Source organism: Neofelis nebulosa, chromosome 8, assembly GCF_028018385.1.
Source record: "Neofelis nebulosa isolate mNeoNeb1 chromosome 8, mNeoNeb1.pri, whole genome shotgun sequence".
NCBI lineage: Eukaryota > Metazoa > Chordata > Mammalia > Carnivora > Felidae > Neofelis > Neofelis nebulosa.
In genome coordinates, this window is record NC_080789.1 from 4,797,697 (window position 1) to 4,936,925 (window position 139,229).

The following is a 139,229-nucleotide window of genomic DNA, read 5'->3' on the forward strand; positions in this document are numbered from 1 at the left end:
GAGAATCCCACGCAGACTCCACACCTTTAGCACAGAGCCCGACGCAGGGCTTGATCCCACAAACCATGAGATCGTGTTGAGCTGAAATCCAGAGTTGGAGCCTGCTTCGGATTCAGTGTCTCCCTCTCTGTCTGCCCCTCCCCTGCGTGTACTCTGTCTCTCTGTCTCTCTGTCTCTGTCTCTCTAAAATAAACATTAAAAGAAACGTAAAGAAAATAGTTATGGACATGGTTGGATTGAAGCCTACCATTCTGAGCCACCCGGTCGCCCTATTTTTGCATTTATTGTAAGCACGTTTGCCCTTATGTGCTTGAGAAGGTGTATAATCGCTGTTTCCACATCCCTGGTCGGTATTTCTAACACCCTGGTCTCTGTTGATTGTCGTAGAGTAGGCTGCATTTTCCTGGTCCTTCACATAATGATTTCTCATCGTATGCTAGACGTTGTTATTATGCTGTAGAGGCTTTGGCTTCTGTTGGGAGTCAGGCCGCAAACTCTACTAGAGGCATAAACTTCAGGCTGGGTCTTTTGGCCACAGCTGGTGTCTGTCCTGCACAGGAGTGGCTCAGGGATCAAGCAGAACTTTGGGCAGAGTTGATGCACGCGATTTAGCCTCTCCCGAGCTGTTTCTCTCCTGGGTGGAACCCCCTCCCCGCTTCCTGGTGACCGTCGTCCCAAACTCTGTCCTGTTCTCCCAGCCAAAGAGGCCAGATTTCTACCGGAGGTACAGCCAGTCGAACACAAGTGCCGGCTTCAGCCTGGCTCGGTTGTTAAAAACCACATAATGGAAGCTCACCCTGTGCCATTCGCTTTTCCACGTGTGGCCTCCCCTCCAGACTCTGTCCTTGTTCACTCTCCAGTGCCTTCAAGGCATTGCCTTTTATTTTTGTTCTTTTGTATTTCGAGTCCGTAGATGTCCTCTGTGGAAAGGCCGAGTCTTAAGCCCCTTTGCTTCTCTCCTGAGGAATTTGGCATGTCTCCACCTATTCACTTTTTAAGAATCCGTCTTTGGGGCGCCTGGGTGGCGCCGTCGGTTAAGCGTCCGACTTCAGCCAGGTCACGATCTCGCGGTCCGTGAGTTCGAGCCCCGCGTCGGGCTCTGGGCTGACGGCTCGGAGCCTGGAGCCTGTTTCCGGTTCTGTCTCTCCCTCTCTCTCTGCCCCTCCCCTGTTCATGCTCTGTCTCTCTCTGTCCCAAAAATAAATAAAAAACGTTGAAAAAAAAAAAAAAAAAAAAGAATCCATCTTCTACGTATATTGTTCAGAAAAGCCGAATACCGGAGCGCCCGGCTGGCTCAGTCCCTAGAGCGTGCGACTCTTGACCTTGGGGTTGTGAGTTCAGCTTCCACGGTGGGCGTAGACATTACTCAAAAGTGGGCTCTTTTTTAAACAGTGCAATACTGTACAATTTATGAGCAGAAATAGGGTCAGGGCTGCTGAGCACTTCACACGAGTGATAACACGCTGTTTATCATGCTCCGTTTTCCCCTCCCGATGTGCTATTTGGAGATCTACCCGCGTCGAGCCATACAGACCCAATTCGTTCATTTTCACCCTTCAACCCCATGGACGTAACTCCTTTATCAGCCATTTCTTCTACCGACGGACCCTCAGGCCGCAGCTGGCCACTTGCCGGGACAAGAACACTGCCGTAACACTCTTCGATTCTCCACCCAGACGCGAGATTGCTGGGCCAGCTTTCGCCCCACCATCTGGCGAAATTGCCCTCCCAAGTGTGCCGATTTACAGCTCTCCCAACAGCACGTAAAAGCCTGCGCCTCAAAATATTAACAGTGGTTATGTGCGAGCGGTACAATTCCGAGCGATTTCACCTTCTCGTTCTTTACTTCCTGTCATTCCGTTCTCTCCCCGCTCGGAGCAGCTGTTCTTACAACAGCGGGGTTTTCTGTTCGCAAACCAGCAGAACTTGTCACCCTCTCCACGTCAGGGCAGATCACCACCCTCGGCTGCCCGCAGGTCAGGTGAGAGGGCCGGCAGGTGCCCGAGACACGCTCCTCTGTCCCTTACCCGCTCTCCACACTTGCCCGTGTCCCGTGCACACTGCATTGGCTTGAAACACGCGGATTTGTGCGTTTCTTTGCTTATTTACTCGCCAACTAGTCCGCCAGCCCCGGGAAGGCAGGAGGTGCATCCTACCCGTCTCTGTTATTGACAGACTGGCACTCCCTGGCTCGAAGCAGGTGCTCGGAAGCACACAGGTTGGACGGCAGAGGGGACAGTGCCTCCTGCACCCCGCTCGCACCCCTACAGCGGGGGACAGGAAGAAACCCAAGTTGAACCTTCAGACTGGGCAAAATGACTGGCCCGGGGCCACGCAGCTGTGGATCCAAGCTGGTAACAGAAGCGAGGTGCCCCGTCCTTGCTCCCCCAGTGACGGCGGCGTGGCTCTCCTTGGGGCAGACCGACCGACCGCGTGCATTCTGCCTTTTATGTTCTGGACGGCATTCAATAATTTATCGTGGGTATCAGCGACGAGATCTGGGCAGCCTGCCTAATCTCCGGGGTCACTTAAAAACCTCTGCCGTTTCTGCAAAAGTGAATGTTTGAACAATGTATTCCCCACGTCCTGTCAACAGAGACACCCTGGAGTCCCCGGGTCCGCGTCACAACTCATTGTTTTACGATGAAATGCACCACACGTGTCTCCAACACATGACCACCGTGATCGCTTTCTTCTGCGGAGGAAATGACGGGGGAAATCGTGCTTTGATACAAGGAAGGGTGACAAGGCCACGGCGTGCCGAAGCCGAGATTCCACAATTATCGTTTGTGAAAGGGAGACTGTTATCAAGGCAGCCACAGGGACACGTCTCGGGGCCACCTCTCGGAGTCAGGAAATTTGAGACATATATTTCACAGACGCGCGTCACCCTGTAAACCCTTCTGCATAATGCACGAGATTTGATTTAATGTCGTTGTTAATTCTGCTGTTCACAGCGGTGTGCTCTTAAGGGAGCCATCATTTTCATTTCAGGGTGGTTTTTTTGTTTTTGTTTTTTTTCCCTGGCAACAGAACCCGGAGGCTTTTCTGGGGTTGTGCTGGAGTGCATGAGCACAAGACCCCTTCCCAGGCACAGGGGGGCAGAGGCCAGGAAGCCTCCCTGGAGGCCACGGAGGTCTCTTGGGTCCGCTCTGGGCTCTCTGTGCCTGACTGTGGTCGGTCAGGGCTTGGAGGGTCGAATTTGAAAAAGAAGAAGGAAAAGGGAAAAGGCTTTGTGGCAGAACAGAAAGTGAAGCCAGGGTCACCTTCCAAGCTGTGTGATGGGGTCGCTTTGGCCGGGGTCAGCCAAGGGCATGAGAAGAACGGGATGGACCGAGCACGGTGAAGGGTGAGAGCAGACGAGAACCAGCCCCTATGGAGCAGGGACCCAGTGGAACGCAGCTGCCTGTCGCCGGCCTGTGGCCCCGCATTGCCGTGTCTGTCCCCTCACCTCTGACCACGTTCGACCTGAGGCCACAGAGCCCTCCTCTCCCAGGGAAGGCGTTCAGGGAGCAGCAGGGAACCCCTCACAGCATCCGGGGATCCCCACCCCCTCTGCTCCAGAGGCTTTAATGGGATCAACGTCCCTGTGAACCGGATGGACGGCCAGGGCCCAGGGATGCTGGGCTACAGCCCTGACAAGGGCCGGAATCCATGTCAGAGAAACGGCTCCCCGGCTTGTGGGTCCAAACAGTCCTCAGTGGGAGGGGTCAGCCGTCCACTGGCAGGTGCTGGGAGGTACTGGCCAAGCTCACACGGCCCCTTCTTTAAAGACAGCAAAGCCAAGCACATCAGCTCAGGGAGGGGGATTAACCCCGTGAAAGTGAGAAGAGAGAGGGAGAGGTGAGGGAGGCACCCACTCTCTCCTGGGAGACCCCAGGACCCACACGGGCACCCGGGGGCATCACTCAGTCGGGGGTCAGCACCCCATCCCAGGCCTGGACAGCCTGGGGGGATGTGCAACGGACATTTATCCTTTGCTCCCTGACAGCCCTCCCCCCCTCCATGCAGCAAGAGCTTGGGGCCCCTGACGCAGTCCTGACACACGGCTTACGCTCGGTGGAGGGTGGCAGGCGACCTGTCACCATCCCGTCTGGTGCTACGGATGCAGTGTTTGTGCCCCCTCACCCCCAAACCCGTACGTTGAAGCCCCGAACCCCAGGGCGGCTGTAACCGGGGACGGGGCCCTTACGGAAGTAATTCAGGTTGGATGAGGTCACGAGGGTGGGCCTTGAGCCACCAGGATTAGTGTCCTTCTGCGAAGAGACTCCAAAGGGCTCTCTCTGTCTCCCTCTCTCCCCATCCTGCCGGGCGGGGACACTGCGAGAAGATGGCCGTGCCCGAGCCAGCCAGAGGGCTCTCGACAGAAGCCGGCCGCGTGGGCCTGCAGAGCTCGAGCTTCTGGACTCCAGCCTGTAAGAAATAAACGTCTGTCGCGTAAGCCCCCAGCCTGTGGTGTTTGTGACGGAAGCCAGGGCTGACGCATCTGGGGCGCCACCCGTCCTTAACCCCAGCCCAGGGTGGGGTGCACGACTCAGGCCCAGGGCAATCAGCACAGACCCGACCACGGTGAGGGTCAAGGTGGGCACATGGCCCAAGCCTGTCCAATCGGGGTGAATCTGGGGGGCTCTGTGCTGGGAATGCGGAACCACCTTTCTCCGCCGTATCTAAGCGGGAAACACAACGCGCGTCTCCCAACGCAGAGGCGGAACACGACCAGGAGCCCCCGGCAGGCCCCGATCCCCCAGCCTCCCCATGGCCGCCCTTTGCTAAACAACGTCCCAGAGCCCTCCCACTGTGACCCCGGCCTCGGACATGACATTTGCCCTGGCCAACGGGTGTGAGTATCCACACCACCGGCCGAAGCTTGAAAACCACCTGCACCCGTGACGGCCCCCTGCCCGCCCACGAGCGACCCCGGCCCCTGCCCCGCCTGCCGAAGGCATGTGACACCCTCGAGGGAGCTGCGTCCCTCCAGGTGACCTCTGGCCAGCCCAACAGGAGCAGAAGAACCGCTCAGCTCCCCGCTCACCCGCGGACAATGACGAACGGCTGTGACCCGAAGGTACAGTTTGCCACCCGGCATGACAGCAACAGTCGGTGCCGGACGGGAGGCCCTCACCGATAAATTCCCATTTCCGCTGAGGCCGTGGTTACGAACCTGGTGGGTCCATCATCTCGTCCCAGCCCGCAGCCCAGGGACCACGCACAAGGGGCAAAGCGCAGAACCCCGGACGTTCACTAGAAGGTTCACGAGAAGTTTGTTTAATGGCAAGTTCACAAAACACGACGACAGCACGCACAGACGGGCCTCAGCGTGATGCTTCCGGCACCAGAGGAGTCTCCCGGGCACCGTCAGGGGCCGCGGAGGCGCGGGGCGCGAGGCCAGGCCGTCGGGGTGTCCGGCCTCTAGAGACGGGGCCACTCCGCTCCCCTGCCTCAACAGCACCGGCACCGAGCCCCCCGCGAGCCTCCTGGGTGCTGAAGACCATCTCGTAGTACTCGATCAGCAGCTCGGTGAACAGGTTCATGGGCACGAGGGCACTCAGGGAGGACGCCCCCTGGGACGGCCAGATTAAATTCAGCCCAAAGACACACGCCAGGTTGGAGCTGTTCATCTTGTTAAAAATGCTCTCCCGGGACACCTGCAGGACACACATGAGACAAGGGACGTGACTGTGGGTTCAGTGCTACGGCCCTGCACGGCCACCTCCCGGCTCTGGGCCTCGGTGTCACCACCTGTAAAAGGAGGCAGTCTTTTTTTTTTTTAACTTTTTAATTTTTTTAAGTGTATTTATTTGAGAGAGAGAGAGAGTGAGCAGGGGAGGGGCAGAGAGAGAGGGAGGGAGAATCCCAAGCAGGTTCCACACCGTCAGCGCAGAGCCCGACACGGGGCCCGAACCCACAAACCATGAGATCACGCCCTGAGCCAAAACCAAGGGTCGGCCGCTCAACCCACTGAGTCCCCCGGGCGCCCCGAAAGCAGTCAGTCTTGATGCTCTGAGAGACCTCGGGCTCTGACCGTCTCTGAGCTCCTCCTGGATCTCCTCCGCACCCCCAGCCTTCTCTCCCACTCCAGAGGACTCGGGAGGCCCCCTCGGGGACAGGGGTCTCTAGCACAATGGGTGCAAGCTTGGCCTTTGGTGTCACCCAGCCAGACCACCTCTCTGACAGCCACACTCTGGCCAGCGAGTTGGACACAGTCCAGGCCAAAGAGCAGGCAGGGGCCATCGGAGGACTGGGGGCAGCAGGGGAGGGGGCGAACCTGCCTTACAGCACTTACAACCCCATGAAGTTAGGATGCATCACCCATTTTACAGATGAAGAAACTGGAGGTCCAGAAGGTGCAGGGGACTTTCCCGAAGTCACGTGGCCAGTCGGGGGCAGGGGGGCCACTTGGGCCCGTCTGAAGGCCTGATCTCCCCCTCGCCTCCAGGGTCCTGGGGACCTCCGACAATCGGAAGCAGAGACAATGGCAGAACCTCGGGGGTCACGGGAGAGCAGAGAACGGGGGGTGGGGCATGACCCAGTGAACCCCCCCCCCACTTGGATCTGGTGAGGACAGCGGCCCCCAAACCCCTGCAGGAGCCCACCGGGGCCAATGCTACACAGCACCAAGCCCCATGGGAAGTTTCAACGTCAGTGCCGTGGAGGACGGGGAAATCGATCCACCTCCAGCAGACGAAAAACAAGTAGAAAGAAAATTAGGGCGATAACTTAGTTTTTGGCCTCTGACAAATAGTTTATTATTTAAAAAAAAATTTTTTTTAACGTTTATTTATTTTTGAGACAGAGAGAGAGAGAGCACAAGCAGGGGAGGGGCAGAGAGAGAGAGGGAGACACAGAATCCGAAACAGGCCCCAGGCTCCGAGCGGTCAGCACAGAGCCCGACGCGGGGCTCGAACCCACGGACCGCGAGATCATGACCTGAGCCGAAGTCGGACGCTTAACCGACCGAGCCACCCAGGCGCCCCAGTTTATTATTTTTCAAAGCAATCCTGGGCACCTGGGTGGCTCGGTCGGTGGAGCGTCCGACTTCGGCTCAGGTCGTGATCTCACGGCTCGTGGGTTCGAGCCCCGCGTCGGGCTCTGTGCTGACCGCTCGGAGCCTGGGGCCTGCTTCGGATTCTGTGTCTCCCTCTCTCTCTGCCCCTCCCCTGCTCATGTTCTGCTCTCAAAAATATGTAAACATTAAAAAAAATTTTTTTAAAGCAATCTCTACACCCAACGTGGGGCGCCCGGGTGGCTCAGTCAGTTGAGCCTCTGACTCTCGATTGCGGCTGCCCCGCGTCGGGACAGCGTGGAGTCTGCTTGGGATTCTCTCTCCTTCTCTCTGCCCCTCCCCGCCTGTGCTCTCTCTCAAAATAAGCAGACGTTAAAAAATGGAAATAAAAAGAAGGTCCCATCTGTAACTGAGGGCGGCCAGGCATGTGACCGGTCAGCAGGGGCAGGCGCAGAAATGGAGCTGCTCCCTGGTCAGGCCTTGAAGTCTTCTGGGCCAGGGAGCGGCGTTCCAAGTCTGGGGGAGACCCCAGACCCCGGGCTGTGTGGGCACCAGGTGCAGGAAGGGCCACCTGGGCCAGGCACGGAATGGGGGCCTCCCCGCCCCGGGCCCTGCTTAGCCCCCTCACCTCATGCAGGAAGCCCATGAGGTAGCTGAGGACAGCATAGTTGTGTTCTGGAAGGCTCTTCAGGATCTGGTGGCAGCGGGTCACCCGCAGGCTGCTCTCCACACCTGCAGGGGCACAGGGGTCCCTCCTGAGTCCTGCCCGGGGGGCCGGCATGGGCCTAGGGAGGAGGTCAGCTCTGAGGACACCTCGGAGGTCAGCTCCAAGGTCGGACCCGGAGCCCTCGCTTACTCCCAGGCCGGGTGGCTGTTCGCAGCAAAGCCCTCCCTTCCATGAGCTCTGTTCCCGTCTTTAGAGCCGTATTGCAACTCTTACCTCCCAGAAAGTCTGTAAAGCCAAATCACTCACTTTGTAAATGAGAATGGCCTAGACCAGCGGTCAGCAAACTACAGCCTTCGGACAGAAAGGCCAATTTTTGTCAGTAAAACTATTGGTACAGGGGCCCCTGGGGGGCTCAGTCAGTTGAGCGTCTGACTTCGGCTCAGGTCACGAGCTCACGGTTCGTGGGTTCCGTGCTGACGGCTCGGAGCCTGGAGCCTGCTATGGATTCTGTGCCTCCCTCTCTCTCTGCCCCTCCCCTGTTCACACTCTCTCTCTCTCTCAAAAATAAAGACGAAAAAAACAAAGTATGGGTACAGAGCCGCACCCACCCACTCACACATCACAGCAGAGCCCGGTAGGGGCAACGCAGACGGACCCACAAAGCCTCAAATACCTACTACCTGGCCCTTTACGGGAAAGGTTGGCCAGCCCTTCTGCAGACTAACTTAGCCTGTCTGTGATGCCCTGCAGCTCAGGTCCCCACACCCACCAAGAGCCTGGGGGAGGCTGTCCCAGACTCAGACCCCCATTTCCTCATAACCACGTCCTCCGCTGAACTCCAGATCTCAAGCCAGGGCGCACCCACAACTATTCACCGTGCTCCCCACGTCCCGATCCCCCAACGCCAACCTCTTCCGGCCAAGCCTTGGGCGGGGCTACCGTGAACGCCTGTGTGCTTTCCGAACACAGCCCCTGCTCAAAAGACACAAACGTCCCTACCGTCAACGTTCTCGTTGGCCTCTTAAGAGAAGCCTCTCTCTCGTGAACTCAAGCTGTTGTGGGTAACGGGAATGGAGAGGGAGTTCCCGCGAAATGATCTTCAAGGAACCAACGAGCTTGGGGGCCGCCACCTCGTTGCCTGGGTCTCGGCTTCCCGGCCCCAACCTCCTCTTTCTAAGATTTATGGTCCCAGAGCACATCCTTGCACGAGGTCCGCCACCCGCTCTCTCTACGGTCTCTCAGGGAAAGAGCGCTCACCGGCGAGCAAGGGGGAGCAGGCTGCCACAAAGCACTGACTGCGTGCCACGAACCGTCACGTCCGATCCTCACAACAGCCCCCACTTTTATGCACCTAAGGGAAGTGAGCTCAGAGAGGTTAAGTGACTTGTCCCCAATCACACAGCTACTGCACGGTGAAGCCCAGACTTGGATCCAGATCCGTGCGGCTCCAAGCCAGTGCTCTTAACCTCCTGGCTGCACACCGGGAGGTGGTCTTGGCTGCAATTCCCTTGTGCCCTGGACACTTCCCGAGTGTCCCTGCACTTCCCGAGTACACGCAGAAGCCCCTGCTTTTGCCCGACTTCATGGAGAAACCCATCCCACCTGAGAATGGGCTGCCAGAAAAAAGAGAGGACGCTCAGTTAAATTTGCATTTCAGCTAAAGAGCAAATATTACTTACACTAAAAAAAAAAACAAAACAGACATTCACCCTTTATCGGAAATTCACATTGAGGTGGGTGGGCATCCTCTGTTTTCTGTTGCTAGATCTGGTGACCCTACACCTGTCACCGTGCGGCCAGGCCGAGTGAGACCACGGTCCAGAAAGCAGGGTCTCGGTTCTCATCTCAGGGCAGCATCTCGGTTCTCAACGACTGGAATGTTGGGACTTCCTGAGTCTTCAAACTAGCGGAGGGCCAAACAAAAATGGAAACAGCTCCAAACATTTACCCGTGAAATTATAAAGCTGGTGCAACACAACCATTGAAAGAATGAGTGACTGCACATGAGGAGGGAGAGAGGAGATGTGATGCTAACACACGAAAGCCAGGCTCCAGGACCGTGCACAGGAGCGGCGCTCCTGGCGTGAGGGACGGGTGCCCACGGAGCCCCCGCCGGGGTACGTGCCCGCGTGGGACCGCGGGGCTGGGCAGGGACTCCCGTGTCGCTGCTGTGGACCTTGGGGTTTTTGTTTGTTTCCTACGCTATGTGCTGGTGTTATTTCCATCAAAATGGAATTTATTATTTTTTTTTTAATTTTTATATTTTAAAGCTTATTTATTTTTTATTTAACAAAATTTTTTTCTAACATTTATTTATTTTTGAGACAGAGAAGAGACAGTGTGTGAGCAGGGGAGGGGCAGAGAGAGAGAGGGAGACACAGAATCCGAAGCAGGCTCCAGGCTCTGAGCCGTCAGCACAGAGCCCGACGCGGGGCTCAAACTCACGAACTGCGAGATCATGACCTGAGCCGAAGTCGGACGCTCAACCGACTGAGCCTCCCAGGCACCCCTAAAGTTTATTTATTTATTTTGAGGGGGGTGGGGAGAGAATCCCAAGCATCTCTGTGCTGACAGCACAGAGCCCGATGCAGGGCTTGAACTCACGAACCGTGAGATCATGACCTGAGCCAAAATCAAGAGTTAGACACTTAACTGAGCCACCCAGGAGCCCTCTCATAATATAATTTTTTAAAAATTCTCAGCAGCTGCCCCAGCCCAGCCCCACTCCCTGGTGCACAGGATGAGCTTTGCCCCTAAGACACTTGTGCTTTCCATGGCCACATCTCTACCCATGGGTTGTGCCTCAACCCCGCTGAGCTAGGCATTCCATGGCACAAAACCCAGACCATCGGCATCTCCCGGGAACCAGTTAGAAATGCAGATTCTTGGGCCACTGCCCACACCTATGGAGTCTGAAACTCCGGGGTGGGGCCCAGTGACCCATGTTTTAATGCACCCTCCGGGGGTTCTGGTGCCTGGGGACGTCTGGGAACCTCAGACACACACCCTGCAGCCACATCACCCTGCCACACCCGGTTCAATAACACGCCTGTCCCTGCGGCCAGCCTGAGCACTCCTGGTGAGCAGGGCCTACGTGCTCACTCCCTTCCCGTCCGCAACTACCCCGCACGGGCTGTGGCAAGCAGGTGCCAGAGGCAAAGAGGAACGTGCGTGGTCGGTAATAACCACTGCACGAGGGACGGCCCGACACGGCCGAATGGCTGAGGTGACTGGCGTTTTAGAGGGAGAATGAGGGCACAGGGAGGGGTGCAGGGGTTGGGGGGGGGGGCCCTGAGCAGAGTCAGGGAGGGGGTAGTTATCCGGGTGTGTTCATGGGAGAAACACGCTTCTCGTGTCCTGGGACGGGGTCAGCGGTGCAGGCTGGGTTAGGCCCCCACCGTCACGGGACACTGGGGTCTCCTTGAACGTCTACATCTCAGAGCCGGCTCTGGGGTCCCTGACACAGTTCTGGGTGTAGAAGATTCACATCCCAAAGGGCAGAGGAGGGATTTCTAACTGCAAGCTTTCTACGGTAACCGCTCGAAGAGGGGGTTCGGGGCCTCTGCCCCCCACCAGCCTCCACCCCCCTTCTACACACAGAAGTTGGGGTGCTGGAGGTGGGGGGCTCCCCCAGAGCAGGGCAGGGAGGGCCTGGAGGCGGCCCTTGGACCGGGCCGTGCACCCCGAACCCAGAGGCGCCCTCTGCCACGCTGCCTGTCGCCCTAGCTGCACCCGACAATCCCTGCCCCCACCCACGGACGGTGGTGGCTCGGCCCGGCCACTACACTTGTGCACGGGGCCGGACGGCAACAAGAAGAGGCCGGCAGCCCCTCCCCCCACCCTCCAGACTGGCCCTTGGCGGGCCCCCCCGGGGCAGGTACCCACTGGTGATCCCGAGAATCTGCTCATAGGCCGTGAAGGTCAGCAGCGGCTGGGGAAGCTCTCTCAGGAAGGTCTTCAGGATCACGGCAGGGATGTGGACGTCCCCATAGTCGTCAAAGTTCACGGGCTTCCCTGGACACAGGATGTCGCAAGTCTGAGTCCTGACGGGGCCGCGGAGTCCCGCGTCATGATGGGCCCCGACGCAAACGGCTTTAGAACTCCCGAGGGGGGAGACCTCTCGCCAGGCACGACCCTGTCGCCTGCTGGACCCGGGGGGTGCTGCTACCGTGCCCCCCCCGGCCCTCTGGGGCACCTGGCCGAGTCTGGGGCGTGCCCCCAGTCCCCCCACCGTGTGGGTCGGCCCCGCCTCGGATGCAGGTGCTCGGCGCACGGGCCTGAGGACGGCCAGTCCACACGCGCCCCGCGCCGGCCCTGTCACCGGACGGGCGAACCGTACGAGGGAGAGGAACGAGGAGGGTGGGCGGGGGCGTGAGCAGAGCCAGCCGCCTCAGCAGTGTCGCTGTAGGGTGCTCAGCTCCGACACGGCCTCCCGACCCGCGGGTGTCGCCGCAGGCAGCCGGGAAAGCGGTGCCGGGCCCGCTGGAGGGACTGCCGAACGGAGACTCCATGGAACACTTCAGGCCACCTGTCCGCCTGCGATGACGGGAGAAGCCCTCGAGGCACAACGGCAGCGTGCGGCCACCTGCCGAGGGCCGGGGCTCCGGGCGCAGGCCTCGCCTGGGCAGCTGCCCGGTCCCGGGCTATGCTGGGGGTTGGGTGGGGGCGGGAGCCACGCTACCTTGGGCCTGGGGGCTCTGCGGCCGTGGAGGGCTGTGCAGGCCGGGCAGGCGGGAGGCTCGGGGTCAGGGGTCTCTGCGGGGACAGGCTCACCTTGATTGTACAACCGCTGAATCTCGCGGATGGTGTGGACACTGGCCGACCTCCGGAACAGGCCCTTGGTGCGGAGTCCTGAGGAGAGAGAGCCTCCAGGCACCTCACAGGTCCTAGCACTCTGGGTTTCTGGAACATTCCACGACTCCTCCTGCCCACGCGTCACCCTCCCGTGGCTGGCAGGGAATGCTCTCCAGCTTGGTTCATCCCCCCCTCCCCCCCGACACCCACCACCCGCGATCCTCAAACTTCCAAACTCCCAACCCCACCTCACTGCCTACTTCCGTGGCCCCCGGGAAGAGAGAACCCAGTCAGACGGACCTGGAGTCCAGCCCAACTCTGTCTCATCCCGCTGTGTGACCTCAGCGAAAGCCCGTGGCCTCTCTGAGCTCAGCCACCCCGTCTACAGAGTAAGGTCCTGAGCCCCTGCCTCTGAGGGCTGCAGAAAGAATCGACGAGGCCGCATACGGCACATGTTCAAGCACCCAGGGGGCCTCCACACGCACAGCCTCCGCTTAGTCCCGCAGCTGCATCGACACGGGTGACCCGTCCAGTATGGCAGCCACTGGCCATACGTCATGATTTAAATTTCCGTTTAATTAGCAAAAATTAAGTGAAATTAAAAATGCGGTCACCCGACGTAGGAGACACCTAGAAAGTGCTCTACTGGGCTACTGCCGCAAGCAGCTGGAAGCTACCGTTCCGGACGCGGCGAATACAGAACGTTTCTGGGTTTCCAGAAGCACTGGGCTCCCTCCCCAGCCTCTTCCTTCTGAAGCTGGGTCTATTCAACGAAGATATTCAGGTCTGAGCAGCCTGTGCACGGACCTTGCCGGTCTTCACCGGGCAGCTTCCACGGGGACTTCCCACGGGCCTGCACGGTTCGGCCTCTCCTGCCCCACTGCCCCTCGGCCCCCTCCTCCGGCCTCCAGTCTGCCCCATGCTCCTTGCTCCTCCCGGCCTTTGCACGCGCCGTCCCCTCTGCGTGAGTGGCTGGTCCCTCTCTTTTTTTTCCTGACAGATCGAAGTAGGAAAATTTCTGAGGTGCCTCCCAAAGTCCCGGACCCCGTGGGGCACACTCATTCTGCCCAGTATCCAAACACTAATCTAGGCACCACAGGGAAGGGACTCTGCAGACAGGATTCAGGCCCAAGGAGCTGACCTTAAGATACGGAGATTATCTTCGGTGGGCCTGACCTAATCAGGCAAGACTTTTAAAAGGGACCGGGTTCTTCCTGGCTACAGAGATTTGAAGCATGGAGGCCGGACTCGACAGGTGGGAAGGCCTCTGTTGGTGGAGGGGGGGGCCACACGGAAAGGAAAGCGTGCAGCCTCGAGGAAGAGAAAGAGGCCTCTGGCCGACAGCCACCAAGGACACACAGGCATCTCTGCAAAGAACTGAATTTGGCCAACAAACTGAATGAAGGTGGAAGCGGATAGGATTCTTCCCCAGAGCCTCCAGAAAGGAGCGCAGCCTGGCGGGATACCTTGAGTTTCGCTTTGCGAGACCCTGAGCAGCCCGGCCCCCGTGTGCCTGGATTTCTGACCCGTGGAAACAGCTTTACAGAGGAAATCGCAATGGAGTCCTCTCGGTTGCGACCATGAGCCCCCAGAACGGCGGCTGGGTGGGGTGGGGGGGGGGGGCCGTTACCATGGCAACCCCAGCGCCTCAATCAGGGCTGGATACGGGGAGGTGCCCAAAGGGTACATGTTCGATCGTGCATTCATTCAACAAATACAATACTGAGTTCCCACTTGGAGCTGGGTTTTTTGTTTTATTTTTTCATAAATAAAGGAACTGATGACGTTAAAAAGGGAGAGACTCCCTCTCCCGGTTTCTGACACCTGGTCTTACGCACTATCTTCTGTCTGCTCCCGAAATACGGAACAGAACGGGAGGAGCCGCGAAGGACTTCTCGCCAAAGTAGAGACCATTCTAAGCGACGATCAGGTCCTCCGGCTAGAGAGGCGCCAGCTCATGGAACTTTCTAGCATTAGGACATGCAGTTCTGAGGGCGCGCCAGGTAAAAGGCCACCAGGGCCCCCAGCAATGACGGCTCCCACTGCTCGTCGGACGCGCCCCCCACCCCGCACCCTGCGGCACCTGCCTGCGGGGGGCCACCCCCCCCCCACCGCCAGCAGCCTGTTCGCCCAGAGAACTACGCTCCTGTCAGGGTCCACACTTTCCCCGTGGATCTGGGAACTCTGGCCTCACGCAGGAGTCCTGGAGGAGCCACAGGCGTACCCCCTCTAATCACCGAGCGCGCCCACCCCACTGGCGACAGCACCTGCAGACCAAGCTATCTATCATATCAAATGGGTCTCTTCACGGACAGCTTTACATGTCTCCTCTCATTTAGGCCCCAGAGCAACCCCGTGAATCAGGCACCGTCATGAACCCCACGGGGCAGATGAGGAATCACAGGCCCAGAGAAGGCAAGTAACTGCCCAAGGTCACACAGCAAGTACACAGTAGAGCCGGGATGCAAACCCAGACATTCTGTGTGCCTGAGTCCATCCCGTGCTGGTCACCCTTCCCACACGAGGCCCGGCCCCTCCAAGTCCCCGGTCTGCACGGTGCCCGGGACACCAGATGGGCCTCCCAGAGGCCCTCACACCCCTGGCTGAAGCCAGCTCTCACTTACCTTTCTCTCTTAGGTATGTCACTGTGAATCTCAGCACAGGAGGGATGAGTTCACCTTGATTTTTGTCCTTGAGGCTAAGGGAAAAGAAAAGAAAGTAGTTTTTAGCTGGAGGTGACAGGTCCTCTCCACATCTCTGTGTAAACACAGGACCGAGGAGCCATACAGGGACAGATGCAGACTCGGTGCTCAGAGAGTAGGTGTTCTGGTGGCCAAAAGAGAGGCAGAAATAATACACTAGGGCAGCAGCTGAGGGCTCCACCGTGATACAGGAGAGACCTGGGGAACGGGGATGGCGTCACGTGGGGCCACTTCTGAGCTAGGTTTTGAGGTATGAGTAGGAGCTTGTGGAGGACCAAAGCCGGGGGGCGGGGAGCATTCCAGACAGGGGGGAAATGCACAGAGGAGGACCAGAGGCACGAGCGGATTTGGCTGTGAGGGCAGATCCCGGGAAACCTGGACTGTATGCTGACCAATCAAACAACATGCCTGATGGAAACCTAACGCGCTGCCTCAGGCTGTTAAGACCCAGCCTCTTACCGTGTTCATTTGGGAGAGAATTGATACACCAGGCAACTTTAAAACACAGCCACAAATACACCACCCCAGCGGGCAGAGAGGATGTGAAGTCACAGCTGCCCACCGTGAGCATTCTACGGTCCCACTGGGCTCCCGCGTGAAACGTTTTGTTTTTCTCTTTCTCACGTGCTGAACGCTCTTGCCTGGAAGGCAGCATACTTGGGAGATGGTTGGATGGAGGGCAAAACGCTCTGCAGTCGACGTGCCTGCTGGAGTCCCGCTCTGCGACATCGTAGCTGAGAAGAGCATGTGTTTTGCAGTTCTCTAAACGTCCGTTAGGTTAGTTTGGCCGATTGTGTTCAAGTTTTCTAGACTGTTGATTTTCTACTTGTTCCATCAATTACTTAGAGAAGGATACTGACGTCTCCTTACGTGCGTCTGTTTCTCCCTCGGTTCTACCACGTTTGCTTCGTAGATTTTATTATTTTTAAAAAAAATTTTTTAACATTTATTTATTTTTGAGACGAGGGAGCATGAACAGGGGAGGGTCAGAGAAAGAGGGAGACACAGAATCGGAAACAGGCTCCAGGCTCTGAGCTGTCAGCCCAGAGCCCGACGCGGGGCTCGAACCCACGGACCGCGAGATCGTGACCTGAGCCGAAGTCGGACGCTTAACCGACTGAGCCACCCAGGCGCCCCTGCTTCGTGGATTTTAAAGCTCTGTTACTAGTCTGTAACTTTTTAGGATTATGTCTTATTACGAAATGCCCCTCTTTGCCCCTGGGGTTATTTCTTGTCCTGCTTGGCCTGACATTAGTACAGCCACTCGAATTTTCTTTTGGCTGGTGGCTGCATGGCAGGTCTTAGTCTACCCTTTTACTTTTAATCTACAGTGTTTTATCGTTTTACATTTTAAACGTCAGTAGGAGCTTCCTTTTTTTAAATCCAAACTGAGAATCTCTTTTAATTGGAATGTTTTTGCCATTTACGTTTAATGTAATCATCACTGCGGCTAGGTTTCCATCTACCATCTTGCTATTTGTTCTTTACTCGTTTTCTCTCTTTTCTTGACTTTGTTTTATTCTTTAGGACTCAGGATGGAACTACCCCAGTGACCCTCCTGGGTCACCAGCTTGCAGGTATTGGGACTTCTCCATGACCACATGAGCCAATCCCTTATAATAAATATCCTCTTTCTTGGTTCTGTTTCTCTAGAAAACCTACACGAATATGCTGGGTCTGTGTCTCCTGATCGGTTTTTCTCCTAGTTATAGAACACGTTTCCCTGCTCCCACCTTGTAATTTTTCTTTGGAAACTTTACACTGTTGGTTGCTGGGGTTTGTGTGTTTGTATTTGGTATTCCTTTGAACGGAGATGAACTTTGTTCTGTCTTGCATCAAGTTATTTGGGAACAGGTAGAGCCTTTCAAGGATCGCTTTGAATTTTGCAAGGGGGGCTCTCGAGCAGTCTTCAGACTAAGGCTAATGTAGCTCAACGGCTAAGACAGAAACAGCATCCAAAGCCTTAAGTGCTGACGTCTCCACTTTAAGTTGGGAGAACACTTATCACGCCCAACCCTGTGTCAGCTCCAATAGTTTCGGGGCCCTACTGTTTTCCGGTGGTACTTTAATTTCCTTTTATATATAGACAGTTTAAACATTCAAAGACTTGAGGGGACAGTCTGTGGAGAACTCTCTGTGCAGCTCCCCCCCCCCGGAACTCTGTCCCACAAGGTCACCCACCCAGGGCCCCCAAACTCTGAACTCCGTTACCCCACTTTGCCAAGAGCACTGGAGCCTGTCTGGCTTCTGCCTGCTCTGCAGCCTGGAAACATCCCCCGGGCAGTGAGCCGGGGGAGTCGGAGGGTCTGCTCTGTTCATTTCCTTTCTGTCTGGAATCATGGCCCCCTGCTGCATGCTGCCCGGTGTCTGAAAACACCTATCATGATAGGGCTTGTGTGTTTCTCTACGTTCGGGCAGGACGGTCAGTTTGTTCCATGATTCTCTCATGGCAAGAAGCAGAAGTCACCGATTTATTGTGAAAGGGTTTCCGGGGGCAGGGAGGTGGCCACACGCCTGGCCGCCGTCCCTAGTCCCCCCGGGTCTCACTGTGTTCCATCATCAAGTAAGACCCCTGGGGAGACGGGGATGGGAATGGGGCAGGTCTACACCTCCAATCCTAACACACAAATATGGACCTCAGCCTCCTGCCTTGGCTCCCCGAGAACAGCCCAAAGTTCAGTAACCCCCAGCTCTTCTGGAAAAATCAGTCACCTCAACAAATACACAGCATCGTCCTTGCCATGCATTTGCATATTCGTCATTTCGTTTGATTCCGACAGGGAACGGCCGGACAAGACAGGCTGTTACTATCCCTGCTTCACAGACGGTGAACAAGGCGTCCCAGGGAGAGGAGTTTCGTTTCTTTTCTTTTCTTTTCTTTTCTTTTCTTTTCTTTTCTTTTCTTTTCTTTTCTTTTCTTTTCTTTCTTCTTCTTTCGTTTCTTTTCTTTCTCTTTCTTTCTTTCTTTCTTTCTTTCTTTCTTTCTTTCTTTCTTTCTTTCCTTTCCTTTCCTTTCCTTTCCTTTCCTTCCTTTCAACTTTATTTTTGAGAGAGAAAGAGCATGAGCAGGGGAGGGACAGTTCTTTCTTTCTTTCTTTTCTTTTCTTTTCTCTTCTTTCTTTCTTTCTTTCTTCTCTTCTTTCTTTTCTTTTCTTTTCTTTTCTTTTCTTTTCTTTTCTTTTCTTTTGTTTCAACTTTATTTTTGAGAGAGAGAGAAAGAGAGAGAATCCCAAGCAGGCTCTGCACTGTCAGCACACAGCCCGACGCGGGGCTCGAACCCACGAACCGCGAGATCATGACCATGACCCCCGGGAGGGCCCAGGGGCAAAGGCAGCGCTCTGTCCCTGATTCCCGGAGATACGTGTGCAGAGTAACAGCACCCCTGCCACCAAAATGCGCGTTAAAATGCAGCCACTGGCATGCATTCCCATCACAGCGGGACGCAGGCTGAAGGTAGCCAGGGCCGAAGGGGTATCATCTGGGCTTCCAGCCTCGCTGGAGCTGGGCTCCACCCGTGACGATTTTCACCAAAACCACCTCAGGCTGCTTCCTTCCTCATCTGCCCCGGAGCTCTCCGGGTGCCATCATCAGAGTGGCTGGAACTCAGATGAGGAAACTCAGGCTCTGAGAGGTTGAGCCACTCGACGAAACGGGAGCGGGGCCGGGATCCGAACCCAGACAGGCAGGCTCCGGAATCCAGCCTCTGAGCACAGTATCAAAACCACTACGCAGATGTAAGTCGCAGATGGACAAGAGCAGAGACGGGGTGGCCAGCATCCACTGAGGGCACACGCTTAGCCCGGCACAGGGGGGACACCACCGGGATACACAGGCAGCCGGACGGAAACCAGAAGTGTGGGCTCTGGTATCTGACCTCCTGAGGCCAAATCCTGGTTCTGCCGCCGAAGCTGAGAGGCCCAGATACACCCCTCGAGCTGCCCCCACACCCATGCCTCCATTTCCTCTTCTGTTAAATGGGTTGATAATCAATCGGACCTGCCCGCCAGAGTGCTTAACACCAGCAAAGCCGTGGGACGGGCCCCGGTACTCCAAAAACCATTCAGCGAACGTGACTTACGGAGCAAATGATGTCACGCCGTCCAAAGACGTGACGATTGCTGGGGCGCCTGGGTGGCTCCATCGGTTGAGCGTCTGGCATTGGCTCGGGTCGCGATCTCACACTTCATGAGTGCGAGCCCCGCATCGGGCTCCGCTCTGACAGTGCGGAGCCTGCTGGGGATTCTCTCTTTCCCTCTCTCTCTCTGCCTCTCCCCAACTCGTGCTTTCTCTGTCTCTCTAATAAACTTGAAAAATTCAAAACAACAATAAAAAAAGGGCGTAACAATTGTAAAACGGAAAATTAGACTAAAACTGGGGTCAGAGTCCTGACCGTGGACGCTTAAGCGGATGCTACAGGAAATGCACAGAAATTCTGGTCACCCTCGGACCCCCCTCCCCACTAAGGCGCTGGCACACTGCCCCCCTAGCAGGCTGCCTCCTCTTGTCCTCTCTCGGGGCCAGAGAAGGCAGCAGGGACCACCCCCCCCCCCACCGCCATCCCGCCCGTATAGCCTCACGGCCCGGATGGCGCTCACACGGGGCACGCGGCACCATTACCCGTTCCACCTTGGACGCTGTGGGCAAACGGAAACTCACCACCGACACCCAGTCTTTCCCGCGTCTCAGGGTCTCAGGCCTCCGGACTGGCTCACGGCACACCTACGCCCTCCCCGCTGCAGGTACACCCTCCCTATTTCTCTTTCCAGGCCCAGCCAAAAAGCCTCCTCCTCCGAGAAGGCCTCCTTGCTCCTCTCCAAAGAGCACAGGCTCTGTGTCCGCTGTTCCCCAGCACCGTGTGGGGAGATTACCATGGACCGTCCCCACATAAGCCCAGGGGAGGCCCAGACTCAGAGCACATGTGGCAACAGAGGCAGAGGTCAGAGCAGAGCACTTTGAAGGTGGGGGACGGAGCTACGAGCCCAGAACCCAGAAAAGAAAGCTGTTTTGACCAAGAGAATACAGCAGAAGCGACTGGCCAGTTTCCAGGCCTCGGCCTGAAGACTCTGGCAGTTTCCACCGTGGTCCCAGGAACCCCTGCCAGAAGCCGCGAGCTGGCCCGTAAGAAGGGGGCCACCCTGGGCATGTCCGGTGGGGAGGCCGTGTCCCAGCTGAGCCCAGCCTTCCCTGCCGTGCGCCAGGACGTGAGGCGGCACCTCGGACCCCGGGCCCTCCGGAGGAGCAGCCGGGCCACCACTGGACGCCACGGAGCGACCTCTGGCAGCGCCCCCCCCCCCCCCCCACGAGCACGCTTGCCTAGCTGGGCTCTGCCCAAATTCCCGGCCCCAGAAATCAGGACACCTAACAAAACGGTGGCTGTTTGAGGCTGCTAAGTGCCGGGGGAGGGGGGCTGTCGTGACAGCAGGTAACGGAAGACGGTCCAGAACGCGCAGCCGGGGATGAGCCACGCGTCTGAGCCCACAAGCCCTGCTCCCGTATCTTGTCCGTTTGGTTTCCGTTGTGATGTCATTGGCCCCAATTCGAGATGGGCTGTGGTTGCTGGGAGAGGCCCCAGAGCCCTGAGGCGGCCCAGCTGGAGGCAGGCCCGGGCCCAACTGAGATGTGCGGTCGTCAGGGGCGCCTGGGGGGCTCCGTCGGTTGAGCGTCCGACTTCGGCTCAGGTCACGATCTCGCGGTCTGTGGGTTTGAGCCCCGTGTCGGGCTCTGTGCTGACAGCTCGGAGCCTGGAGCCTGCTTCGGATTCTGTGTCCCCCTCTCTCTGCCCCTCCCCTGCTTGTGCTGTCTCTCTCTCAAAAATAAATAAAACCTTAAAAAAAATTAAAAAAAGGGGGGGGCACCTGGGTGGCTCAGTCGGTTAAGCATCCTACTTTGGCTCAGGTCATGATCTCGCAGTTCGTGGGTTCGAGCCCCGCGTCGGGCTCTGTGCTGACGGCTCAGAGTCTGGAGCCTGCTTCGGGTTCTGTGTCCCCCTCTCTCTCTCTGCCCCTCCCCCGCTCACACACACACACACACACACACTCTCTCTCTCTCTCTCTCTCTCTCTCTCTCTCTTAAAAATAATTAAACATTAAAGAAAACTAAAAGAAAACTAAAACAAAACCAAAAGCGTGCGGTCCTTCCGCAGTGATTCCTCAGGGGGATGCGACACCAGTCTGCTCTTCCTCTGACCCCAGGGTTTACAGAGGACTCCCAAACACGTGGCCCACGTGAACAACCACGAAAACCTTGCCAACGGCACTAACAGGCCTTCGCGTGTCCTGCTCTCTATGGAAAGCTGGTTTCTTGGTGGTTTCTCTTTGCCAGAGCTGTATGTCGGGGACACAAAGCAACATTTGGCCGGCCAAGCAGTCCCCGTGACGTAAGGCGTGTTGCCGCGGGAATGCGGGCGGGCCCTCCCCCCCACCTCTGACTTGGCCTCCCGTGTCCCCCTGAGAGGGACATGATGGCCTGGGACCCAGGCGGTCCCCTCTCCGTGTCCCCAGGGAGAGAGGAACGTGGCGGACGGGTGGCTCTCTTCCTCCTCCTGCTTCCTTTGGGAGCCAGAGCAGTGCAAGTCCTGGCCCTGCCCTCAGGAGGCGGGTGACCTCAGGCCAGGCTCCTAGCTTCCCCAGCCTCTGTTTCCCCAACTGGAAAGCAGAGATGCTGGCACCCTCCTCCCAGCTGCATAGAGTAAATACTGAGGGACACAGAAGCCTGTGTTCAGCTGCGAGTCAAATGCACCAACAATCAGTGACGTCCCGGGCCACACGCGGGCGGCCCGTGTCGGACCAGGAAGCGGGCCCAGGACGCTGCAGTGACTTGCCCGGGGTCCCACAGCTAGGGGGCCCGGGTCCGCCGATTCCAAAGCCTGGCGTAGCGAACGTTCTTGGGGAGGGGGCCCTGCTGAGACGTGTCAAACGGGCCGACGCTGAGGAGCTACCCCAAGACCCCCTTGCCTGCAGCTTAGCTCACATTTCTTTCTTTCTTTTTTTAACATTTATTTATTTTTGAGACAGAGAGAGACAGAGCGCAAGTGCGGGAGGGGCAGAGAGAGAGGGAGGCACAGAATCCGAAGCAGGTTCCAGGCTCCAGGCTCCGAGCTGTCAGCACAGAGCCCGACGCGGGGCTCGAACCCATGGACCGTGAGATCATGACCTGAGCCGAAGTCGGACGCTTAACCGACTGAGCCGCCACCCAGGCGCCCCCACATTTCCTTTTTCTAAAGCAGGCTTCCAGGGTGGGGAGGGGCCTGTAAGATCGTGAGACACTGAGGTCCCAGAAGGGGTGTGCCCGAAGTTGCAGGGCCCCCAGCCAAGCATGCCTCTTCCCCCGTGCCCTCAAGGCGCACGGACCTCCAGCCGGGCCTCGGGCCTCTCGTGGTGAGCCGCAGAGCGACTCATCCCCTGGGATTCGATGACCGCTCTCGGCAGCGCAGAAACCCACGCCGTGGATTTCTCCTCCCTCCCATCGCCCACCCGCTGGCTCAGAGAGGGGCTTGCTCAGTGGACTGGGTCAGTGCAGAGGATGACAACCGCCCCCGGGGCTCTGGATAAAAGGTGCTTCCTGGCTGGGAGGGGACGCCCAGGGCAGCAGCGAATCCTTTCTCACCGGGTCCCTCCCTGTGCACCCCCATGTGTGTGGGCCAAGGCCAGGGCCAGGTCTCCACAAGGACGCATGGATTACTAGACCCACAGCCTGAACTAAACTTCCAAGGTGTGTGCGGCAGAGCGCTATTCCTGGGTCAGCACCGTGTGCTCCCGGCCAACCGTCCGGCCCCAGAGGGCACCGGGGGTTCTCGGCACATAATCCTTGCTCGTAGCCCCTCCCCGCGGGGGACGCGCTTGGAGTGATCAGCAGGTTCCTGCCCTGGTTTCGCAGGTGAGAGGCACACGAGTGAGGACAGGCTGTAGCTTTGGAGCGACGGGAGGGACGGAGCGGGAGGAGCAGCCGGCCGGCCCGGCTGGAGACCCGGGCTCTCCCCGCCCTCTGACGTGGTCATTGACCTCTCGGCCCCTCCCGGTTCCGGGAACGCCTCGCTGGGCCACAAAGGCGGCCGGGAGGTCCCGGGCACCCACGGAACCCGGCAGTGCACGTGGACAACCGCCGCGTGCCGGGGGCCGAGGGTGTGCCGGCGTGCCGCCAGGCCTGCTGGCTCCATCGCCGTGCCCGCGTGGCGACAGAAGACAAAGCCGGCTCAGAGAGGCAAATCGTTTCACCAGGAGTCACACGGCCTAAGGGTTCAAGTGAGAATCGGACTCCCAAGCCCTTGTAGCCGGAGCAGACCACGGCCTTGCATCCCGGGGTGGGGGTCTGGTGGGACTGACCCCCCCACCCCTGCACAGCCGGCCTCTGTGGGAGGTGGAGGAGGAACCGGCAAGTTTCGTATCGTTCGCAAGACCAGCCCCCAAAACTCCCCGTGGGGCGGGGGGTTCTGGCAAGTCAGGCTGGCACACGACTTAGGAGCAGAGCCCAGGGAGGCCCGGCCCGGCCCCCACCCCAGAGGCCCTTCCCAAGGACGGCGGCTTCTGCTCTCCGGACAGCCACACGGTGCAGGAGACCAAAGACGGGTGTTCCCGGGCACGCAGGGAAAGAGAAGCGAGAGCCGGGCACCCCTCACTCCCTTCCTCGTGCAAGTGGCCGCTGGGTCAGGGGGAACCGTCCGCTCTGGGAGAGGAGCAGCTGGAAGTCACGTGGTCCTGCTCATTAACGAACGGCCCAAAGGGGACCTCTGCCTCCGTCGCCCCCACTTCCTGCAGGTGCGGAAGGAGCAGGAGAGGTGTGGGCAGGGGGACCCACCCGCTTCCCCCCTGAGTCTGGAAGCCCCCCACCCCCTCTTCTCCCACCTGCCCACCTTCTCTCACCTGTTCGTGCAGGACGGAGCACACAGGTGAAGGAAATGCCACCGGGAATCTCTTTTATAAGAGTTTACGGGTGTGACCGTTAGCGCCCCTTTCTCCCCCTCTTATCTGACTTAAAAGGCCACAGAGCAGAGCAAGAATGACAAATGTGTGCCAGTGGGCACAAAATTAAGACCTAGTTTGTGTGCCCATAACGACACAGAGGGGAGAAGGGACAGGGGACAAGTTTTGTACGGTGGCGGTAAGGCGAGTAACATTATCGCCACTAACAACCAGTTTGTGATGAACGAAGCTATGAACTCTGATCCCAAGACGCAAACTATCGCCAAGTGTCTCGAGAAGAAATGCAAGATCTGAAAAGTTATGACGCGTGAAGACACTGAACTGTCATTTTAAAACTTCCCACGAAGAAAAGCCAAAGACATTGCCGTATGAGGTGACCGCAGATCAGCTCTTACGAACACAGACACCAAATCATCCGCAAGGTACCAGCAAAGCAAATCCAGCTACGTAGAAAGAGATTACCCACCACGAACACGTGCGATTTATCCCAAGGATGCAAGGTCCGTTCAACATAAAAATTGATCAATGTAGCCACCATATTATTAGAATAAAGGACAAAGCCTCTGTCATCATCTCCATAAAGGCAAAAAAAGCATATGACCAAATCTCACATCCCTTCATAGGAAAAAAACAAAACAAAACCCACCACTCCATGAGCCAGGAACACAAGGGCTTTTCCTCAGCCGGATAAAAAGCATCTATGAAAAACCCACAGCTAATACCATATTTAATGCTGAAAAACGTAGCCACTTCCCGGTAAGAAGAGGAAAACACAAGGATGTGTGCTCGCCCCACTCCTTCCCAGCACTGGAGGTCCGGCCAGTGCGATCAGGCAGGAAAAGGAAGTGAAAGGCACCCCGGATGAACAGGGAGAAATAAAAGTATCTCTATTTACAGACGACAGGGTCTTGGATGTGGAATGTGGAAAATACTAAATAAAAAATCACAAAACATCCATAAGAACTAATAGATGATTTTACTTAGGCAGTAGGATATAAGATCAGCTTACAAAAATCAATTGCATTTCTTTTTTTTTAACTTTTTTTTTTAATGTTTTATTTTTGAGACAGAGAGAGAGAGACAGAGCATGAGCAGGGGAGGGGCTGAGAGAGAGCGAGACACAGAATCTGAAGCGGGCTCCAGGCCCTGAGCTGTGAGCACAGAGCTCGACGCGGGGCTCAAACTCCCGAACTGTGAGATCATGACCTGAGCCGAGGTCGGACGCTCAACCGACTGAGCCACCCAGGCGCCCCAAATCAATTGCATTTCTATACAGTAGGAGCGAACAATCCAAAAAATGAAATCACAAAACAATTTCTTTTACAACAGCATCCCAAAGAACAAAATACTTAAAAAAAAAAAAAGACATTTAACATAAAATCGCAAAACACATAGACGGAGAACTGTAAACCATCACTGAGAGAAACGTAAAAGATCCAAGTTAACAGAAAGACGTCCTGTGTTCACAAACCAGAAGAGGCAATATTGGTAAGACAGAAATGCTCCCCAAACTGACCTACAGGGACAGCACAATCCCTACTGAAACCCCAGCTGCCTTTTTACAGAAATGGACAAACCGATTCTAAAATTAGTACGGAAACGCAAGAGACCCCAAGGGGCCAAAACGATCTTGAAAAAGAACAGACTCAGAAGACTCACGTCTCCTGTGGCCCTCACAGGGGCTGACGGAATAGAATCAAGACTCCGGAAATACACCCTCACATTTACGGGCCGTTGATTTTTTTTTTTTAATTTTTTAAAATGTTTTTATTTATTTTTGAGACAGAGAGAGACAGAGCATGAGCAGGGGAGGAGCAGAGAGAGGGGGAGACACAGAATCCGGAGCAGGCTCCAGGTTCCGAGCGGTCAGCACGGAGCCAGATGCGGGGCTCGAACTCACGGACCGTGAGATCGTGACCTGAGCTGAAGTCGGACGCTCAACCGACTGAGCCACCCAGGCGATGGGCCATTGATTTTTGACAAAGATGCCAAGGCAATTCAGTGGCAGAAAGAATGGTGTCTTTAACAAACGGTCCTTGTGTGCGTGGAGTCATCCGGGAAGGCTTCCTGGAGGAGGAGACTATGAAGGAGGACTAACGGCAGGCAAGCCTGGCAGCAGGAACGGGTTCCCGTGGTCCGCACACCCTGTTGTTATGCACCCCCCCCCCCCCCCCCGGGCCCTGGAGGTGGGGAGGGCGTGGTTTCACCTCCAGTCACAGGGAGAGAAACTGGGGTTGCTTAAGTTAACCAGCCTGACTTCCCAAAGCTGGGACCTGCGTCCCCCCTCTGCCCTGAGGAGGCCCTCCCTCTTTCCACTACCCCGTATCTGCCCACATAGAGCCGTACTAAGTGCACACGTGCATTTTCTCTCTTCAGCGATGGCAAGGGCCAAAGATACCTCGAGTCTCTGACGTCCCCCTTGATACGTTAACTTAATTAGCTTGTTCTAAGGTGACAGCTTTCTGTTGTGTGCTTCTGAACTTAACTCAGCAAATTAACATTTGCGAATAGGATTTGGTGATGAATTTTAATGACTTCCATTCATTCACAGTCCACACAGATTACATATTTGGTACTCTACTTAATATGTTTATTGCCGTTTTATTGTAGTCGTTTGCAATGAAACGGCATAAAATATTAATTTAAAGAGGCAATCGCATGGATCATCTCTCAAAAGTGGCACACACGATGTTTTCCAAAGGCTGTCCAGTGAGACTCGGCACTCCCTAAAGATACAAGGAACCGGGGCGCCTGGCGGGCTCAGTGGGCGGAGCATATGACTCTTGATCTTGGGGCTGTGAGTTCGAACCCCACGTTGGGCGTTAAAAAAAAGACAAGGAACTGATTTTTACAGTTAAAACTGGCCCCAGAACAGGAATGAACCAAGACCTTTATAAAGGCATTTCTAACACCTGTCTTCGATCTGGTAACGGACATCTCTGGAGTTCAAGCTCTGTCAACGCACCCTGAAAGACACCTGCTCAAGACAGGGGTCCCAGGGTGACTCCCCCATACTGTGCTCAGAGAGATGGCTGTAGAAATCCACGAGTTAGAGGTGTTTCGTCTTTCATTTTTAAAGCTTTATTACACAGGGACGCCTGGGGCGCTCAGTCGGTTAAGGTCCGACACTTGGTTTCCCCTCGGATCACGATCTCGAGGTTTGTGAGTTTGAGCCCCACATCGGGCCCCGCCAGCACAGAGCCAGCTTGGGATTCTCTCTCTCCCTCTCTCTCTCTCTCTGCCCCTACCCCGCTCATATGCTCTTTCTCCCTCTCTCAGAATAAATAAATAAACTTGAAATAAATAAAGTTTTATTATTAGACAATAGGAGACAGAAGTGGTTTGGAACGACGAAATCGGCGATCTGAAAGGCATCACTGCAGTCGTCAGACGAAGGGACTGATGACGGAAGCAGCACGGATACACAGGCCAGGCCGAAGGCGGAGACACCGACAGCAGAAGCCTCAGGCCTGAAAATCCTGGAGGCTGGGCCCGCCCGGGGCCCCTTCTCACCAGCGCCCCCAGAGGGGCCCGCCGTCACTGCATCTGCCAGTGCCGCCTTCCCAGGCGGGCCGGCAGGGGTGCCGGGGCCACACCCACGGGCGGGAGCAGGTCACTCCAGTACATACTGACAGCGTGTAAAGAAGGAAACTTTGGTAAATTTTTGTTCCAGATGCATTCGGGAACACTGTAGGTCAACATATCCTGCGTTCGCTAAGTGCTTACAAAATAGCTCTCCAGGGAGACCCCACCTGTGTGCGTGTCTGGGGAGGGGAGGCAGCGGTGAGACCCCAAAGGTCTAGAGCTGAGCTGTCCAGCGGGGCAGCGGGAGGGGGGCACATCAGTTGGGGCCGCCTGGGTGACACGGTCGGTTGAGCGTCTGACTCTTGGTTTCGGCTCAGGTCGTGATCTCAGGACTTGTGGGTTTGAGCCCTACATCCGGCTCTGCACGGACAGTGTGGAGCCTGCTTGGGATTCTCTCTCTCTGTCTGTCTCTCTCTCTCTCTCTCTCTGCCCCTCCCCTACTCATGCCCACACGTGCACACACTCTCTCTCTCAAAATAGACAAACATTAAAAAAACTTTTACATCAGTTAAAATTAAATAAAGTTAGAAATTCAGTGCCTCAACTGCACTGGCCACATTTCGAGTGCTCAACAGCCACAACCTGGCAGTGAGGACCATGTCTATCATCGCAGAAAGTTCTGGAAGACAGGGCCTTCCTTTAGCTGCGGTGACACACCCGAGGTGCCGACTCCCACCCCTTTACCAGCCCCGCCCTCAGCTCCTTCTCCCAGGCCCCCCCCCCCAGGTACCTCCTTCCCCCACATACCTCTCTCTGCCCCACAGTCATTTCCTACACCTGCCATAAACTAATCGCTACAAACTCCGCAGTTCAAAACCACAGAAGCTTCCTATCCTGCACCTATGGGGGTGTCAGAAGGCTAAAACAGGTCAACACGGCTGTAGTTTTACAGAAGCTCTAAGGGACGATCTGTTCCTTGTCTTTCCCAGCTCCAAAGGGTGGCCTGCATCCCCTGGCTCGAGGTCCCATGTCACTCCAACCTCTGCTTCTGTCCTCAGGCCTCTTCTCTGACTCAGACAGACCCTTGTGATGACACCGGGGCTGCCTGGATGATCCGGGATCATTCCCTCCCCGTCCCATGATCCTTCCCCGACTCACATCTGCAGTTTCTTTCACCATGTAAGGTGACACCACCATGGGCTCAGGATCAGGACACTGACGTCCCCGGACGCCATCATTCTTCCCACCACATCCTACCCCCTTCACTCTAGGCCAAGAAGAAAGAGGGGGTCCCCAGCGTCTGTCTCCCCTGTGGCCCCGGATCCCGTAAGAGGGAACAATGAAGGGTCCTTGTGCCCAGATGCCTCGGGAGAGACAAGTGACAGGTACGAGGCAGCACGTAGGCACCCCCCAGCGCCCCAGCCAGGACACCACCCCGAGAGTCTCTGTTCTCATCCCTCCAAACCGCACCGAGTCCCACTGTGGATCTTAAAGGTCATCAGCTTTTCGCGTGGGAAAGCACACTACATGCCACCTTCCGACACGAGACGACCGCCTAGTGGGACCCAGCACACTGCTCCCCGGGCCCCACCCCCACCCTGCAGACCCTGGTCTTCCTACACGTGGTGTAGACCAGACCCGACCGCCCGGCGGGGCCGCGGGATAAAACACCTCCTTTGTCCTCCGTCATCCCAGGTACCCGAGTGCCTGGCCAACCGCCCGAAGCAGAGCGCACGAGCACGGCCAAGGCACTTGTTGCCAAGCGGGGGAAATATCTGGAGAGGCTCCCGGGGCAGCCTGCCCGGGTGGGGTGGTGATGCAGGAGGGCCCTGGCTACAGCCCAGAGCATCAAGGAAGGCTTCTCGGAGAAGGTGCCTCCGAAGGAGACTCCAAAGAGAGGAAGCTGGCCCGGAACCCTTTTGGGAGGGGGCGTCAAAGGCCTAAGCTCACGTCATCCCCCTTGCTCACTCCAGAAATAAGCAAACAAGCTGAGGTGGGGAGTGAGTTCAGGGTCGCGTGGCTAAGAAGGGGTGAGATCAGCCAGGAAGGGCAGGACACGCTGTGACACGAGCACTCCCTGCTCGGCGGCTTAGAGCCGACAGGAGCACGTTGCTCCCTCATGCTGGGCGTGGGCATCAGCGGGAGGCACGCAGCGGTCACTCGGGCCACGACACGAACTCGCTTAGTGGCTCCCAAACTCCCCTCCCGACGTGGCCTGCCCCACCGTGGCGCCGGCTCGCTGGCCAAAGCAAAGAACAAGACCACGCTGCACTCCGGGGTGGTGGCACGTGTCCGGCCGTGGCCTGGGAGCCGGGAGCCACCGCAGCCGGCGAGGAGCACCGAGCAGCGGCGACGAGAGCTCTGCTCGCCGCCGCCGGATCTTGGCGCGGCACGGCGGGAGCGCGCACCGCGCACTCCCCGCTGCAGGGAAAGGGCGCCTTTCGCATTCTCCGCAGGGTAAGCTGAGCTGCGGAAGGAAGGGTCTGGGGACGACCTCTCCGGGGCGTGGGAGTGTCCCACGGTCCCACCGAGGAAACGAGCAGGCCGCGGACCGTCTCACTTACTATTGCAGACTGACGCCAAACTGCTGGGTGGGCAGAGGGGGCCGCGGCGGCGGCGTCTTGGCGGGAGCGGGGACCTGGCCCCTGTGCAGGTTCCGGAGCTTCTCGTCGTATCTGCGGACACAGCAGAGGCGCGGCGCTCAGCTCGCGGGGGAGGAGCCTCGGGCCACGGGCCGGGTGCCCCGAGCCTCACGCTTCTGGGCCCACGTGCCACACCACCACCTCACACGTGTGCGGCTGTGTGCGCGTGCATGCGCCCCCCCACCCCACCCCAACCCGCCCCGCCCCCACAATCCCCCGCCGTCCTGGGCCTTCATCCCACCCCGGCACACGTCCAACCTCGCCTGCCAACCCTTGGCCAACATTTCACCCACGTCTTTGCTGGACACACCCTTTCCCAGCCTTTCCTGTCCCCTGGAAACTCACTTCAGCAGTCACCTCCTCCTGGAAGCTCTTCCTGATAGTCCCCTCCCTAGCTGTTCTCATGCACTTGTGGTCCCCACCACGTGGGAGCATTCCAAGGGCAGGGTCACTCCCTACACCGCTCTGTGTGCCCGACTTCCGGCACGTGACCTGGTGTCCAGAAGAGCTAACATCTCCCCTGCCCCTGCAAGGCTGCCCACCTCGATGCGGCCTGGCGAGGACCCTGCTCCCTCAGCGAGCCCCCGGAGTGGGGACTGCAAAGGGCAGAGGGTGCCTGGCAGGGACTTCGAGACCAGCCCCTGTGCTGGCTGTGGGGCCAACTGGCCACATGCCTTCCTCTGCTCCCCTGACCCCACGGGAGAGACCACAGAGCCACATAAAATGAAGTGACAGACGCACTAACAGGGTTTCAGCAGAAGCCACGGCGGGGGAGGCGGGGGGCGGGGCGGGGGGCGCGGGGCTGGTTTCCAGAGCACCTGCCACTGCCTCCGACGCTTCATTCCACACGCCCGAGAAATTCCCCTAGTTCTCTGCTCAAAAGCAAAAATGGCAAATAGCAAGGCAGCAAACTACAGCTACGACCACGCCTTATTTTTTAAAATCAGTTTGCAACGCGGGGAGAGAATAACCTCCCGTCCCGCCAACGGCCTCCCGCAGCCTCGTTTCTCTGCGTCAGCAGCCGGCATCTTTGCTGACGCCGCAGATTTCTGGGCCGGATCTGCTGGGCGCACGTTTGGAAATGAAGCCTTCCACGCTGGCGGGACTGGACGGAGGCCCGTGGAACCACGGAGGTGTTCTCCCCGGCTGTCGGAAGAGGGTCTGACTCACCGCAGGACCTCGGGGGGGACGATCAGCTGGCCGTGTTTGAGGTGTTCGCGCAGCTCACTCAAATAGTTGAAATAGATGACTTTTCTCCCAAACTTATGACTGGAAGGGCAGAAGCAAGAGAATAAAAACCGATGAGGCGGCACCAGAGAGGCCAGGGGCCCGGGGGGGAGGGGCGGTGGCGGCAGCCGAGGAAGAACAATGCGGGCGTTTTCCGTATTAAGTGAACGGTAAGTGCTGACGCCAGAGAAAACCGGGCCCTAACGGAAGCAGCGCACGTCTGCAGAGGTTTTGCTTTCGTAAGATCTCGGCTGCGCCACTCTTGAGAGACTCATCTGCATGAAAATAAATAGTTGCCTCCAATGTGAAGCTGCCGAGAGTGAATCTGCACAGATCCGGGAGATGCAGGGAGGGGCCCCGAGGGCCTGCGGTTTCCGCTTGGCGGTGGCTTCCCTTTTGGGCACCCCTCCCTCTTCCAGGCTCCCGTCGGAGACAGGGACCAAGAGAGACACTGGTCTCTCTCCAGGACGGTGGCACCCAAGAGGCCACACCAGAGCGAGCGTCACGGAGACAACCCCCCCCCCCCAAATCCACCCACCCACCCACCGCCCAGCGCCTCAGTCCTCCCTCGGAAACGGGTCCTCCCCCCGAGCGAGACCAGCCAGGCGAATGCCCACTGGCCGACACCTGGTGGGCACCGGCACCTGGCTGCCGTTAGTAACGCGCCCGTTTCCTGAGCTGCACGGCGGGCGCAGAACAGGATCTGGAGGGTGAGAAGCCACATGCCCGGCCCAGCCCTGCTCCTGGCAGGCCGCCACCACCTGTCCCCTGCCGCGGCTCTACTGAAGTGCAGCCGGCTTCCACAAAACTGCACGGATCTCACGTGCACAACGCGGGGAACGTGGACGCAGGCACACACCGCGATGCCATCACCACGATCAAGGGACCAAGCATATCCGCTGTCTACAAAGCTCTCCTGGGCATCCCTTTGCTCTGTGTGTGTGGTCAGAACACTCAGCAGATGTGCCTTCTCGACAAATCTTCAAGCGCAGGACACCGTGTTGGCCGCCGCAGGCTCCACGCTGGCCATCCAGAGCCCAGCAAACTTCTAGAACCTTTCTTTCCCTTCTCTAACTGAAGCTGAGCTGTCCTACCTGAAGGCAGCCTGGAGCCCAGAGTCCGCGGGAGGCCGAGCCGTGTGCGCTGGCTCCCCCTAGTGGATGAGTGGGAATCAGACCAAGTGCCCGGACCCCCCAGCCACCTGCCCCTAAGGGCCGAGGGGGCCTGACCATCTCCCGTGAACCGCCTGTGGGTGGGGGGACAGAGAGCTTCCAAGCTGCAGGGAGGCCTCTGGTGCCAACCCACACTGCCCGTGCAGGAGCGCCCCCCACTTTCGCTCTGTTTCTGCCTGACCCCCTCTAGCTGGTCCCCTCTAGCATTTGCTGGACCCCAGGCTCTGGAGGGCAGATGCTTCCTGCCGCTCATACCCGGAAAGACCCCGGGGCAGTCCAGGCAAGGGAATTCAATCACCAGGCCCCACCTCCAGAGGTCTGAGTCAGGAGGTAGGGGCTGGACCCGGGGAAACTCCTGTTCATGGGCTCTGGAGAGCCTCTGGATTTGCCCTCCTCATTTTCAAATGAGGACTTCAAGGCTCAGAGCGGTCAAGCAGCTGCCCAAGGCCACACAGCCAGAGCCCAGTCCTGGCTCCGGGGTCTCCAACCCTCAGTCCTGAGGTTGTCTCCTGGCACCTGCTTGTGTCCATGCCTGAGGCAGGATAAGGGGCAGAGCCACACAGGGAATCCCAGCTGAGCCATTACTCACGGTGTGACCTCAGGCAAGCTGCTTAATCTCTCTGAGCATTAACCTCCTCTCCTTTGGAAGAGGGAAAATACAGCTGATGTCATAGGATTGTTTTGGGGTGCTATGCACGTACAGTGCGTAAGAAATTGTAATTCAAGTAATCACAAAAGGATAATAAAGAGGTTTTTTTTTTTAAAAAATGAGTCAGGGGGCGCCTGGGTGGCTCAGTCGGTTAGGCGACCGGCTTCGGCTCAGGCCATGGTCTAATGGTTCGTGGGTTTGAGCCCCGCGTCGGGGTCTGTGCTAATGGCTCAGAGCCTGGCGCCTGCTTCGGATTCTGTGCCTCCCCCCGTCTCTGCCCCTCCCCTGCTCATGCTGTGTGTGTGTCTCTCAATAATACATAAACATTAAAAAATTTTTTTTAAAAAATGAGTCAGGAGGTAGGGGCTGGGCAAATGCTAGCAGCAAACATTGAGCACTGGCTATTGCCAGGCAGGCCCTGTTCTAAACACTCCGTCAATACATTGTTGCGACAGGATCAGTACAGCCGCACAGTCTGTCTCCCGGGGAAATTAAGGCAGAGGGAGGCTGCATGTCTTGCGCAGAGGAACAGGTGATCAGAGGCGGGGCAAGTCAAGCCTGAGCTCCAGAACCACCGCAGCCTCTGGGCTGCCGCACTACAGAGTGGGAGAGGGGTTTTCCCCCAAGAACTGGAGAGGTTTCTAGAACTCTCAGAGCTTTTCTAAGCTGAGTGACAGCACCCAGGAGCAGAACATCTGAGCGGTCTTCTCGGGCACTAGGGTAACGGGCACTGGCTTTCTCACCACGTCAGCTAGGGACGGGCATGCTGGTCCTGGTTAAACAACGGAACAGACGAACGAAATCCCACCGTCCCAACAGGTGCGTGTGTGGCTGTGGCACAGGCAGCCAGGTGGGAACACTGACTGCATGGGAATCCTCCTGAAACGAAAGGAACTCTGGCCTCAGAAGTCTCTCCCCACCTTAAACGGGAACAGACTCAAAACTGCCGTTCCAGGCATTCTCCAAGTGGCACCTGCAGACCTGGGAACCGCAGCCGGCCCCAGTGACAGGGCCACACGGGCCACGCTCTCTGGAACGAGCACTGGTCTGAGTTTGGGAGTCCTTGTAGTGAATCATGAAACCCGAGGTGGTATTGGGGACCCCCAACGCAGGTGCATAAAGTAGGTGCTCAGGCCAGGGCGGGATTTAAAACAGCAGGTACAGGGTCACCTGGGTGGCTCAGTTGATTAAGCGTCCGACTTCAGCTCAGGTTATGATCTCGTCGGGCTCTGTGCTGACAGCTCGGAGCCTGGAGAGTCTGCTTTGGATTCTGTGTCTCCCTTTCTCTCTGCCCCTCCCCTGCTCCTGTCCTGTTTCTCTCTCTCTCTCTCTCTCTCTCTCTCTCTCAAAAAATAAATACACGTTAAAAAACATAATAATAGGGGCGCCTGGGTGGCGCAGTCGGTTAAGCGTCCGACTTCAGCCAGGTCACGACCTCGCGGTCCGTGAGTTCGAGCCCCGCGTCAGGCTCTGGGCCGATGGCTCGGAGCCTGGAGCCTGTTTCCGATTCTGTGTCTCCCTCTCTCTCTGCCCCTCCCCCGTTCATGCTCTGTCTCTCTCTGTCCCAAAAATAAATAAAAAACGTTGGAAAAAAAAAAAAAATTAAAAAAAAAAAAAAAAAACATAATAATAATAAAATGCCAGGTACAAAGCTCGCAGCTGTCGTGAGCTGGCGTCCTATTCGTGACCGTCAGCCGTTGTGACCCGCCACAGCCGTGGGGCGGGCAGAGTGCCCCAGACACGGGTGCCCCAGGGACGAGACCGCCACGGTGCCACAGAGGGAGGGCCGTCCCCCCGCCCCACGGGATGCAGCCTCCTGCCCCGGTGAGGTCCTCGCCTAGAGCACCACGTACCTGATGAGGGGTTTGAAGATGGTCCACAGGACTTTGATGAAGTTGGTGGGGTGCACAACATAGAGCGCCTTCAAGTTCTTTTTGTACCTGAGGAGGGAAGCGTGGGAGGACTTCAGAGCAATACACCCCGCACCCGAAGCTGAGCCCTGACCGTGAGCCTCAGAACCTTCGCTCTCTGAACAGAGCCACTTTAAGGACGTTGGCCCAAAAGCAGGAAGGGGAATCAGGACCTCCCGTCCACTGGCACCACCTGGCACACACACGGCACTTCACAGTTTGCGAGAGCAGAGCCCCCTTGCGGGTGCTCACCCAGGGGGAGGGGCGGGGCGCACCGAGCAGTTCGCAAGGGCAGGCCGCTGGGAGAGCCCCGGTGCGCCCGCCAACGGGGTACCGGGCACCCACTTAAAGAGCCTGCGTGCTCCCCTCATTCCAGAATAAGTCAGCGCAGAGCCACGAGGCTGAGGCAAGGAGGCTGGCACCGTGCGGGGTGGCCTGGCCAGGTGCTGCGGGGAGCGGGGGGCGTCCACGTGCAGCCAGCGCGGTCCCCCTGTCGCCCGCGGTCCGAATTTCAGGAATTTGGGGAGCTGGTTGTAAAAAGCAGCCAGCCATGATTAAATAATACGAACACGTAATTAAGTAAATCATGTTAAACGCCAAGGTAACAAATACTCGAAACTCCTCACTTCCGGCTTATTTTACTCGCTTTACTCTTTCCTGCGCCCCCGAGGCTATTCTGTCTGTGTATCTGAATAACAGAAGTCCATACCCAGTGTCCCCCTCCGACTCCGCGTCCAGGGGCGGCACGCTGGTGCCCTGAGGCTGGCCACGGTGGCAGGAGATCGCACGGGTCACAAACCAGTCGCCCCAAGCCCCCGAGGGCTGGTTAGCACGCGCGGAGCAGGGGGCTGCCGGGTCAGACCCCGGGGGGCAGGGGTGAGGACAGGGGAGTGACAGAGGCCGGGAGAGGGGTGCTGGAGCCGGCAGGTGTGCGTGAGCAGGGCTCCCTCACGGGGAGGTGGCGGGACGGGAAGGCGGTGTGTGCAGGGGCGGGGTGGCCCGATCAGTAACCGGGCCCGTGAGGGGGGCTGGTCAGATGCTGGGTGACAGACGGGCAGGCACGTCAGTGAGGGAAGCGCGAGCAGCGCCTCCCCACCAGAGACGAGGGCTGCAGACCCACAGAGGAAACCAGAGCGGGCCCCGGGCTGCAGGACAGGAACAGCGGGCGTCGGGGTGAACACGCGGGGCCCGGCAGGGACGGACAGGTGTGAGCAGCACCCCGAGGGTCCACGGGTAGTGCGTGGGAGCCACTCACCCCAAAAGCAACAAGCACACTAGTCTGACACCCCGGCTCCTAGAGAAATGGCGGAACGCCCCGTGCGGGGTAAGGACAATGTAAGGGGTGCCTGGAGCATCTTCTTGTGCTAGAAAATGGGGGGGGAGGGGCGCCTGGGTGGCGCAGTCGGTTAAGCGTCCGACTTCAGCCAGGTCACGATCTCGCGGTCCGTGAGTTCGAGCCCCGCGTCGGGCTCTGGGCCGATGGCTCGGAGCCTGGAGCCTGTTTCCGATTCTGTGTCTCCCTCTCTCTCTGCCCCTCCCCCGTTCATGCTCTGTCTCTCTCTGTCTCAAAAATAAATAAACATTAAAAAAAAAAATTAAAAAAAAAAAAAAAAGAAAAAAGAAAATGGGGGGGGGGGTGGGCACTCAGCATAAGGGGACACGTCTGAGGGCCCCAGGAGCCAGGCTGGAAGGGGGCCCACTTGGCCGAATTTGGATTTGAACGCTGAATATGGTCATGGATTATAACCCATTGAAAGAAACAGGAAACCACAAGTCCACATTGATACGAATGAGCCAGGACGGCGAAGCTCTTCCTTATGGTAAATTCCCGGTGGCTTCAATCACCACTCGGCCACCGTCCCAGCAACGGCAACGGAGACAAAGGCCCATCACAAGACACTTCGATGGGGAGCAAGACACCCACAGTCTCAAAGTATCTCCCAAGGAGATACTAACTAAGGACAAAAAGAACGGCTCTTCATGCAGAGAGGGGGGAGGTGTAGCGACTTGTGGACGGCCCAGGGTCCCCGAGGGCAGGGGCCACCGAGTCCATCCTTCCGTGGAGGTGGCTTCCCGGAAGGGGGTCGCAACACATGTGGGGGGACCGGTTCTCCCTTGAAAGGAGTGACCTGGAGGCACAGTCTGGAGAATAAGGAGCCAACAGCCAAGAGAAAAAATTCAGGAAAACCCGCTGGGGTGCAGTCACGGCAGACAGAAAACCTTTGCGGTATAAATCTCACCAAATTGGATTTGGGGCTCCACTTGCATACCTCTGGTGACGGGGCACTCACTATCCCAGCAGACCCTCCCCTGCTGGTTCCGATGTCTAGAAGGTCCATCTTTCTGGATTCCATCGAGCCAGGATCTGTGATCCTACCCCCACCCCCTGGTCCACCTTCGTGGCAAGTAGGGACTCCCACAGAATAAGTCGGCCTCCTTCCATTTGACAGTTTATCTGTATCAGCTCACCACAGGCCTACACAGGCATCTCACTTCTCCTCAAGCACCTTCCGTGGCTCTCTGTTGCCTCCTTCGCCACCTCCCTCAGCGATTCCCCAGGGGAACCCATCCCCCCCCTCGTCCAGCCCTCCCACCACGGAGCCTCAGCTCACCCGACTCTTTCTTCGGTCTGCCACTGGGCAATGCCCTGCCCATCCCTCCAGGGGCTGCTCCAAGGCCGCCTCCCCCACCCGGCCTCTGGCCCCACCTGGCTCCCATCTTCCCGCCCAACACGGAGAGCCCTTCCCACGCGCAGGGGAGGGGACACGGACACGGGTCGGAGGGTGGCAGCCAGGCACGGTGCGTGGGCGCAAACACACCGCTCTGCGCATGCGCTGTCTGCTCAGGGACCTTGAGGCCGCAGGGGAGGGGCCGGCGATGCTTCGGGGACAACCCAGGAGAGCTTCATGGGGGAGGGGCCAGAGCTGGGGCCTGGTTGCCTCTGGCTCCGCTCAGGGCCGGGCACAAGTGTCAGGCAAACGGCGGTGCAGCTCAGCGACAATCCTTTCCCCGAGACACAGACCAGAAAGCCAAGAAATTCCTCCGAAGGTTCGAGGCACAGCGACAGCAGGACCCAAAAGACGCGAGGGCGGGCTTTGGGAGATCAGGCTCCGCCTCCTCCACCCCGCCCATCAGAGCTCTGAGGGGAAGACTTCCAGCACGGGTTAGAAAGGCCTTGGAGAAGGAAAAGCCGGAGGAACACAGGACACCTGCGCGAAGGCCCGACGGTGCAGTCTATTGGCAGCCCCGAAGAGCTGACTGCGACACAAGGCGTCGCTCAGGAAAAAAATCCGCCAGCCCCAAGCCGTTGCCAAGGGGTGCGCGGGGCCCGGGGCGGGACAGGGAGAGGGGGTCTCGGCGGGGGTCCCGGCACAGCCACACACCAGGTGCGGGATGGGGGGGGGGGGGGGGGAGAGACACCCGCTCTCTGGGGCCTGTGCGTCCGCACCTGTAAAACGTGGGCCCACCTGCCCACCTCTCCGACACGAGGCACCAGAAAGCCCCTTGCAGGTGGGCCTGCACAAGCACGAAGGGCACCCGGAAGACAGCCGCGAGCCCACGTTTCTCTGCCATGTGTCTTGGGGGTCAGTAATCTGGGGGACACGGGCCAGACCCAGCCACCTAGTACTGCACAGCCCTGCAAGCTGTGAAGGGTTTCGTGTTGTCAATGGCTGGAAAAAGAATTAAACAGACGATAGTTCAGGATGTGTGAGAATGACACTTGGGGCGCCTGGGTGGCTCGGTCGGTCGGGCGTCCGACTTCGGCTCAGGTCACGATCTCACGGTCAGTGAGTTGGAGCCCCGCGTCGGGCTCTGTGCTGACCGCTCGGAGCCTGGAGCCTGCGTCGGATTCTGTGTCTCCCTCGCTCTCTGCCCCTCCCCTGCTTGCACTCTGTCTCTCTCAAAAATAAACATTAAAGGGGCGCCTGGGTGGCTCGGTCGGTTAAGCGGCCGACTTCGGCTCAGGTCACGATCTCGCGGTCCGTGGGTTCGAGCCCCGCGTCGGGCTCTGGGCTGCCGGCTCAGAGCCTGGAGCCTGTTTCAGATTCTGTGTCTCCCTCTCTCTGTGACCCTCCCCCGTTCATGCTCTGTCTCTCTCTGTCTCAAAAATAAATAAACGTTAAAAAAAAATATATTTAAAAAAAAAAATAAACATTAAAAAAATTAAAAGAAAATGACACGAAAGTCACATGCCAGGTCCACAAAGTTTCACTAGAGCAGAGTTCCAGCCCCCTGTTTCCATATTATCTGTGGCTGCACTTGTGCCCCGTGGCAGGACCCGGTAGTTGCCACAGGAGCCTGGTGGCCCACAGATATGGGCCGTCTGGCCGCCTCTGCCCCGAACGACAGCTCTGGACAGAGCCCCAGCCCCGAAGGGAGGGGACCCCGAGCTCCTTCGGCCTAGCTCCCGGCCCCCTGCCGCACAGCCGAGACCCCTCCTGCCCCCCGGGCCTCCCCGTCACTCAGCGCAGCCCCGAGGCCCACCCCCGAGGGCTGGAGGGCACACACCTCCTGTCGAACTCCTTGTAGGTGCTCTGGAGCCAGCCCAGGGACGGCTTGTTCCGGCTGTTCAGCCCATAGTGGAAGTACACGATGGTGTAATCGCTCTCCACGTACTGGTCCAGCGTGTGCTTCAAATACCTGGGCACAAAGCACAGACTCGGTTTCGAAAATCACGCTCCTGCCGTCGCTGAAACCAAATAACGCGTTCGCCACAACAGAAGCTGTGGGCACCGGGGACGGGCCGGCGCCGGGTCACGTGGGGACACGTCCAGGGCACCGGGGAATCCACCTGCAGGGGCCCTGTCCTCGTTTGCTACATGAGGCTCAGTGAGGTTAGTACTGAAGGCCACGGTCACACAGCACGTGGCAGGCCAAAAAAGGGCCCTGAAACCACATCCGTGTCAAACCTCTGGAACCTGTGAACGTGACCTGATGTGAAGCGGGTCTCGGCAGGTGTGTGATCGAGGGAAGGCTCCCGAACAGGAGCTTATCCAGGATCATCCAGGTGGGTGTGTGTGCTGATGGGACAGACAGAAAGAGGGGAAATCACGGAAGGGGGTGTGTCTGAGAAGACACAGCGGAGGGTGACGCCCCCCGACCCCGGGCCAGGACCACGGGCAGCCATCAGAAAACAGAAGCAAGGAGCCTCCTCTCCTGGACGGGGAGCTCCCTCTGGAGGAGCAGGGCCCGGTCAACACCCTGGTTTGGGACTCCTGGCTCTGCCAGAATAAACATGTTGCTTTGTCCCACAAACGAGCAGTAATGAGCCGCAGCAGCCTCAGGGGACTCTTGGAGGACGCACTGGGATTCACACCGAGGACGGACCGCTCAGCCCCCCACCTCAGACTCCCTGCCCTTCTGCCACACCTCTAGAAGCAGCCACTTCCTTCCAGATCAGCTCCGAACGTTTTCTTGTTCCCATAAAGCAGGATCCTGAGTCTGCTCTGCGGTCACCTGACCGCACGCCACAGTACAAGTTCTAGAAAGCTCCGTGGTCACTTCCCAGCCCTTGGTCCCTCCCCGCCTAGCTGCGGGACCCGCTTGAAAAGGCCGCATCCAGCCGCCCGCAGGAGGCGAGCTGCTCCATCGGCGTTTTGGCCGGAACGGGCTGCCCGAGTCACCACCCAGAAGCGCATCCTGGAATTCAGCCCGGATTCCGTGCCACTGTGGCAGGGATCACACCTGCTTCTGCTGTGAGCCGTGCGAAGGCGGCCTGCCCGGAGCCCTGGGTCCAGCGGGTTGTGGGCCGGGTGCGCACGGGGACAGAGTCCGCAGATCTGCTCCAGCAGAAAACCCCGGCAGCCTCTGCCTGTCTGCAAGGGCTCAGCTGCCAGCCTTTCACTGCAGGGACACTGCGGTGGGCCCTTTACCTCACCCAAAAGGGCGTCAGCTTCTCCTCTGCTCATCTGACTTCAAAGCATCGTTAGAGGGCCCTCTGCCCAAAACACTGGCTCTCTGAACAGCAGGCCTTTGCACGTATTTACTCACTTAACCCTGTGAGGCAGGCACCATAGACCCATTTTACAGAGGAGTCAACTGAGGCCCGAAGAGGCGAACCAGGAAGGGCACAGCCAGGGTGTGAAGGGAGCAGCCTGGCCCCAGAGTCCACTCTCTTGCCCACACTGTCCCACCCCCAGAGAGCCACATGCTCCCGCCCGTCGTCTCTGAGGTATAAACGTGACGCAAAGCCATCCTGTCGTGACCCTGGTTTCGGCTTCCCTGTCGTGGGAGGAGTTCCAGGTCCCGGATGCTCTCCGGTGTGCTGGTTCACACACCCTCTGGACTAAGCCACCGAAGCACCATTCACTAAGGCCATCCCTTCTGTCACCCTCGCAGACAGAAGCCAGACTGAGATCTCCGCTTCTGTAAGGACAGTCACGGTTGCAGTCCCCAACTCCCTTGCCGGGGGAGAGCAGGGGAACGTCTGGCCAGCTCGCTTATCCACGCCGGACGCATCAGTAAAAGCAGGCACCCGTGGCCCAACGCGCTCCCCAGTTCCTTCCACAAACACGCTGAGCCCTCCTGGTGTCAGAACACATCTGCCAGGCGTGCTCAGCACAGGAAGCCATTAACTAAATTACGGGTTGAGCTGCAGAGACACGACTTATTTCTTCACCCATTTCAAAAATAGGAGCGCGCATCTGGCCACAAGAAAGCCGCCGCGTGGACAGGGAGAGGGAGGATGGCGTATGCGGCGACAAGGTTTTCCGTGGAAACGTGGAGAAGGCTCAGCCTTAGGGCTCTTCCTAGCAAGGCCAAGAAGCCCCCAGGCACCTCTGAGTAGATTAGAAAAGATGCTCCTTCTTCTAGCTAGACGCTCTCCAGCACTGGGTGAGAAGAGCACCAGCTGAATGGCAGCCCCTCACGGTGATGCCCTTGTGCAGTGAACAACCTACACAACTGTTCACAGAGGCCATGCTGACCACTTCCTTCTGGGAGTGAAGGTTTCTGAGGGAGGCGGGCACACGAGAAAACACAACGCACCAGCTGTTGTCAGAGGCTGGTTGTTTTTGGACCGAGGTGAAATTCCTAACAGTACCATTTTAAAGCAGACGCTTCGTGGCATTAAGTACATTCCCAACGTGTGCAACCGCCACATCTGTCCAGTTCCAGAATAATCTCCTGGCCCGAAAGAAAGCCCCCACCCATTAGGAAGTCAATTACCCCGCCTCCTGCAACCGCCAACCTGCTTTCTGTCAAGGTTACTTCCCTCTCTGCGAGGAAAGGAATTCCGAACACATTCCGGCCCCAGCGGTGTGACTTCAGCGAGAGCCGACCCGCCGGTCGTGGGTTATGGGATGCCACAAAAGGAAACAATCCGGCAAGGGAACGTGTCAGCCTTGGAGGACGCCAGACGAGAGCTCTCTCCTCATCCGGCTTCCCTCCCCCCGTGTGCCCCGTACACACTGCGGGCGCGCTGGAGGGAGGCCAGCACCTCGCGGGAGGGCCGGCCCGCTGTCCGGGCGCCCCTCGGGAATCCCGCGCAGGTCTCGCCGCGCAGCGGCAACAGCGGCACCGGCTAGAGACTCCTGAACACCCGCTGCCAGGCTCTTGCCGTCACCGGTGCGCCTCCCGCTGCCGTTGGAAGAGGCTTTGACAGACCAGGTCGGATGCTCGGGTCAAGGGGATTCTCACAAAACCACCCGCCCGGAGGCTCCCCGAGTGCTTCCGGGGCCCGCCCACGCTTTCACTCGAGCTGGGGGCTCTGCGCTATGTCGCGGGGGGGAGGAGCAGGTCAGCCAGAACGGTCGTGACCCGGAGTGGAAGCCGTACCCAGACGTGAGCCAGGGTCTGGCCGTGCGAGGGAGTCACAACCAGCGTGCCGCCAGAGGGCAGATTCGAAGGCAAAGAGCAGCCGCGTGTGCTCCACCGGCGCGAGACCGCCACCACCACCAGATGTGGTGACCAAGGCGAGTCCCGCCGGCCCCCAGCCTGGGCAGGTACCCCGGCAGGGCCTCGCTCGCGGCGAGATCCGCTGCGCGAGAGGACACTGCGCCTGGAAACGCAGCCACGGGGGGTACTCGAGCGGTGCTGCCCTCGGAGAACGTCCTCCGCTCCAGGCCCCGGGGGTCCCGCTCACCCACAGAGGGGTTCCGTGCAGCGGCTGCGGTCAGTACACGCGGACTCCCACGAGGCTCATGGGGTCGATCGAGAAAGGAGGCACCGGAAGCACCCTGGCCATCACGCAGAGCGTGCGGACGTCACAGGGACAAGACGGGGGGGGGGGGGGGGGCGCGACGGCGGCCGAGGCCGCACGCAGGTAAGCGGAAGGCCTTCCTTCCGAGCAGAGAACACTAAGCAGGTGCAGGAGACGGGGCTCCCTGTGGCTCTGAGAGGGAGGGAGGCTTGAAAGGGCCCCGAGATCTAGGCCCAGCGCTTCGGACTGTGGACCCAAAGCCACCCAAGGCTGGAGAGGCCATCAGTCCCACAGGTGGCTTTGCTGACCTGGCAACAGATGTGACATCCATCCGGGGACCCGCTAGTCAATGTTCATACGTGAGCCTTGAGCCCTAAACGTCCACCCTGTGCTGATAGTGAGGGAGAGGCCTGCGCACAGGGAGGGGGATACACACGTGTCGAGGGGCAGGCAGCCTATAGGGTGTGCGTGCACACAGAGGGAGTGTCCATGGCAGGTGTGTGCACAGTGGGCGTGTGTGTGCATGGAGAGGGAGGTGCGCACACGGTCGTGGGGAAGGCAGACCACAGGCTGTGCATGCGGATGGGGGGTGTGTGTGCACAGGGGTGTGTGTGCACGGGTGTGTGCATGCACACCGGGAGGGCACACGCACACAGGGGGGCGTGTGTGGAGGGACACAGGCAGGACTTACTCCAGCAGACGCCTGTGGTTGAGCTCGTGGGAGGGGGGCATCCGGCAGCAGCTGAACGTGATGACACGTCTTCCAAAGCGATCCTCCCCTGCAGGAGCAGACACAGGGGTGAGGCCCGCCCGCACCCGAGGCCTCCCTCCTCCCCTGCAGGGGCAGACACGGGGGTGAGGCCGCCCGCACCCGAGGCCTCCCTCCTCCCCTGCAGGAGCAGACACAGGGGTGAGGCCCGCCCGCACCCAAGGCCACCTTCTCCAGGGACACCCACAGGCATTAATGGAAACAGGAAGCCTCCTGAGCAGCCGGCCGAGCTGAGAAGCCCAGGTGGCTGGCAGGCGGCACCTAAGGAGCATCTACTGCGGATGCTCTGTGCACATTAGCCAAGTTCACGTTCACCACCAGCCTGCACGCTGGGAGCAATGTCTCCATTTTACAAACGGGCAACGGGCCCTGTGCAGAGCCACACGGGGCTGAGGGCCCTAGGACTGAAACCTGGACGCCTCTGCCTTCAAAGCTAGTGTCTGCTGCCTCCTCCCCACACCGAGTGTCCTCCGGGGCGTCCCCAGGACTCCGGGCCCTGGAGAAGGCTGGGTGGCCTGGGGGACGGTCACTCCTGGACAGGACCTCACAGGGTACAGGAGCCCTGATGATCGGTGCTGCCCCCCCCGGCGTGGCCCAGGTGACCCTGTGACTGTCCCCACACAGTGGTGCTCACCACGCAAGGGACAGTGGAGGGGGGACGCTCCCCAAGGGCCGGTGTCTAACCATGTGCCCCAGAACCCAGGCTCGCTGCCCGTTGCCTGTGCCCAGATTATGTCCGATAATCCGTCATTGATCGACTGAAAGGCGCGTTGTAGAGCCTGAGGAGAACAGGTACTGTCTGAGAAATCGCACAACTGTGAACTCACTTGCGTGGCGAAGAAGCGTTTGCATCTGTTTCAAGGGTTTGCTTGAAGTGGGAAGGATGAGAACTCTGAATCAGACGAACCAGAAATGCACGCACGCTCATGCCCCGGCCCCCTGCACACGCCCGGGGCAGCTGCTTGTGATTTAGGACACGTGTGGCTCTTCCCAGGGGCCTGGAAGCTTCTCTGATATTCAGAATTCTGGCGCTGTTCTGGTTTCCAGACACAGCACCTTCTCGTCTCACGGGCTCCTTAGGGATTCTGGTCATGCTTCCCATTTGTTTAGAAAGGCCCTGTTTGGAAAGACTGCACCGAGAGCCACACGGTGATCCGCTTTGCCAAATGGGGGCCTCGATGGCTGCGCCTGGAAGAAGAAAAGCATCTCCCACATGCTGTTTCTGCCATCTCGGGGGCCAGGGGCCCACGGCCAACCTGAGTCTGGGCTCGCCTGTGGGGCCCGAGGGAAAAGGACAGCATCGCTTCTCAAGTTGGGAATCGTCTGTGTGGCTACTCAAGAAACAAGGAATCGATTCCTCCCAGGGTTGAAAGACATTGTTAACGTCCATGGTAAGAGGTCAAGAACACACGGCATCATCATCCGGAATCAGACCAAGCGGAAAGTCTGGGATGCGCGAAGTCATATGGCGAATGGAAGACCAGGTCAGCAAACGCTCGCCGAAGACCCACCGTGCACTCAGCTCTGGGGAGAACGACCAGACGCGACGCCCGCCCGGCCCCACCGATCTGGGCGAAGGGCAGTGATGCGGGGACGGGGTCTCGGCCCAGCCCCACAAGCCCCCGAGAAGCCGCGGGGGCTCTGGCAGGCCAGGCTATTTCTGCAGTGACTTCCACGTGGTTGGGCTTAGGCCACGCTTCTCAGGTGAGGGGATCCATCCTTCACAGGACGGTGCTCGCTTCAGACGGCAGACGCCAGCCGGAGGTCCCCAGGCCCCCCCCCCCCCCCCCCGCTTCTGACCAGCTGGCTACAAATCCAGAGGTTCCCACTACCCCCTTGTGATCGATAATCCACTCGCTCACTTACGTTTTATCATAAAGGATACCAGTCAAGACCGGCCAAGAGGGGAGACGCGCGGGGCGGTGCGTGGGAGGGTCCTGCTCACGGAGCCCCCGTGCCCTCTCCCCGTGCAGTCTGGAACACCGCCATGTCGCCACCGCCCAGGGCAGGCGCACCCAGAGTGGTTCCGGGGTTTCATCACACGGACGTGGCTGACTGAACTGTGACCCAGTCAAGGCGCAGCTCGACCGATCAATCCGGAGGCACTGCCGACTGAATCCCGGGCTGTGGACTGAACGCAGTCTCCAGCCCCTGGAGGTCACGACGCCCAGACTCTCTGACCCAGTTGGTCGCTCCTGGCACAGCAGCTCCATCCTGAGCTGTCTCAGTGGCGCCCGCGACACGGGGGTCCCCCGTGAGCCTCCCCTCTGGCACAAACCAGCAAGAGTCACAAAGCTCCTCCTATCACTTCGGGATTCCAAGGATTTAGAGGCTACTTCCCAAGAACCGGGGACAAAGTCCAGACACATTCTTTGACCCCACCGTGTCTCACGACCCCGCACCCCCACCGTGGTCAATCGTGCCCGAGGGCTGCACCGCGGGGCGGGGACGGACGTCACCCACCAGGCCAGAGGAGCAGAGGCCGAGCTCCAGAGAGAGGAGATGAAGCTTCCTCTTCTGCGGACGGGGCCTGGCTGAGGGCAGGGCAGGCGTCTGCTCACGGGACGCCCTGGGCAGCCGAGGAACAGCACGGGGTCTGACGCAGACGTGCCATCGCGGGCGGCAAGGTGTGACGGGAAATGACGGTGAGAAGAGGTCGAGGCCCCAGGGACGAGGAGGGTGAGGGTCTGACTTTACCCGGTTGACGGCGGGGAGCTGTGAGGAGGGTAAGTAAGGGACACCATCTGATGGGTTATTCTGCAGGCCCTCTGGCTGCGGGTGACGATGGCCTGAAGCGGGATGTCCCAAGTAGGGACTGCGAGGGGGATGGGAGGAGCAGGGGACAGAGACCCCCAGGACTGGGGAGGGGCCCCCAATGCTGGCTTGGGCTGCTGGGCCATTCACGGAGGGTGGGGGGGGATGGACACAGGAGCCAGAGCCAGTCTGGCAAGCTGCGGGGGGAGGGGCGAGGGGGAGGGGCAGGGCCAAGAGGGGAGCGCCGGGCACAGCTACGGACAACCGCTGAGACAGCATCAAGGACGGAAGGTCCCTGGTGCAGAGTGATGATGGCCTGGGAGCGGACGCGGGGCCAGGGGGCCTGTGGGCACGAGGGACAGCTGCCCAGGCCGGTGGATCCCAGGGAAGAGTGAGCTCCCCCCACCAAAGCCACCCAGTCAAGATCCACAGAGGGTCCTGGTGGGTGACACTTGGGCACCACTGAGCCTGAGAAGAGGCAGGAAGCAGAATGCCCCCACCCAAGACGGCGAGAAGCAAGAGACAGGAGCAGAGCAGAGCTCAATGCCAGGCAGGGCAGAGCCTCACAGAGGAGCAGGGGGGACAGGCACAGGGACCAGAGGCCCCGCCACACAGGGGCGCAGCAAGGCCACCCCAGGGCCCAGGGTGAACAGCAGGAAATTCCGGGCAAGAAGTGTGAACTCAGGCTCCTGGAAAACCCAAGGGACTTGGTGTCCAGGGACCCCAACCCTCCGGGCCAGGCCAGAACACAGCGGGTCTCCATCAGACCCCAGAGCCCTCCCCAGACCACGCGTTCCCTGGTTTGTCGAGGAGGGCGGGAGGGGCTCACGGCCTGTCCCTGCTCCCGGGCCCGTGGCTGCTGACTGGCCCCTTGCTGGCCAGCTCGGGTCAGCGGGCCCAGAGGGCAGGGGGGTGTGCAGAGACAGGGCAGGTCAAGGTCAGAAGGATGAATCCCCAGCCGAGGAGTCTGGACTCAGTTCGGCCATGCAGCGTGAGCCCCTGCCGTCCGCCATCTGCGAACAAGGGTGAGAAGCTTCCCTGGGCGGCGCACGACGCGGGCGCGGGCACGGGCACGGCACTGAGGCAAAGACGCGGGGAGGGGCTGGGAGGCCGGCGCCTGCATCCGGCCCGGGTCCTTGCCCTGTGGGGGCCTCCTGCTTGTATAAACCACTGAATGGCTCCCTCACTCATCACGAACACTTACTGTGCGAGGTTCCTCAACTTGCAAGATGCTGAGTTACTATGGAAGGCCTTCTCCTCTCCTCAAAACCAAAAAGGCAACTAACTTAACTTTTTCTTTTCCTTTTTAATGTTTGTTTGCTTATTTAGAGAGAGAGAAAGAGAGGAAGAGAGACAATCCCAAGCAGGCTCCGCACCGTCAGCACAGAGCCCAACGCGGGGCTGGAACTCACGAACCCGTGAGATCCTGAGCTGAGCGGAAATCAAGGGTCGGATGCTTAACTGACTGAGCCACCAGGGTGCCCCAGCATTTTCTTTTCGTATCAGTAGACTTCCAAACGTCCCGCCAAACTACGCCCACAGCATTGATCAGATTGAACAAACTCTCACGGCAGGTGCAATGGCAAACAACCTGGGTCCCTTATACCGCTCTCTCCACAGCTGACGCTTCGGAAAATTTCCATCATAAGAAGTGAACAAAAAGCGAGGGAGGGAGGCACAGGCCGGCCCTGGCCCTGGGGACAGAGTCCCTGCCCCCCACAGCCGGGCAGCCCCACACCAGCCTCTCTGCACCGGCACGTAGTCAGTGCTCAATAAATGCGACCCGTTACCACGTGCCAGGCCTGACGCCGGGTGCCTCCAGGTGTGCTGTTTCGTTTACAGAAGAGGAACCTGAGGCCCGGAGAGGCCACGCGAGCATCGGGGCCGGGTCCACGCTTGCGGCTGGCTGACCCCCGGCCTGCACGGGGTCCTCTGCCCCTGAGGACCCCACAGTGGCAGCAGGGAGGCCTCCCGCGTGCACGCCTGCGCGGCAGCCCTGAGGCATCCCCGGGACGTCCGGGATCCTGCTTATTAAGCAGTCAAGGCGGCATCTGCATTAATGACATCAGTCAATATGAGTAAACACCCCTTCGTCGTTCTCTGGTAACACGGGCCAGCGTATCGAAAACGGGCTTCAAAGTGATATAATGTGCAAGGAAATGAAAACCATCAATAAGATGCAGATTCTCCGAGGCCTCAGTGTAATTCATGACCCCTACCCCTCCCCTCGCTGTGCACAACACAGCATCGCTCACTGTCTCCAAGGCGGGAGAGGCCCAGTTTATGAATAAAGAAATGCTTCCCAGAGCCATCGCCCGGAACGCGCTCCAGACGATCCGTCATCCGCTCCGCGTGAAGGACGATTAAAATGCATAATAAAGGCAGTGGCCATCTAACCGGGAGTGATTTGGGAGTTCGTCTCCTTGGGTGTCTGTTTCAGGGCTGCTCATCTTTTTGCAGAGAGGAAGGAAATGCGAAGACCCATTTTTCTGCATCCTGCAGGGAAGCCTGGCTGGGGTCTAACCTGGGGGCAAAGATCTGGGTGTGGGGTGGTGACCTGTCACCCAGTGGAACCAGATCCTCCTGTCCTCCTCTTCTCTGCCACTCGCCTCCTCTGTGTCTCTGGATCACATCTCCAGCCTCTCTGCTGCTCTGGCTCCAACCTTCCCCCTGCCCACCCCACTCTCCACCAGGTTAATCTCCCCCTGGGCTCACAGCCCGGCCCCCGACTAAGCTCCAGACGGTGACCACTTAAAATACTGAAATCAGGGGCTCCTGGGTGGCTCAGTCGGTTGAGCGTCAGACTTTGGCTCAGGGCACGATCTCAGGGTTCGTGGGTTCGAGCCCGGTGTCGGGCTCTGTGCTGACAGCACAGAACTTGCTTGGGATGCTCTCTCTCTCTCTCTCTCTCTCTGCCCCTCCCCTGCTCACTCTGTCTCTCTCTCAAAAATAAATAAACCTAAAAAAATAATTAAAAAGAGCAATGACCCCCAACTTACTTCCCAGGGCCCCCGTCTCTTGATTCAATCTCCTACACCCCTGGAAACCTCACCCTACCGTGCGGCAAACCCTTCCCAGGTAGGTTTCTGCTTGTCCTCCAGGCGGACCTTGAAAATCTCTCTCAAAGTCATCCCCTCTTCTCCACGCCACCGCCACAGCACAGGCTCGGCCCTCTGTCCTGGCTCCCGCTGGGCCCCCCTGCGGCTGCCATCAGTACCCTCCACACCGCGGCAAGAAGGGTCGCTCTAAACCACGAGCCCCACTCCTCCGCCTCAGGCTCCCCAGAGCCACCAGGACCAAGTGCGAACTCCTGAGCACACCCTGTGAGGCACTGAGAACACGGTTCCCGCTACGCAGCCACCCTCAAAAGTACAAAAAGATCTAATGGGAAGCGGTCTGTATGCGATGGGCTTCATTTGTAAAGACTGGGACAGGTTAGGGGCGCCCGGGTGGCTCAGTCGGTTAAGCAGCCAACTTTTGATTTCGGCTCAGGTCATGATCTCGCGGTTCATGAGTTCAAGCCCCACGTCGGGCTCTGTGCTGACAGTGCAGAGCCTGCTTGGGATTCCCTCTCTCTCTCTCTCTCTCTCTCTCTGCCTCTCCCCTGCCCGTGCAGGCTCTCTCTCAAAATAAATAAACTTAAAAAAAAAAAAGAGAGAGACTGGGACAGGCTGAAGGGAAAAGCATGGAGAAGGCGTATCTACCAACGCCAATAAGGCGAAAGCTGGTGCGGCTGTCCCGGCTAGATTAACGTCAGACATGTAGGCGAGGAGTCACCAACACGGGCGCACGGCCGTTGGTAAAGGAGGGCGTGTAGGAACACGAAGGTCAACAACACGTCAAGAAGACCTCGCAATCCGAAGTGGACCCGCCCCTAAAACCAAAGCATCAAGACCCACGGAACGAGTGGACAGAACCAAGGGCAGAAACGGACACGTTTCGGTCGTGGGCGCTTTGAACACTCCTCAGTCGACAGCTGATGGAAGTATAAGGACACAGAAGGTCTGGACGCCGTCAATCAACGGGACGTCGCTGAAACACACAGAACACGCTGCCCGATCCTGGGACACACATTCTTGCCAGGTGTATGAGGGACGTTCACCTAGACAGCTTTCAGGCTGCAGAACCTGTTGATACTCTTAAGGCTACGAAGGGCCTCAAAAGGCTTTAAAAAAAAAAAAAAAAAAAAAGAGTGGGTTGTTTCTATAGAGGTTGACCATACTAGAAACCTAAAAGAGGAGATTTAAAAATTTTTATTCATTCATTTAAAAATAACCCACTGCAGGGCCCCTGGGTGGCTCAGTCAGTTGGGTGTCTGACTTGATTTCAGCTCAGGTCACGGCCCCAAGGTTGTAGGATCGAGCCCCACGTCAGGCTCCGGGCTGAGTGTGGAACCTGCTTAAGATACTCTCTGTCCCTCTGCCCCCTCCCCTGCTCATGCTCCCTCCCTAAAAAATAAATAAAATGAAATTTAAGAAATTAAAAAGTAAAAATAACCCATTGCATACCAATAATGTATGTTTTGTTCTCAGGAAAAATAACTCTATTTCCTGCCTTCCTTTGGTGGGTACCTGGTCTGTGCTCCCACACTGGGTCCGGTGTTGGGGGAGGGGTAGAGAGAGAGAGGGGGGACACAGAATCCGAAACAGGCTCCAGGCTCTGAGCTGTCAGCACAGAGCCCGACGTGGGGCTCAAATTCATGAACCGTGAGATCATGACCTGAGCCAAAGTTGGATGCTTCACCGACTGAGCTGCCCAGGCAACCCCCCTGCTACCTAAACCTTAAAGGTTCTCCAGACGGAACACCTGGGGCTTCAAACGGTTGACCACCTGTCCAACCCCCACCCTCTCCTCATCTCTCCAAGCTGAGTGTGCACAAAGGACGCCCATCTGTGCCTCCGGGGCCTCCAACTGCTGCAAACCATTCCTCTTTCCTTGACAAGATTCCAGCTCGGTGGGGACAGGAGCTAATGTTTACGGATCTTAGTGCAGCAGTGAGGTGTCAGGGTCCGCGCCTGCAGTGGCTAACTCCACGTGTCACCTCGACTGGGCTAAGGGAGGCCCAAGGCGGCTGGGAAGACGTTCCTTCTCGGCGTGTCCGTGAGGGTGTTTGCACAGGAGAGCGGCGTTTGAACGGAGTGAGGAAGGGCACCCTCCCCAGCGCGGGCGGGGGCCTCGACAGAACAAGGGGCACAGGGCGAATCTGCTCTGTGCTTGAGCCGGGAGATCCACTTTCTCCAGCCCGCGGACAGGGGCCCCCGGCGCTCCCGGATCTCCAGAGCTTGCTGAAGGCAGACCCTGGGACCTCTCTGGCTCCACGGTCGCGAGAGAGCCAATCCCTACGATAAACCTCCTCTCACCCGTCTCTCCACGTTATCAACCCACACGCTGCCCACGTGAGAAACACACCAAGCAGCCCCGATCCCCTCGCGCCTGGTCATAGCGATGCAACACATTCCCCCAGCCCCGCCGCTGGCCATAGGGGAGGCTCGTCTTCTCCGTCCGGACAGGTGTTTGTTCCCTTTGAGGAAGCAGCACAGCACTGCCCTTGGTTAACAACGCCAAGGAGAGGGAGGGAGGCAACGGGGAGGCAGCCCGATGAACCCGCCCCCCACCCCACGGGGCCCACGGAAACGCTGGCACCTGCCGGGAATCCTGGGACCACCCAGCTGCAACCTACCTGCCACCTGCAGGATACCGTGTCTGGCCACGTCGTAGAAGGGGTGATTCACGCTGAGCGCGGGGTCCTGGCCAGGTGTGGGCACCACCAAGGGCTTTCTCGCTATGCTCAGGGCGGCCGCCTTCTCTTCGTCCCTCTGCAGCTCTGTGGCAGACAATGAGGATTACAGGAAGTCAGCTGTCCTCTTGAGAAAGATGGGCAACGAGGGAGCCTCCCGGCGTCTCTTCATAGGACAGTCACCACGCCTCGAGTGCATCCACTGTGCATCTGCTCAGCGTATACCTACTGTGCGCCCATCTGTTGTGCACCCACTATGCGTCTGCTCAGTGTGCACCCTCCCCTCCTGTGCACCCACTGTGCGTCTGCTCAGTGCGCACCCTCCCCTCCTGTGCACCCACTGTGTGTCTGCTCAGTGCGCACCCTCCCCTCCTGTGCACCCACTGTGCGTCTGCTCGGTGCACACCCTCCCCTCCTGTGCACCCACTATGCATCTGCTCAGTGGGCACCCACCATGCATCTGCTCAGTGGGCACCCACCTCTCCTGTGGACCCACTGTGCGTCTGCTCAGTGTGCACCCTCCCCTCCTGTGCACCCACTGTGCGTCTGCTCGGTGCACACCCTCCCCTCCTGTGCACTCACTGTGCGTCTGCTCAGTGGGCACCCACCTCTCCTGTGGACCCACTATGTGTCTGCTCGGTGTGCACCCACCATGCCCCATCTCTGCTTTGCGCCCACTATGCACCCACCCCTCCTGTGCACCCACTATGCGTCTGCTCAGTGGGCACAACCATGGAGGGATAAGATGAGACCTGGGGGCGAATACTGTCCTCCACGCTGACAGGAGTGGAAACTGAGGCTCAGAGACAGGGAATGAGTTGCCCAAGGTCATAATGCTCATTGGCAGTGGAGTGTGGATTTGCACTTGATTTCCCAACTCCAAATTCCAACCCAGGCCCTCCTGGAAAATGTGGATCCAGGCAGCCGGCAGGAAATCGTGGCTGGGTTGAGGGCAGAAGGGGGTCACTGTGCCTCGAAGTAGAAAGGAGTGCTGTCTCCCGGTTTAATTTTAGTAGGTGAGGTTCCTTTGTATACAACAAATCAAGACGGAGGTGTTTCCAACGGGAAACAGAATGGGGCCTTCAAATTTCGGGTGAGAGCAAACTGTGGTCCCCAGATGTACTGGGTGGAAGAGCGTTGCTCCGAGATTCACGTCTGCCTGGAAGCTCACGGTGTGACCTTATGTGGAAACAGTGCCTGTAGAGAGGAAATTAGTTCAGATGAAGTCACACTGGATCAGGGTGGGCCCTCCACCCGATGCCTGGGGTCCTGCTAAGAGAAGAGACACGGAGGGAAGACGGCTGCCGGAAGCACGCTGACATGCGAGCCGTGTACGATGTTAAAGCGAGTCGTAGGCAACGGTGCGCCCCAGAGAACTGGAAACGGGAATTCTAACAAATACAAGTGCGCACCGAGGTCACAGCAGCACCCTTCACAACAGCCGGAAAGTGGCCCCGGCCACGTGTCCGTCCGTGGATGAGTGGACACAGTGTGGGCTGCCCACGCGGGGCAGTACTATTTGGCCGCAAGAGGAACGTCGTACTGACCTGCGCCACGATACAGACCGCCCTGAAAATATTAGGCTACGTTGAAGAAGCCAGGCCACAGGATGCGGGATTCCATTTTCGCGAAGTGCCGGGACGGATAAATCCACGGAGTCAGAAAGCAGACTGATGCCTGCCCGGGGCCGAGGGAAGGAGTGACTGCCCAATGGGGTGTGGGGTTTCCTTTTGGGGCGAAGCAAATGTTCTGACAGGTGGATACACTACACGTTATGCATGAGCTAAATACTTCACGATGGCTCCTTTTATGCCATGTTAATTTCACCTCCGTAAAAAACCGAAAACAACAGTTCAGCACACGGGGGCCCGGCCATAAGGAAACGTGAGGAGGCAGAACAGACCGGACCATCTTAAGGAAGGCAGCGGACGGAGGAAACAGGGATGCTCTTCCCGCATCCCTAACCACACCGCTGACATCGGGCTCACTGTCCTGCCCCCGTATGGACCCAAGCGAGAGATGCTTTACTGTGCCGCACGCCTTAAAGCAGCAAGGGGAGCAAACCGGAAGGCGTAATTAATGGCGGGCTCCCGGGAGCCCGAATCAAGCAGCACAGGCAGATGCAGCCAAGGCTCCCCGCAGCATCGGGCGTGATGCACTGATGCTGCATCGCAGAACGGAAAGTCATTTCTTTCAGGGCCACGGGCCTTCGGCGGATCCTCGGGAGCCACTCCGGGTTATTGCGAACCTTGAGGACAGGTGTGCACTAGAGGGAGACGAACGGGGGGGGGGGGGGGGGGGCCTGGCCCCAGTGCGCGTAGCAGGAACAGCCTCGCGCGGAAACACGTGCACACGCGATGTTAACCAAACCGCCAAGGGGTGGGTCTATGCAGAGGCCCTCCCCGCAGCTTGGCCCCTGTCACGGGGTGCCCTCAGCCGTGTGTTCCAGTCACCCCGGGCCTCAGTTTGCTTGTCTGTAAGATGGGGATGTGGACGCTGGCACCCTGGCGGGTAGCCTCAAGCAGTGAATGAGGAGGTTATCCCATCTGAGCCTCATAACAACCCAGGAAGGTGGCCCCATCTCAGAGGGGCTCACCCGAATTTGCACAAAAGAACCCTGGAAAGATGAAAAGTCACTACCTGGGGCTAACGGGGGTGGGGAAGGGGTAAGACCCCAGATGAGGGAGAAGGACAACCTCGCCAAGCCCTTCTTACAGGGCTAGACTTTTCCAGCCACGTAAGCGTGTCAGTATCTGTTTAGAGCAAACATCCGCCAACGGCCTCCTCGCGGGACGAGGCTGGAAGGAGAACGCGCTTACCTATTTCGGCCAGCTCCTCCAGGTCCGGCTGGGACATGTTCTGCTGCTCTCCAGGGTGGCCCAGCACACGGCCCCGATGCCACCTCTCAGGGGTCCGGGCACGGGGTCCTTCCGACACCCTGAGGGAGAAGCACACGGAACCCGGGGACATTGAACACACACGTGCACACGAGGGCTCAAGGAATGAAGGAAACACCCTTCAAGCGAACGCCAGGGCACAGCCTCCCCGGCCCCCGCTGCCTACGCCATGTGCACGACAGGACGATGCTGGGGACACATGCTATGCAGAGTCCAGGCCTGCAGTCACACGGGCGGGGGGTTCCTGGCTGGACAGAGCGGACAGGTGTCCTCTTGGCCACCGGCATCCCGCCCCCCCCCGCCCCTGCCGGTAATCACCGGCTTTCCCCCACACACGCACACATGCACGTACGTCCACATGTGCAGAGTGAGTCCGTGTGCACACCATGTGCACACACAGCCTGTGCAATGTTGAAGGAAGCTCCACTTTGGGCACCGAGGACAGAACCAGGGGTCTTTGCCTGGCCAGTCACGGCACCAAATTCCCTGAGCCGCGGAGATGGGCTCAGGAGTGACCACATGCCCCCTGCTGTTCCAACCAGAGTGAACTCTGAGACTTCTATCGAAGCTCCTGAGAATACTTCTTTTTTTCTTAGTTTATTTATTTTGAGGGGGGGGGGCACACAGTGGGGGACAGGCAGAGAGCGAGGGAGAGAGAGAATCCCAAGCAGGCTCCCAGCTCAGAGCCCAGCGTGTGGCTCTAACTCACGCACCGTGAGATCATGACCTGAGCTAAAATCGAGAGTCGGACGCTTAACAAAGACTGAGCTACCCGGGCACTCCTGAGAAGAGATACTTCTTAAATGTGTCCTGCTGTGCCCAAAGCTGGAGGACATGGGCCTGGAACCACCAAAGGTCACCACCCGGAACTTGAAAAAATGAAGCCAAAGGCAGAAGACACAGCGAGATAGAGAAACAGTCCCTAAAACACTATGCGCCTGGATCCAGCTGCACCTGAATGCAAAGATCCCATAAATCCTCTCTTCCGCGTAAGCTGGTTTGGGTTACAGACAACCTGTCACTTTTTTTTTTTTTTTTAACTTTTTGACGTTTATTCATTTTTGGGGGGTGGGGAGAGAATGAGTGGGGGAGGGGTAGAGAGAGAGACAGCGACTCCGTAACGAACGGCACAAGTTTCTGGATCACGCACGTGTGTGTTCTCTTCTGACCAGTTTCTGCACTCTGGACAACTGTGACCAAGAAACAGCTGTAGGGGCGGCTGCTTGCCTCAGTCGGTTCAGCGTCCAACTCTTGATTTCGGCTCGGGTCATGATCCCACATGTGTGGGATGGAACCCCCCGTCGGACTCTATGCTGAGCGTGCAGAACCTGCTTGGGATTCTCTCCCCCTCCCCCCCCCCCGCCCCTCACTCTCTCTCTCTCTCTCTCTCTCTCTCTCTGCCCCCCCTGCCCTCCCCTGGCTCTCTCTCTCATAATAAATAAATAAACAAACACTTAAAAAAACAACGTAGATGGGAGTTAGGAAGCTGGAATGCTGCCCTTGCCCGGCCCCCTCACGCTGAGAAAGGCCACTGTCCCCATTTGCCAGAGAACAAAACTGAGGCCAAGGGGCTGTGCACACAGGCCCGAGTCAGCCCCAGGGTGCCTCCACTTGCTCCGGGCTCCTCACAGCTTCTCCCTGGCGCGTGCGCCTAGGCTCTCCCCCTTTCCCACTTCTGGGAGCCACGACACTGACTCCTGAGGTCACCTGACCCTGGAGGCCACGGCTTCTGAGGGCAGGGAAGGTAGATGGGGTGACAGCCGCACAGCCAGCCGGTCGGGGCCGGGGTGCACACGGGGGATCGGGCTTGCTCCCTGGCAGGAACGGGGTGCACAGAGCACCAGGCAGGGGAGGCCCCGCACCGCCCGACCCGGACCCCAAGGCCCACTCTGTGCGCGTCAGGAACGCCGGGCCCTCTTCTCAGTCCAGCTCTCCCCAAGCCGGAGGCAGCTGGCTGGGGACCTGGGAGGACAGGAGGGGGACACCGGGCCTGGCTGAGAGGCCCTGCTGCTGGCAGAGAAACTGAGGAAAGAAACTCAGTCGCCTGCGCCCTCACTCTGGGCGCGGCCACGGCAGCTGGTCTGCGAGGAGCGGTGGCCAGGAAGCCTGGTGAGACGAGAACTCTCCTCAGGTTAGTCATTCGTCCCTGGGCCACCCAACCAGGCTGGCGGCCGGGCACAGGGATGCCAAGGGCCGTTGCTGCCTGGGGCGGGGGAAAACCCAGCCTTGTGGGGGGGACGCACCGCCACCCTGTCATTCCACTTTTCCAACAGGCAAGAGGGGCTCCCTGATGTCCGATGACGGAAGGGGGCCACCCTGTCCCCACCCCAGAGTCCCACCCGCCCCTTTCGTGGGCTAGCCTGGGATGGTAAGCCCGTTACAAGCCAGACAAACAGCTTGAAAGCAATCTTCTGGAGGCGCCTCTTGAGGGACCCACCCGACCCAGGGGAGGAGAATCCTTCTGGAACATTCCTGCTTCAAAGCCTCACAGGGGGCACCAACCACCAGGGGGAACAGCCAGAGCGGACCCAGGCCTCTTCCTCCTCCACTGCCCGTGGGGAAAGGCCTCCCTGCGACGCAGCACATCTGGAAGTCCTGGCGAGGCGGAGTCGGGAGTTCAAAGCTCCCAAAGGCAAGAAGGCTCTGTGTTTCCTCCAGAGTCTGCTTCGGTTAAAGCAGAGTAATATTTACTCCTTTTTTCCCTTACAGGCTCAAAACCTTTACCCCGATCCCCTATCTCCAAATGCACAGGCAGCTGTATTTGTTTTAAAGTCTGTACGCCCAGATGGTGGGCTCGTCGCACATAATCGGTGCCTTGTGGCAACAGCTACTCTGGGGGAGGGGGAGCCCTGTGAGCTGCCCACCCCCCACCCCCCCCGACCGTAATCCTACACTGGAAAAGAAACCCAGGCTCTCCCCACCATCCCAGAGTGCTCCACAGGCTGGCTTGCACCAGAGGCCTCCCCCAACCCTCCACACCCCTCCGCTGCAGGCCGTCGGTGGGACCCCACCCCACACAGGACCGGAGTGCGGCCAGGGCAGGGGAAGGAAGCCCATCCTCAGTGCTGTTGCTCAGGAGCCCAGGGGTTCCTCAGGAAGGCCGCCAGGCACAGGTGGCCTGTCTTTCCAGGTCCAGGAGCCCAAACGCTGCCGACTGGCTGGCTGGGCATCCAGGGGGGCAGAGGGCTCTGGCACCACGGTGAGTCTGGTCCCATTGGCCTTGTGATGGTTGATTTTACGTGTCAACTTGTCTGGCCATTGGTGCCCAGTTGTTGGTCAAACACTAGCTCAGATGCTGCCTTGGAGGTATTTGTAGATGTCGTTAACGTTTACAATCAGCTGACCCTGCATAAAACAGATGATGCACCGTAATGGGGGGTGGGCCTCATCTAATCAGGTGAAGACCTTAAGAGCAAACAGGTTTTTTTCAGAGAACAACTTCCGCCTCAAGACTACAACATAAAGGAGTGCCTGGGTGGTTCAACTGGTTAAGCGTCTGACTCTTGATTTCAGCTCAGCTCATCATCTCGGGGTTCGTGAATTGAAGCCCCGCGTCGGGCTCTGTGCTGACAGTGGGAGCCTGGACCCTGCTTCGGATTCTGTGTCTCCCTCCCTCTCTGCCCCTGCCCCACGCTCTCGCTCTCTCTCTCTCTCAAAAATAAACACAAAAAAATAAACTTTAAAGAATCACAAAACAGTGACACAAGGCAGGACCACAGTGAACATACTGTGCCATCAACTCTCACTGTACAGCAAGAAAACTGAGGCCCAGAGAGGGTGAGGGACTTGCCCCCAGTCACACAGCAAGTCAGTGGAGAGCTGGATCTTAAAACCAGGACTCCTGACTCCAGCCTAGAACCAGAATGACTCCACATTTGGTGGGAAATCGTCAACCAAACTTTTTTAAATGCAAAGAGGAAAGCAACCACTGGCACATTCCATCACCCCGCCCCAACCACAGTTAATTCAGTCTCGTTGTTGTTTTCAGGAAGTTCAAGGTGTTGCTCTGTGTCGGGCCAGGATTCAACCAGGAATCCTCGGCTGGTGTCTGCAACAGGACCCCGCCCCCTCCTCATCAAGTGTCTTGAACTGTTATTTGAATCTCACGCTACAAACGGCCCCCCTGGCATTTACGACCAGTCCTCCTGGCATTTACGACCAGTCCTCGCAGGTGCCTTCTCGTAGCCGTGTGAGCAAACCTGTGCCTTGATGGAAAACTACACCTTGTCCAGAACAGAGAACACCCTTTGGGGTTGACCCCACCCCTGGGAGCTAGTTTACAACTGCAAACTGCTGTCGGCTGAGAGCAACACGAATAATTCTCGCCTACAGACGTGCAAATTCCATCCTGTCTGGTGGACTTCTCTCCCTTCCCCGCCCTCCTCCCCCAAAATGCCCCAAATCGCCTCCATTTTCATTTCGATCCTCCCGATCTGCAAGTGCCTCTGTACTTCGGATCCTTTCGACCAGTGACAGCGTGTGCCTGGTTCCCTCATAAGTTAAATAAAATCTTTAACTGTGTTCATTTTTCCATCAGTAGGACAGTCAGGGTTTTCTGCCTTTTTTGAAAATTATCGTTTAATGGGACTTTGCTCTGGGCGCCTGGAGTCTTGCAAGGAAGGGACGCTGAATGAAGGAAAGGCATTTCTATCCCTGCCTTACTAACAAGAAAACAGGGGCATAGAGGATAAGGCCCCACTGCCTGGGGTTTAAGTCCAGCTTGGACTCCACCCTCGCCCCTCACCCTGGGCCTCCTTCTCCTCTCTCTCTCCCATGGCTACGGCCACAGAAACCCAGCGCATCTGAGGCTTTCCCAAACCCCATGCTGCTCCCACCTACCCCAGGGCCTTGACACAGACTCTTCCCTGAGCCTTTTAAGTTCTTTCCGCCCCCGTGAGGTTTGCTCCAAACAACAAATATGTTATTCCAACACCGCTTCTCTGATTCTCTGACATGAACTGGGGTCCTACAATGCAATCCTGTTCTGACACAAACTACCAGGAGTCAGCACAGACCCCACTGGTTAATGGCTCAGTCCCACAGTGACTGTCCCCATTTCGGACACCAGTCCCGAGTCCCAGGTTCCCAGGCTGTTGCACTTGTGTCTGACTTGGCTACAAGTTCGGGGGTTCCCACAACCCCCATTCAGGTTCAGCAATTCAGTAGAACAATTCACAAACTCAGGAAAGTGCTTCACTTATGGTCACAGGCTCGCGGAACGGGATACGACTCAGGACCAGGCAAACAGGAGCCGCACAGGGCGAGCGCTGGAGAGGGGGATGTGCACGGAGCCTCCCGCCCACCCTGGGGGCGCCACCCTCCCAGCACATCAATGTGCTCACCAACCTGGAAGCTTCTCGGTTTCAGAGCTTTTACCCCTTACCCATCGAGGGAGCCGGGCGTGGCTGAATCACTGGCTGAATCACGGCCGTGGGGGATGGCCCCTCCCTGGAAGTTGAGGGGTGGGGCTGAAAGTTCTAACCCTCTAATCAGGATGGGGGGGGGGAGATACTACTCTGGCCACCAGTCCCATCCCCATGCTATCAGAGGGCCCAGCCGAGTCGCCTCATTAGCATGAACTCAGGCAAGGTCAAAAGGGATCCTTTATGAATAAGAAAAGACACCGCCCTCAGGAGGGTGCCCAGGGTTCTCAGGAGCCCCCTGCCAGGAAACGGGACAGAGACCAAATACTCTTTACCCTTTATCCTCGGACCGTGTTAGAGGACTCCCCCTCTGCAGACTCCCCCACAGGGTTAGTGTCCCTCACCCCGTCCGTAAACCTGCACCGGCTGCAAACGTGTGCCTATTTCTGTGGCCCTTAGGCTGATGTTACCACGGGCCGCCCTCACCAGATCAGTTTCAGGAGGGCCGAGCTGCAGTGTGGACTTGTTAAAACGGGATCCCGAGAACCCAGCTCCAAGCAGACACTACAAATGGACCCTTTCTCCTCGGCGGTGACTTTGGGGCACAAGCCCGTCACCCTCCACCTGAGCCCGCCCACCTCAACTCCCGCCAAGCTGAGCTGTGAGCCGGGCTCCCGGAGGAGCCCCCGCCGGGATGGGGGGGGGCTGGGGCGGCCGGGGCGGGGGTGCTGCGCCGGCTGGAGAGGGTGGACCAGAGCAGGCACGTGGCAACCTGGATCCTATGCGAAAGAGATTTCAAACCACCGAACTCATCTGTTTATAATTCACAGCAAAATGGTTTGTTGCTATAAAAATATACTTGCCCATTTCACAAATAGACCCTCCCAGCAATTATCTTAAGGCGGTAGCTACGACTTAACACGTACCAACCCCGGGCAAATTAGCACCACACTGAATTCGAGTGGTGTGGTCCTGTGCGGGGCGCACAGAGGAAGGGCTCGGGGAGGAGGGGGCTTGTGTCTCAGAAAAGGGGTTCTGCTAAAGGGCTCGGGGAGGAGCGGAGGGCCCCTAACCCCGTATTTCACAGGCCCCAAGGCCCGGGGAGAAAGGAGCTGGCACACCCAAGGGGGTAGGAGCCCTCGCTCGTGGCTGGGAGGGGGTCACTGCTGAGTTGGGATTCCGGGCTCTCTAAGGGTACCCTGCAAAAAGTAATTTTTGCCCTTTGTTTCAGCCATGCCCCAAATTCATGAACTCAGACCCCCCCCCCCCCCCGCCCCGCTACCCACTCTTCTTCCCAGACAGCACTGGGTCCCTGACACCAGCAGGAAGGCCTGTGCCGACCATTTGTGCAGGTAGCCGGGCCAGAGGTCACTACAGCCTGTGCAGGGTGCCCAGGTGGGACACCAGCAGCAGCAGAATCCAAAGAAGCTGTGACCGGCTGCACGACCTTGCCAGAAGCCTGCCCACAAGTCCCAGCGAAGTCTGGTGCTCTGAAAGGGCCAAGGGACCACTGGGGCCACCCATCCCTCCCATGCCTCTCGTCGCCAACGTCAAGACTCGGCTGCTCCCACAGCCTCTGGACAGACAAGGCTGCTCCCTCCCCAGCATTCCTGTCGCCCTGCCTGGGGTTACCCACGTGCTCACTCAGTCTCACTCGGGCATATGCCATCACCTGCAGGACCCTGTGGGGTGGCCTGATTACCTCAGAGTAATCCTGTCTCCCTTCTCAAAGGTTTGTGGGGGAAACCAAGCCTGAGCCAATCGGCACATGGCAATTTCTCTGGTCTCAGGGGTGGGTTTGTTCAGGCCCATGAGGCACCGGGAAGATTTCCAGATGCTTCTGAGAGAGATCTCAAGAGAGGAGCGCTGGAGAAGTCTCTCTCCAAAGAGCCAGAAGAGGCCTGGAATGCCTGCAGCCAACTCACTTCCCACTGAAGATCCAGAGGCCCATATAAAAAAGGCAGAGAACTGCCAAACCTTGAGCCAGCCATACCTGATCTCCACGCTACTGCCATACCATTTCAGCTACATGGGCCAATATATCCCCCCGCCTTGACTTTTTGGGCCCGTTGAGAATTGGGCTTTCTCTTCATCCACAGCGTCCTGATGCTTTGCTTGCCTGCCCACCCCAGGCTGGGAGAGGGGCTTCCTCTGGGCTCTGGCAGCCCCCAGCTCCATCACAGCCCTCATCAGCCTGCACCACACGTCCTGTCCTTGACCCGTCACCACGTGTTCACCGACAGCCAGGGCCGTGGGGGGCTCACCCCAGCCCAGGGGGAGGGACGCAGCAGGAGCCGGGAGTATCTGTTGAACAAGAGAACACACAAAGGGCACACAACAGAGTCCAGCATTCAAGGCCTCCTTGGCCTGGTCTTACCAACAACCCAAGATCACTCCCACTACCCACCTCACTCACTCCATTCTCCGCCATCCAGGTTGCTCTGTCCCTGGAGACACAGTGGGGGTCTCTGTCATAATCTCCATCATACAACTCAGACCTTCAGGGTGAGGGGACCATGGGCCCTCACCTCTCCTAAGGGGTGTTCAGTCCCGTGCTCCCCACCCTCAAACCACCCAGACCTCCCCCACCAAGTGCTGTACTTGAACACCCCGACGGCCCAATCCACACCTCTCCTGACGCCCTCTGAGCACCACCTGCCTGCAGTTCTTGGAAGAACATTCAAACTCCTGCAAAGCACCTGAAAGACCGGCTCTTCGCGCCTGGGCCCGCCACCCTCTCACGCCACCTCTGCAGCGACCCCACCTTCCTTGCTCCAGCCACAGAGGCCTCAAGTGTCTCCGAGGCTGCTCCCAAACACATCAAGCTGTGCCTGCCTCCGGGCCTTTACACGTGCTGTCTCAGCTACCCGGAACACACGGCCCCTGCAGGGAATAAGCGATCCATAAGTGGTTCGCCACGATCACCACTGGCTCAAATGCAATTTAATAATTCAATCTGGGGGCGCCTGGCCAGCTCATGCTCATAGAGCATGAGACTCTTGATCTCAGGGTTATCAGTTCAAACCCCAAGCTGGGTGGAGAGATTACTTAAAAATAAAACCTTTTTTTAAAAACTTCTTTAAAATAATAATAGGGGCGCCTGGGTGGCTCAGTCGGTGAAGCATCCGACTTCAGCTCAGGTCATGATCTCACGATTCATGAGTTCGAGCCCCGCGTCGGGCTCTGTGCTGACGGCTCGGAGCCTGGCGCCTGCTTCCGATTCTGTGTCTCCTCTCTCTCTGCTCCTCCCCTGCTCACATGTTGTCTCTCTTTCAAAAATAAATAAAGATTAAAAAATTTAAAATAAAATAATCATAATAATAATACAATCTGAATTCAAAGCTACCTGCTGCTCCTTGGAAACTGAAGTGGGATCCACGGGGCCCCACTAAACCCACCCTCCACCTTCAGATACCTCTCTATTAAAGACGCGGCTACTGTTTGCCAGGTCAAATAAAGACTTGGCCTCACTGTGGCCGGAGGAAAAAGTCCCCGGGTCCGAGGGGAAGGTCAGGCCACCCTACCTCCCAGGGCCAGGGGCCTGGTTCTGATCCCCCTGGGCCCCCATCCAGGGGCCCCTCCGTACGGGTGGCCACCAGTCCCTGCTCCAGCCGCCATGAGCAGCAGGGACAGTCACAGGGACGTGTTCCAGTCGGGCTCATCCCTCCTCGTGGTACCACCTCAGTGGGGCCAGTCAGCTCCCCTCAGCTCCCACTTCCTGATCTGTGCAGTGGGCACAACACCTCAACGAGCCTCAAATGAAAGATGTCACGCTGAAGGGTCGGTGCCTTCAGAGCCACACGCATTGTAATGGTCACTGTGGATGCGGCAGCAAAGCACAGAACACGTGGAAAGAGGGGGGTCAGGTGCCTCCCAAGTCCGATTAACCGGCAAAATGCATGGACCTTATCAGGATCCTGATTTAAAAAACAACAACAACAACAAAAAAAGATATTTGAGGCAAATGGGAATCCACATACTAACTGGCCGTCGGATATTATGGAATTATGCTAATTGGTTTTTTTTTTTTTTAGGATTTAAAAAAAAATTTTTTTTTTACATTGATTTATCTTTGAGAAATAGAGTGAGACAAAGCATGAGCGGGGGAGGGGCAGAGAGAGGAGACACAGAATCCGAAGCAGCTCCAGACTCTGAGCTGTCGGCACAGAGCCCGACGCGGGGCTCGAACTCAAGAACTGCGCGATCGTGACCTGAGCCGAAGTCGGACGCTCAACTGACTGAGCCCCCCAGGCGCCCCTAGGATTTTATTTTTAAGTCATCTCTACACCCAGCGTGGGGATCGAACTCACAACCCTGAGATCAAGAGTCGCACACTCCACGACTGAGCCAGCCGGGCGTCCCTGTATTAGTTGTTTTCAGTGCCACACCAGTTCTGTGTTCGTGTTGAAAAAGGGGATTCAGGGGCGCCTGGGTGGCGCAGTCGGTTGGGCGTCCGACTTCAGCCAGGTCACGATCTCACAGTCTGTGAGTTCGAGCCCCGCATCGGGCTCTGGGCTGATGGCTCGGAGCCTGGAGCCTGTTTCCGATTCTGTGTCTCCCTCTCTCTCTGCTCCTCCCCGTTCATGCTCTGTCTCTCTCTGTCCCAAAAAATAAATAAAAAACGTTGAAAAAAAAAATTAAAAAAAAAAAAAAAGAAAGAAAAAGGGGATTCATACTGGAATATTTACGGAGTCTGAGACCTGGGGACTGCTTTACAATAACACACGAGTAAGAAAGGGAGACAGGAGGTGAGTAGGTTGTGGGGAGTGGGTTGGAGGTCCCAGGTAGGGGGAGCCTAGGCCAGGCTTGGCTGCAGCGTGGCCGTGGTTGACGCTGGGATCCTGCTTACTTCTGAATATCTGACGTTCTCCATAAATAAGAAAACACAAATGAATAAAGAACGCAAGGTGTTGTAACAGCACAGAACCGAAGCTGGTGACCTGGGAGTTACGGGAGCCTCAGAAGCAGCAAGAACTTAGCGGAGAACAAGGTCCAAAGGAGAAGCAATTCCCAGGGGCGCCTGGGTGGCTCAGGCGGTTAAGCGTCCAACTTCGGCTCAGGTCACGATCTCACCGTTTGTGGGTTCGAGCCCCTCGTCGGGCTCTGTGCCGACAGCTCAGAGCCTGGAGCCTGCTTCGGATTCCCTCTCTCTGCCCCTCCCCTGCTCACTCTCGGTCTCTCAAAAATGAATAAACGTTAAAAAAAAAAAAAAAAAAAAAAAGGAGGCAATTTCTAGAAGCCCCACCCACGCCCGCTGGTTCAAAATCCTCCCCGGCTTCAACCACCAAAGCTCTCCTGAAGATAACAAACGGTGCCAGCCCAGACAGCCTACCTCCCGCCCGCCCGCGTTTTCTTGGCTGGTTTTAATTTGACCCTGAGTGGGGGAAGGGAGGGGACAGCTCCCCTGCAGTTTCTGGACTCCTGACCTGCCAAACCAGTTCCTTCTGATGGACAGTCACCGGGCTAACTCACGGCTCGGCTCTGTCCAGCGTCACTGAAGAAAGAACCGCTCCGCCCCTCGGCCAAGGGCAGGACCGGGTTCCACACAAGCTCGCCCTTCCTGCTTTCCCCGCGCTCAGTGGGCAGAACGGATACTGACACTTACAAAGGTGTTGGGAGGCGCTTCCCACAAATTAACAACCCCGACGACCCCACGAGTAGCTAATAACACTGTCTGTATTTTGCAAATGGGACACCAGGGCACAGGGCGGCTACGGCTCTGGTTGGCAGCTGCAGGCCACACGGCCGGGGGTCAAGGAGGTGGGGGAGTCAGGCTGAGCACCCGACCCCCACTGAGTGCCCACGTACTCCCGCTGGGCCGCAGGGCAGCCTGCTGACGCAGCCCGTTTGAGAGGTCAGCAAACGGTGACCATGACCCAGCCGGGTCTCCAGCCTTCCAGGGACCCGGAAACTTGGACTGCACCCGGGGCCTCCGCGTGAGGTCGCTGGGGCAGGACTCAGGAGCGGTACGTCACTTGCAAGAGCCCCACACCGGGCATCCTCCAGGCCGTCCCCACCCAGTACCGGACCGGGAAGGGCTCCCCTCAAATGTGCCCCAGGAGGCCCGGGGAGCCTCTGGATACACCCGGCGGGTGTTCTCTGGGCATCGGTTTTCACTTAAGGATTGAGGGAAACGTTTAACAATGTATCTGAAAAACTGAACACATCATTCTTGCATCGCCATGCCGATTTCCTCGAGATCGGAAGGGCAGTCACCGGCCGACTCTGACTGTCCCCACCACGAAGGCAGACCTCAGTGCCCTGGAAGGAGCCACAGCACAGCGGGCATCAATGCTGGCTCTCCACTCACTCACTGGCCCTGCGACCTCGGAAAGGCGCCCGAGCCTCCTTGCCTCAGTTTCCCCATCCCTGAAAGAGGGTTAGAATCAAGGAATGGGATGGGTTCTTGGGTGGGGGGAAAGACAAGCACCCCGGGGGACATCCGGGTGGTCCGAGCTCTTACTGTCCCCTCTTTAACTGAAGCGCCCACAACTGACTTGGCCTGGAACCAGCTTAGTAGGGAGATGCCATTGGTCCACAGGATGTCTCATCAAGTCAGCGTCCAGACCTCAAAGCACCTCGCTGAGGTCACCTTCCAATGACTCCAGTGACGTTTTCCAAGTAAATTCCTGATGGCTCCACCTATGGTAACCCCACAGGCATTTCCACCCCAGCTTACAGGTGAATTATCCCCCACCCTCTGGGTGACCTCAACATGCATACCTTCCTGCCCACCTCCCATCCATCTTCCAGTTCGATGGCTGCCTCCTCCAGGATGCCCTTCCTGACCTCCCACTAGCCACTGGCCTCCCTCTGGGTCCCCTGTGGGCAGGGACTGTGGAGATAGATGGCTGTCCACACAGAGTAGCTGGGCTCGGGCCAGTACCCTGGGTCCCTGTTCGCCCCTGCCCCCCCACAGCGTTGGATTAAAGGAGGAACTCACAAACAAGGTCCCCAAAGTGCCAACAGAAACCACCCAAAGGAGGTTTACTGTTGAGTCTTAATTTAAATTTTGAGTTTCTACCTGGACAAATGTCAACACTGCCTTTCACAGACACGCTGGAGCGGAGCACAGCACAGCGCTCTCTGGAACCCGCCCAGCCTCTGACGCGAACAAAACCTCAAAGTCTGTGGTGGCCAGACAGCCAAGGCCATGTGCCCACCCCACCAAACTAGGACTCACAGGAAGCCCTGCCCTGTGTCCCGCTTCCTGAGGATTCCGCGGGGCCTTCTCCGGGGACCTTAGCCACCACCCTTCACACACCTCCCGAGGCAGCGGGGACCCCCAAGCCAGTGCTGCTGTCAGTGACCCTGCGAATTCTCAGGCCGGCCGATGCCAGGGGCTGAGAACAGTGAAAGCAGCCAAGACCTCTCCCCTAACCGGTTCCGGAGGCTGACCGGCAGGGGATCTGTTTCTGGCCCACTAATTCTGGCTTCTATCCTCCCTGCTGACCCAGCCAGCAGCCCGGCCAGCGGCCTGGAGTTGCCTCTGTTTTCTCATCTGGGAAGTGGAAAGATGCCCCCCACCTCCCTGCTTCGGTGTGAGGGGGGGCTGATGTGCCTGAAGTGCCACCCTGCGTCATGGGAGAACCCGAATTAGGGAAGGAAAAAGGGGGGGCGGCAAGTGTGAACTGAGACAGCCTATCCAGACGGAAACACAAAAGTGGGGGAGACCTGGGGAGGGAGGGTGCGGGGGGGGGGGGCAAGGAGGAGGAGACAGAGGAAAAGGGAGAGGAGGAGGAAGGCAGGAAGGCGGGGAGCAGGGAGGAAGGGGTGCTGGGCAAGGAGGGGGAGGAGAAGCGGGGAGCAGAGAGGGAGGGGTGCAGGGCTAGAAGGCGAGGGGGTGCAGGAGGAGGAAGAGGGAGGGAAGGAGGGGGGCCGGGAAGGAGGGGTGCGGGGCGGGGAGGAGGAGGAGAGGCGGGGAGGGGGAGGAGAGGAGGGGAGGGGGAGGAGGGGAGGGGAGGGGGAGGAGGGGAGGGGAGGGGGAAGAGAGGCGAGGAGGGAGGAGAGGCGGGGAGGGAGGGGTGCAGGGAGGGGTGGAGGAGCGCGCTCCAAGAAAACCAGGGGTGGGGGTGGGGGTGGGGGTGGGGCGGTGAGGGGCAGGCACCCCCGCCGGCCGGGGCGGGGCGGCTGGGTTGGCCCGGGTCACGAGTGGCCGCGCCCACCTGAGCTCCCTCCCCGTCCGGCCGCCGCCTCACACCCTCAGAGCCCGCGTGGCGTCCCCACGCGAGGCACAGGCGGACTCCCTCCCGCGGACACGGGGCCTTACCTGCCTACGGCCCGGCCGGCGCCTCACCTGGGCTCCGCCGTGCGGCCCACTCACCTGGCCCCGCCCCGGAAGCGGCCCCCACGCCGGGCCCGCCCCTCGCCCCGCCCCTGGCCGCGCGCCGCCGCCGCATTCCTGGGGCGCGGGCTCCCGGGGGAGGGGGGCGGGGTCAGCCGGGTCTCCGCGGGGCCGGGAGGGGGCCGGACAGGTGGCCCCGCCTCGGGGGCGGGGCGGGAGGGGCGGCGCCGCGAGCTCGAAGCCCCTATAGCCTTGCACGCGGGGCGCCCCCCCGGGCGCCCCCCCCCCCCCCAGTCCTGCCTGGGTCAAGCCCCTCGGGCACCCACCCTGGGGCAGGCACTTTCCTCGCTGATCCGCTTCTCCGCTTCAGGGATGTGCACAGTGAGGAGCGGTGCGGGGAGATTTACGAGGAGCTCAGAGGAAACGTTCCACAAAATCTCCCAAAGCGTCTTCTGGGCCCGGACTGCCTTCCGGGGACTGCGGCGGGGACCCCACGCTGGGCTCAGAACTCCACGGAGACAGCGGCTGGGCAATCCCAGAGACGGCCCTGACCCAAGCGGAGGAGCCCGGAGGACTTCCTGGAGGAGGCAGTGTGACCAAGACTTGGGGCTCCCAAAGGGTCATTCAGGGCCAAGTGCTGCCTTTCCTCCCGTGGGAGCAGTTACTGTCCCTGCCCTGAAGCAGGGGTCATAGAATCAGGAAGGCCCAGGCTGGGACCCAGAGACGCCCAGAGGTGCCCAGGGCCCCAGGCGAGAGGATGCCTGGTCCTCCAGCGTCACTGCATTCTGATTCGGGGAGCACTTCCTTTCCAGCTGCACCACAAAGTCTCCCCTCTGCCCCCTGCCCCATCTCCCTGATTTCTGAAGGTCCAGCCCCCGGGGGCCGAATCTTCACCCCCTTTTCACCTACGTTCCAGCCTCCTGCTGATCTCATCCAGCCTCCTGCTTTCCACGTGGTCCATACCCTGATGGTCCCTAACCCATATCTCCTGACCAGAGTCCCGTCTGTCACTGCCCACCTGACATCTGCATGTGGAGACCTGAGCGGCGGCTCAAGTCCTCTCCTGGGCTTCCTAGCTCACTCCCCACCGGCGCTGTCCAAACCCTTGGGGTCACCCTTGGCTCCCCTCCAGCTCTCACATCCCATACGTGCTCCCCCGGGCAAGCCCCGAGAGTTCCGACTTCAAAATTTACGATGGTGCCGCCACTTCTGTCCCCCACACCGTCCCAAATAGCTCAGGCCACCAGCACCTGTCACGTGGCTCAGGGCAGCAGCCTCTCCCTGCTGTGCCCTGGCCCCTTTGATCTGCCCCAACACAGCATCCACAGGACCCTTTCCTGAGACCCTGCCTTGCCCCAACTCCCGTGCCCCCCTCCCTCTCTTCTGGGGAAAGGAGGAGTGGGGAGGGACAGGCCGCTTTGCACGGACGGTGGCCCAGCTGCTGGTGGCTCTGGGCTCATGTGTGACGGGCTCTGCTGTGTCCAGTAGTCATTATACAGCAACCAAAATAATCAGTCAGGCGTACTGATCTCTCCCCACCTCTAGGGGGGTGGTCTGGTTGCAGAGGCCAGTCCGCAATAATACCGCCCCTCTTAACAGCGATGGTTAAGGCTCTGGAAGTCAGTCAACGCAGCCCTTCTTCATGCCACGGTTAGCATTGAAGGCCAGTCCAGCAGGATAGTTGGGGGAAGAGAAATCCTGCTTTCTCCTGTTCTCCCCCCCAGCCCAGATGAGGAAGTTTGGTGCACTAGAGACACGGGGCTGACCACAAAGAGATAGAGGCAAAGAGATCTACACAGAGATGGCAAGGAACTGGGTCCTTGGTGACAGTGCAGAGCTCCTGGATCAAACCTGCCCCGAAGCCCGATCCGCCTCTGGACTTGCTAGTTAGATGCACCAAGAAATTCTCTCATGGTCAAAACTAGTTTGCGTTTTCTGTTTCTTACAACCCAAAGCATCTTCTGATAACATACCCTTATACAGTTTAACCAAGTTGTAGAGTTTGTTTCCTGACAACCCTGGCAAACAAACACACAAACAAAAACAGGGAAGGCCTCTGACTGGCTGAGTCTGAGACCCATAACCTTTCCAGGAGTGGGAAAGGAGTTAGACCAAGCCCTGATCCTCCCCAAAGTCGAGACAGCAGGCTTCCTGCCAGTTTTGCTAACGATGACCATGAAATAACCGAATATGGATCAGTGTAGACAGGACCAGTGCCCGGCACTAAATGTTGGTTGTTTCCGTCCCATGGCAGGCCAGGGCCGTGAGGCTGTTTGCTCTCTGCCTGCCTCAGAGTTGGCACCAGCTTCAACGTGAATGAAGAAATAACCTCTGTCTCCTCCTAGGGTCGAAAGAGGACTTCCACGGCCTCCATTCTGACCTCGGTCTGTACCTTCTGATTAAGTTTTTTTCCCCCGGCGTATCTTTTAACTCAGGCAAAAGACCCTGCAGGCCAAGAAACCCGTGGCGGGAACCGAAATTACGCCCTTAAGCATTAGGGACCTGCCCTCATGCCAGCAAGTCCCCGAGTGATCGACCCCAGGACAATGGCCGGCCTTTACTGCCCACCTGCACGGACGCACCGACCTTCGTAAACCGGGAAGTATTTTCAGCTCTTTAGAGAGAGTCTTTGCGATGTTAGTCTGTTGCCTACCTGGTGTCGCCTCACTGAAATAAATTCCTTTCTTCTTTACCCACCACTCGCTCCTCTGCCTTTGGATCTTGTCAGCCACGGTGGCTGAACGTGGTCTGTGTGGGACCCCAGAGCCAGGCGCTCCCGTGCCCCTGTGCCCCAGCTACATCACCTGTCACCCGAGCGGCTGCCTTTTTCTGTGCAAAGAATCTGTAAGGATCGTCACCGGCCGGCCCGTTCAACCGACACAGTGCACCTGCGGGTTCTTATTAGCACCGTCCTGCTCACGAGGGACTCTCGTGGGGAGGGGACTGTGGCACTCACTTCTCCCACGTCCACGTCTGAGCCTCTGGATGGAGCGGGAATGGGCCTCTTTCTACACCAAATACTTGGCTCCCAAAACAAGACAGTGAAATCGGGGAATTTGATCCGAGTGATCGGATTGCCTTGGTGCTGTTTCTCTTTTCCTGTTTTGGAAGGCCAACGTCTTTTTTTAGTATCAGTGCGAGATCAGTCTTCCATGCAAGGGGGACAGTTTGCAGGATTTCTGTCCTAAAAAGTGACTTTGGGGGCGCGTGGGTGGCTCAGTCGGGAAAGCAAGCGTCTGACTCTTGGTTTCCTCTTGGGTCATGATCTCGCGGTTGTGGCTTTGGGCCCCAAGATGGGCTCTGTGCTGACAGTGCAGACCTTCTTAGGATTCTCTCTCAATCTCTCTCTCTCTCTCCCTCTCTCTCTGCCCCTCCCCTGCTCCTGCTGGCATACTCACTCACTCTCTCTCTCTCTCTCTCTCTCTCTCTCGAAATAAATAAACTTGGGGTACCTGGGCGGCTCAGTCAGTTAAGCGTCCCACTTCGGCTCAGGTCATAATCTTACCGTCGTTCCTGGTTCCCAAGTTCAAGCTCCACATCCGGCTCTGAGCCTGGAGCCTGTTTCAGATTCTGTCTGTCTCTGCCCCTCCCCCACTAGTGCGCGCGCGCGCGCGCGCTCTCGCTCTCGCTCTCAAAAATAAACTTTAAAAAAATTTTAAACAAATAAACTTTTAATAAAATTAAAAGCGACTTTGGACAGAATTGCCCCCATAATTTCATGGTATTAAGGCCTGGAGGGGAAAGGCCACCCTCCTCGTATTTGTGTTTGTGAAAACCTCCTACAAATTCCACAACTGTAGCTTAGTGAGATTAAGATTCGCACAATCGAGCAATAATAACACAGACCGATTACAAGGGAAACAATGCAGGTGTGTTCCACCATTCATAGTAAAAGGAAAGAGAAACAGAAAGGAACCGTAAAACCCAGGCGAATCCCGGTGAGGTTCTCGCTTCCGTTTTTCCCCAAGTGCGTCTAATCGGCAAGCCACCAGTCCCTCGTTTCCTTTTGTTGCTGTAACAATAACTCCGTGCATTTCAAACGCCCGGCAATAGAAGAGGAAGAATAATCATGTGAAACGGAGGAATTACATCTGAATGGCATTATTCCCGGCTTTATTAAATTTGCTCTTACAAATGTTTATGAAGTCAGAGTTGGCTCTCCCCCAAGGAGCAAATTCCACATTAATAAGCACTGGGGGTTGGAGAGCTGGAAGGAAGGAGGAAATAAAGATCCTTCGGTCCAAGGTCTTGGGCTTCACGTTTGTTTTCTCCCAAATTAACTCTCCCTGCAGCTGCTTGAGCCAAGACTAGCTCAGCTTTGAACCTTATTAAAACCGCGAAACCGCAGTTTCCCTGCTGAGCGTGGGCGAGGTAGCCGGGCTGAGCCTAAAGGGATCTAGAACGCGTCCCACGCCTCAGCCTGGAGGGCCGGGACCCTGAGGCCCAGCGAGGGGAGGGGCTTCTCCGCAGGCCGGCTCCCGCCGGCCTCCTGACCCCGGCCTCCTCGCAGGTGCCCCCCCTCTCCCCCGTTTCCGTTTCCGAGCAAATGCACGTGGCTGTTGGCACTGCGAGCTAAATGCAACCCATCCGTGCTCCGCAATGTCTTCTGGAATCGTTTGGACCCAGCAATCGAAATCCTTTTGATTTCCAACTGAGCAGGCCACACTCTTGATGCCCTAGTTGATTGACATCAGGGAGGGTGTCAGGGTGGGGCGCTGCTTGTGGCCTCCGGACCCTGGCACCTTTCACATGCCCCCGCCACACTGGGATTCCTGATCTTACTGGTCTCTCTGCCCAGTGTGGCCAGACAACGGGTTTACCCAGAGCCTGCCTTGCAACCAGGGCCCAGACAGTGACTTAGGCTCCATCACTGTGATGTGGGCCTGGAGGGAGGAAGCAGCCCTGGGGTACATTTCAGTGGAAAGGGCAGCTGCGGGATGTTCAGCGTGGGGGGTGGGGGAGGCTGCAGTGGCTACAAGTAAGTACCTGGGACACGATTGGTGGCAGCTGTGGGTACACGATTGGTGGCAGCTGTGGGTTCTTCCGGCGCAGTGGGAGCATCTCTGTGCAGGGGGAGCATCTCTGTTCAGGGGGAGCATCTCTGTGCCGCGGGAGCATCTCTGTGCAGGGGGAGCATCTCTGTGCCATGGGAGCATCTCTGTGCCATGGGAGCATCTCTGTGCCGCGGGAGCATCTCTGTGCAGGGGGAGCATCTCTGTGCCGCGGGAGCATCTCTGTGCCGCGGGAGCATCTCTGTTCAGGGGGAGCATCTCTGTGCAGCAGGAGCATCTCTGTGCCATGGGAGCATCTCTGTGCAGCGGGAGCATCTCTGTGCAGGGGGAGCATCTCTGTTCAGGGGGAGCATCTCTGTGCCATGGGAGCATCTCTGTGCCGCGGGAGCATCTCTGTGCAGGGGGAGCATCTCTGTGCCGCGGGAGCATCTCTGTAAAGGGGGAGCATCTCTGTGCAGCGGGAGCATCTCTGTGCCATGGGAGCATCTCTGTGCCGCGGGAGCATCTCTGTGCAGGGGGAGCATCTCTGTGCCGGGGGAGCGTCTCTGTGCAGCGGGAGCATCTCTGTGCAGGGGGAGCATCTCTGTGCCGCGGGAGCATCTCTGTGCCGCGGGAGCATCTCTGTGCAGGGGGAGCATCTCTGTGCCAGGGGAGCGTCTCTGTGCAGCGGGAGCATCTCTGTGCAGGGGGAGCATCTCATCCCAGTGGGGGCATCCCGATGCAGTGACTGCAGGAGCGGCTGTTCTCTCATCAGGTGTGTGTTGGGGGGCGGGGGGGGGGGTCGAGGCACTGCTCCTGGAAGGCGCATTACGTCAATGTCGGCTCTCCCACGTCCCGACAACGCTGGGGGTCTCCCAGCGTCCTTGAATGGACTGCTTCTCCACAACCAGCCAGAATCTGCTTCGCTTGCTTGCAAATAAGAACCCCGCCCGATCCCACATCCTAGCTCATGTTCCTCTCCCCCCACCCAAGCCAGGCTGACATAAATCCTCGCAGTGAACAGAGAAATGTCAGCACGAGAAATTCTTCTCGCCACGATGTGGATGAGACTCTACATTTTTATAGCTTTTTACAGCCTGTTCAAGCGGTTCTGAGCTCTAAGCAAACACATCAGTCAACGAGGAAGAGCGTTCTTGGGGTAAGACCATCCGTTTATTACGAAGCCATTATCACTTTCAGGTCAAAACCCGTTAAGTACTTGTCTGCCCGACGCACCGTCATCTGCGTGGAGTTACTTAACCAGGGACGCTGGTGTCTAGGATCCCACGGTCTTACAGCTATGCTCTGCGTGTGTCCATAGTGCGTGGACAAGCAAAGAAACATCACCAGTCGCAGAATTTTGTATTTGAAAAGTCCTCGCTACAGATGCGGAAACTGAGGACAGAGGACTTGCCCGGTATCACACAGGAAGTTAGTGACCGTTCAGGCTCAGAACCCAGGGTCCCGGCTCTGCCGACGAGGGCATGCGTTACACATACATATAAAACAGCATATCCCCCATTCTGCCTTCTCCCCACTCCTGTAGAGGATTCGGGAAAGAGGAGTGTGTCGGTCAGACTCAGCCAGGTTCACCACAGTAACAAACATCCCCCAGTCTCAGGGGTTTACGCACACGTAGGTCTCCTTTTCGTTCACACTACATGTCTGCAGCCCCCAGGACCCCACCTACCGGAGCGGTCCCATCTGGAATCCGACCGGTCACCAGGCAGAGGAAAGGTGAGCTCTGGAGAGTCTTCACCTGGCAGAGAAGGGGTCCGGCTCCAACCGAAGCGTCCCACATCCCTTCTGCACGCAATGCATTGGCCAGAGCTGCTCGCGTGGCCCCCCACCAGCCACGGGAGACAAGGAGGTACGGGCCTTCCGTGTGTTCAGGAGCCAGGGCCCAGAAGAGCCTCATGGGGTCAGGGGCTCGAGTCTGTGCCCTGTGCACCCCGGGCTGGTGCTCCACTGAATCCCCAAGGTTATTGCCCACTCCACTGCTGGACGCTCCTGGAGCACGGGGACCACAGTCCCCACTAGAATGATGCTCCTCTCCACGAGCCAGCACGGGGCATTCCACACTCCCCAAGGGGACTGCTGCAGGGAGGGGAGGAGGTCTTTCCGCTTTTCTCCTTCCCTCTCTTCCTCCTTTCCTTCCTTCCTTCCTTCCTTCCTTCCTTCCTTCCTTCCTTCCTTCCTTCCTTCCTTCCTTTCTCCCTCCCTCCTTCCTTCCTTCCTTCCTTCCTTCCTTCCTTCCTTCCTTCCTTCCTTCCTTCCTTCCTCCCTTCCTTCCTTCCTCCTTCCCTCCCTCCCTCCCTTCCCTCCTCCCTCCCTCCCTCCCTCCCTCCTTCCTTCCTTCCTTCCTCCCTTCCTTCCTTCCTTCCTTCCTTCCTTCCTTCCTTCCTTCCTCCTTCCCTCCCTCCCTTCCTTCCTTCCTCCCTCCCTCCTTCCTTCCTTCCTTTCCTCTCTACCTCCATCCATCCTTCTTCCTCCTTCATAACCATTTCTTTTTTTTTTTTTAATTTTTTTTTTAACGTTTATTTTTGAGACAGAGAGAGACAAAGCATGAACGGGGGAGGGCCAGAGAGAGGGAGACACAGAATCTGAAACAGGCTCCAGGCTCTGCGTTGTCAGCACAGACCCCGACGCGGGGCTCGAACTCACGGACTGCGAGATCATGACCTGAGCCGAAGTCGGCCGCTCAACCGACTGAGCCACCCAGGCGCCCCCATAACCATTCCTTTTTTAACAAATGTTTATTTATTTATTTTGAGAGAGAGAAAGAGAGAGAGGGAGGAGGGAGGGGCAGGGAGAGAGGGAGAGAATCCCAAGCAGGCTCCCGGCTGTCAGCGCAGAGCCCGACGCAGAACTCGAACTCACAAACCAGGGGATCATGACCTGAGCCAACGCCAAGAGTCAGACGTTTAACCGCCTCGGCCCCCCAGGCGCCCCCTTCACAACGCCTCCTAAGTGCGCATTGCACGCACATTGTGCGGTGTGAACGGGCCGAACTCTTTCCGTCCTGCGACGCTGCACCTCTCCTCCCAACACCCCATTTCCCCTCCCGAGCCCCTGGCGACCACCTTTCCACTTTCTGCCCCTATGAGCATGATGGCTCTAGGTGCTTCATAGGAAGTGGAATCCGGGGCTCCCGGGTGGCGGCTTCAGCCCCGCAGCCTGTGATACTGGTTGTGGCCGCAGGAGCTGCGACCGCAGATGCGGACAGAAGCCTCGGACGACCGTTTCTCCACACCTTTGTTCAGGTGGCAACGGGAGGAGGGCTCTCTGGGGGCGACGGGAGGTGGTCGGAGGATGTGTGACCCTCCTGTGCACGACCCCCCCCCCCCGCCTGGCGGTGGGGGGGGGGGGAAGCTGCTTTCCCAGAGCCACGCGAGTGCGTGCAAACCTGCAGGTGTGTACGTGTGTGCGGGGGTGCGAGTGTGAGCAAGCACGTGCATGCGAGCGCAAGTGGCTGTGGTGTGCGTGTGCCTGAGAGAGAAGACGGAATAGCTCGGACCCGGGGAAGGTCACCGACACCACGGTGGGGACAAGTCCGAGAGCCTTCCCAGCGCGGGGCTCCGGATCTGGAGCCCGGGGCTGGAGGAGGGCGGGGCATCGTGCCCGGGGAGGCCACGGAGAGGCCACGGAGAGGAGGGGAGTTTCAGCAGTGGGAGGAGTGGACGAGTGGCCAGCTGTGGCAGGGGTGGGGCCTCCTGCGGCAGCTCAGTTCCCCGCCCTCAGCCAAGAGGCGGCCAGGGGAGCCCGGACCGGCCCTCGGGACCCAAGATCGGGGGCCTCCCACGGCCTCGGGACGGCTGGTTCCAGGCACGTGGGTGGTGGAGTCTGGGACATATTGGCTGTTGTGAGTGTGTGCAATTGCGGGACCCGCGTCCTTGGGAGCACGGATCCTCCGCGTGACGGGGCGGCGATGAAAGCCGAGCGCAGCCCCCTCCCCAGGCGCGGGCCCTGCGTGGGGGTCCTGGCTGTCGGGAGCAGCGGTGGCGGCAGCTGAAGGGGACTGCTCGGCATACCCCACTGGGTCGCGCGTCCCCGTCTGCCGGTGAGGCTGGGAGGCTGTGCGTGTGCGTGTGTGTGTGCGCGCGCTCCCTGCGCGCCCCACAGGTGACCGCTGCGTTTGCAGTGTGCCCCAGCCTACAGTGACGCCCTGGAGAAACGCCAGGGGCGTTCTGAGCTGAAGTCTGGGACGACGTGACGGAAATGGTAGACGAGGGGCCAAGAATACCGTAGGGTTTCGGTTTCCCTTTTCCAAGAACAGGATCCAAGGCTCCCTCTGGCCTGGACGTCTCTCCTCCGAAAGGATCCTTTTCCGTTCAGCTCAGCCCGCAGACGTGTGCCACACGGGCAACCCCTGAGCCAGGCCCCGGGGGGTGCAGGCCCCCAGCCGTGGGTCCCACGACCCGTCCCCAAATGCTCGGGCCAGCGGCCACCAGAGCTCCGCGGTGGGACAGAGCTGGGACAGCGTTCGGGGGCCGCCATTCTCAGAGCCGAGGGACCACAGCCGGTCTCACACCCACCTCTTGGAGCCGCTGCCACCTGTCAGGTAGGGCGGGGACGGGAGGACCGAGCAGACGCTGGCCCAGAGCAGGTGCGTGCATGGGTGTGCCCGCGGGTGCATACATGTGCGGGCGCGTGCGTGGACGTGCGCGTGCGCGCACACGCATAGTGCGCGCGTGTATGCACATGTGCGTGCATACACGTACGTGGGTGTGCACATGTGCGTGCATGGGTGTACACGTGCTGCACATACATGGAGGGAGTGGCGTGTGGGGAGCCCGCAGGGGAGGAAGGCCTGGAGTCCCTCCTGCCCTTAGAGGTGAACTGTAGGGTCTGGAGCGCCACTCCAGGCCCCCTGAGCTGCTTGCAGATAAAACTCGGGGCGACAGCTCGCGGAGGAGCAACAGCAGCTACCCGACCTCTGACCTCTGGGTGGAAGTTAGCCCCGCCCCCCCGTCCGCCGGGTCAACGGAAGCCCCGCCTCATGAGCAGCCCCCAAGGGTTGTCCCCAGCAGAGATCAGACGTGCTCACGTCACACCCTGGGGGGGGTCGATGCCCCGACGAGTCACGTCCGCTCCAGGCCCCTCCAGACACCCAGTCCGCGTGGGACCTGCGTGAGATCGGGCAGCTGACGGGGTCACGGACGTGCGTGGATGTTCCCATTGACTCGTTTCAAACATGTGTCGAATGCCGCTTCAACAGACGAGGTTTCCTTTGGGATCTTAGGTGTTTTGTTGTAAAAACTATTCTAAGAAAAGTATCCCTGGGCTTCCCCGGACGCCCGAAGGAGTCACACGGACCAACTCAAGACCCCCTGAGACAGAGTGGGACCCCGGCTCTGGTTTCCCGAGATGAATGAAAAAAAATTTTTTTTAATGTTTATTTTTTTTTTTTTAATTTTTTTTTTCAACATTTTTTATTTATTTTTGGGACAGAGAGAGACAGAGCATGAACGGGGGAGGGGCAGAGAGAGAGGGAGACACAGAATCGGAAACAGGCTCCAGGCTCCGAGCCATCAGCCCAGAGCCTGACGCGGGGCTCGAACTCACGGACCGCGAGATCGTGACCTGGCTGAAGTCGGACGCTTAACCGACTGCGCCACCCAGGCGCCCCAAATGTTTATTTATTTTTGAGAGAGCAAGAGACAGACTGGGAGCAGGGGAGGGACAGAGAGAGAGGGAGACACAGAATCCCAAGCGGGGTCCAGGCTCTGAGCCGTCAGCACAAGGGGCTCGAACTCACAGACTGTGAGATCACGACCTGAGCCGAAGTCGGACCCTTAACCGACTGACCCACTCAGGCGCCACCCCCCGTCGAGATGAATTTTTTAACGCAATTTTTGTTCCCCCGGATCATCCCGCTGCGTGGCCCTCTGTGCCCTGCACCCCTCTTCACCATCCTCGTCATCTGGTGAGGTCGCCAGACAAAGGGGGCGCCCCTTCCGACACGTGCGACCGTCCACAGCCTGCTTTTTGGACGTGTTTCTACCTGAAGCGCTATTGGTTTTGACTATGTAGCGGGACTTTTCGTTTCAGACTTTGGCAGCACCTGCCTTGGGCCGAGAGGGTTTCCAGTGTCTGGTGTGGATCGGGGCACAGGGATCCGGATCCCCCTGGGATCTGGCTGAAATGCAGATGTAGCATCGGCGGGTGTGGGCTGGGCCTAAAATCCCATATTTGAAAGGCAAGGTCATCAGAATCTACCACAAACAAACAAACAAACAAGGACAAAAACACTAAGAAGGTTTCTTAAACCCCAGCCCTGGGGATGCATAGGAAACATTCCATTGGAGAAGGTTCCCTGGGGATGCTGCCGACAGATCCCAATTATTTCACTCATTCAACAGATCCGTTGACCTGTGGCTGGGGACAGGACAGGTGGCCTCCTCATAGGGGCAGACCGATCACGGACTCATCTGTCAGAGCAGGTCTCCCAGGAAGTCATGAGGCTAACACCCGGGGGCCTCTCTTGGACTCAGGTCTTTTCCAGGGGGTACGGTGTTGCAGATGTACGGGTTTTTCCACAACTGGAATCTCTCTCCAGTCTGCTTTTAAAGAAAACTCCCACACTGTATGAGCTTCCGGTCCCACGACCCCTGACTCTACCCCCGAAATTTCAGTGCCAAATCCCATGGAGGGAACAGGGGGAGACGCTGGAGGTAGGGTGCGGGCTGGGGTGTGAGAACAACAGAGCAGTGGGGCAGACACAACCTTGGGGCTTGACCTGAGCTCCCTGGCGGCCAAAGTGAGACCTGGTCAGGGATGCGACCTTCATCGTAAGAAAGTTTGGTTCTCGGGGGGCGGGGGGGGGGACACCAGTGTTTCATCTAAGGCCAAGGCCCACACATTCTGTGGATTTGGGGCGGGGGCTACCATAGCTGGTCATTTATCCTAATTTATGTAACGCTCGGCCCCGATTTTTCTTATGTAATTCACCAATTTATAACAAGATGTTTTGATGTAGATGACCTTCAATTATTTTTTGAACAAGGCTGAGTATAACACATGGTGCCTGGGTGGCTCAGTCTGTGAAATGTCCGACTTCGGCTCAGGTCATGGTCTTGCGGTTCACGAGTTCGGGTCCCACATTGGGCTCTGTGCTGACAGCTTGGGGCCTGGAGCCTGCTTCGAATTGCGTGTCTCCCTTTCTCTCTGCCCCTCCTCTGCTCACCCTCGGTCTCTGTCTCTCTGTCTCTGTCTCTCTCAAAAACAAACATTAAAAAAAAAAAAAGGCTGGGTAGAACATGTGGACATGGTCCAGGCCCATGTGATGAGCGGCTCCTTTAAAGGGGGTATGGGGGCAGCCCCAGCAGAAGCAGCCCTCCACTGCTTCAGGACCCAGGCTCAGCACCCATCCCGCCGGGACCCAGGCTCAGCACCCATCCTGCCGGGACCCAGGCTCAGCACCCATCCCGCTGGGACCCAGGCTCAGCACCCATCCCCCCCGGGACCCAGGCTCAGCACCCATCCCACCGGGACCCAGGCTCAATACCCATCCCGCCGGGACTCAGGCTCAGCACCCATCCTCCTGGGGCTTCAGCCTCTCTGTTGCAGGTGAGGCACCACTGGCTGGTGTACGGGGCCTCCCTCCCACCCCCCAGGGGCAGGATTTGTCACAGAGCTCAGGGATGCCCACAGAGCACCCACACTTGACCATGAGCCCACGTGCTGGCAGATGCCACTGGAGCCCACAGGGGCCTGGGATGCTCAGACCCCCACAAAGGAGGTCATCGCTAGGGGGTGGGGGCAGAACAGGGGGCCCAGCACCCCAGTGAGGGCAGAGCCCAGCCAGCCAGGTCCCTGCCATTTCCGCCCTTCTGCTTTGAGGGGACCCTGCTGATAATGGTCACCCCCAACCCCCACCCCAACCCCAACATTAGCTGGTCTCGAGCTTGTCCCGAGCTCCATGAAGGAGCTGGGAGCCAAGGAGGGCAGTGCAGGGATCTCAGCCCCATCGGCCGAGCAGCACGGCCTTTCCCTTTGGTTCTCGGACCGCGGACAGCCTTCCGGCCCAATTCCCAACCCCGAGCCCAGCTCCCCGGAGGCTGGGGTCACTCTCTTGCTCCCCAGCTGCCCGGCCAAGCCCTACCTGTTCCTAAAGCACCTTCTGAGTGCTAAGTGGTTGTGAACTTTGTGAAGGTGATAGGTACATTCTGGTACCACAAGTGACAAGACTGAGCCCCTCGGGGCTCCTCTGCCCCACCCCGCGTCTGCACCAGCCAGGGGCTCCTGGCTGGTGTTTCCCGGTAGGTGGGAGAAACTTGTCCATGCGAACGGCTCTTCCAGCGGATGCCTGCGGGCGGGGGGATCCTGTGACTCCGCACTGGCCTCCCTTCCCTGGCCACCCGACTCCCAAGAGTCCCCAGTCCCCCTTCCGTTAGGACTGCTCACCAGGCGGTCTACTTGTTGTTTGCTCATGGGACACTCCCCACCCCACCTCCAGCAGAAAACTCTGGGAGGGGTGGGTCCTTTGAATGGGGCCAGGGGGTTGGATTCTAACCTGGTGCAAAAACATCCCCCACCCCCCCCAGGAGAAACCCCACACTCCCTTCGCCCCCTGGTGGCCACGCCGACCCCTGACCCTTTAAGACTGTGCCCCTACCCGCTGTGGTCCCAGCCACTCCTGAGGCTGTCCAGCTCCTCCTCCAGGGGCCCCGCTGTCAGGATGGGACACAGAAACTAGGCAACGGGAGCCCCCACCCCCACCCCCCTGCTCTGGGAGCGGGGAGGGGTGGTCCCAGCGCAGGTGGTGGGCGAGATCTGAGGGTGGGGACCGCGGGAGGACATCTGGGGCCTGGCGTCGCAGACACGAGCTCAGGATGGGGGCAGACAGGTTTTATTCTATCCTCTTCCTGCCCGCGGCCGCCCTGCTGGGAGGGTCTGGGACAGGCTGGCACAAGGAGCTCACGTCGTGGCCTGAGGTGAGGGGAAGGGGGAGGGGGGTCTGCCACCGACCCCCCCGTTGCTCTGGGAGTCATTCCGGAAGCCTGGCTGAGCCACAGGATTCACAGTCTCTGCGGATGGGGACGCCGGAGGGCCAGAGTGGCCGTGTGTGTTCCGCGCACACGTGGCTGACCAGTGCCCCTGGAGGCCCGTGCGACCCAGCATGGGGTGGGGCCGGGGGCCGGGGCGGTGACGGTTTTTCCAGCAAAGACTCAGGAATGGCAGAAGGGCCGGGGACCGTGGCGGACGGGATGGGACGGGACAGAGTAAAAAAAAAAAAACCCTCTCGCACGCACGCACCCCACAGGCACACGCACACGGGGTCGGTGAAGACGCGAGGCCCTCACACGACGCTCTGCCGGTCCCCGGTCCCCTCGAGCTCAGCCGTGCCAGAGCTCCGACCCCGGCCAAAGTCAATGAAGATCCCTTCGGAATCCGAGTCCACGGACTCCAGGATCTGGTCCACCAGGTTCTCCGGGCTGGAGGAGGGAGGGGAGCCGAGGGCTGGGTCTGGGCAGGGCTCAGGGGGCCGGGCGGGGGGATACAGTCTGCTGGGGCAGGGCCCCGACGGGGGGACCGGAGAGTGTCCGAAGGCCGCGGTGGTGCCCTGGCCAGGCGTGTCGGAGGAGCCCTGGGGCTCGGGGAAGGACGTCATCTCGGAGACCGAGTGCCTGCGGATGCCCGGGCCGCCAGCAGCCGCGCCCTCGGCCTCGTGCTCTGCCACGGGGTTCAGGAGCGGGGTGTTGTAGCTCTTGGAGCGCACTACCGGGTTCTTGGCCAGGACGTCCCCTGAGCGGGAGCGACGCTGGAGGTGCTTCTCTGCAGAGACAGGCAGATGAGGGGTCAGGGCAGGAGGCGTCTACTCGGGAAACGGGGGCACCTGTGTGTTCCAGGCCGTTCCTTCGCCAGCACCTGCCGTGTGCTTAGCTCTGCAGGAACGGGCAGCCACGGGGAAAAGCCCAGTGAGTGCAGATCCCCGGCCCAGCCCCACCTCACCCCTCTGCGGGGGCGGCCTGGCAAGTGAGGGAGGGGTGCACGGATTCCCACCCCAGCTCTGACACTGCGTCTGCCCCGAGGAGACGCCTTCCTTTCCCTCCTGAGTCCCAGCCTCACCCTGGATGGGCAGGAGCTGGGCAGGGGTGGGTGGAGGGAGCGGGGGGGGCGGGGAGGGGAGGGTGCTCAAGTCAACTGCTTGGTTCAAAGGTACACATGCCTCAGTTTCCCCACCTGTGCAGTCAAAAATCTTAGCCAGCACTTTCCAGGCAGACTCAGCTCCTGCCTGGAAGAGTCCCGGTGTGTGTGTGTGTGTGTGTGTGTGTGTGTGTGTGTGTGTGTGTGGCGGGGGGGGGGGGGGAGGGATGACAAGCCCACGTGGGTGGGCCATAGGTCAGGAAGTGGTGAAATGCCAGGACAGAGGCAGGATGACAAAAGGCCTTTCCATGTGAGGTCGTGGCTGAGGTTTTATTCCGAGTGTGGTGTGGTGGACGCCCCGGGCGGGGGGCAGGAGAGGACAGCGGGGGTGGGAAGGGAGAGGTGGGCAGAGCTCAGGCTCCCACTGGGGCCCTGCAGTTCCGCAGAGTGAACCCTAGGTGGCAGCACTGCGCACGGCCAGCGGCTCAGCGGCCTTTCCGGGGCGGGAGCCTGAGGCTCCTTCCTAGCCGGGCAGGGTCCAAGTTCTCCTCCCTGTGGCCCTCGTGCCTCTGTCCCCTCCGTCCAGGACGCTCTACGTGCACCTCTTCCCAGGCCTGGCTCCTCCTGGTCCTTCAGCTCAGCCGTCACCCTCCAGTCTGGCCTGGGCTTTCCACCCACAGGCCTCTTATCACTTGGGTATGGGTCACCTTGGGGACCCCTCTGGGGACTGTTTAGTCGTTGGTCTGCCTTCCCTGGTGGCGAGAGTCCATGTGGGTGGGGCTTGGTCTCTGCCGATCCCTCAAGGCCAAGAACAGGGGCCGGCACATAGGAGCCACTCTGTTTACAGAGCTGAATGAACCAGCGGGCCCTCTGTTAAAGGAGCACCAAGCCAGGCAGCCTCACTCCCCCCTTCCCCCTCCCCTGCGATTCTGCAAACAAGGTAGGTTTCTCGGGCTCCCGGCCTTTGCACATGCCGCGGCCTCTGCCGGCCGGTCTCGACTTTCAGGACTGAGCACAGATGTGACCCCACTGGGAACACGGAGGCCCCTGCGGGGCTCTCAGGGGGGTCGATGCATCACCGTACACGGTGTCTGCCTGCCGGGCCCCCCTCAGTTCTTGAAGGAGGGAACCCAGGCCCTAGTGGGTCCGGGGCCCGGCACATAGCGGGGCTCCTGCTTTCATGACTGAAAAGCAAATGCCCAGTGGGGTGTGGTTCTGGCCGTCTGTTCACTGGGAGGCCTGGACCCTGGGCAGAGGTGCACGGGGCCAGTGATCGCCCAGCTTCCCGCCCCAGGCCCAGTCAAGCCCTACCCAGCATGCAGGAGTGTGTGAAGGGGCCCTCGCTGGAGTGGAGGCCGTAGGTGCCCAGGTAGGGCGACACCACCTTCTGGATCAGCGTCTCCAGACACAGGTAGTCCTTGGTCACACCCCGGGACTCATGCACCCCCTGTAAGAGAGGGAGGGAGGGAGGGAGGGAGGCAGGTGGTCACTAGATGGCCTGTTCCTTGCCTCCCTGGCCCAGCCAGCCTCAGCTCAAAGGTCACCACAAACGGCCCGTCCCTTCTCCCCATTCCCACGGGGTCTCTGCCCCGATCGCAGGGCACACAGTGATCTCCCCCCTCTGCCCTCTCTCTCGAGTTGGGGCCGCCGAGTCCCTCTCCTGCTTCGACACCCCGGAGCCTGCCCTCTGCGCACAGCATCCGGCGCGGTCCGAAAGCATGTGATGTCCCGTGGAAAAGGGCCCGGTGGCTAAGCCAGGCTGAGCACTCCGAGCTCTGCCCTTTGGGATAGAGTCTCCTCCCTCTGGGAGCCCTCGGGGAGACAGTAGCTGACCTCCCCGGCGAGGGCAGCTCATGCCCTGGGGCCCCCTGCCCTCGACCCATAGAGCGCTATGGGCAGAGCAGGTCGAGCCAGCCCTGCCCCTCATCTACCGGCCCGGCCAGGTCCCGCCCACCTCCTCCCTGAGCCCCCTTGTCCAGAGCTCTGAAGGGATCTCTACCGCCTCCGGTTCCATTAGGGCCAAAACCTGAGGAAGGCGGCTGCCCCCAGGACAGCCTTGGTCTTGCTGATGCGGGGAGTGGGGGGGGGTGGGCAAGCTCTGTGCCCCCAGCAGCCGAGGCAGAGGGCTGGCACATGGGAGGCCATTAGTGAGTGCTTGCCGAATGAATGTCTGAATCCACGGGAGCAGACGCCTCTCTTCTAGGGGGTTGCCAGCTGCTCACAGGACAAGATACACTTGGACGCAACGTGTCAAAAGACAGCTGCAGACGGCCAGAGAGTCCACCGACATGCTGCCCCCGAGAAACCCACACACAAATTAAAAGTAAGGGGCTGAAAGAGCCCTGCATGCCGACGCCAGTCACAGGAAAGCCGGAGCAGCTAAGCTGATTTCAGACAGGGTGGACTTCAGACCAAGGAAAGTCAGCAGGGGTCAAGAAGGTCGCTATGCCACGATGAAGCGAGCGGTCAAGTCTCTGGGACGACGTAACCACCTCTAATGGGCCTGCGCCCGACGAGAGCGTCAGATGGTGTGAGGCGAAACTCGCGGGAGTTAGTCCGCTCCCTCGGTGGGGGAACCCCGTGCTCGCGCAGGGACAGACCGGCCCCGGCAGGAACTCGGGAAGGACACATCGAACTCAACACTACAGCCGATCGACTGGCCCTAATCGCCATCCTTCACCCAACGAAGGCAGAACACACGTGTTCTCCTCCAGCCCACGCGTAACATCTGCCAAGCCAGACCACATTCTGGGCCGTAAAATACACCTAATTTAAAAGGATTAAAAAAAAAAATCATACAATACCTGCTCTCGGACCACTGAACCAGGAGTCAAGAACAGAAAGATAACTGGGGGAAATCCCCAAATACGTCCCTCACTTCTAAATGACACGTGGATCAAGGAAGAAAGCCTCACAAGTACCTTAAAACGATTGGACACAAATGAAAATGAAAACAGATCCACATTTACCGGATGCGCTGAGAGCTGTGCTTTGAGGGCAAGCGTAGCCTCGAACGGATATATAGTAGAAAAGACAAAGTGCGAAAGTCAGCCATCTAAGCGGAGACCAGAAAAAGAAAAGCAAAGGAAGCAGAACATGAGAACAGTAAGAGCAGAACTCAATGAGACCGAAACAGGGAACCGACAGAGAAAAAGCCAAAAGCGGGCTCTTTGAAAAGGTCCGTAATGTCGCTAAGCCTCCTGCCAGGCCAACCAGTAAAGAGAAGACACGAATTCCTAACGTCACGAATGAGAGAGGAGCCATCACTACCGACGCCAAAGGTCTGGGGGGCGGGATTCCACGGGCACCCCATAAGCCATCTAGATGGGCAGGAGGGACCCCACATTCCCCGGAACTGCCTCTGGCCCCAGCAATGGTGGGGGGTGGGGGGGAAGGGACTGACTGCCGGTGAAGCAAAGGGCACACAGTAGGCCCTCAGCACAGGCTAACCAGCATTTGTGCCTTCAGATCTATCTGGGACGAGTTCACTGGGGGTGTGAGATGGGGTCGCTCAAAGCGCAGGCCAGGAGCAGAGTGGGGGAACGGTGCTAAGCCCAGGAAGCTGCGTCAGGCACACGGGCCACCAGGGGGCAGCACCGCCCCAGCCTGGCCACCCACCTGGGTGCCGGGATCCAGGTGGGACCTCCGTCTTGGCCCCAAATACCAGCCCGGCCACCGCGGGCTCCCAGAAGCACCACAGAGGGCTTTCTTTATGTCTGATTTCTCCCCCTCATCCTGGAACCTGCCCTGCAGGCAGGCGGTTCCACTGTGTCACCCCGGTGAAGAAAGAGGCTGAGACACCCTGCTTCCACCGGCCAAGGTCTAACCTAAACCCTTCAAAAGCCCGGCGGCGGGCCCGTCCCATATCCTGCTTGGCTGCCAGGACGACCACCAGCGCTCACCTGCCGCTGGGACCCTTCAGACCCCGACATTCATCCACCCTTCCCTTGCCCTGGAATCCGCACGGGCTGGGCTGCCCGGGACCCCGGGACCAACCTCGCAGACCCTGATCAAGGGTGCCCGCGTGCCCGGTGGGGGTGGGGGTGGGGCGAGGAGGAAGAACAGGACCTCGGAGCCCGTCAGACGTGGGTGAGGCCAGGCCCTCTTGGCTCTGGGCAAGCTTGGATCCTGTTTCCCACCTGTGAGACGGGGTGGTTGATAGTGCCTGCCTCCGTCCTGTCACCCTGGAGGGTAAGCCGGCAAACCGCGGGGTGCCGTGCCCGGCACGGGGCTTGGGGCGCAGCGGTTTGCAAGAGACCCGGTCTGCAGGAAAGGCTGTCGGTGGCCCGCCGGATCCTCCGCTGGCTCGGCCAGGCCGCTCACCCCCAGCTGCCGGCCCCCTCCCAAAGCCGCCCTCTCGGGGAAAAGCCACGTGCCCCGGAAACGTCTGGAACCGTCGCGGGGCGGGAGGGGCGTGAAGGCGCAGCCGTGGGCCCGGGCCCGCTCCCGGGCTCCGCTCCTCTTGGACCCGCCCGACCCCCCCCCGCCCCGCACCCCCCCCCCCCCGCCCCGCACCCCCCCCCCCCCCGCCTCCCCTGTTGGCAGGTCACGTGCTCTGGGCCCGGGAGCCTGGCCTCGCCCCGCCCCCTCCCCGGACGCCCCCGACGCAGGAGCCTACCGTGGCCCCCCCGGGGGCCCCGCCCACCTGCAACACCAGCAGCATCTGCACGACGGCGGGGGGCACGCGGGCGTGGGTGCGGGCCAGCGCCCCCTCCAGCTTCACGCTGAGGGTGATGGTGTTCCGGAAGTGCAGCAGGGCCAGCTGGCGCACGGACGGCTCCTTGCCCTGCAGACACAGAACGGTGTGCCCCGCCCGGCGGGCGGCCGTCACGGGAGAGCCCCGCCTCCCCCCACGCCCACACATGGGGGGGGGCGGCCAGGCCCTCAGGCCCCTTCCACCCCGTCCTCCTCCCTGGACGACCCTCGTCCCGAAGACAGGGCCCCGTCAGCTTCCTCGGGCGAGGGGAGGGTCGCTGTCCCTGGCCGAGCCCCGACCGTGTGCTGGGCGCAGCCCACTCCGTGCCGCTCAGGGCCTTACGGGGGACCGGCCGTCTTTCCAGACTGTGGGTGGGAGACAGGCTCCGGGAGGTCCAGGCACCTGCCCATCACCGGGCCGGGGGGCCTGCAGCGAGGCCAGCACGGGCCGCGCCCCCCCCCACCCCCCCCCCCCCCCCCCCCCCCCCCCCCGCCCCGGGGCCCTGGGGGTCCCACAGCCGCAGGGGCCACTCGCCTGCACCGGGTAGAAGATGGCCTGCAGTGTGGGGAGCACGTCGCTGAAGAAAAAGTCCCACGTCTCCGCCAGCGAGTCCAACAGTTTCTGTCCTGTGGGCACAGGGAGCCGTCGCTGCGCTTACCCTGAAAGGGCTGTGTCAGACCCTGCAGGCACCCCGCCCCCCCCCCCCCCACCCCGGGGTGGGAGTCCTCCCCCGTCCGCAGGAGGACACAGGAGCAGAGGCCCCGGCTCCGGGCCTCTCCCCCCCACCCCCTCCGCCACCCCGGGAGGCGCCTCCCCCCGCCCCCAGGTCGACAGCACAGAGCACTCAGCAGCTCCGTGGCCCGGAGCCCGCCGTTCAGCCTCCCCACTAATAAAACGGGACAGTGAAAGGGCCACCTCCCAGGGCTGCGGGGATGAGATGGGCTGAAACGGGGCCTGGGGCGGAGAAAGCGCTGGTTAGTGCTGCCTGTTGGTTCCTGGTCCCTCCTCACACCCCAGGACCACACAGGACACCCCCCCCCGGCCCCACCCCAGGAGCCGCAGCGCACATCCCGGTCCCGTCCGATTCCCACGGTGACCCTCAAGCGGGTGGGGGATCCATCCACCCATGCAGGTGTTTCCAGAGCCCACGCTGGGCACCCAGAGGAGCCTCAAAGGTCCCCAGACCCATCACAGGACACAGAAGCAGGACCCTGAATGGCAGCTATGAGCACAGTCAGTCATCTGTCCATTGAAGGGGTGACCTCAGCGGGCAAAGAGTCGGAGTCTCCAAGAGATTCAGGCCGCGGGTCCCTGCCACCCCGGGCTGCCTGAGGTGGGATCCGGGGAGCCAGGGAGACCACATCCAAGAGCAGCAACATGCCCCAGGCAGGAGAGGAAGTGGAGAGAACCAGGCAGGGAGGGCTTCCTGGAGGAGGTGCCATCCATCCAAGCTGATTTAGGAGGATGGTTTGGCCAGGCCGACTGACATCCTCGGGGTGGAAAGGAGGCACGTGGTCAAGCTCTGGGCATTTCCGCCAGCCCCGGGGAAGGAGCATCCATCCTCCGGGAGGACAGCCCCTGAGGCTGAGGACAGAGGTGTCCCCAAGCCGGCTCTGGGCTCCCCCAGCAAGTGCAAAGCGCTGAGCCCTCAGCCCCCCTGCCTGGACTGAACCGAAAGCGAGAATGAACGGCTGCGGGGTCTCAGACAAGCAGGCCCCGGGATGTGTCACCAAAGCCTCTGTTTGGTGGGAACCCCCCCCCCCAACCCTCTGGGAGCCAGACTGGAGACCGGCTGGGGAGAAACGGGGTGTGGGGGGTGTCTCTGGGCGGGAGGGCTAAGCGCCACATGCTGGCTGGTTTTCCAGACCGCACTGCTCACGTGGGGCAGTCTGGACGCTTCCACGGCAGCCAGGGGGCTGCACAGGGGCCTTTGCCGCTCCTCCTTACTTTCTCTGGTTTCTGGGCCCCACCCCTCCCCCGCCCATAAAGCCCCCCAATCTGCGTAGGGCTCCGGGAGGGGGCAGCCCCAGGAAAGCCCACCCAGCTGAGGTGGCGTGGCCTCTGTGCACGGCCAATCTGCCGGCACCGAGGCTCCGAGCCGGCGGCCGGCTCCTGACCCTCCCTGGGGGCCCACGCCTAGCTCTGCGGAGCCCTGCCCTCCAGAGGTCCCTTCAGGTCCCCGCCGTTGGGGGCAAGAAGAAAGACGGCTCAGTTCCCTGGGCCGGCCGTGGGGTGGCTCTGGGCACCGGCCAGGCCGGCGTCCGCGGGCCGTCCTCCAGCCCACGGGGCGGAAATGCTGTGGAAGGCAGATGTCGTAAAACACAGACTCCGGGCCCCACGAGGGCACGAGGGGCCGGGAAGCACGGCCTCGCCCACTGGCCACGTTCTCCGCTGGGATCTAGGGGTGCCGGGGGAGGGGGGCGGTGACGGGGTGGTCAGTGGGCAGAGTCAGGCGGCACGGCGCTGGGGCCCTGCTCTGCTTTGCTGTGGGACCCCAGCGTGATCCTCCGTAGGGTGGGCGTCACGGGTGTCCTCATACACACGGGGCCTGGAGCCTGCGGGACACCCTGCGCCCCTCCGGGGAGGTCTCACGTGCCTGCCCGTTGAGGGGACTGTCCTGGCTGCAGCGAAGACCACTGAGCCACACCCTCAGAAATGGCCCAGGGGAGGGACTCCCCCTCCAGGCTGTCCCTCCGGACTTCCTGCTTCTCTCTCCGCTTGGGAGCTGACGTCCAAGGCCTCGCTGGAGGCCGGAGGGAGTGCGGGGGGGTAGGCAGCAAGGTCCTGGGGCCACCCCGCGTGAGACCACCCATCCCCCTCCAGCAGAGGCACAGGTGAAGACATGGCTGGCCACAGGGAGGGGTCTCAAGGAAGAGCTCCCCTGGGACCCACATGGGGGCAGGAGGCGGGTGGAGTGGGTTCCAGAGGCTGACCCTCAGGGTGTGGCATCAGCTGCTGTCCCCACGGTATGTACTGAAGGGGCCAAACGTGCTCCCGAACGGACCACGTTTTGAGACCTGACTCCAGGACCACCACCTCCGTGCAGCCCTCCCTGATTGCCAAGATGGAATGGACTCTTCCTTCCCCACAGCTTCCCTTCACCCTGACAGTCCTCACACTGAATTGCCACCTTCCGGTCCGTGTCTGTGTCCCCAGCTGGGCTGGATGGGAACTGGAGGCCAGGCCCTGCGGCCCCCGGACTGGGGCTCCATGCCTGCCCCCGAGGCCTGGGGAGGCTGGCTGGGGCCGGCACTCCCCTGCTGGGTGGCCTGGCGGACACGGCCGCTCCAGGCACGACTCCACTAAGCCGCACAAAGCTTCTCTTCTCTGAGGATCCCAGCTCCGCTGGTCCGGAGCTGGTGGGAGGCACAGCGCGCTGGAATGTGCCGAGTAAGGAGACGGGCGTGGGAGGGCGTCTCCGCCCGGCGCCAGACCCCCGCTGCCCTGCCCGGCTGGCTTCCTTTGCTGCCTCCTCCAGGAAGCCAGCCTAAACCTCTGGCGGTCTCTGTCTCCGCCTCCCCTCGACTGGTTCTGGTGGCCCTTCTCGGGCTCCTGCCCCGAAGCTTCCGCCCGATAGAAGCAGGGGGTACAGGAAGACCGGGGGACAAGCGGCTCTGAGTTCAGCCGGCACCCACCAGGCCACTGGCCTCGGCGTCCTGCTCTGCGAAATGGGCTAGCACCCCTTCTTTCCAGGATCAGAGTGGGAACCGAGGCAGCACCGTGGGCCCAGAGAGCAGGCCTGGGTGCCTCGGTTTCCCTCTTTGTGCAGCGGCTGCAGCGATGACGGCTCTTTCGCAGGGTCGTCGGGAGACCCAACGGATCGGTAGCCGGAAAACACTCAGGACAGTCCGGCACAGAGGAAGCACGTGCCCGGTGCCCCGGTGCCTGGTGCACGGAACGTGCTCAGAAACGTTCTGGGGCTTGAACTCGGTGCAGGGCCTGGAACGAAACCGGCCTTGGAAAAGGCGGCGTGGTTTGGCCGGGTCCCCCCGTGACTCCACCTTTCCCTACGCCAATTCTCTCCTGCAAGGAGGCCGAGCGTCGTGGCTGCCCCGAGGCCGAGGGTGCGGGAGCCTGAAGATCCTTCCCTGCTTGCTGAGGCCCCGGCCAGGCAGAGGCCCGCTGGAGCTCGTGGGGGCCGGGGCCGGGCTGGCCTGGGCTCGAACCTGCCCCCACCCTTTGCTCCCAGCGCGGCTGCAGACGGAGCCCCTGTCATCACTGAGCCGCCACTAGCCGTGAAGGGGACAAGGACCCGAAGGTCTCACGGGTGGGTGTGAACTTTAAAAGAGAAAACTCGTCTGGAAGGCCCGGGGCCAAGCTGAGGCCCCCCAAACCCCACAGGGCAGCTGTGCCCAGCCAGGGAGCAGCCCCCTGCCAGCCTCCCCCTTCAGGAGCATCAGGGCAGACCTCTGCCCTAAGCTAGTTCCCTGGTCCTCAAACTGGGGCTCCTCCGGGCTGCTGGGACGGGGTTCGCTGGCGGCAGAAGGCCCCGGGGGCAGCGAGGGGGAGGCAGGGCCTTTCCCCCCGATGGCTCTCAGCCCCCCCCGGGCTCTCGCAGGTCGTGGGAGGGCACATGCTCTCCTCAGTAAGGTCCCCTCCTGGGGTCAGACGCGGTCTTGCCGCCTCTCCTGCCCTCCCACCCAGAGCCCTGGGGGCACAGAAAAGGCCGGCAACGTCACGCTGCCCAGCGGCCACACCAGCCGGGAGGGTGGCCGGGCGCCCGGTCCCCGCCACGGGGCGGCCAGACTCACCCTCATAGAAGCGGATCTTGTCCCGCAGGATCACCATGCCTTTCGTCAGCAGCTGGTTCTGAAAGCCACACACAGAGATGCCGTCACTGCTTTGGGGGGGGGGGGGGCGGGGGCCGGCAGGCAAGGCCCCCGGAGTCCCCCAGCCACAGCTGAGGCCAAAGGGTGAACGTCAGCTCACCACCCCCCCCCGACGGGAGGTGGCCGCGGGGACCCCTCAGAGACAAGCCGAGTCGGGCGGGTGGCTGCCTTCACACCCCACGGCGAAGGAAGACCTTTCGGGCAAGAGGGGCCCCGTGCCGGACGTCCTGGCGCGTGAAGCGCCATCAGCGACCTGAGGCCCAAAGTGCGCGGTGCGCGCGGTCACGCTGCCCCCGGGGTCTTGGTCGAGAACGGCACCGTGTGGCCTCAGCACCACCAACAGCCAGAAGGCGGAAACAGCCCAGTGTCACCGACGGACGGGAGGACACACAAAACGGGGTGTCTCCGCACAGTGGAATGTTATTTGGCTGGAAAAAGGAGCGGGGCGCTGATGGACGCAACACAGATGCCCCTCGCTAAGGCCGTGCTCGCGGGAACAGCAGGCTCGAGAGGCCACTGACTCGAAGTCTCCAGAATAGGAACATTCTGGCACAGAGAGCAGATGGCTGCTGCCAGGGGCTGCGGGGAGCAGGGAACGGAGGATGTTTAGAAACGTGGGGCCCCTGGGGCGCCTGGGGGCTCAGTCAGTTAAGCGTCCGACTCTTGGCCTCGGCTCAGGTCACGATCTCGCGGTTCGCGAGTTTGAGCCCCACGTCGGGAGCTCTGCGTGGATGGTATGAGCCTGCTTGGGATGCTGCGTGTCCCTCTCTCCAAACAAATAAATAAGTGTTAAGAAATTATTTTTAAATGTGGGGCTTCCGCTGGGGAAGCTCTGGAACCAGAGGGGAGGACAAGGAGCCCCCCCCCCCCCCGCCCCGAACCGCACGCTTTAAACGGGGGCGCTGCACGGGAATCACGCCGCGGCAAAGCTGTTAAATGAGAAGAGCAGCCCTGAACCCGCGGGAAGGGGGGGGCCCTCTGCCGGCCCCTCCTGGCTGGGTGACCTGGACAGGCGGTTCCATGTGTTCGTGACTCTGCAGGCCTGTTGGCCAGATGAGGTGTCACGGATGTCAACTGAGGCACAGCCGGGGACACGGAGGCCTCGCGTTGCTGACGCCACACGGTGACCCAAACGTGGACGTCTGGGAGCCCCCAAGGCCGGTGTTCCAGGAGGCGCACAACCCCTAACGACCCCGAATGCTGATACTTTACCTGCCCGTCGCCGTTAACCTTCACGACAATCCACGCTGCACAGATGGGGAAACTGAGTCAAGGGGAGGCAGAGCCCCGGAAAGCCTGTGCTCCACACGCCCACCGAGAGCGGGTGACCCCGGCCCTTCTGGCCACCGCGGAAAGCAACCCCGCCCCCTGGAGGGCACGGACCACCCACCTGCAGATACTCTGTGAAGAAGGACCCCAGCTCCGTCTTCAGCAGCTGCCTGCGGGCAGGAGGGGACACGACAGTGAGCGGCAGCAGGACTCAGAGGCCACGCGGTGGGGACAAGGGGGCCGGCTGGGCAGCGGGAGGCTGGCCTGTCCCGCCTGCCCCAGCCCTGCGGGGGCTCGGTGGGCCTCGGGCCTCCGCGGCGTTCAGCTGTGGCTCTTTACACACCCGCCGCCACCTGCCACACCTCCCCAGAGGGCGAGCACCTCTCACGTTCTTGGGGAGACACCCCCACCCCCCGGCCGTGCTGGGCCTCCACCACTCGGCTCACCCCTTCTTCCACCTGCCAGGCCCCGGAGCTCGCCGCCCCGCACCCTCTGGGCTCTCTCCTCCCGCTGTAGGTGCTGAGTATGGTTCCCTTTTACAAGTGAGGCAAAGGAGATTCAGAGAGGTCAAGGGACTTGTCCGAGGCCACACAGGACACACCGACTTAGGATCCAAACCTCATCCTTTGTACATACGTTGACAATTCACTGCGCCGCTCTGGGGGCAGAGAGACGGCGGGCGTCCCGTTCCACACCACGCACAGCCTGGAACATGTCAACGGTAGGCCCAACGCTCAACCTCACGTCTCCTCTCGGCCTTGTAGCTGTGTGTGTGCATGTGCGGGCACGCCTGGGGGGCACTGAACTCGCCTCCCTCCCCCCCACTAAGTAGGTGCTCTGGTCCTCAAAGGCCTTTTAGGGGTGGCTACATTCTATCTTCCCAGTGGAGCTGAAAGCGGGACCCCGGCTCAGGGCTGGCTGCCCCCCAGTGGGGGTGGGCCCCGGGGGCTAAGTGACGCACAGAAGACAGGTGGCTTGTGGGAGGTAGCTAGCACCCCAGCGGCTGACCGGCTGTCCTCCCTGGTGCCTGGGGCTCAGGCGGGATCCAGAGGAGCAGAGATGGGGACGGGGGCACAGGGAGGGACACGTTTCCTGACAGCTCCCGGGGGCCACAGCCAGGCCAGGCACAGACCTAAGCTCTCAACCGCCTGACAGGTGGGGCTGGTGTCCCTGGACGGGATGGACGAGGAACCTGCCTTTCAGAGCAAAGGCAGCCCCGGGGCCCTGTCCCACACCCCTGGCGGCCAGCTTCTCTTAGTACGGGACCCACACTACGTCACAGCCCGACGCCGTCCCCACGTAGCTGTGAACTTAGCAGCAGAGGCGCTCAGCAGGCTGAGCTCTGCCGGGACAGCGAGGGGACGGGGTGCTGACCCGTCTGAAGCCAGGTGACCCTCTGCCGCCAGCCCCCAGCCCCAGCCCCTCCACCTCCTCCTAGCTGTCTGGGTTTCCAAAGACCAGATGTGACCTCAGCTCCTCGTGTGACACCCCCCCCCCCCCACGTCCAGCCTCGGTGTCTGTCTCGAGGTCACCACACGCAAGACATGAGGGGCCGCTCTGGGCAGGGCCAGGGAGCAAAGGGCGAGGAGGGAGGGTCTTGTTTTGGGCCCAAGGCTGAGTCTTCTCAGATAGCCCCTCCCCCGACTGAGCTCCAGGACCCTCATCTGGGGCCTGGGACGCGCCAGAGGGTAGAACAGAAGGGCCCAGGCTGTCAAGTGAGGGCACGGCTCACCCTTGATGTATACAGCAGGTGCTCAGTGAAGCCCTCCTCGCCCTCTCCCTGGCCCATCGCTGGTGGAAGTGTGAATGAATGAATGAATGAATGAATGAACGAATGGTCTCCTTCAGGGTGGAGCAGACCCTCTGCCCCGCTGCTGACCCACTACATGAGCCCAAGGGCACGTCCGGCCGAGCGTCCCCCAATTTGTGCCCACCGCCTCTCCCAGTTGCCGACGAAGGGAACCATGGCCATTCCACAGATGCGGAAACTGAGGCCCGGGGGAGGGCAAGTGGTGAGGTCCCGTGGGGCCTGCTGGTTAGGCTGCTCCTGTACCCACAGGGGAGCCTCCGGGCGGCTTCTGCACCCTGGGACACCACTTGGGGAAGGTGCCGCAGGGGGACCAGCCTGGGTGTCGTCTGAGGGGCCGCGGCCACGGCCACCCTGTCCAGACAGGTCTGCTGGCTCCTGGGAGCCGCAGGGCCAGTGGGACCTCGTGCAGGAGCTGGGGCTGGGCCAGATGATCTGCATGTCTGCCGGGAGCCCAGGAGGGAGGGCCTCTCGGGACCAGAGCAGGTGGCCGAGCTCCCTCCCACAAGCGCCCACAGGCTCCCGCACGGCCCTCAGGACTCCACGAGCCCCCTGGCCCCAGGCACACCAGTAGCCGTTCCGTCGAATGTTGGGGGAGAGGCCGCCCCAGACAGTCACCCTGGCAGGAGTCGCAGGGTCAGGGCAGGCACAAGGAATGCAGAATGTACAGCAGCCTGGGTTGCTGGGCCTGGGGCAAGAGGCCTTGCACAGCTGAGCACAACCAGGGCAACCGGGGGCTTGACTGTGTAAGAAGGGGGGCTGCGGGGCGCCGGGGTGGCTCAGTCGGTTAAGCGTCCGACTCCTGATTTCAGCTCAGGCCATGATCTCGAGGTTCGTGGGTTTGAGCCCCACACTGGGCTCTGCACTGACAGTGAGGAGCCTACTTGGGATTCTCTCTCTCTCTCTCTCTCTCTCTCTCTCAGCCCCTCCCCTGTGCCCACTCTCTCTCAAAGGAGATAAGCACTTAAGAAAAGGAAAGTAGGGGCTGCACGAGTCCTGCAGGGGCAATGCCATCCGAAGTGGGGTAAAAAGAGGTCGGGGTGCTTAAGCACGAGTCCTCTGCAACCCAGAGTGACTTATTCTCTATCTGGAGAAACTATCATGCAAAATGTGTCCGTCTGGAGAGGCCTCAGGAGAAAGGTGGTCAAAGGAACCGCTGAAGAGCGAGGGCTAGACCCGCGGCCCGGACCCCGCCGAAATGAAACCTGCGGGCTTCCAAGGTCACAACTGAGAACACGAGCGTACAACTCACTGATGGGGGCACGGATGTGCAAATCAGTACGTGGCGAGGGTCTAGATCCAGAATATATAAAGAACTCCTGCGATTCAACAACAACAAGATAAACGATCCCACTGAGAAATGGGCCGGGGACGTGGGGACACATCTCCCCCCAAGATGATACGCAAATGGCCAACAGGCACGTGATGTTCCTGTCGTGCGTCATCGGGGAAATAGGAGCCCAAACCACAAGACAGCACTTCCCTCCACCCCCCACAAGCGCTGTTAGAATGATCCCCTGCCCCCCCCCCCCCCCCCCGCCCCCGACAAGGCGGTGGAGCAGAGCCCTCAGACGCAGCTCGCGGGAAGGAAGCTGGTGCGGCTGCCGCGGAGGGAGGCCGGTGGCTCCTCAAACCACAGCAGTGACGCGATGCAGCCGTCCGCGCCCAGGTGCGCCCCCGGGAGAGACGGAGACGCACGTCCCCACCAAACCCTGCACGGTGCGTTCAGAGCGGTGCCGTCCGTGACAACCCAGAGGTGGCCACGACCCACAGATCAGTGGTGAGCAGACAAGCAGAGCGCGGTTTCCCGAGCAGGGGGTGTTACTCGGCCATGAAGGGAATGACTAGTGACACAGGCTCGGACGGGGACGAGCCCCGAAGGTACCGGGCTGCACGGAAGGAGCCAGACGCAAAAGGCCGCACACACGTTGCGCGATTCCGTTCCGTGAAACGTCTGGGACAGGCCAAGGTACAGAGATGGAAACTTGACTGGTATTTGCCAGGGGCGGGGGGGGGGGGGGTGATGAAAACGTTCTGGAATGACACAGGGGTGAGGGTTGCACCACTCCGTGAATATGCTGAAAACCACTCAACTGTGCATTTTTAAAAAGTGAATGATATGTCGGGGCGCCTGGGTGGCTCAGTCGGGTGAGCGTCCGACTTCGGCTCAGGGCACGATCTCGCGGTTCGTGGGTTCGAGCCCCGCGTTGCGCTCTGTGCTAATGGCTCGGAGCCTGGAGCCTGCTTCAGATTCTGTGTGTGTGTCTCTCTCTCTGCCCCTCCCCCGCTCACGCTCTATCTCTCTCTGTCTCAAAAATAAAAACATTAAAAAAAAAGTGAATGACATGTCAAAAAAATATATATATGTATATACATATGTAAAAAACAAAGAAGAAAGGGTCACGGCCAGACATCAGAGTCTTGTTACTATTCACCGTCTCTGGACTTGGCCATGCCTGGGCACAGCCGGGGAATGCCCGCGCCCCCTGCCCCCCTCGACCCCAATCTCACTCCCGGCCACGAGAACCGAGGCGGACGTTCAGGTGACGGTACGATCAATGGTTCCCGTCACAGGGCTCTCTCGTGAGATCAAAGCTAATGACCGGCGACGGATATCACGCATAATTAAATTCACTTGACTTAATGTGGCCATGTCATGGAGAAAAGGAAGAGATGGGGGGCGGGGCAGGGGGGCAGGCCCGAGGGACCCACAGGCCCTGGGGTCAGGGACCTGAGTCTCCGTTCCACTGACCAGCCCCGTGAGCACGAGCAACCTGCGATCTCTGTGCCTCAGTTTCCTCATCTGGAAAATGCAGATGAGAAGGTGCCCACCCCTCAGGGCTGCCTCAGTAAGGGTTCTGGGGCTGGAGAGGGGAGCCTAGGGCCCCGGGGGGCTTGTCTGTTCCCCCCACCTCCCTCGAGAGGCCGCCTGCTCTGGAGGTACAGTCCCTGTGGGGAGGCGGAGGCAACAGAGAGCCAGATAATCGTGGCCACTGTCTAGGCCACTGGGGGGGCAAGGACGTGCCGGGGGGGGGGGGGCTTGCTGGCTGGCTTGTTCCTGGATTTAGAAATATCTCCCCTTGCTTTGTTGTTTAGACATCCAGCAGATTCCTCAGGCTTCCTACGAACTCCTGTTTCCTTAAGGGGGGGGCGTGGTGAGGAACACGGGCTCCTGGGGCCCCACCCGTAGCAGCCAGATGAGCCCCTGGCCGGGTCACACGGAGGGGGCCCAGGAAAGGCAACAAGCCTCTACTCTGTGACTTTGGCTGCTCCTTCCCCTCCCTGGGCCTCACTTTCTCTCTCTGTAAGGGTCCCCTCAGCCCTGCCACTCAGCTGGGGTGCTCTGTACGCGAACGATCCCTGTCCCTATCGTCCCTCATTCCCACCTTGGGCCGATGAAGACCTGGGCTGCCTATTCTTCCCAGACGCTGGCACGGGGACAGGGTGGCACGGGGACAGGGCGGGAAGGGAAGGGCACAGCGGTAGGAAATGCCTCCCCGAGCAGCTGTGTGACCCTGGGCAAGTCTCTTGACCTCTCTGAGCTTCAGCCTCCTCCATCACAAAGCAGGACGAACGCGGCTGGCCTTGCGGATCCCCCGCAAGTGACGATGGTGTCCGGCCCACAGCGGCAGCTCTGAGCGGCTGGTCTTGTCTCAGGCTCCCTCACCAGTGCTCACTGGTCGGCCATTCACAGGAAATGAGGGGCGTTCGGCCGGGTTGTAACTGCCTTTCCGGGAACGACACTCCCGTCATTAGACAGGTGGGTCCTTCCTCTTTAACAGGATAATATCCTTCGTGAGGTTCAGAACCAGCGGGGAATGTGGGCGTTCTCTTGAGCCACTGTCCAAGTCCCACCCTGCTTCCCCCGAAGAGAAAGTCCTCAGGACGGGTGGGGGTGAAGGTCCAGCAGGCTCAAAAGCCACACGACCAGGGCCCGTAGTCAAGGTGCACACGGTGGCCCAGGGGTCACTGCCCACCGTGGCTTTAAGGGTGGCGTCTCAGGTGTGCCCGGGGGACCAGGGTGTGGCCGCGGCCTCCCTGCCGCTCACAGGCCCAGGACGGGACACGGGGCCACTCACCGGACGCCTTCGTTGAGGCTGAAAAGCTCCTGGTCGGGCAGCCCCTTGCGCTGGAAGACGGCAATGACCCCGTTGTGGATGCTGCAGGTGGGAGAAAGAGATGTGTCATCGGGGCCCCGAGACCCCCTCCCCGCCTTCCCAGGCCTCCCTTCTGCCTTGCCGCTTCCCAGCAGCCCACCCTGCTCTGCTCCCGGGACAGAAAAGGGCCCGGTCAGAAGCAGGTGCTGGCTTTTACAAGGCTGTCCTCCTGGGACCCTGTCCACACCAAAGCCTCAGTTCCCATCTCACTGCTGGGGTCGAGCCCTAGCCCCCGCCTCCCCAGAGCCCTGGGCCCGAGTCACCAAGGCACCTCCCAGTCACCTCCCCAGGAGGTCTCATGTAGCCTGCCCACACTCTGCTCCCCTTCCTGTGTTCTCGAACCCTCTATTCCCGGGCACACCCTTTGATCACCAGTCCCACCCTCTGATGTGTCCAAGCCTGGCGCTCACTGTGGGTTTCCCGGTGCCCCCTCCCGGCTCCTGGCATCCCTGAGCACTGGACGCTCACGTTATCTGTCCCGCTGGGGATGGGGAAGCTGCCTCCGGCCCCAGGGCCTTTGTACACGCCCTTTCTGCTGGCTGCTTCTCCCCCACTTCACATTTACCTCCTTTAGATCACGTGTTGTTGCCAGTTTTCCAGGCACTTGCTACACGTTTATGTGTGATTTGATTAACTTGTTGCCACCATTATCTACAAAGCCCTAGAGCCCGGGGTCCTGCGTTGTTCATGACTTGCCTCTATATACCCAGCACCCGGCTCGAAGGAGAAGCTTGTAAACATCTGGTGAAAATTTATCCTTGACTATCCCTTGTCCTCCAAAGCCAATCTATCCTGAAGTCTGATTCCTTTCTATCGCCTGGATCTCCGCAGCACCCCTCCCCTCCCTTCAAGCCAGGGCCCCTCCCTGCATGCCTGGACCTATTACACCAGCCCTGCCTCCCTACTGCCTCAAGTCAGGGAGTCACCTCCCTGACCAGGGTCTTGTGAGGCCTCCACTGTCCTCAAGATACAGCCCAAGGCCTGGACATGGCATTCAAGGCTCGTCAGGAATGCCCCCTCCCTGCATTCCGGGGCATCCTACACTCAAGTCTCAGAGTTCTGGACCTGCCCGAGGCTGCCACACCTCCGGTCTCTGCACCCACTGCCCTTTCTCCTGGAAGGCCCTTCGCTCCCCTATGAGGCAAGCAACCATTCATATGAAAGACCCAGCTGAGAAGCCACTGCCTCCAAGAAGCCCTCCCAACTTCCCGCCTTTCCCATGAAGACTCCCGTTCTGCAACCTTCCTGATTCACTTTCCTGTTAGCACTGCTCCCCCGCCCCCTCCACAAGAACCGGGTGTGGGTGGCTCCACCCCCCTCCACCTAGGACCCAGTCACTGCTGTAAAGCTCACAGACCTGCTGCTGTGGTTCTCAGGGCAGAGAGGACGGCTGGACCCACGCTGCCACTCCCATCACGGATCGGGCAGCAGCCACGAAGCTCCCGATGCCTGTCTGTCTTCATTGGCTCTACCTGTCCTGGGAATGTGGACTGGCCCCCCACGCGTCCCAGATGGGGAGACAGAGGCTCATAGAGGCCAAGTCCCCTGCGGGCGGGCACAGAGCTCCCCACCCGATAGCTGCTCCCTCTCTCCATGCAGCCTCCCCACAAAGAGCCGGGTCTGGGCAGGGCTGGGGCGCGAAGGGGCCGTGCCCACCAGGAGTTACCAGCGTCTCAGCAAGTGCTGGCAGAGACGGGGAGGGACACCAGTCACACGACCTGGGATGCCCAACTACCCCAGGCCTGGCGTCGGAATGCCACGTATTCGTGTGTCTAAGACACGTGTCCTCCAACTTCTGTTTCCCGTCTCTGAAAGGGGGTCACGAGTGTGCCTGCCCCCCACCCCCTGGGCTGCCGTGAGGAAGAAATGCCTGGCCAGAGCCTCAGGGCGTGGTGGGGCCCGGACCACGCTCGCCTCTGTTAGAAGTCCCCGCTGGCCCCGGCCCTGCCACTGTGTCACCGTAAGGCTGCTCCCCATCTACAACCCAAAGAGATAAAAGTCCGCCAGGAAGCCAGTGGTCCTCCAGCAGCCACGCTGAAGTCCCTACAGCTGCAAGATCACTTCTGGCCCTGTGGGGGCTGCTGGGGGGCCGCGCCGCCCTCAGGCAGAGGTGACCAAGAACGGAGGCCCCAAGGTGGGAGGAAGCCGGTGCAGGCCGAGCCCTGGGCGGCTCATCGCACAGACCTGCTCCTGGCGGCCTGCCCGTGGCCCTCCTCCTCTTCCGGTCAGCCTTCCGGAGGGACCCCAGCCCAGGGGTGACCCTACACGTGTGTCACATGCATCACCCCCTCCTGCCTCAGGGCCTTTGTCCTTGCTGTCCCGCCCACCCGCCCCCGCAGACCTCACCCCCTCCCCTGGCCCCGGAGTCAGGTCCTTCCTTCCTTCCTCACCCCACGTTGCAGAAAAAGTTGACCTCGGCCTTCTTTGAGGAGAGGGGAGGCCTTTTGCTTTACTATGTAGCCCTGGTCCCTGACCCCCAGGCTCGCGCAGGGGCTGCACGGGGAGCCTTGGCCAGCGAGGACCCGTCAGCGAGGGAGTTTATCACCTCCCTTGACTCTCCCAACGCCTGTATCTGAGCAGCACCCCGCCCAGCCCAGGGGTGGCCCTCGAGCTCTCCCACCCCTCCCCCATCCCGCGAACCCGGGCCACCTGGGCCCCCGGCTTCCCCATCCACACAGCGGATTCCTAACTGCGACCTGCCTGTGGGATTCTTCAGCAGTGACTCCGGGGAGGGGCGTGTCCCCCGGACCCACCACTGCTCAGCGTCTGCTCTGTGGTTTCTCTCCATCTCTGCCTTCTATAACCACCGCACGGGGTGAGCTGTCACACCCAGGCTACGGAAGGAAACACCGAGGCTCCGACACGCAGCGCGGCACTGGGTGGCTGGGAAACCGCCTCCCGCCCGGCCCCTGCCCACACGGGGACCCGCACAGGCAGCGCCCTGCTCCCTCCAGCTGTGGCCTGAGATCTCATTCCTTTGCGCACTCCAGGTCGGGCAAACCAAAAATCTTGCTGTGAGCCACTCGGGGAGGGGAAGGGTGGGGGGGCGAGAGGGCCTCACGTGACTTACCGTCTCCCCAAAAATAGAAGTGAAACCCCAGCCACCCCGGTCTGGGGCCTCCGGACCAGGGGTGGGCCGGCCCAGCCTCGGGCCCTGGCAAACGGTCCCATGGAAACCACAGGTGGCCTCCGAGGGCAGTTTCGGGGGAGACCTGAGTGGAGCTGACCCATGGCCTCCCCTCAGCCGGGCAGTCCCTCACGGAGCGTGTCCCCCTCCCCAGTGCACGAGGACAGGAGGGCAGGGCCAAGTCCCGGCATCTCTTGCCTGGGCACCGGGTGTGCACGGGGTGAAGGGGAGAAGGCGCGAGACCCCCCGGTGAGGCTTCGGGGCGTCCTGGGCAGTGCTGAGACCTGCTGTCACCAGGGCTGGCCTGGACCACACGGCCCAGGAAGAGGGCGGGGCGCAGCCAAGCCGGGAGAGGAAAGGCTGGCTGTAGGGCTCCCGGGGGCACTTGCCCAGGGCCACCCTGGCTTGGGCTGGCGCCCGTGTGGGGCTGCAGGCCGAAGGGGCCCCCGTGGCTGGTTCTCTGGCCCGCCATCACCTTTCTTAGTGCGGCCCACCTGCCCATACGGGAAGCCCCAGCAGAGAGTGAGTAGGATCTGGACCCACCTAAAGCCAGGCTTCTGGTCGGTCAGGCCGATGCACCTTCCTGGTGCCCTGGAGGCAGAGCCCTGTCCTTGTCCGGCGCCTACCCTGATTTGGACACCGGAGACCTCAGAGGACACAGAGAGGAGGGCAGGTGCCCCCAGAAGGCCACCCCAGACCCTGAGCGGGGTGGCCACCTCCTTGGGCCCCTCCCAATGGTGTCCAGGCCTGGTGCATCTCACGGGCTCCGTGGGAAGGGATGGTCAAGTAAGTGATGAAGGGCAGGTGAGCTGGGCTCCACTGGGTCCCCATGGGGCCCCCAGGCTCCTCCTGCCACCCCCCCCCCCCCGACAGCTGGGCTCTGGTCCTCCCTCTGCCCCGTCCCTCCAAGGGCAACCAGATGGAGCCCCGATGTCCTCGTCAGTACCCTGGGAGTCACGCCCAGCCCGGCCTCCTGGCTGTTCTAGCCGCTCTAGGCGCAGTGCCCATGGCCTCCTCCGCACGTCCAGGTGAAAGGCAAAGGAGGCAGGTGACTTGGAATCCAACCCTGCCCCCAGGCCAGGCCCCGAGCGGACCCTCTGGAAAATGGGGGTGATGGTGCCCCTTCCAGCCCTGTGCCAGCCTCCTCTGCCCCTCAGCAAACAGGTGTCGCTCACATCCCGGTTTCAGTCCACCCGGCCGATTCACATGCTGCTCCCCCCCCGCCCCCCCCCCCCCAGCCCTAACAGGGTTCCTGGCTGAGCAGGAGGGACCCAAGGCCACCTCTGCTCCTCCCTGGGCACCTGGCAAGGGCCCTGACCCGTGCCCACGTCCTCGAACACCTGCCTGGACTTCACACCGCCCTTCGCAGTGGCGAGGCGGGTGCGGGATGCCGTGCTGGGGAGGGCTGCAGCGGGCCCGAGCCCGGGCTGGTGGGTGGGAGAAGTGACAACCCAGAGCACGTGGTGGGGGGGGAGCGGGTGTATGAGCGTCACGCATGCCACAAACACAGTGGCTCACAGCGACCCAAATGTGTGTTCGTAGGTTTTCGAAGGCCAGAAGTCCTAAGTCAGTTTCACGGGGCTGAAATCAAGGTGTTGGTGTGACTGGCTCCGGGGAGAGTCTGTCTCCGGGCCCTGCCCGGTTTCTAGAGGCGCCCACGTTCCTCGGCCCGGCCTCCTTTCTCCGTCCTCACAGCCGGCCGCGTGGCGCCTTCGGTCTCTCTGATTCCACCCCGCCACCTCCTTCCCTGACGCCGCCCCCCCGTGCCTCCCTCTTGCGAAGACCCTCGAGACGACACCGGACCCCCATCTCGAGATCCTTAACTCGGTCACACCTGCGAAGTTCCTTCCGTAAGCTACCACACGCACAGGTTCTGGGGGGCCAGGGTGTTGACATGTTTGGGGGGGGGCCATTGCTTTGCTGACCATACCCAAGCTGCCTTGGGGCGGGCGGGAGGCTCAGGACCCAGAGCGAATAGGCAGGGGCCGGGTAGGGGAGCCAAGCACAGGTCCCCAGCAGCCTCCGGCCCCCACTCCCAACCAAATGATCACCCTGGAGCCTTCAGCCAGCCTCCCGTGGCCCCTCAGAGACCCCCTGAGGTGTCGGCAGAAACGCAGACTTCGGAGTCGGCCCCAGGTTGGATCCCCGCTTCTGCCCTGACACGCCGTCACCCACCTTTCTTGGTCCCTGGGCAGTGACCTCAAGCCACCCCTGGGGCAGGCCCCCCCCCCCCCCCCGCCAAGCCCCCCACCCGGGATCTTGAGCAAGTACCCCCCCCGCCTCAGTTTCCCTATCTGTAAGCTGAAGACAATTATCCCAGCCTTGGAGGGAGATGATGGGGAGTGAGTATCACACGCAGGCAGTGTGCCTGGCACCACAGGGGCACACACTCTGCCCTGCTTGGGGCCTCCCCTCCCACACTGAGCAGGTGGGGTGGGCACTGGGATCTCTAGACCTCAAGCATTCGGGAAGATCCAGGCCTGGCAAGGAATAGCGAACTCCCGGATGGTTTACACCCTTTGGCCCAAATGCATGCACAGGGGACCTGTGCTGGGGAGGCCTTTAGGGCCAAGGTTTGGGGAGCTCCCTCTCGCCCCTCGGCTGGCCCCTCAGCTCAAGGGCATGACCTTCATGGAGCCAGAGACCCCACGCCTGCATGGGGGCCAGAGGCAGTGAGGAGCTAATTGGGGCTGGCCAGGGGAACGCGTGGACAGAGCGGGACACGGCCTGCCATGTCCCGGCCCTCGAGGAAGCGGGGGGGGGGGGGGGGGAGGGGAGGGGGACTCCAGGTGGGGGCGGCAGGTAAGCCCTCCGAGGCCCCCACCCTGACCGTGCTGTACACATGCCCCTGCCTGCAGCCCCGCACTCGGCTTGGCTCGAAGGACAAACCCGCCCGTGAAGAAGCAGGTGCTCAGAAAACACCTTGGATGGTTCCAGGGCCGGCCACCGCCCACCCCTCACTCAAACCTCCCCTGCACCGCTATGGCATCGACGTTCTAGATGCAAGAATGAAATGCGGCCGGCCAGCTGCGCGGTCAGCACGTACCGTCCCCCCGGTTATCTTCTCCCCGGCACTAAACACGACCTGCGGTGACCTCACTCCTTTACTTGCGTCCCTGTTTCCTTCCTAACTCCCTCCACCACGTCCAAGCTCAGGACGCTGCTGTTTCTCTGCTGACTCTACGCCCCCCGAGCAGCTCTGGGCCAGGGAGCGAGCGAACGAATGGATGGTTAAATGAACGCGTGGATTCCGCTCTCACGAGAGCGAGCTTTGTATTTTCGCCCCGTGTCAAGATGAGGAAGGGGCCACAGGAAATTCAGGGGACGTGCCCAGGGCCCCTGTAGTGGGTTGAACAGCATCCCCTAGAAATCCAAGTCTCCTGGAAACAGGGTCTTTGCAGATTCGTTAAGGATCTTGAGAAAACATCATCCCGGGGTTAGGGGTGGCCCTACGACCAATGACGGGTGTGCTTATACGAGAAAGGAGGGGGAGGATCCGGCCACAGAGACCCAGGAGAGACCACGTGGAGGGGGAGGCAGACGGCCACAAGCCAAGAAACCACCGGGAGCTGGAAGAGGCAGGATACTCCCCTAGAGTCTCTGGAGGGGGCATGGTCCTAACGCCGCCTTCCTTTTGGACGTCTGCCTCTGGAACCCCGGGAGACCACGTCTCTGTTGATCTCAGCCACCCAGCTGCCGGCAATGTGTTTCGGCAGCCCTGTGAGACTAGCACAGTCGCACAGATAAAAGGGGGTGCGATCTGGGCTCCGAATGAAGAATCCACAGCTCAGCGAGGCAGGCCCCGGAGACTGAGACCTGTCTTGCGTGAGGCCGTGGTCCCGAGGGCTCTGCAGGGAGCAGCGAGGGGCGGGCAGGCAGGCAGAGACCCGAGAGGACCCCCGCCCTCCACCGCTCCTGCTCAGGGACCCGGCAGAGGAAGGTGCTTTTGCCCGCCCTTGGCTCAGTCTCCCCTCTGACGGTTCTGCCATTTCCTACACGGGTGACCGTGACACGGCCAGGTCGGCCAGGTGCTCTGTGTCCCCCTCTGCACCTCTAAAGTGGGGGAGGTGACAGAAGCACCTGCCTCGCTGGGCAAAGTGAGCTAAGGGACACGAAGGGGCCTGGCGCGTAGTAGGAGTAGAGGGTGGCAGCAGGAGACCCCAGCTGGGGGAGAGGAGCTCACAAAGCTGCTAGTTGGTGAGTTGCTGAGCACCCCCCCCCCCCCCAACCTCTCCTTACAAACCCACCCCAACATCCGGGGCTTGAGTCATGAATTACAGAGGACCTACTATGTGCTGGGCACTGTGGAGAGGGTTTTAATATGTGTCTTTGCACTTAATCCCTACAACAGCCCTGTGAGGTGGACACCATTACTAGCCCGTTTGATGGATATGGAAATCAAGGACCAGAGAGGTTAAGTGACTTGCTCAAGGCCACACAGCAGGGAAGAGGCAGAGCTGGGAACTGAACTAAGTCTGTTTGGCTCCTCCCTCTAAACCAAAGCAGAGGAATGAGGAGGGCAGCTGCATCTCTCTCCCTAACTCTGAGAGAGAAGAAAACAACTCATCACATAGTGAAGTCATTGCGTCAGTGAGATTCCCCAATGACAGTCCTTCTTTCGCAGTCTCCCCACCAGCCCTGTAAGGAGGAATGCACAGGCACATGCCCGCTGACAGCTAGGGAAACTGAGGCAAACGCAGCTCCAAGCAGTTTGCGACTTGGTAGGGGACAGAAGACAAGCACGTGGACAATGGTGTCCTACCCAGTGCACAGACAAGGCTCTTAGGCTGGCGGCCCTGTGCCCACTAAGGTGTTCGAGAAGTTCTGGATCAACAGAATGAACGTGGGTCCACACTGAGGGCCGGGGTCCTGGGGGCCAAGACCACAGCCAGCGGGTGCATCTGGCCACACTTCACTGCCCGCATCCACGGCCCCCCCCCCTTCCCCTCCCCTCCCTTTTCCTTTCCGTGGAAACGTCTACTTTGAAAGGGGCTCAGGAGCAGACACGCTGGGGAATCCCACTAAATAAACCATCTCTTTTCCGGATCCCAGCCCTGCCTCTTCAAACAAAGCCTGGGGGTGGGGGTACTTCCCACGCCCCTGCTCGTCTGGGAACGGCCCCCGGGGAGGGGGAGGGTCGTCTGAGGAATGCCTGGCAGCTGCTGCCTCCCTGCAGACAGCTGGGAGGACCAGGGGCCGCTCGGGGGAAACTGCCCGGCCACCCCCCTCCGACCAAAGGGACCTTTACCGCGGGACAGGAAGCGCGGCGGCCACCCACCCGCGGCGCCCTTGAGGCTCATTTGCTCATCCGAGAAATGGGAAAAATACTTCCTGCTCTATTTACCTCTCGGATTGCCAGGAGCCGCGGAGCGGCGACGTGGGAAGACCCCGGGCGGGAGAGGCAAGCACGCGGGCGCCAGGCCCACCCGCTGGGCGCTTCGGGACGAGCCCCGAGGTCGCGGTCTGGTCCCTCCGTTCTAGAAACACGTTGCACTAAACTTCCCTCCCGGCCCGCGCAACTCCGGCGGAGCAAGTTCTCGGCGAGCTGTTAGGCGCCGCGGTGCTGAAGGCGCCGTTCCTCGCCCGCGGGCCGGATCGAGGGCTCCCTCTCCCGCCCCCGGGGCTCGGGGGGCCCCCGGGCCCGGCGGGCGGCCCGGGAGGGCGCGGCCTTACCTGTTCCAGGTGGCGTTGGCGCAGGCCCGGCGCTGCTGCGTGCCCCGCTCGTCCGCGGCGGCGGCGGCCGGCTCTCTCTTGCCCAGGTCACTGAGGCTGGGCGAACTCATGAACTTCAACCTGCGGAGAGTCCTCATGGTGACCCCGGCGGCCCGCTCCGCGCCCACGCGCGCCCGGCGCCGCGCCCTGCGCCACGCCGCGCCGCGGGCCCCGGCCGGCACTGCGCCCTCTACGAGGAAACTTGGGCGAGAGCAGGAAGCTGAGCGGCCCTCGGGGCTCCCGCCCCGGTCCCGCGCCTCCGCCCCGGGCCCCGCGCCGGCCGGCCCGCCGGGTTAATCATTGCTGGGAGCGGCCGCAGCGTGGAGCGCCAGGAGCGCGGCCGGCAGCGCGGACCCGGCGCAAACGGAGGGCGGGGGCGGGGCCGGGGGCGGGGCCGCGCCGGAGGGGGCGGGGTTCCGGGCGGGGCGGAGCAGGGCAGGGGGCGGGGACGAGGCGGTGCCTCAGGCGAGGGGGCGTGTGCAGAGGCGGGGCCGGGAGGGGCGTGGCCACGTAGCGGGGACGGGGCCCCGCGCCTCGGTGGCCGCAGCCTCCCCGACGCCCCCTTTGTGTGCCCTTCCGGGTCGTGCTTGGACCCCTCGTCTTCCGAGGGCCGCGTGTGCTCACAGGAAACCAACACCCGTGGGACGCACGACCCAACCCCAAGCGTCGGCCCTGAGCCGGCCACTGCGGCCACGCACACGCGCAAACACACACACACACAAACACACACACAACGCTCCGACCAGACCCCCTTTGCCAATGCCTCGCCCAAAGTCGCCACCTCCCTGCCATCCCTCCCCACAAAGGCTGTGCCCACACACGTCCCTCAAGACCCTGCCACGTGGACACAGACTCCTCCCAGGTTCTCACGAACACCTGGCGGAGATTTTCAGCCCCCCTCGGGCTGCGTGGCCAGGACCCCACCCCACCGGGCCTGACTACCCTAATCGCCCTCTGACCGGGCGGGGTTGCCAGGTTGGGGGCTGGGGGAGTCAGGCGTGGCCTCTCCAGGAAACCGGCAACGCTGTTGCTCCCCCCGCCCCGTGGGTATCCGGGGTGGTGAAAACAAGTGGGTCCCCCAAGCCTCTGCGGCTGGGGAGAGGGACCCCACTGAAGGGAGGGCACCGCCTCCGTGCTCCCCATGCTTTTCACAGCACTTTTCGATGCTTGGTCGCAGGCCGGTTGCCCTCTGTGAGGCAGGAATTCTCGGTCTAGTTTTAATTTTTTTCGAATATAGTTGATGCAGAAGTAGCCACGCTTCGCCCCATTTCCCAGTTGAGGAGATGAGGCCCCAGGGGGTGAAATAACCTGCCCGATGTCATACAATCAGCAAACGGCGAAGCTGGGCCAGGCCAGGTCTCCTAAGCACGCGGTACGGGCATGCGCCCCCCCCACCTCCCCCCACACCCCCAATCAAACAGGGCACGATCGCGTCGCTGCCCTCATCCTACATCCTGGGCCTTTCCTGGGGCCGTGCCTGTGCTGAGCACGTTCTGGTGATACCACAACCCCTGCCCCATGTCTTTCCATAAGCGCTTCCTTTGTAAATCAGTGGGGAGAAAGGGGGGCTGATCCTCAGAGGGGCTCAGTAGGTGCGGGATGCTCAGAGCCCCCCACCATGTTGTACAGAAGAGGGAACTGAGGCCCAGAGGCCACTGCGTCCCTTATGCCCGGTGTGCACATCTCCTGCTTCTCTTCGATGGCAGAACCCAGGCATCTTCCCCCTGTGCCCCCGGCGCCCCCTGAGAAAGGGGTTCCTTCCATCCCATGGATAGGGGCCAGCCAATTCAGTCTGATGCAGTGTAGAGACAGGAATCAGCCTGCAGGAGGCAGTGACAGGGCCTGGCTCAGCCCCCAAAGCTGGGGCTCTTTCTGCCAAATGACCCAGATGACCCAGGCCGGATGGTTTGCCAAGGTCAGGCCAAGCAGTGGTTTCAAGGGCCAAGAAAACCCCGTGTGAAGTGTGGGAGAACCTCACAAGGGTACATTGCCCAGTTAAAATCAGTCGGCATTTCCTGAGCACCTGCTATTTGCCAGGCATTACCCTCATCCTAGGGAGGCAGAGTCATGACCGACAGACTCCCTGGCTCTGAGCTCAAGATCCACGGAGGGGTGAGGCCTGAATGATCTGGTGAGAAGTGACAGGCCAGGAGGGACTGAGCTTGCCCCTTCCTCCCCTGTACCCAGTCACATGGTCTCTCACCCCTTTAGAAACACCTGTGGACCCTGTATGTTCCCTCCACCCCCTCCGCTACCTCCCCAGGCCAGGAAGCCGACTGTCTTCCAGTGCCAGCCATCCCCCCACTCCCTTCTCCGGCTGCCTTCACCCCGGGTTAGGCTCTGGGGTTGCCCTCCGGTCATTTGGTGGCTTTTCCATCCTGTTGCCTTGAGCCGGGAGGGCAGGGACTGTAACACCTGGCTCAGCACTACATTCCCGAGCCCAGCGCACAGTAGGGATGCAGGATGTATTTGGTTGAATGAGCTAACTACCAGGGGAGCAGAAGGCTGAAGGTGGGAGGCAGGCGGGCCCTTCTGGATGAGAAATTAAAGGGGCAATGGGTGGCGTATGGGTAAGGGCAGCGCGTGTGGGAGGCAGGAGGAGGGGAGAAGAGGAGGGGCCGGGAGGGGGTCTCGGGAGCGGCGGTGGAGAGCAGGGCTCTGGGAGAAGTGGCCAGCCAGAAATCCCGGGGACGGCCCTTGAAAGCCATCAGTAGTCCCACAGCCCGTGTTCAGGAATTAGCTGTAGCTGTACCAGCCCCGACCGGCTGCAGACCTTTGTAAAAGCTGTCTACACCCAGTAGCCCGGAGCAAGGGTGTGGTGACGAGTCAGGGGAAGGTGTGGCTGTCTTGGTGTCCTGGCAGGTGACTTACCCCCAGGATATGGGGGGTGGGGCTGGGGCTCGCCAGGGCAGCCGAGGGGAGCAGCCAGCCCCCAGGGCTGGAACCTGAGGCACAGGCCAGGAGCAGACGAGGCCATCACAACCCCCCCAGAGAGGGGGGTTGCTGGGTGGCCAAGAAACAAGGCAAGCCCCTGAGTGTGTTCTGTGCAGCCTGCGGTGTGGGCAAGAGAAACAAAAAACAAAACTGAATGCAGCCAAGGTTTCACAATGGAGAGATTGACATAGAAACCCTGATTTCTGGCTTCCTGGGAAGCATCAGATGACCAGGCCTCCTGGGCCCGAGGCCCCACGTGATAGCTCGCGCTGAGAGCTGGCCCCACGGGCAGGCGAAGGGGTTCTGGGCGCCCACCAGGCCCTCTGCTCACTTACGGGGTCTTCTAGGCCTGAGAAGCGGTCGGGGACTGAGCCACTGTATTGCAGGGGTGGCCCTGGGCAGGGCCCATCAGTGGCGAGACGCAGGGAAGGGAAGTGTTCTCCACCAAAGAGACTGGGAGACTGGGGCCCCAATCACACGTCCCCAGAGCTGCCAGAGTAACCTTGCTCTGGATCCATGCCAGGCCAGATGGCCCCAAATGCGCCCTCTCCTTCCCCGGGACCTGAGTTTCGTTCCACACTCCCACCTGCTAGTCGAGTGGGTATTGGGAGTTGGTACAAGGCACTGGTCACTAGGAGGGATCCCAGGACTTGGGAGGGAGCGGCCAGAACTGCGGGCCAGCAGCCCTCCACCAAGTCCGGTGATTTCTAGGGCCTCAGTTTGCCCATCTGTAACATGGATGAGGATTAGGGGCCCTGTCCTCCGCCACTCCCTTTCCCCAAGCCTCCACTGGTGAGTTTGAGGGACAGGGGAAACCAGAACCCAGAAAGCCCTTTAGAGATCCCGTGCTCCCTGTGGACGTGGCCGGAGATGGTGACCTGGGTGTCTCTGATCCCTGAGGTATGACGGTGCTGAGGGGCTGGCCCAGAGGTTTTGTCATCACAGGTAAAGCACTGGGACCGGCAGTGACCTTCAGGACGGGCCTGGCACCTGCAGCCGGGCTCGTGGCATTGAAACTTTTCATGTCAGGATCTTTGGGGGCAGGGCCTGGGGCTTACTAATGAGCATCTGAGAGGACTCTCGTGTGCCCTGGGCTCTGCACACCCCTGAGCCTGGCTCAGCCCCTCATGCACAGATGGACAGTCTGACACCCAGAACGGACTGCGGGAAGTCAGTGCAGCTCCAGAAGCCAGGCCTCCAGACTTCGAGTCCACCAGGGAGAGTTCTGGAGCTCTGGGGCACCAGCCTGTTCCTGTATGCCAACCCCAGCCTGTTCCTGTATGCCAACCCGAAGTGGGGAGTCAGCCCGTCCTGAAGGGGCCGGGTCGGAAGGGGGCCCAGGGATGGGCAGAGAAGCAGGGCACGGGGACCGTCACCGTGGCTGTACCGCGGCGTCCAGGCTCATCCAGGATGGAGAGTGGGGGTGGGGGGAGGCCCGTGCCCAAAGTCACAGTCAGCGAGTGGCTGAGCGGAAGTTGGAGCCGGGCCAGCTTGGGGGTGAGGGGGTGGACGGCCGCCAGCCCTGTCACTGTCACTGTCACCGAAGCTGTCCTCAGCTGGCCTGCGCCTTGCCCACTTCCAGGCACTGCCTGCTCTGAGCGGGGGTGCTTCTGCCCCCCGGTGGCGAAGGCTGGTGCTCTCCAAAGCTGACTGGGAAAGTCCGTCCAGCACCCTGGGGTCTTGGACACCGGGCACGGGGAGCCGCGGGAGGAGTGCCGGCTCATCCCTCCCTTCTCGGGGACGGACAGGGATGGTGACACGCCTGCCCCATGAGGGGGTGAGGTGGGATGAGACAATTCAACTGTCACCACGGGTCTCTTAGGGCCGCGTGACACAAAGATTCCCGAGTCAGGGCCGCCTGTGATTAGGTTGGTCGTCTCTGACGGCTTTGCAACGCACCGTTCTCAGTGACCCTCCCGAGGCCGGACAGCAGGCCATCCTCCAAGGCGGGATGGGCGTCGGGCCCGTCAGGAGCGACACGTATTATCTTTCATGAGTGGGGGGGGGGGGCCTCACGGGTGTTCCCGCTTGCCAAGCCCGGGGTGCGTGGGTCCTGCCCTCAAGCCGCTCCAGAGGAAATGTCCCTCTGGTGGCCTTAGAGCCGGGCTCGACTATTATTACTCCCGTTTCACAGATGTGGAAACTGAGGCCGAGTGGGGTTAAGTTGCCTGCTCAGGGGTTGTCGGCTGGGAAGGGTTGGAGCTGGGATGCGGTGCCACCGGAGAGACAAAACCCACCTCCCCAGTGCTTTAATAAACACTGCAGACACATTTATCGAACACCTACTACGTGCCTGCCCCTGTTCGAGGCGAATACAGCAGGGGACAAGAAAGACGCGGTCTCTGCCATCATGGGGGGGAGCTCCCGTCCTCTCCGACGTCTCCTAACATCTTCGTGTGCCCCTCAAGTCCGCTCTCTACCCGCTGGGCCCCCAGCCCCCCATCCCACGCCACCAGGACCCCATCTGGGGCTCTTCCCCAAGCTGGCGGTCTCTGCCCTCTGCTCTCAGGACACTCCCCCTCCTCTTGCTCTGGATCCTGTTCTAGAGGCGGGGGAGGGGGGGTCCGATCAGCAGAGGCCCCCTGTCTCCGACACCACGAGCCCCTAAACGCATTCGCGGGACTCTCTCTCCGAACCTCACGTTCCCCTCGGCGGACGAGGTCTTGAACAACCAGTTCCCCGGACCCTTCCCGGGGAAGGCGTTGTATAACCCTCATTCTGCTCTATAAATAGGTGCCCGGGGCGCGGTGAGCGTAAGGGAAGAGCAGAAGTGTGGTACAGAGGAGCTGGTAGGCTGCACAGTCCCCCCAAAACCGGGCCACCTCCTCTGCCAACCTCTCAACCTCCTGGAGCCTCGTCTCCTCGGACGAACACAGAAAGGGGGGGGGGTAAAACCACGCACCTCCCAGTGTGAGTGTGAGGGTGCGGTGAGAGCAGTGACCGCGGACGATGCTTTTGGAGCACTCGCTATGGGCCGGGCACGTTGCGGCGTTCATCCCCGACTTCCCCGGCAGTTTTAGACGGAGGCAGCCACCCACGTCATCCCGGTCTATAGGGGAGCCAGCCGGGGCCCCGGAAGGTTAAGTGACCGGTCCAAGGTCACGCAGCCAGGCCAGGACTCCAACGCAGGCTGCCCGCACGCCACGCCAGCGCGTCGATGACCTTCGCGAACGAGGCAGCGGGCCCAGCACAGAGCAGGCCTGGAATGAACAGCAGCTGCTGCTGTTTTGTGTGCACGTAATCGCCGTCACGTCTAGAGGCTACGTCGGCAGCCTGCAGGGTGAGGGGAGGCGAGCCACCGCCACCCAGGTGCCCGCCCCTCCCAGCCTCCTCCGAGGAGAAGGACCCCGACGGCCCCATCCAGCGCCGCAGACCTGACTCGGGTACGGACAGAGCAATCTGCCTGCTGGGCTGAGTCCTGGGGAGGGTCTCCAGACTGCTCTCCTGTCGTGGGTACAGTTGTGTCCCCCAGAAAGACACGATGGAGTTCCTAAGTCCTGGCACCTGTGAACGTGAACTCGTGTGGACACAGGGTCTTTGCAGATGTGACCAGGTTGAGGCAGGGTTCATACTGGAGGAGGGCGGACCCTACCCTACGTCCCGTGACGGATGTCCTTATAAGAAGGACACAGAGATGGCCACAGAGGGAGGACGGCCACGGGAAGACAGGCGGACTGGAGGGATGTGGCCACAAGCCAAAGAGAGCCAAGAAGGGACAAGGAAGGACGCTGAGCCCATGCTGACACCTTGATTTCAGACTTCTGGCCCCTAGAACCGCGAGAGAATACATTTCCGACGCGAGCCCTCCGCTCTGCGGTCATTCGGGAAGGCAGACCGAGGACACTACTGCATTGCCAGCCCCCGGGCCCTGGCTTTGACCTCACGTCCGGCAACCCCGCGTCCGCGCGTGAAAGGTCGGGCCCCAGCGCCAGCACACTGGAGACCCCTTCGTTCCCCTGCCCCTGCTTTTTTTCCAGCAGGAACACACAAACCCCAGGAGATGGGGTGGCGAGCAGTAACTTCTGCCCGAAGCATCGCGCTCGGGCCCCGAACGCTAACAGTATGCCCCATGGACTCACTGATGGCTGCTCCACGGACATTTCTTGACCTGAACGTCTGTAGCAACTCCGGAGGTCAGGCCCCGTGATCATCCCCACTATGCAGATGTGTAGACTGAGGCCACGCAGGACAGAGCTGGATGGGATGGGGCTTGACTTCCGGCTTTATTTCTCCCTAAGGCACCCCCACCCCCGCTGCCTTGGCCAGCGGCCTTTTCTTAGCAGAATCCTCGGGAAGAACAGCTTCTCGGGACATCAGAACTCACGCTGGTAACGAAAACACCCGGGAGGAGAAGCCTGAGAGGACGGGCAGGCGTGGTGCGGGACTGGGGGGTCTCGGGACGTGTTTTTGCACTCACCGCTGCCTCGTTACCCTTCGTTACCCTTCCAGGCAGCTCCCAAGGCCCTGGGAATTACTAGTCCCAGGCGGGAATTCAGATCCAGCAGGGTATGTAGAAAAGGGTGGCATCCGAACTTGGCCTGCATTCTTGACTTTGTCAATGAAGCCCAAAGAGCCCCGTGAGAAGGTGACATTGGGCCGTCTGGACTCTGCCAAGTCCAGGGCTCCGCCCTCGGAGGAAGGGGGCGTCCACCCAGCATGGCGTTCCATGCGCCATTTCCCCGCTCCTGCAAGAATGCGGTTCAAAGCCCACGAAGGGATGGACTGTTTTGTTTTTTTTTTAAAGTTTATTTATTTATTTATTGAGAGAGAGAGAGAGAGAGAGGACATGGGGGAGGGGCAGAGACAGGGAGAGAGAGAGAATCCCAAGCAGGCTCCACACTGTCAGCACAGAGCCCGACGTGGGGCTCGAACCCACAAACCGTGAGATCATGACCTGAGCCGATATCAAGAGGTGGCCGCTTAACCGACGGAGCCCCCCCGCCAGGCGTCCCAGGGACAGATTCAAGGCAGGAGAAAACACTGCGGAGATTCACCAGAGGGTATCCCCACCGTAACCCTGCTCGAGGGGCAGCCTCACCCCTGCAGGTGGACCCTGACGTCCCAGAGCCTGATGTCACCCACAGGGTCACAGGCTGGCGAGGGGCAGGGCCAGCGTGGACTCTGGGGTGCCTTTCCAGTCCCTGGCTTCCCGCAGTGGTGGAGCGTGGACGGAGTTCATCCGCCTGGAGGCCAGGACCTTCTGCACCTGAAGCCTGGTCAGGCACACCTCCCCTGCCATTTTCCCAGCCCCTGCCAGGCCGGCAAGCGCAGGTCCCATGCCCGCGCCCACAGCTTGCCCACCCCTCTGGGCCCTCGAGCCCCTGCAGGCTCAGGACACCGCCCCCAGACACGGACGCAGAGCCTTCGGGAACCCAGCTTACTGCCAGCACACCCACTTGCTCCCCAGAGGTGATCTGCCCCTCCAGCTTAGAGACTTCAGACGAAGCCCTCTGCCTGCAAGATTTCCAAATATCCAGGCTCAGAGTCCAGGACCCTCCACAATCTGGGCACAGACTTTCGTTCCTTCCGTTTCTGCTTCGGGCCCCACGGAGTCCCTCCAGGCCCCTTTCTGCCACCAACCTCCAACCAGAAGACAAAGTGACTGCTTATTCTCCAGACTTTCTACCTGCTTCCAGCCCCTGGGACTTCAGCCAGGCGCTACCCTTCCCCCCAGGGTGGCCTTCCTCCCTTTCCTCCAACTAATTTCTTCTTCAGCGATCGTAATCACAACAATGCTGCTGCTGATGTGGATGCTGTAGGGTGTCTTGATTCAAGGCATCGGCTGCGGAGCCAGAAGACTGCCTGGGCTGGGTTGTGGCTTTACCACCCCGGGGCGGACTGCTTCCGTTTCCCTGGGCCTCAGTTTCCTCGTCTGTAAAATGAGAACCATAATAACACCTTCCTCCCTGGGAGATCTCAAGGCTGAAAAAACGTGTCCAGAGACGCGAAACGGGCCAGGCGCACGGTAGGGGCTCGTCAGTACTGGCCGTCCTCCCTCTGCCTCGCGTTCGGATCTCGGGACAGGGCGGGCGGCCTCCTCTAGCCGACTGGGCGTTGGCTGAGGCCGAGGGGGCGGCCTGCAGAGGGTAGACGTGCGAGGTATGTGTCTGGTAGACAGACAAGGACTTTCTTGACCTGACTTTGTTCGGGCTCTTTGAGCCCTCTGCTGGACGAGGCCCTTCCTTGGGCGTCTCTCTCTCTCTCTCTCTCTCTCTCTCTCTCTCTCTCTCTCTCGTCTTGTCCTTGCAGGATCCAGTTTGAGCAAGAATCCTGCTAGGTCAGTTTCGCCCAACTCCCCCCCCCCCCCCCCCCCCCCCCCGCCATGTCTTATCGCCGTGGCCTGCCTTCAGCGAGAATTCCCTTCAGCAGGTCACCGAGAGTGTCCCTTATCCCACATGCTTCTTCCCCGAGTACCTTCCTCCCCCCCACTGCTCCCGGCCCTGCTCCTCGGCTATAAATCCCCGCTCATCCTTGTCGGCGGGGGAGTTGAGTCTGATTTCTCTTCCCCACTGAACGCCTCTGTCCACAACTAGGAAACACATAAGCTCGGCCAAACTCAGTTTTTTTAGGGCCCGTCTGGCCGCGGAATCTGATCCACTGCGGCGTGAGGCTATTTAGAGCCCTGGTCTACCCCACTCGGTATAGATCTGGTGCGGAAACGGTCCCCGGGATGCAGCCCTGGTGCCTCCAGCAGGGTATCATCGGGTTGAGAGGGAATCACAAGTCACATCTGGCCCTGAGGGTGTCCGCTAAGGGCCGCGGGACTCGCACCGGACTCCAGAGATGGCCTACAACGGAGCAGGAGCCTCAGAGACAGGCTCTGGAAAGTGCTTGGTAAGAAGCAGTAATCCCTGGGGGGGGGGGGGCATTATGATTATTTTGCATTGACCACTTAAAGGCCGAGAGGCTGGACAATTCAAGGAATGGCCACAACCTGAGAGCTCTCTCCCTCCACAGCTCCTAGAAACGCTGGGTAACAAAATTACAGACATCTTCTTTTTATTTATTTTTTTAACATTTATTCATTTTTGAGAGTCAGAGTGTGAGCAGGGGAGGGGCAGACAGAGAGGGAGACACAGAATCGGCAGCAGGCCCCAGGCTCCGACCTGTCAGCACAGAGCCCGACACGGGGCTCGAACTCACGGACCGCGAGATCATGACCTGAGCCGCAGTCGGACGCTCAACCGACAGAGCCACCTGGGCACCCCTACACGCATTTTCTAGATGGATAACTGAGCTGGTAAGAAAATGAGGAGCATCAACAGGACCCAGAATGATAATACTAATATTATCATTAAGATAGTCTTATCACCTCACTTCCATCGTATTTAATTATTGATTTTCAATGATTCAACGGGGAGGGACATTCTCAGTGCCTCACTTGCCACAACCTCAGTCAGGGCTGTCCCCATTTCACAGATGAGGAAACTGAGCCCTTCCCGTGCTGGCAGAGCGGGGATCTGAGCCCCGGGTAGTCTGGCTCCCGGGTCTGTATTCGTCGCTCGTTGCGCTCTAATCAGCAAGATGGTTAAGTCACAGGAAGAGGCCTGTGTGGCAGGGAGAGGGCGTTGAGACAGAGGGTAAAGCCAGCAGTCAGGAGGGGAGACACTGAGCAAGCAGGCTGATGGCGGGGGTAACTGACCTCTTCACACGAAGCCAGGGGCCACGCCCCTAATAAATGGGTGGCCGGGGGAAAAAGATCTGTCCCCTGACAAAGAGGGATGACAAAGAAAACCTGTGTGTGTCCCCCTGAGCTCAAGGGAGAGAAGAAAAAGCATGAGAGTCTCCTAGAATCTATGGCCTTGCATCTGGATGAGGTTTGACGGGGCTGGTGACAGCCGGGGGCTACCCGCCAGAGCCGTCTTAAAGGTACCTTGGAGGGGCGGGCCCCCCCAAGCCAGGCCAGGTGTCCACAGGTAACTCCCGGCTGGAAATAAACTCAAGATCTCGATGACACGGTGCACAAGGAAACAGGCCACCAGGAGGAAAGGACAGCACACATGACAAAACTCCCGAGAGCTTGAGCCAAGAAACTCTTGGAAAGAGCCTGTCCCGTGCATTTGCTCAGGGTAGTCAAAGGGATACGGGAAAGCAAGACTGAAACAAGATGTTATAAGAGCCAGCTGCCTTCTAGGAAGCTGGCGTCCCGGGCATGGGACGGGGCTCAGTGGTCCCAGCTTCCTGGGCACCCCCCCTAGGTGCGTGAGGGGACAGGACCACGCAGTCTCACTGTCGATTCCCCCGCCGTCCTTCCTCGACGGACCGCAGTCTGTGGAAAGGTCCCAGCCGACTCCAGGGCCCGGGGAGCCTGCTGAGCTGGGGTCCCGGAGTCCCTGGGGTTCTCAGGTTCTGTGACCCCCCCCCCCCCCCCGAGACTGTCTGCAAAACTCCTTTTGCCTTTGGCCGGGGGGAGGGGTTCTCTGAAAGGTGAAGGTGGGGCATGAGCATGGCCCACTGGAACAGAGCATCCGCGGTGCCCGAACATTTGGAGGAGGGAGAGCGTTGTTTGCGTACGAAACTACGCACGGCTCTGTTACGGACGAAGGTGAAACCCTTGTGCCTTCTGTAGATGAGGCGGGAGGCTTCGGCCATCTCAAGGTGACGGGACCTCATTGGGTCCCCAGCAAACCTGAGGATGCCCTCCTCCCTCTCCCCTGCAGTTAGCAGAGCCTGAGGACCCTGTTCCAGACGCCGTGTCCTCGGATTAAGCCCGTCCACAGGAACACCGAGGATGCTGCTCTGCTTGTCACACGGGGACCCCTGTATGAGGGCTCCTAGAAGGTCATCCCTTGGGTCTCATTACCAGGAAAACCTGTGCTCTCATCTTAAGGGTTTGCTCGAGTCCAACATCACTCCATATCTCACAGGTACACCGGACCTCCTGGCAGGTTTTTTTTCGTTTTTTTTTTTTTTAAATCTGGGTGCGTCTGGATGATGATTCTAGAACAACACTACGCCAGGTATCACCTTAGGAGCATTTTTCATAGAGCCAAGCTCGCCCAAGGGAGGGGCGCATACAATCACATCATCAACATCCACTCTCCTGCAGGTAGCAGCATTCCTGCCTTACAGACGGGCTGAGGAAGCTGTTCCTGGTGAGGCCATGTTCCCCCCGGGGCACACAGGGAGTCGGGGAGAGCAGCGGGGCACTTCCCCAGGTGGCCCCGCAGCAGGGGAGCGGTAACGATCTGGCTCCCTTCCTGGGGCTGGAGGGGGCGGGTTGGGGAGGCTAGAGACTCCAGATTCCACTTCCAGAGGAGTCTGGAGGGAAGGAACCTTCTCCCACGGCTCCCCTCCTCACACACCCGTCTAGGGCTCCCACACTCCCCTTGTCCATTGACGTGGTTTAACTGGCACAAGGTGTCTAAGAAAGGCATTTAGCCAAAACCACCTGGCCCTCCTCTCCTACAAGAAAGGCCCTTTCAACACCGTAGAAGCAGGAGGAAACCAGAGTCAGGCTTCCCAGGGAAGGACGCCGGGCCGCCCTGTTCCAACATCGCCTCCCAGGCCCTCCTCGCTCCGCTGTTTCCCACAGGAAGCCATGCGCAAGGGCTCCATTTTACAGGTGGGGAGACCGAGGCCTCAGGCAGGGGTGGGACACACGGGCCACCCACCAGCAGGACTGTCCTGACGTGTGGGGAAACGGAGGAGGACTTGCTGAGGTCCCACCGGGTGGCCGGGCACCCACCTCCCTCCCTCGCGGGGCCGCCCTACCAGTAAGAATTCCCGCCCGGTTTTCCGGGGAGCAGGCTGCAGGGCACGGGGCACTGGCCAGCCCTGGATGCCGGAGGCAGTGGGTGGAGGACGGTGATTGCCCCGGGGAGTCCTGAAGAGCCCTCAGCAGCTGTGACATTTTAAACAGGCCTGGAAGGGGGAGCTTGCCCAGCGGTGGGGCGATTGGTGGGCCACACCGTCAGTAGGGGCCGGCCTTGCGCTCAGCAGCTCCACCCGCCCAACATAATCTCCCAGCAGCTCCCCCTGAGAGGCTGTGGTGGGGGGAGGTGACCCTAGGGGCCTCGTGAAGGCTTTCAGGGGCCCCTGAAGCCAGGGGAGGGTGAAGGGCGTTCCAAGGGATGCAGTGTGGTGAAAAGGGACCCAACCAGACCAGACGGGCAGTCTGGATGCTGGGGGGGGGGGGGGGGGGGGGCGGGGAGGGCAGAGTGGGCGCCATGCTGCTGGCCTTGGGGTGCGTGAAGATTTCAGAACTCTGGAGTCCGTGGGTTAGCTCTGCTCCCCTCTGGTTCCACCATCACCAGCCCTGAAAACGTGCGCATGTCACGTGGGGGTGATGCCAGGACCACACGGGGCGGTAGAAATGGCGGAAAGGGTCACAGATGTGACCTTTGGGCATCCCCTCCCACTGCGATGCTGAGATGAGGCCAGGGCCACAGCTCAGACTCTGTGAGCACTGGGGTGGGGGGTGGGGGGTCCACGTGGCTCGCCTAGCTGAAAAAGCCCCAGGCCCTGTCCCCAGCCTGCCCCTCTGACCCAGGCCCTCCTGGACCTGTGTCAATTTGGGAACCCCTTGTCTGTGGGCAGGTCTCACGGCTGGCCTCAGACCCAGGCTCTCTGGGGCCCCAAGGGCACTGATGCAGTCACCCCAGCCCTGGTCTCCCGCTGCTCATCTGCTGTCCTTTGAGCCTCAGTCTCTTGATCCGTAAGACAGGAAACCGGGGAACGGCAGGAGCCCCCTCCCCACCTGCCCTCTCGCGCGCTCTCCTCCTCTGGGTGCTGGGCATGGGGGGACGGCTCTGCCCCGTCGCCCTGCCTGGTCCCCAAGGGGGCCCTCGTTCCGGTCTTCGTGGTTTCTGGTTTTGCATAACCAGGGCTCTGGCTCTTTCTCTGTGGTTCCCAGTGTGGGTGGCAGATAACGTGGGGACGGAGGTGAGATATCTGCACCCGGGAACTGAGGCTGCCCGGGGACCTTGGGGCACCTTCAACCTCAACGATTTCCCCAGACCGGAGGGACAGGTGACAGGAAGGGGTCTTGGGGGCCCCGGACCACAGGGATGAGACAAGAGGGTGGGGTTGTAAGCTCCCAGCCCCTTGCAGGTACCCCCAGGCTGTCAGCTCTGGCGATATCTGAGGGGAGAGGAAAAGCGGGGTCAGGAGCCTCCTGAACAAATGAAAGTCAAGGTCAACATTCTGATGAAAGGCGCTGTCCTTGGAGGCCGGGCACGGTTCACGTGCACATACCTGGCCTTCCCTCTATCTGGAAAGACCTTCCTCTAAGCCTGGCTTGGTTGGTCAACTCCTATTCATCCTGCAAAACCCTGCCCGGGGTGACCTCCCCCAGCAAAGTCTTCTCCACGGGCCCCACCCCCCTGCCTGTGCGAGTGCATCTGGGGGACGGCACTGCCCAGGCTTCCCGCCACCACGGGCACATTCCCCAGGAGGTTGAGAGTGAGATCCCTCACTCCTGAGGACATGCTCCTTCCGGACTCTTTCCTTAGCTGGCTCCTGTGGCCATAAGTACTATGTAGGATGCACCACACGTGGGGTCTGGCTCCACAGCATTCCCGGGTGGGCGGGCCCCTAACAGCCTCAGTCTGCACTGAGGACACAGGGCCGTGAGGGCAAAGCCATGAGCCGTCTACTCCTCCCTCCTTTTCGTTCAGAGACAACCTCTTGAGAACCTAGCGCATGCCAGGCCCTGAGCTAAGTGCTGGAGCTGAACCTGGCCTTGGCCAAGTCTTTCACCCCGGGCCAGCCTCGGTGTCTATTTGGCCATCATAACTGCTCTGGGAGGGAGACACAATGCTGGGGGGCAGGGAGGAGTCCCCATTTTACAACGGGAGGCCTGCACTGGGCATACTGCAGCGTCTAGAGCCCAGCATCTGAAACTGCATCCAGGGGGCCCGGCCCACCCCACCTTGTCTGTCCAGCTGCAAATGGGGGAAGGGGACCCTCACCGTCTCCTGGTGGAGGGAGGGAAGGGTGGCGGGCTCTGAATGGGGCCTGGACAGCCCTCTTCCTCCTCCCTCCTCTCCTCTTGTCCCCCACTGCCCACGGCACCTGTTAGCAAACAGGCAGGAAAGAGTCGTCTGACTCCAGACATTCTCAGCCCCCGACCATCCAACGCCAGGGCCCGCAGTCTCCTGGAGGGCCTCCTTGGCCTTGGGGCCCACAGACCAAGGGGATGGCCTCCGACGTTGACGGTCAGCATGGAGGCCTTTTCTCTTCACGCTCACCTGTGCTGGCCCCACCCCCTCAGTGACTCGGTGGGCAGATGCGTTCCCTGCCTGCCTCGGCGGCAGGGGCCCGCTGCTCTCAGGGCTCTCTCTGGGTGACCTCGTGAAATCAAACTCATTTCCCTTTGGAAATGAGTTCCATCTGGCCTCGAACCTGTGGGTTCACTCCGTCCCCGAGATGGCTCCCGTCCCCTAACCAGCCACCCTGGGTGATGCTCTGACCACAGACTACAGAACCAGTCCTGGCAAGGACTCAGCATGATGAGCTTTAAGATTCGTTCTATGAACGAGTGGTGACTGATGTCACTTTCTAATCCCCTCTCTGCAGATGACACAGTGGAGGCCCCGGAGGCTCAGGGACAAGCAAGGGGTACAAAAAAGATGCTCCAAGTTGGGCTCCGGGGACAAACAGACCTGGGCTCAATGTATACCTGTGACTCGGCCTCCATTTCCCCATTCTGTGAAATGGGGACACAGCAGTGCCTGCCTCACAAGGTTGGGTGAGGATCTCATGGGTTCCTCCGTGCAAAGTGCCTCCCCCAGTGGCAGCCTAGTGGGTGGAGCGTTCAGGGCTCAGGGGGTGCAGGGGGTGATGCTCTTGGGGTGGGGGGCACCCGTCCCCATCACTCAGGATCCAGTCCAGCCCTCTCCTTCAGGGTCGCCCCATCCCTCCGTCACCTTTCCCCGGGACTCTAGCCACACAGCACTCGCTGGCCTAGCACACCTGCCTCCCCGGCAAACCCACCCTCCAGCAAGGTGCCAGCTATGCAAGGCTGGGGCGGGCGTCCCCGGGGCCTCCCTCTGTGATAGCTCCATCACACCTTGGGTCTGTGTCCCATCAGCCTCCCTCATCAGACTACATCATGCCAGTCTGATGGAGAGCCAGACCCAGCAGGCAGGAGCTGTGTCTTCATGGCATTTGCCTCCCAGGGTTTAACACAGGCCTCTCAACACACGTGCAAAGCCACCGAATGAACACCCATGAACACGCCCGGCCACCTGCCTGCTTCCCTCGGTCAAATAAACGCTGGGTTTGCAGAATGGACGTGGGGCCTGACAGACGGGGTGAGTCGCTTGGGGTCGCACGGCTCCAAGAGGAGGGACTCTGGCCGGGAGGCCGGCTCTCCTGACCCCCAGGGTTCTGCAATGCCGCCCCATCCCCGGCACCGCCTGTCTCTCTCCTGGCCCCAGAAATCCTGACTGTCCAGCTGAACATCCATTGTGTGTGAAGGTCAGGAAAATGGAGGCCCCGTCTGCAGACTGTAAACGCACTGAGTTTCTGCACAGAGCACACCTTACAGCTGTTCTCCTGTCCCTTACCACATGTTTCTAAAACCCCACCTTGCCCCGGGGGGGGTGGGGTGGGGCGGGGGATGCAGAGCAGCCTAGAAGGCTTCCTGGAGGAGGAGGGCCTTGAAGAACCAACAGAAGCCCTTGGTGAAGGTGAAGACAGACAGGAAAAGAATTCCGGGCAGAGGAACCCAGGAAAGGCGGAGAGCAACTAGGCATATACAATCTGACCTGCGTGCATGCGCACGCAGTGAGGGGCGACGCCGGCCCGGGGCCACGTGTCACCTGGCTCCCTCTTTTAGCCGTGGTGGCGAGCCTGGCTCGCCAGAGCTTCCCTTCAGAACTCCACGGACAGACGGCTCGGCCAGGCCCCCGGGCACCAGCTTCTGGTTACTCCCCGGGAGAGCCGACCGCAAAGCCTGCTGGGGCCTCTCTGGAAACCAGACCTGGTCCAAAGGCCAGTGAACGCCTATCCGGCCGATGTGCACATGTGACGAAGGACAAGGACACAGGCGTGATCCTCACTGGAGAAGGCAGAGTTTACCCCCAATTCGCCAGCGGGCACGAGGCTCAGAGACGCGGAGCGAGCTGCCCGGTTCACCCAGCAGGTGCGTGAGCAGAAGAGCTGGCCCAGGTGCTGAACCCAGCCCTCTCCGGTTCCACACCCCCCACCCCGTCCCCGGGGCGTTAGTGTCCCCCCACCGGTCCACGGACCTAGGACGCTGGCCTCTGGGCAGCGCACCCAGAAGACGTTTTATGAATGAGTGAACAAAAGAATCTGAAATCCTTGGTCTTTCTCCCCCCACCACCCGCCAGCAGGAAGGAGCCATCTGCCACTGTGTTTTGTCGTTGCTGTTACTCTGAAAATCAAAAGCACAAACCCAGAGTCACAGCTCCGTGTCGCATCAGGTCGGACAGACACCCCAGCGCCTGATGCCAGGCTGGAGCTCCGTTTGGCCTCGCGGGCGGACAGACGAGGACCAAAATCCCACTCAGCCACCAGCCCCTGGAGACCTGACCCACTGCACCCCCTCCCCCCCACGCCCCTGCTCTGAGCCTTGGTGTTCCCACCACCGAATGGAGGTGCCAGGGGACCCACCTACCTTGCTGGCTGCTGTGAGGACTAAGGAGAAGGGACCCTGCAGGGGTGAGTGCAGGGGGGATCCCGGCCCGCTGGCCTCCTCTGCCTGTGACCTTGGCCGCTGGGGAGGCTCTGGAACCCTCTGCACTAACTGCGCCCGATGCCCTGGTCCTGTGGGCAGCTGAATGGCTTACCCATTATGAGGCACCCACACGGCCAAAGGGCAGAGGGGCCAGCGAGGGCGCGGGCAGGTGGCTCACTGGGCTCCCCCGTGACTCAGCAGGACCCAGGGAGGCTGCTGGTGTAGGGGTGGGAGCTGCCCCTGGCCATACCCTGTGCAGGGAAGCCCAGCTGCCGCTGTTCCTGATAAATATTTTATCACTGCTCACAGAGCGGTCCCCGGGAAGGCACCCCTTCCTGCCCGGACAGGAGGACGTGGCTGGGTCGGGTGCGGGGTGGGGTCAGGAGCCCAGATGCCTAGCTCATTCAGGTCAGCACAGCTCAGCCAATGCCCCCTGAGTCCCACCCACACTCTGCCCCACGCCGTGCTGGGTGCTGGGCTCAGCCCTGCCCCGGGGACAGCACCCACGTTCCTCTCCACCACGCCCAGCGTACCGGCCCCCTGCCCTTTGGCCCAAACGGTCCATCCTGCTGGCCCAGTGACAGTGCTACCTCCTCCGGGAAGCATTCCTGATGCTCCCCTTCTTACTGTGTGACCTTGGGCAGGGCCGTCACACTCTCTGGGACTGTTTCTAAAATGGAAGGGATGACCCCCCCCCCCCCAGTCGTGGGGAACGAGGTGAAATTATACAAATGAAGGGTCTCCCAGCGCCTCGCCCACATGGGCACCTTCCATTTGGAGGGCGCTGAACATCAGGCATCCAGTCAATAAATATTACTGAGCGTGTCTCAGGGTGGGACACAGGGACATACGGAGCCTGGCCCCTGTTCGCAGGGGTCCGTGACTTTACTGGGGACACAGGACCTAAATAATAATACTCCTACTGCTAATAACAGCAGCCACAACCACACAACAGTAATAACAGCTGCCACGGTTCAAGCCCCTGTCAGATAGGCGACATCACATCCCCTCGTTTATGTCCCCAGGAGCCCTGTGCCATGCGGTTCTTACCCCCATTTCATAACAGAGCGGAAGCCACAGCTCCCCGTCTCTCCATCCTTGGGCCTCCCAGCACCCCTAACCCAGCATGGTCAAAGCCAAGCTGGGGGTCTTCTCCCAGCCTTCCCTCTCCACGCTGAGTCTACTGTCCCAAGGATCACCCGCCCCCTACTGAAGTCTGAGACCGAAAATCCTGGGGACTCTTAAGGTAGTGAGCTCCCTGTCACAGGAGATAATCAAGCAGGGGCATCATGCCTATCATCAATAAGTGGCCTCACTGGCTGGCTTTCGGTCCATCTCACTCAGACCCAAAGGCCTGACCAGCTGTGTGACCTTAGACAAGAGACTGACCTCTCTGTGCCTCGCCTTCCCCATCTGTACAACGGGCTCATACGATGGCCTCGGCGGGTGAAATGAGGGCAAATATGTGAACTCGCAAGCTGTCTTCCAAGTGCATCTCAAGGGCTGCCTGTCTGTTGACTATCATCAGTTCGTAGCTTTACCTTACCCCCCTCCCCCCAATCCCTTCCCGGGAACCAAGCAGGGTGGGAATCAAAATTTCCATTTCGCAGATTTGAAAAGTGAGGCACAGAGAATAACCCCTCAGACTCAAAGGGTCTGTGGCAGAACCAGAACCAGAGTGTGGGTCTTCTGGTGCTGAATGGGGGCCACCCTCCCAGCCTGGGTCCGCCCTCCCCACGGTCTTTCCTCCCGGGCTCTCTTCTGGGCTCCAGGCAGACTGGTTTTGCCGGAGAAAGTGCTTTGGCAACACACAGAAGGTTCTTAACCAGTTCAGCTGATGGCACAGAAAGCAAAGCCTTAAGAACCTTCCGGAAAATGAGCAAGACTTCTGCTGGGGTCAGAGGAGCCCCACTGTGGTAGCTCCTGATGGCGAGGTGCCTCGGTGACAGTCTCTCACCTTCAGGCAGGTAGCGGGATGGGGTGAACAGGGGGCAGGCGCACCACCGGCCAGAGACCCTAGGTTTGAGCCCCACCCCTCCCTCCTTGCTGCCCTCCTTGGTCTCTCGGCAACCACTTGGCCTCTCTGAGCCTCAGTTTGCCTGTCTGTTAATTGGGGATGACCACGATCACCTTCTGGGCTGGCTGGAAGGAGTGAATGGGGTGGTGCCTGGGGAGGTCTGTGCACAGGACCCGGCACATAGTAGGTGCTCAGGAAACAGCAGCCCCCCCTTTCTTTCCAGACAGAAGCCCACGCCCTGGGGTCAGAACTGAGGAGAGCAATATTCTGTGCTGAAACGAGCTGCATGCATTTTCCTGATGGTCCTTTCAGAAGGGACCTGGCCCCGGCGTCCCCACCCCCACCTGCCCCTGTGTGTAGACGGTCAGTGGCGACGGGACAGTGAATTCCACCTCTGTCCTCACTGCTGGCCCGGAGGGTACAGATGGGCACAAGCGTCAGCCGAAGGTTTCCCTGTGCCAGGCATCGAGTCCTCCCGTGACCCAGAGGCGGCCATCAACACCGACATCAACACCGACGCTGACAGTGACTCCATGGCACCTGAGCACTCTTCAGCACTGGCACAGGGCACTGTCCCCTCTCAGGGCCCTACACGAAGTCACAAGGCCCTTGCAACAACCCTCTGCGGTGAGTGCCACAACTGTCCCCAAGAAACGAAGGCAGACGGAGGTTAAGTGACTCACCAATGTCACCCAGCCGGGAGGGGTGGGGCCGGGACTCGAACCCAAGCAGCCTGGCTCCAGAGCGCATGGTTGTAATCACCTAAACAGTTTATGCCAATCTACATCATGCAAACGGCAGGACTGAAGCTCAGAGAGGCCAGGCAGGTTTCCCGTGGCCACACAGCTATTAAATGGTGCCGCCAGGATTTACAGCAGGTGGGCCTGACTCTGGGGTTCCCGGCCTTTGCAGCCCCTCTCTGGCCCTGGCTGGCTCCTCCTCCCAGCCCCCCAGAGCTGTGTCCGAGACTTAGGGATCCCTGAGTCACCAGAACTGTGCTCACAGACCTCAAAGTCCCCATCCCGCCGTGTGCTCCCCCCCTGAGATTCAGCGTTGAGACCTGTAAGAGGGATGTGGTTTAAAGGCAAAAAGAGGGTTATAGTGTCACCAAGGAAGTCACCTTCTCGTTCCACTAAACCCACATCGTCAAAGCAGTCCAAGAGTCGAAATGTGTATCTCCCGACTCTGACTTGGGGGATGGCTGGCCTTCCTCCGCAGGCAGCCCTGGGCCACCGTGCTTCAGGGTGAGTCCTGAAGCAGGGCATCCTGATCCTGCTGTGTGACCCTGAGGACCAGTGACACCACAGTCTGACCCTAGAGCTCCCCATCCAGATTGCGCCGGTGGCCTCCCCCTTTCTGTGTGGGTCTCTTTGCCTTAGTGGGGACCTCCTTGCCATCTGCCAGGCCTGGAGAAGGCCGGTGGGAGTAAGCGAGTGAATGAATGAATGAATGAATGAATGAATGACTTTTTCTGCCCCTCTATGGGTATCTTGGGAGCCTGCTCTCCTCACAGATGTCCCAGAAGATGATTTTGTTCATGTCTGTGAACGCCCAGCACTCGGGGCACGTGGAGAGGGCCCCAGTCTTTCTCCTTCCTTCTCCTCACCCCGGCCCCTCCTGGCTCCGCCGGGAGTCCCCCGGGGGACCCGGGTGTTATCTCCCAGGGCCTGCGTCGAGAAAGATCTGGCACCAGCAGCCCAGTCGGATCCCATAAAACGCTGCCTGACTCTGCCCAGGCAATTCTGCTTGACCATCCCCAGGCCTTTTAATCCATCCATTAGAAACAGAAAAATCCATTAGCTAACAAATGTTTCCGCACAGGCCGCTTTCCCTGCTTATGAGAAATTAAGTCCACGCGAATCTCCCCATCACCGGATAGTTAAACTCGCCGAAACACAGAGAGTGCCAACCCCTCTCACGACGTAGGCCATGTTCATGGTGGGCTTGTGATGTATCAGGCATTATGCCTCTTTGGCATCCCTGACCACCTGTAAGCAGTGGGCAATATTATGATTTCCAGTTTTCAGATGGAAAAACGGAGGCCCCGAGAGGCGGTGACTTGGGTAGGGCCACACAGACAGCCAGCGGTGGCCCTGGGGTGCCGACCCAGGTCTGCCTGACTCCAGAGCCCCCCCTCTGCCCCCACAGTTTCAGCAAGCAGCTCAGAATCCCAGACCATTTGGCGGGAAGGACCCTTGGGAGGCCATAACCTGCGGACCGATGGGGACTTGGCCTCAGAGAGGGGGAGCGCCTTGCTCAGGGACACAGCGAGACCACGCCCTTGGGTTGCGTTGCTCTTGGGTCCCCCCCCCCCCCCCGCTGCCTACCGGCCAGAGGGAACTACGTGCCCTCATCCAAAGCCACCACACATCGGTGTTCACACTTGTATGTGTGCAGGGCGGGGGAGGGGATGAGTTGTGAGCTATGGATTCCTGGTGCCCCCATCAGAGGTCAGGACGAGAGCCCAGGAACTGGCATGTTATCAAGCACTGTCGCTGAAGGGGACAACCTGGTGGTCCCAGAGCCCCTAGCTTACCCCTCCAGGAAGGGTTCTCAGGCTGGGCCTGGTGCAGGAGGAGGTCTGAGGGCCACAGGGAGCCCCCCGCCCCCTCCAGACGCAGTCCAGGGAGTGGTGTTTGGGATCCCGGGGAAACTCCGGCACAGCCAGGCTTTCTCCAAAAGCATCACGAATCACCTGCACAGCAATGGCCACTCCACGCATCCTGCCGGCAGCTGCCCGTGGTTCTCACTGCTGCCCCACGGCTCGGGTGGGGCAATGGAGGCCACCCACAGGAAGCGGCCTGACGGGGCAGGGCCAACACCACACCCCGTGATCCCCCCCACCCCAGGCGCCAGGGACTCTGCCCAAGCACAGCCAGTTCTCCCCTACCTTGGCTCCATTGGAAACAATCTTAGAAAGCGTCAGGCCCCGCTCCTGTGAACAGGGTCCAGGGCACGGTCTGATTTTGCCAGAGGCCCAGACTCAGAGCCAGGCAGGTCTGCCCCTGTGCTGTCTCTCACGGGATGGGAGGGGGGCTCCCCTATGTGCTCCCGCCCCGGGGTCTCTGCGCTCAGATGTGTCTACTTCCCAGACCGACCCTCCCCCCCCCCCCCCCGCCCCCCACGCTCTGCACGGCCAGCTCCCCGCAGGAAGGTGGCGGGAGGCCCAGGCCAGAGGCCAGAGGGGTGGGGCCCCAGGCTGAAACAGGACAGGGCTGGGAAAGGAGGTGCCTCCCTCCCTCTACCGTCTTCCTTTGCTCTATTAAGGGGGGCACTGTAAAGGGAGGGGAAGGGCTGCCGTGGGGCGGGGGCAGCGTTGGGAAGGAAGATCAGGAAGCAGGGCAGCTGGACGCCCAGCTGGACGGATGCGCAGAGACCCACCCACAGAGACCGAGAGAAAGTCAGAGATGGAGACGAGAAGGGGGCGGGGCGCGACGGGGGAGGTGGGGGGGGGGTAGCGGCGAGGGGGAGAGACCCCGAGAGAGGAGCGGGGAGGTCCGGGGGTACCGGTAGTGGGTGAGGCTGGAGCCCCCTGCCGGGGGCCGCCCAACCCCTGTCCCATCCCCTGTCCCCGCACCCGGCGTGACGCGCGCGCGCGCGCGCACACACACACACACACACACACCGCGACGCCGGCCCCGGCCACCCGCAGGGGCGCGCGGGCACCCCCCCCACCCCGAACCCCCCGGGCCCCTCCTCCCGCGGGGCCTCCGGGACCCGCCGCCGCCGCTCACCTTGGTCCCCGCGCCGCCGCCGCCGCCGCCGCTGCCTCCGCGCAGAGCTGGAGCCCGGGCCGGGGGAGGGGGCCGCGGAGGCCCCGCCCCGCCCCGCCTCCGGGCGCGCGCAGGGGCGCTGGACGCGGTCACGGCCACCGCCGCCCGGGCCGGCCGCTGCCGGGAGACCCGCGGGAGGAGGCGCCCCGAGGCCGCTGGTGGCGGGTGGGGGGGGGGGGGTGAGGGGGTGGGGGGGTGGGTTGGTGGCAGGGGTTCGCCCCAGCTGGGAGCCGGGGGTGGGGTGGGGTGGGCCGGGGCGCCCTCCGCGGACCCCCCCACCCCGGTGCGCTGCGCGGGCTGTAGGCGGTGCCCGGCCGGGGCTGGGGCGCTCCGGGCCACCCAGGAACCCACCCCTCGGCGGTCCCTAAACGCCCGCCGAGCGCCCTCTCCTCGAGCCTAGGCCTGTGCGCGGCGCTGCGGACCGGGCGGAAAACCCAGACGCTCAGATCCAGTCCCTGCCCTGGGGCTCGGGGTCTGCCGGCTGGCCGAGGGGGCAGGGACGGGGGCTGACAAATGTGTTGCAGCACCTGCACTCCGCGGGGCTCTGGTTCTCCAAGGGTGGCCCCACCTGCTCCGTGGGGGTCACGTGTGAGCAATGCACCTTCTCAGGCCCCACCCCAGACTTAGAGGATCCAGGGCTGGGGCCTAAAACCAGGGTGTTGACAAGCTCCGCAGGTGATTCCCAAGCTCGGGGGAAGTTTGAGAAGCGCTGTCCTGATTGAAATATCCAGCGGCCCAGGCGCCAAAGCCCAGAGGACTGACGACCGGGGTCTTTTCACCCTTCGTTTGTTTACAAAGGTCCACCTCCTCTCCTTTGTGACACTGTGTTGGTGGGAGAGGGAGGGGGACAGGGGTGAAGGTGGCTAGCACTTCTCTGGCAGGATGAACCATGAGAGCAGGGCGCAAGGCTGGGGCCTCCCCACGTGGTTACTGGTCCTTCTGTGTTTTAAGGTGCAGCGATGGTTTTTAAGTTTTGAAATGCCACTATGCAAATATTTCTGTCTGTAATCAGGATGAAAGCCTACCTTTCTCTCCCATGATTGTACCTGTTTTTAATACGCTTCACTTTTAATTTTTGTGAGAGAGAGAGAGAGAGAGAGAGCGCGAGAGCGAGCAGTGGGCGGAGAGAGAATCCCAAAGCGGGGCTCGAGCTCACCAACCGTGAGACGGTGACCTGAGCCCAAGCCGGATGCTTAACCCACTGAGCCCCCCAGGCTCCCCAGATGGTGCTTGTTTGAAGCTAAGCTACCTGCCCTCGTTAAACTGGGACAGGTTGGGGGGCACCTGGGGAGGGGTTCAGTCGGTTGAGCAGCTGACTCTTGATTTCGGCTCAGGTTGTGGCCTCGCAGTTCGTGAGTTCGAGGCCAGAGTGGGGGCTCTGTGCTGACAGCACGGAGCCCGCTTGGGATTCTGTCTCCCACTCTCTCTGACGGTCTCCTGCTTGTTCTCTCTCTCTCTCAAAATCAATCAATCGATCAATCAATCAATAAACATTTCTCGAAAAATGGGAGAGGTGAGCCAGCAGGCCTTCCTGGTGAGTGGAGGCCAGGAGAGGGAGTGTGCTGATGGGCTTTGCCAGGGTCCAGGGACACGAAACTCTGCCTGGGCGGCGGGCCGGGGTGTCCAGAAGGTGGAGAGGGCATCTGGACAGAGGCACCAGCTGGAGCAGGTACATGCAGTGAGTGTGTCCTGGGAATTTCCAGCATGTTCTCTGGACTGTCTCAAACAGCTGCCCCTTCTTTTTTGTTCCCTCACCCTGCTTCGGTTTTCTTCCTAATGTTTGCACTTGGAGTTATATTCTATCATTGGTTATTTCTTTATGGTTGCGTTTGTCCACGAGGATGTAAATTCCCTGAGAGAGGGGACTTGTCTCTTCTCTTCGCCCAAAGCGTCCCCAGGGGTTAGGTACTTTGAAGGTGCCAATGAGGTGTTGACGAGTGGTCCCATAATGAACACTACTGATCGCTTGTCACTTTTCTCCCCAGAGCCATTCACCACGGGGTTCTGCGTCCACCCCGATGGACGATGGACGATGGACGGCAACCCAGCCGGTTGGGGCTGGCTAATGGAGGCGGCAGCTGGGGATCAGATTCCCACTGCCCGTGTGCCTCGTCGCAGGCACTGGCTGTGCCCCCTGTGACCGTCACTCTGGCCGGGAGGCCCCACCACGGCTGTAGGTCCCGCGGGCTTCCGTGTGAAACACTGCCTCCTCTTTTTTTTCTTCCAGCTCCACGGACAGGAGTCGCTTCCTGCAGGCACAGCCTCTGGGTGCCCCTGAACCTGCCCACGGCTCTGCAAACAGTCCCTTTGGCGTGTCCCTTATCTGGGTCACACCTATGACACTTACGATGGTAGATACGTGTCATTACACATTTGTCTCTCTGTCTCTCAAAAATAAACGTGAAAAAAACTGTTTGAAAAACGCCCAAGACCACGCACGGAGAAAGGACAGAGCCAGTATTTGAACCCAAGACCCTCTGTTTAATGAAAAAAATTTTTTTTAATGTTTTATTTATTTTTGAGTCAGAGAGAGACAGAGCACGAGCAGGGGAGGGGCAGACAGAGGGAGACACAGAATCCGAAGCAGGCTCCGGGCTCTGAGCTGTCAGCACAGAGCCCGACGCGGGGCTCGAACCCACGGACCGCGAGATCATGACCTGAGCTGAAGTCGGACGCTTAACCGATTGAGCCACTCAGGTGCCCCCAAGACCCTTTGTTTTAAAGCCCATATGTCTGGCTGTTTGGGGGTTTGAGCTCTTCTCCCCCCAGGGGTCTAGGACGGGGGGTAAACAGTGACAATGAAGCTGACCCCTGGAGCCCCTGGAAAGCATGGCGGTGGCTGTGCTCCCAGGATGCCCTTCTGCCGCATTCAGCAACTCAGAGCTGAGTGTGTCCCCTGGGGCCTGGCAGGAAACCCCAGCGAACTCGTGTGTGTGTGTGTGTGTGTGTGTGTGTGTGTGTGTGTGTGTGAGAGATGTTCCGAGGGTCACGTGAGGCTGTGGGAAACCACCAGGAGGCTCAGGTGAGGCCCCTGTCCCTGCCACAGCAGCTGGTTGACCTTCTATTTCCTTCCTTTCTTCTCTAAGTGAGCAGACGAGGCCCCCGCCCACTGTGCCCCCGCCTGCTGTGTGCCTGGACTGTCCCGGAGCCGAAGGGCACAGTTCCTACACCCAGGAGACCAAGACTCAGTCCCTTGTCGAGTGACCTCTCCGCTCCGAGCCTCAGGCTCCTGTCTCCACAATGGGGATGGTCACGCTTGCTGATTTCACAAGTTTGTTTTCTTATTCATTGTTGATGGGGTCATTGAAAGATGTTTTACAAGCCGTTGCTCAGTGCCTGGCACGTAAGAAAAGCGCTTTGCAAATCTGTAGCCCTGTGCGGAATTTAGTTCTCTGATGGCTGAGTCTCTGTTGTGGGACGGGGTGCAAAACCGCGGACTCAGGCCTCTGTGTGTGCGTGGGGGGGAATCCTTGCAGACCCCCACCCAGTCAGGGCAGACAGAGAGACAGAGGCCAGCGATGTGCAGTGACTTACCCAGTGTCACACCGTGTGCCGGGCTGGTAACCCACACGCCCTCTCCCCCGCCAATGTCCACGTCCTAATCCCCAGAGCCTGTGAGTCTATTACCTTGCAGGGCAAAAGGTGCTTTGCAGATGTGATGAAGGATCTTCAGATGGAGGGATGGCCCTGAATTATCCAGTGGGCGCCCTTGACATCACAAGGATCCTTCTCGGAAGGAGGCAGAAGGGCCACAGTAAGAAAAGAGTGGCACGGAGGGACAGAGACAGAGGGGGATAAGGAGGTGGCACGCCTGTGGCTTCGAGGGGGGCGGAGGCCACAAGCCACGGAATGCAGGTGGTCTCTAGAAGCTGGAAGAAAATAACGAGACAGATTCTCTTTGAGCCTCCAGAAGGAATGCCGCCCTGCCCGCTTCCGGCCTCCAGAACCGCAAGAGAATGATTTGTTTAAAGCCCGAAAGTGTGTGGCCACTTGTTAGAGGGGCCACAGGAGGCTAGTTTATACAGCAAGGCCAGGTTTGGAAGCTGGTCTCCTGCAGCTCAGCTGCGCCCTGCTCCCCCAACTCCCGGGCTGCCGTCTGGGGGCTCCTGGGACATTGGCCGGTGCTTCAGGATTAATTTTCCTCCCGTAGGGTGCTTAAAAAGTTACAAAAAAAAAAATACGTAAAATAACTAATAACGGAAAAAGCAAAACAAACGTGACTCCCAGCCTCGCCTACCCAGGGGACCCCGGCTGTTATTCCAGATCAAGAAGGTGGGCGCCGGGCCGCATTTTGTGACGCGAAGGGAAAGTAACGGGTTTCTGAGTAGCGATGACACGACAGCGGCTCTCCTTCGGCACCTCAGCTTCTTGGACTTGACCTCTTGTCTCAGAGGCTCCGGTGGATGGCACTGGATGTGCGGGTCCCTCCGCACCCCCCCGCCCCCCGGCAAGCACCTGTTAATTACGGAGCGGGGGCGCTGGGTCCCCAGGGCGCAGCACAGGGCTGGGGCCACAGCAGGTGCTCAGCGAATGTCTTACGAGTGATGGAAGTGCCCTGCGGAGCTCCGCACAGAGTTGGCACCCGAGAGCTATTCCGACAAAGGCACGCCTCACCCGTGTGCCACACCTGGGATTTACGCACGGCCGTTGCCCCTGGACATCGCACCTGTGTGCCACAAGTGGATGTTGCGCACAGGAGTGACAGGTGGCGTGAGAGGAGGCTGTGGGAGCCGGGAAGGCCTTGAGGCTTCCACGCTGGCCCCAGGCCAGGGCCGGGTGGGTTGGCGGGAACGTTGTCCTTGGCTGTGTCTCTTCCTTTGGACTCTGGAAGTGTCAGCTCCCTTCAGGAGGGCACTGTCTGAATGGAGCCCACCTCCACAAGCTGGTACCAAGAGGTTACTTCCTTGGTACGATCCAACCTTGAACCTCTCGTCTTGGGAATGTCCTCCGGCCCCATCCACCCAGGATTCCAGTCCACCCAGACTGCCTGGCCCCTGACCCCCACAGGAAGTCCAGGGGACCTGGGGGGGCCTCAGTGCAGAGCTTGGCCCATCCGTCGTGTCCACCCCGGAGCCCCCCATCCCAGCATGCGGTGCATTCGGGAAAATTCCTGAACATTCGAGCCCTTCCCTTTCTCCGGAGAACCCTCCCTCTTCAGAGCAAACAGCTTGTCCTCCCGTGGAACATGGACACTTACACGGAATATCAGCATCCAACAAGGCCGCTAACGGATCATCAAGACGAAGACAAGACCCCTGGGTCATCACTGAACACGGACGACAGCATGAACATCGTTCAGGCCACAGAAGGACCAAACCTCCCCGGCCCGGCTGCAGGAGCACCGGCTGCTTCACCGGCCCCGGCTCCGGGCAGGACCAGGCTCCCTCCCCTGTGGATGAAGGTCATCCAGAACCCCCCTTCCTGCCAGCGGCCGGTCCGGAGCAGACCCCCGCCTCCTCAGGCCCCCCACATCCCCCAGCACTCCCCCAACACCCCATAAGTCCTTTCTAACCCCCTTACTGAGTGCCCACGCTGCCGGGGTGACTCTCCCCGGCACCCCCCTCTCCCCCCAATGTCCACGTCCTAATCCCCACGGCCTGTGAGTCTATTACCTTGCAGGACGAAAGACACTTTGCAGATGTGATTAAGGATCTTCAGATGGAGGGATGGTCCTGGGTCACCAAAGTCCTCCTGCAGACCCTCAGACTGAGGGCAAGAGAGCTGGAGGGGAGGTGGGAGGTTCGAGCCCGGCTGGTGGCTGTGCCAGCTGAAAGGGAGACCATCTGCCGTGGACACTCCTGTGGTGACAGGGCCCTGGTGGCCGGCTGGGGGAGGTGACCCAGCATGGCCAGTGGGCAGAATTGCCGGGCTGGGCTGGAGGGGTGGGGGCTCTGGCCGAGAGCGGGGGGTTCTGGTTCCAGCATTAAGATTCATCTGCTCTGGGCCCTTGTCCCAGTTGAAACCCAGGCGTCCCTCTGTCTTAGGCACTGGGTGGGCTGCTGGCCCACTGGCCTGGGGTGGGGGTGGTGGT

At 60.1% G+C, this 139,229-nt stretch overlaps 2 protein-coding genes and 1 long non-coding RNA gene across 14 annotated transcripts; all 3 read right to left on the reverse strand.

The window, feature by feature from the left end:
* Positions 1-5,249: 5,249 nt before the first annotated feature.
* On the reverse strand, positions 5,250-69,213 carry ARHGAP8 (Rho GTPase activating protein 8). Of its 6 annotated transcripts, XM_058741046.1 has the most exons (13): positions 69,139-69,213; positions 55,429-55,547; positions 52,553-52,696; positions 44,041-44,128; positions 39,719-39,850; positions 35,153-35,239; positions 31,422-31,520; positions 30,174-30,284; positions 15,089-15,162; positions 12,444-12,521; positions 11,556-11,684; positions 7,632-7,735; positions 5,250-5,645 (listed from the first exon to the last, which is right to left on the reverse strand). In XM_058741046.1, the coding sequence occupies exons 2-13, from the start codon at positions 55,463-55,465 to the stop codon at positions 5,313-5,315; spliced, it is 1,416 nt and encodes a 471-aa protein (XP_058597029.1). In that variant the 5' UTR covers positions 55,466-55,547; positions 69,139-69,213; the 3' UTR covers positions 5,250-5,312. The 6 variants fall into 6 exon arrangements, with proteins under 6 accessions (XP_058597029.1, XP_058597031.1, XP_058597030.1 ...); XM_058741048.1 differs by lacking the exon at positions 52,553-52,696; XM_058741047.1 differs by lacking the exon at positions 39,719-39,850.
* Positions 69,214-82,979: 13,766 nt separating this feature from the next.
* PRR5 (proline rich 5) lies at positions 82,980-133,279 on the reverse strand. Of its 7 annotated transcripts, none has more exons than XM_058741055.1 (9): positions 133,160-133,279; positions 109,792-109,911; positions 100,914-100,994; positions 95,149-95,197; positions 93,681-93,738; positions 89,464-89,555; positions 88,879-89,019; positions 85,545-85,680; positions 82,980-83,921 (listed from the first exon to the last, which is right to left on the reverse strand). In XM_058741055.1, the coding sequence occupies exons 2-9, from the start codon at positions 109,899-109,901 to the stop codon at positions 83,446-83,448; spliced, it is 1,143 nt and encodes a 380-aa protein (XP_058597038.1). In that variant the 5' UTR covers positions 109,902-109,911; positions 133,160-133,279; the 3' UTR covers positions 82,980-83,445. The 7 variants fall into 7 exon arrangements, with proteins under 7 accessions (XP_058597038.1, XP_058597037.1, XP_058597036.1 ...); XM_058741054.1 differs by lacking the exon at positions 133,160-133,279 and adding an exon at positions 127,349-127,592; XM_058741053.1 differs by lacking the exon at positions 133,160-133,279 and having other exon boundaries at positions 109,792-110,206.
* Positions 133,280-135,907: 2,628 nt separating this feature from the next.
* On the reverse strand, positions 135,908-139,101 carry LOC131518714 (uncharacterized). The gene is made up of 3 exons (XR_009265255.1): positions 138,811-139,101; positions 136,826-137,067; positions 135,908-136,605 (listed from the first exon to the last, which is right to left on the reverse strand). It is a non-coding gene; the product is annotated as an uncharacterized LOC131518714 (long non-coding RNA).
* Between the last annotated feature and the right edge of the window lie 128 nt (positions 139,102-139,229).

Excerpts from the sequence above, each read along its gene's own strand:
- ARHGAP8 (XM_058741046.1), bottom strand. The coding sequence starts at position 55,465 with ATGTCCCAGCCGGACCTGGAGGAGCTGGCCGAAATAG. Across the intron at positions 39,851-44,040 it reads AACCACAGGCGTCTGCTGGA|GTATTTGAAGCACACGCTGG; the intron begins GTAAGTCCTGCC and ends CTTTGTGCCCAG. Across the intron at positions 11,685-12,443 it reads TCAGCGGTTGTACAATCAAG|GGAAGCCCGTGAACTTTGAC; the intron begins GTGAGCCTGTCC and ends TCCTGTGTCCAG.
- PRR5 (XM_058741053.1), bottom strand. The coding sequence starts at position 109,928 with ATGAGGACTCTCCGCAGGTTGAAGTTCATGAGTTCGCCCAGCCTCAGT. Across the intron at positions 93,739-95,148 it reads TCTTCACAGAGTATCTGCAG|AACCAGCTGCTGACGAAAGG; the intron begins GTGGGTGGTCCG and ends TGTGGCTTTCAG. Across the intron at positions 89,020-89,463 it reads CCATCTTCTACCCGGTGCAG|GGCAAGGAGCCGTCCGTGCG; the intron begins GCGAGTGGCCCC and ends CTGTGTCTGCAG.